General features: G+C 39.5%; 2 protein-coding genes across 4 annotated transcripts; both read right to left on the bottom strand.

Annotated features, from left to right (window-relative positions):
- Nucleotides 1-21,564: 21,564 nt before the first annotated feature.
- Nucleotides 21,565-40,145, bottom strand: epc2 (enhancer of polycomb homolog 2 (Drosophila)). Of its 2 annotated transcripts, none has more exons than XM_066641194.1 (14): nucleotides 39,623-40,145; nucleotides 34,686-34,845; nucleotides 31,833-31,978; nucleotides 30,671-30,877; nucleotides 30,443-30,591; nucleotides 30,103-30,232; nucleotides 29,446-29,658; nucleotides 28,985-29,068; nucleotides 28,346-28,485; nucleotides 27,643-27,983; nucleotides 24,877-25,010; nucleotides 24,593-24,728; nucleotides 23,024-23,322; nucleotides 21,565-22,218 (listed from the first exon to the last, which is right to left on the bottom strand). In XM_066641194.1, the coding sequence occupies exons 1-13, from the start codon at nucleotides 39,773-39,775 to the stop codon at nucleotides 23,036-23,038; spliced, it is 2,280 nt and encodes a 759-aa protein (XP_066497291.1). In that variant the 5' UTR covers nucleotides 39,776-40,145; the 3' UTR covers nucleotides 21,565-22,218; nucleotides 23,024-23,035. The 2 variants fall into 2 exon arrangements, with proteins under 2 accessions (XP_066497291.1, XP_066497292.1); XM_066641195.1 differs by having other exon boundaries at nucleotides 23,061-23,322; nucleotides 39,623-40,138.
- A 9,106-nt stretch (nucleotides 40,146-49,251) lies between these two features.
- On the bottom strand, nucleotides 49,252-108,042 carry acvr2aa (activin A receptor type 2Aa). 2 transcript variants are annotated; one of them, XM_066686130.1, is made up of 11 exons: nucleotides 106,698-108,042; nucleotides 87,229-87,436; nucleotides 81,749-81,900; nucleotides 74,682-74,836; nucleotides 60,986-61,129; nucleotides 60,100-60,243; nucleotides 57,076-57,221; nucleotides 56,820-56,934; nucleotides 55,287-55,425; nucleotides 54,295-54,425; nucleotides 49,252-53,767 (listed from the first exon to the last, which is right to left on the bottom strand). In XM_066686130.1, the coding sequence occupies exons 1-11, from the start codon at nucleotides 106,750-106,752 to the stop codon at nucleotides 53,573-53,575; spliced, it is 1,584 nt and encodes a 527-aa protein (XP_066542227.1). In that variant the 5' UTR covers nucleotides 106,753-108,042; the 3' UTR covers nucleotides 49,252-53,572. The 2 variants fall into 2 exon arrangements, with proteins under 2 accessions (XP_066542227.1, XP_066542228.1); XM_066686131.1 differs by having other exon boundaries at nucleotides 81,791-81,900.
- Between the last annotated feature and the right edge of the window lie 9,588 nt (nucleotides 108,043-117,630).

Here is a 117,630-nt window from a genome sequence, read left to right as displayed (position 1 = left end):
GAGGCCTGGTCCTAGTTCTTTCAAATAATGATGATGTGTAGTCTACTTGGTGTTCCTCGACTCTTCATCTTCCAGATGTTGTACAAGTCAAATTAAATATCCGCTGTCTAGAGAACAAAGGGTAGACTGCCTTTGCCTCGCCAGGTCTCAAGGGATTATTCTGCCCTTTTTGCTGGGAGGCCTGGTCCTAGTTCTTTCAAATAATGATGATGTGTAGTCTACTTGGTGTTCCTCGACTCTTCATCTTCCAGATGTTGTACAAGTCAAATTAAATATCCACTGTCTAGAGAACAAAGGGTAGACTGCCTTTGCCTCCCCAGGTCTCAAGGGATTATTCTGCCCTTTTTGCTGGGAGGCCTGGTCCTAGTTCTTTCAAATAATGATGATGTGTAGTCTACTTGGTGTTCCTCGACTCTTCATCTTCCAGATGTTGTACAAGTCAAATTAAATATCCGCTGTCTAGAGAACAAAGGGTAGACTGCCTTTGCCTCGCCAGGTCTCAAGGGATTATTCTGCCCTTTTTGCTGGGAGGCCTGGTCCTAGTTCTTTCAAATAATGATGATGTGTAGTCTACTTGGTGTTCCTCGACTCTTCATCTTCCAGATGTTGTACAAGTCAAATTAAATATCCGCTGTCTAGAGAACAAAGGGTAGACTGCCTTTGCCTCGCCAGGTCTCAAGGGATTATTCTGCCCTTTTTGCTGGGAGGCCTGGTCCTAGTTCTTTCAAATAATGATGATGTGTAGTCTACTTGGTGTTCCTCGACTCTTCATCTTCCAGATGTTGTACAAGTCAAATTAAATATCCGCTGTCTAGAGAACAAAGGGTAGACTGCCTTTGCCTCACCAGGTCTCAAGGGATTATTCTGCCCTTTTTGCTGGGAGGCCTGGTCCTAGTTCTTTCAAATAATGATGATGTGTAGTCTACTTGGTGTTCCTCGACTCTTCATCTTCCAGATGTTGTACAAGTCAAATTAAATATCCGCTGTCTAGAGAACAAAGGGTAGACTGCCTTTGCCTCGCCAGGTCTCAAGGGATTATTCTGCCCTTTTTGCTGGGAGGCCTGGTCCTAGTTCTTTCAAATAATGATGATGTGTAGTCTACTTGGTGTTCCTCGACTCTTCATCTTCCAGATGTTGTACAAGTCAAATTAAATATCCGCTGTCTAGAGAACAAAGGGTAGACTGCCTTTGCCTCGCCAGGTCTCAAGGGATTATTCTGCCCTTTTTGCTGGGAGGCCTGGTCCTAGTTCTTTCAAATAATGATGATGTGTAGTCTACTTGGTGTTCCTCGACTCTTCATCTTCCAGATGTTGTACAAGTCAAATTAAATATCCGCTGTCTAGAGAACAAAGGGTAGACTGCCTTTGCCTCGCCAGGTCTCAAGGGATTATTCTGCCCTTTTTGCTGGGAGGCCTGGTCCTAGTTCTTTCAAATAATGATGATGTGTAGTCTACTTGGTGTTCCTCGACTCTTCATCTTCCAGATGTTGTACAAGTCAAATTAAATATCCGCTGTCTAGAGAACAAAGGGTAGACTGCCTTTGCCTCGCCAGGTCTCAAGGGATTATTCTGCCCTTTTTGCTGGGAGGCCTGGTCCTAGTTCTTTCAAATAATGATGATGTGTAGTCTACTTGGTGTTCCTCGACTCTTCATCTTCCAGATGTTGTACAAGTCAAATTAAATATCCACTGTCTAGAGAACAAAGGGTAGACTGCCTTTGTCTCGCCAGGTCTCAGGGGATTATTCTGCCCTTTTTGCTGGGAGGCCTGGACCTAGTTCTTTCAAATAATGATGTGTAGTCTACTTGGTTTTCCTGAAGTGTTCCACTTCCAAGTGAAGAACATCCATGACAATGCACAGTCTGCATGGGGCACCACATTTTTTCCTAATAAAGATGTTGTAAACGTTAAACATATCTCCACTGATATCCAGCTGTTCAGAGCAACTATTCGCATTACACACTTACCCAGGCGGAAGAAAAAGTAGTTTGCCACCAACCTCTACCATGTAGACAAGATCTCAATAGTTTAGTTACTTTCCACTGTGTTCCTGTGAATGATACACATTACCTCAAATGACTGAAGTATCAGGCGTATCGATATTTTGATTTGAGAATCAATTTTACAGCATAAAGATCTGGTCTTGGAGGTATCAATATTTCAGTGTCGATCTGCACATCACTACTTAACCACCTGGTATAGCGTAACCTTCCGATGAGCACCCAAACGCAGTGTCACTACAACGGCTATATTCAATCAAACAGAGAATACAACTGACTTCTTCTTCAATGCACAATTATTATTTACTGAGTGGAACAATTTGTTAAATTCCTCAAATATTGACATCAGAAATTTCGCTGCACTGCTAAATCACCTCTGTATTAATTCCATTTATAACTCATATTCATTATTTAATTTTCTAAGTTCCATTATATATATATATATAATTTTTTTAAATAGCTAAAACACACAGACAATACCTTTTAGTGTCTTATTATTTAAGTTGGAATGTAAAATATTAATTAGGAGCTACAACATAACTGCTGCAGTCTTTAAGGTGGAACAGAAAAGTGGAAAATTGTGCAAGTTCATAATATTTTACATTAAAATACTTAAAGTTTTATTCTAACTTCTGTTCTGTCTTAAAATGTGGACTTGGAAAGTTTGAATGTGAAGAAATGGTTAACTTCTTATTTAATTTTAGATCCACCTTAAAAAGTGCAGCAATAACAAGATAATGTCATGCATTATTTACGGACATTAAGAATTGTATTCACCCATTTAAGATATACTTTTAATGTGGAAAGGTAAATTAGAAGAAGTAGCTAACTTCAGCTTCATTTAATGTTCTCTTTTTATGGTAGAATGGAAAGTAAATATGCTATGCTAACTGCAACCTTGGGGTTCCCGCTTAAGTGCTATTTTTAATGTGGAACTAATAATTCCGGAAAGTTAATTTAAGACGTTTAAGGTTGAACGGTAATAAAATGTAGATATCAATAAGATTATCAAATATGAGTTAATTGGATTAAAGGGAATGTGAAAAATAAGAATAGTTTTATTTTAATTCTTAACATTTCCAAAGCAGATTAAGAAACTAGTAAATGTTTCACTGAGTTTGCTTTAATTTAAACAAAGTACTTACAAACCATTTAGGGTTCAAATGTTGGGCCTAATACAAATTTTTAAAATGGGAGTTCACTCCATTTAAAGAAATAAAATAACTTAAAAAAAATATTTTTAAAACAATCAATTATTGGTTTAACAAGACATACCTGTGCTTTCCCCTGGTCTCTTCCTGAAGAAATCTGCAGGATTGTGTGTGTGTGGAAACTCTTCCACTGCTCCCGTTACAGTTAGAATGTTACATCACCACAGCAACCGCATTGTGACCTCATTTGTTCTGATGAGGTCATGGTGTGACATCACTAATGGCTGAACATGTCAGAGTACTACGTGTTTCTATATTGCAGGGAAAGTCCAAGAGCTCTGTTTAGACCTAGTATTGTATGTACACAGAACTGGTTTTTCAAACCTAAAAGAACTTTGCCGCTGTATTTAATACCATTCAGTGTATGGTAATATCAGTCAGTTATAAAGCACACCTAGCTGTTTATGCTCAGCATTTAAAGACACTAATTAAACAAATGTTTGTAGTCTACTTGGTGTTCCTCAAGTGTTCCTCTTCCTAGCTAGGTACATCCATGACAATGCACAGTCTGATTGGGGCACCTTAATTTTTCCTAATACAGATGTTGTAAATAATACAACATATATCCACTAATATCCAGCCGTTCAGAAGAATTATTCCAGAATATTTCTTGGAGGCTCAACACATGACTCATTTTATGCTCTGCCATTGTGTCTGTCTACAGACTGAGTGACTGACTGACTGAGCAGTGCGCCGCTGTGCTTACGCATTACACACTTACCCAGGTGGAAGAAAAGGTAGTTTGCCACCAACCGCTACCATGTAGATAAGATCTCAGTAGTTTAGTTACTTTCCACTGTGTTCCTGTGAATGATACACATTACCTCAAATGACTGAAGTATCAGGCGTATCGATATTTTGATTTGAGAATCAATTTTACAGCATAAAGATCTGGTCTTGGAGGTATCAATATTTCAGTGTCGATCTGCACATCACTACTTAACCACCTGGTATAGCGTAACCTTCCGATGAGCACCCAAACGCAGTGTCACTACAACGGCTATATTCAATCAAACAGAGAATACAACTGACTTCTTCTTCAATGCACAATTATTATATACTGAGTGGAACAATTTGTTAAATTCCTCAAATGTTGACATCAGAAATTTCGCTGCACTGCTAAATCACCTCTGTATTAATTCCATTTATAACTTATATTCATTATTTAATTCTCTAAGTTCCATTTTATATATATATATACATATATTTTATTTATTTATTTTTTTTTAATAAATAAAGCACACGGAAAATAACTTTTACTAATAAAATATTAATTAGGAGCTACAACATAACTGCTGCAGTCTTTAAGGTGGAACAGAAAAGTGGAATATTGTGCAAGTTTATAATATTTTACATTAAGATACTTAAAGTTTTATTCTAACTTCTGTTCTGTCTTAAAATGTGGACTTGGAAAGTTTGAATGCGAAGAAAGAGTTAGCTTCTAATAAAATTTTTCGATCCACCTTAAAAAGTGCAGCAATAACAAGACAATGTCATCCATTATTTACGGACATTAAGAATTGTATTCACCCATTTAAGATACACCTTTTAATGTGGAAAGGTAAATTAGAAGAAGTAGCTAACTTCAGCTTCATTTAATGTTCACTTTTTATGGTAGAATGGAAAGTAAATATGCCTACAAAGCCAGACCCTCACCACATCTGGGTCTCTCTGATCATCTGTCCCTGTCTTTAACACCAGCGTATAAACCACTCATCTGTAGACAAAAAAACAGCTACAAAGACAGTCAGAGTATGGACTGAAGAATCCACCTCAGCCCTACAGAACTGCTTTGAGAACACAGACTGGGGAGTTTTTGCAGAGGGGACAGACCTGAATGGACACACAACAGCTGTACTGGACTACATCAACTTCTGTGCTGACTGTGCGACCAAGAGCACTACTGTGAAAGTGCTGCCCAATCAGAAACCATGGTTCAACAAAGAACTGAGGGCCCTGCTCAAAACTAGGAACACTGCTGTCAGGCTCAGGGACCAGCTGGTCTACAAAAGAGCAAGGACTGACCTGAGATGGAGCATCATAAAAGCCAAGTGCAAATACCAACTGCGCATCCAGGAGTACTTCAACCAGAATAACTCCAAAGGTATGTGGCAAGGAATAAAATCACTCACTGGATACGGTGCCACATCCACAACTGCCACAGACAGAACCCACCCAGACACATCTGCTCTGCGCAGGATAAACACTAGAAAAGCTCCTGGACCAGATGGTGTTGCTGGACGTATCCTTAAGGTCTGCGCAGACCAGCTGGCAGGAGTGTTCACCACAATCTTCAACCTCTCCCTGCAACATTCTGCAGTTCCCACCTGCCTCAAATCAGCCACCATCGTCCCAGTGGCAAAGAAAAACACAGTGTGCTGCCTAAAGGACTACCGCCCGGTCACCCTAACCCCCATCATCTCCAAATGCTTTGAGAAACTCATCATCAGGGATGTGTCCTCAGCCCCCTCCTCTACTCACTCTTTACATATGACTGCTCCCCCATTCACACCTCCAATAACATCATCAAGTTTGCTGATGACACCACCATTGTAGGACTGATTACGAACAATGACGAGTCAGCCTACAGGGAGGAGGTCCGGCACTTGACAGCATGGTGTAAGAACAACAACCTGAAACTGAACCCAAATAAAACCAAGGAGATGGTCGTGGATTTCAGAAGATCCACCCGCACCGAGACCACGGCCCTCCTCATCAATGGAGTGGAGGTTGAGAGAGTGGAGCACTTCAAGTTCCTTGGAGTACACATCTCTGCTGACCTCACGTGGGCCTTCAACACTCGATACCAAGTGCAGAAGGCACAAGAGAGACTCTACTTCCTCAGGAAGCTGAAGCACTCCCACCTCCCTCAACACTTGCTGGTGAACTTTTACAGAGCCGCCATCGAGAGCATCCTGACATACTGCTGCACGGTTTGGTTCACCAGTTGCACAGCACAGGATAGGAGAGACCTACAGCAAGGGGTGGAAAAAAATCATAGGAGCTTCACTACCCCGCCCACCCCTCTTCAGCGACATTTACAACAGCTGACACCAGAAAAAGGCTATCAGCATTTCAATGGACATTACTCACCCTAGACACACACTGTTTTCCCCCCTCCCCTCCAAAAAGAGATTCAGACAATTAAAAGCAAAGACAAACAGGTTGAAACGCCGCTTCTTTCCCCAGGCTGTGAAAGCCATCAACCCATCAGCCATCAAGCCATCAACCCCCCACCCCCCACCCCACTACTGTAACCAATCCATCCTGATTGACAATCAGTAGAATCAATGGACAACCACCCATTCTAATGGACAAGCAATTGCACACGGCACTTTTAAATTAAGCCTGTATATATCTTCTGTGTTAATGCCTCTGAACAATCTGCTATTTTGCACATGTATAGATTTTATATTTTAACTGCTGCCTGAGAGAGGATGCTAAAACGGTATTTCACTGTTTTAACACTGTTCTGAACATTGTTTTCTCAGCGACAATAAAATATATTCTATTCTATTCTGTGCTAACTGCAACCTTGGGGTTCTCGCTTAAGTGCTATTTTTAATGTGGAACTAATAATTCCGGAAAGTTAATTTTAGACGTTTAAGGTTGAACGGTAATAAAATGTAGGTATCAATAAGATTATCAAATATAAGTTAATTGGATTAAAGGGAATGTGAAAAATAAGAATAGCTTTATTCTAATTCTTAACATTTCAAAAGCAGATTAAGAAACTAGTAAATGTTTCACTGAGTTTGCTTTAATTTAAACAAAGTACTTACAAACCATTTAGGGTTCAAATGTTGGGCCTAATATCCATTTTAAAAATGGGAGTTCACTCCATTTAAAAAAAAAGAACTTAAAAAAATATTTTTAAAACAATCAATTATTGGTTTAACAAGACATACCTGTGCTTTCCCCTGGTCTCGGAGGTATCAATATTTCAGTGTCGATCTGCACATCACTATTTAACCACCTGGTATAGCGTAACCTTCCGATGAGCACCCAAACGCATTGTCACTACAACGGCTATATTCAATCAAACAGAGAATACAACTGACTTCTTCTTCAATGCACAATTATTATTTACTGAGTGGAACAATGTTAAATTCCTCAAATGTTGACATCAGAAATTTTGCTGCACTGCTAAATCACCTCTGTATTAATTCAATTTATAACTTATATTCATTATTTAATTCTCTAAGTTCCATTTTATATATATATATATATATATATTTTTTTTTTTTTTTTAATAAATAAAGCACACGGAAAATAACTTTTACTAATAAAATATTAATTAGGAGCTACAACATAACTGCTGCAGTCTTTAAGGTGGAACATAAAAGTGGAATATTGTGCAAGTTCATAATATTTTACATTAAGATACTTAAAGTTTTATTCTAACTTCTGTTCCATCTTAAAATGTGGACTTGGAAAGTTTGAATGCGAAGAAAGGGTTAACTTCTTATTAAATTTTTCGATCCACCTTAAAAAGTGCAGCAATAACAAGATAATGTCATCCATTATTTACAGAAATTAAGAATTGTATTCACCCATTTAAGATACACCTTTTAATGCGGAAAGGTAAATTAGAAGAAGCAGCTAACTTCAGCTTCATTTAATGTTCACTTTTTATGGTAGAATGGAAAGTTAATTTTAGACGTTTAAGGTTGAACGGTAATAAAATGTAGGTATCAATAAAATCACCAAATATAAGTTAATTGGATTAAAAGGAACATGAAAAATAAGAATAGTTTTATTCTAATTCTTAACATTTCCAAAGCAGATTAAGAAACTAGTAAATGTTTCACTGAGTTTGTTTTAATTTAAACAAAGTACTTACAAACCATTTAGGGTTCAAATGTTGGGCCTAATATCCATTTTAAAAATTAACTCCATTTAAAAAAAAAAGAACTTAAAAAAATATTTTTAAAACAATCAATTATTGGTTTAACAAGACATACCTGTGCTTTCCCCTGGTCTCTTCCTGAAGAAATCTGCAGGATTGTGTGTGTGTGCTGTGAGGAGTTGGTGTGTTCTCCCCGTGTCCGCGTGGGTTTCCTCCGGGTGCTCCGGTTTCCTCCCACAATCCAAAAACACACGTTGCAGGTGGATTGGCGACTCGAAAGTGTCCGTAGGTGTGAGTGAATGTGTGTGTGTCTGTGTTGCCCTGTGAAGGACTGGCGCCCCCTCCAGGGTGTATTCCCGCCTTGCGCCCGATGATTCCAGGTAGGCTCTGGACCCCCCGCGACCCTAAATTGGATAAGCAGTTACAGATAATGGATGGATGGATGGATGTGTGTGTGTGGAAACTCTTCCACTGCTCCCATTACAGTTAGAATGTTACATCACCACAGCAACCGCATTGTGACATCATTTGTTCTGATGAGGTCATGGTGTGACATCACTAATGGCTGAACATGTCAGAGTACTAGGTGTTTCCATATTGCAGGGAGAGTCCAAGAGCTCTGTTTAGACGTAGTATTTTATGTACACAGAACTGGTTTTTCAAACCTAAAAGAAGTTTGCAGCTGTATTTAATACTATTCAGTGTATAGTAATATCAGTCAGTTATAAACGCACACCTAGGTGTTCATGCACAGCATTTAAAGACACTACTTAAACAAATGTTTTCAAAATGCATTGTTACACTCCAGTTTAATGCATATAGTCGTAAGCTAAAGTGGGTGTGGTAATGGTCCTTTCTGTGGAAGGGCCTTCTCTGATTTCACCACTGAGCCATAACAAGCACATAAAGAGGTGTTTGCACACTTTTGGACAGTGTATACATGTCTTTTGTGTGTGTGTGTGTGTGTGATAAACTCTTTCCAAAACCACCTAAAAGAAAAAGTCATCACAATGCACAGTCTGCTTGGAGCACTGTATTTTTTTCCTAATACAGATGTTGTAAACGTTACAATAAATATCCACTAAGATCCAGCTGTTCAGATGAACTATTTCAGAATATTTGTGGGAGGCCTGTTCCTAGTTCTTTCAAACAATGATGATGTGTAGTCTACTTGGTGTTCCTCAATTGTTCGTCTTCTAGATGTTGTATAAGTCAAATTAAATATCCACTGTCTACAGAACAAAGCGTAGACTGCCTTTGTCTCACCAGGCCTCAAGGGATTATTCTGCCCTTTTTGCTGGGAGGACTGTTCCTAGTTCTTTCAAATAATGATGATGTGTAGTATACTTGGTGTTCCTCAAGTGTTCCACTTCCCAGCTAAGAACATCCATGACAATGCACAATCTGCATGGGGCCCCGCAATTTTTCCTAATACAGATGTTGTAAACGTTACAACATATATCCACTAATATCTAGCTGTTCAGAGCAACTATTCCAGAATATTTGTGGGAGGCCTGTTCCTAGACTGAAGGGAGACAGAGCTGAAATAGGTCCACACATGACTCATTTTATGCTCTGCCATTGTGTCTGTCTACAGACTGACTGACTGAGCAGCGCGCCGCTGCGCTTAGGCATTACACACTTACCCAGGCGGAAGAAAAAGTAGTTTGCCACCAACCACTGCACATCACTACTTAACCACCAGGTATTGCGTAACCTTCCGATGAGCACCCAAACGCACTGTCACTACAACGGCTATATTCAATCAAACAGAGAATACAACTGGTTTCTTCTTCAATGCAGAATTATTATTTACTGAGTGGAACAAGATGCCCGATCCACCTCAACTGGCTCCTCTTGACATGGAGGAGCAGCGGCTCCATTTCGAGTCTCTCGCGGATGTCCGAGCTCTTAACCCTGTCTCTAAGGGAGAGTCTAGACACCCTGCGTAGAAAACTCATTTTAGCCGCTTGTACCCGCGATCTCATTCTTTCGGTCACTACCCAAAGCTCGTGACCATAGATAAGGGTTGGGATGTAGATTGAACGGTAAATTGAGAGCTTTGCTTTTCTGCTCAGCTCTCTCTGGATCAGCCTGTCAATCTCCTGCTCCATCTTTCCCTCACTCATCAGGATCTCACTTCCAACCTGGAGAAAGCACTCCACCCTTTTCCGACTGAGTACCATGGACTCGGACTTGGAGGTGCTGATCCTCATCACTACCGCTTCACACTCGGCTGCAAACTGTCCAGCAATAGCTGGAGGTCCCGGCTCGATGAAACCAACAAGACCACGTCATCCGCAAAAAGCAGATATGGAATCCTGAGAGCACCAAACCGGACACCTTCCGCCACTTGGCTATGCCAGGAAATTCACTCCATAAAAGCTATGAACAGAACCGGTGACAACAGGCAGCCCTGACGGAGTCCAACTCCGACTGGAAACCAGTTGGACTTACTGCCAGCCATACGAACCAGACTCCTGCTCTGTTTATACAGGGACTGGATGGCTCGTAGCAAAGACCATGTATGAGTACAGCTGGATGATCTCAGTCTGCCCAAATACATTTTAGGAGGTTCATATATACTTTGAGATTTGGGGGGAGGGGCAGGAGGAAGAAAAGGAGTGAGAGGAGGGGTACATAGAATGAAGGGGATGAAGAATATGATAATCGTGTTGGTGGGGTAAGTGTGAAGAGGAGGTGTGATGGTCAAAGGAAGAGGGAGATGGGCTAGATGGGTAGGTGTGAGGGGTGATGGTCAATTAGGAGTGAGGGGAGGTGTAGGTGTGATAAGGGTGATGGTCGAAGGAAGAGGGAGATGGGCCAGATGAGTAGGTGTGAGGGGTGATAATCAAAGAAAGACATAGTTTATATCAATTCCCCCTTTGATTCTTCCTAATGGAGAATCACAAAATTGTATTATCATTACAAGCATGAAAAATATGTACAATGATGAGTCGAAGGCAAAAACAAACAATCAAGATTGTTAAAATTGTACAGAATACAACAATGCCTAATTCCAAAATGTTGTTCCAAAAATGTCAGAGAAGTCCATGTAGCCAAGTATCTGAGTTGTTCACAGTTGCTACTTGGTCATGCAAATGATGTAGGTCCGTGAGGATGTTTGAAAGATTTTCTGTTGGATCTATTACATCCGTGCAGCATTCTGGGCCTATTACTATACAGGTTCCACCTCTACTAGATAGTATGTAGTCCAGGGCAATCCGGTTTTGGAGAATCATCATTCTGTGAGAGTCAAGCTGATGTTACTCAGAGAAGAAACAGTATCATTTATCAATTGGTCCACTTGTCTTGAAAGTGTGCGGACTTGATCAAGGGATTGCGTGACACCATAAGACGGGATCAGGGCTCCTAGAATGCGAGACCATGGTGTTTGCTGACAGGTCAAACCAGGAACACAGGAGCCACTCTGGTCAATGCTATTAGTTAGAAGTTCTAGTTTTTTCTTTTTGCTTCTCATTGATGGAAATAGATATGCAAGTGTACATCGACCATAAAATCTAGAGGGTAATTCGGACCATGCTGTAGTTCCACAAAGCCAGTATGTTCCTACTGGTGCAGGTAGAAGACAGAACTGGGTCAAGGCTAGAAGATTATACCAGTGAGGGCCTTCTTGTACACAGTTTTCATCATCAACAGGTTCTTGGATAGTGTCTTGAAAAGAGAATTTCTGTGATGGTCTTGAGTAGGTGTAGGCATCACTCTTGTTATCTAAGGCATAAATTTGGGCACACAAGTCTTTGGTAATTTCATTTAAAAAAGACAATTCGTCTCTGTTTTCAATACACCAAGGAAAGGAACCGGAGGTAATAAGCTCTGAAATTTTGGTAGTAGGAAGTGAGGTAGTGTTACATGTCTTCTCACCAGGAACAGCTACTTATTACTGGAGCACTAATATTATGACATGAAGATGTTTTTATTGGTTTACTAGTATGAGCTTGTAAAATGGAGCACGTGTCACAGTTTGAGATCGGATGTGCTGTCCATGAGATTCCTCCACTTACACTCATAGGTTGAGGGATGCACACAGATTGGATCCCAAAAAGATGTTCTTTTGTTATTGAGAAGAGATGGGAAACCACATTCTCACTTGGGTTTTCTTAGGAAATGCTAGGAACATGGTTTCCCCCTTGGCTTGTTCTCAATGTGGTATCTACATAAAGTTGGTGGTCTTGAATATGATCACCGCATTTGCATCTGTATAAGCCTTCATTTCCATACCTTGTTCTGTTAAAAAATAAAGTTCCATTCCGTTGGAGAATGAATGGGATGTCTGTTCTTCGTTTCGCCTCCACTAAGTTTGTGTTTATTACTTTATAATTTGCCATTAGCGTAGCTTCCCGGGGTCCTACCATTTCTGAGTCTTTTCCGTTGCAGAAGTACCATAAGCATAAGACTTTTTCAGGTAAATCTTGTCTGTGAGGGATACAGTTCAGGTAGCTTGGGTGATTTGTTTTTGCATGGTGAAATGTCAAACCTTCATTAGGCATGCGAGTGCAATCCCATGCTTTTATACCATAAATGGTTGTAAAGATCAGGCACAGTGTTTGAGCTAGTGGTGTATACATATTTTGGTGGTCTCCACAATGCCATTTTTTTGGGCAGATTGTTCTGAAGGTCTTTCCTCCAACTCAGCAAATCATCTGGGTTCCTTCAGGGTTGTGGTTATGTTTTGGTGGTCTCCGAAGCACCAGTTCCTTGAGTAGATTGTCCTGAAGACCCTTCCAACTCAGCAAATCATCTGGGTTTCTGCAAGTTTGTGGTTCTGTGATACACATGGAAACATACGCAGTGATCTGTTCATCATTACAGTTTTGGAAGTTTGTTTAAGGTAATGTGCTGCTCCCTGCTGTCTGACCCTTAGAGGAAGCTATTATGGTTAGGCACAGTATGTTGGAATCTTCACCTGCAGGGGTGGCCACCACAGTCTAAAAACCATGGATCTTCCCTGAGGCTCTGTGCTTCACCCACCTCCCCCTTTTCTGACCCTAACCATTAATTCTGGGGAGCAGGCACAACCTTACAGTTAGAAACGTGAGTCCACGTTTTCTTATTTTCACATTTTACTGTTGAGTTAGTAATGAGAAGAACCTGGTATGGGCCATCCCATCTGGGTTCTAGGGACTGCTTGTCATGTTTCCTCACCATGACCCATTGACCTGGAATTATTGTATGGCCACCTTTAGCTGGTTTACCCCATGCATTGCTGACCTGACTCTGAGCAGCCTGTACTGCTTGTGTTAGTGTTTGACAGTAGTTAAGAAGAGTGTCTGATAATAGATGTACATCTGCTTTACGAAGATCAATCATACCTGGGACTAGCACTGGTCTACCTGTCACCATTTCATAAGGGCTAAGCCCAACTGTTTTGTTGCCCTTATACTACAAAGTACTGCAGGCAAGGCAGCAGTCCATTTTACTCCCTGGCTATGGAGTTTAGTCAGTTGATCTTTGATGACACGGTTTACATGTTCTACTTGTCCCGAGGCTTGTGGTCTGTATGGACAGTGGAGCTTCCAGTTCACCTTCAGAAGTTTAAAGACTGCCTGTACTACTTGCCCAGTGAAGTGAATGCCTTGATCTGATTCAATTTGCTCAGGGAGTCCCCATCTAGGAATAAAATCCTGTGCTAACGTTTTGGCAGTGTGTATAGCAGTACCTTTAGAGGTTGGATAAGCTTCAATCCAGTGGGAAAATTTGTCTACTATGATCAAGACATCTTGTTTTCCCTCACATTTAGGTAGTGTTATGTAATCTACCTGTAAGTGGCGAAATGGATCTGGGGGTGCCACTGTTTTAACAGCAGGGGTTCGCATCTGAGGTGTAGCGTTAACTTGATTACAGGCAACACATTTTCGTACAATTGTTTTGGCTTGTTCCCTGAACTTGGGATTCCACCAAGAGTGTGAAAATTGATTGACCATTTTTTCAACACCAACATGGCCTAAAAATGTATCTGTGTGGCAAGGTAAGGCAGTAGTGATTCAGGCGCTACAATTTTTCAAACAATCAAGATTGTTAAAATTGTACAGAATACAACAATGCCTAATTCCAAAATGTTGTTCCAAAAATGTCAGAGAAGTCCATGTAGCCAAGTATCTGAGTTGTTCACAGTTGCTACTTGGTCATGCAAATGATGTAGGTCCGTGAGGATGTTTGAAAGATTTTCTGTTGGATCTATTACATCCGTGCAGCATTCTGGGCCTATTACTATACAGGTTCCACCTCTACTAGATAGTATGTAGTCCAGGGCAATCCGGTTTTGGAGAATCATCATTCTGTGAGAGTCAAGCTGATGTTACTCAGAGAAGAAACAGTATCATTTATCAATTGGTCCACTTGTCTTGAAAGTGTGCGGACTTGATCAAGGGATTGCGTGACACCATAAGACGGGATCAGGGCTCCTAGAATGCGAGACCATGGTGTTTGCTGACAGGTCAAACCAGGAACACAGGAGCCACTCTGGTCAATGCTATTAGTTAGAAGTTCTAGTTTTTTCTTTTTGCTTCTCATTGATGGAAATAGATATGCAAGTGTACATCGACCATAAAATCTAGAGGGTAATTCGGACCATGCTGTAGTTCCACAAAGCCAGTATGTTCCTACTGGTGCAGGTAGAAGACAGAACTGGGTCAAGGCTAGAAGATTATACCAGTGAGGGCCTTCTTGTACACAGTTTTCATCATCAACAGGTTCTTGGATAGTGTCTTGAAAAGAGAATTTCTGTGATGGTCTTGAGTAGGTGTAGGCATCACTCTTGTTATCTAAGGCATAAATTTGGGCACACAAGTCTTTGGTAATTTCATTTAAAAAAGACAATTCGTCTCTGTTTTCAATACACCAAGGAAAGGAACCGGAGGTAATAAGCTCTGAAATTTTGGTAGTAGGAAGTGAGGTAGTGTTACATGTCTTCTCACCAGGAACAGCTACTTATTACTGGAGCACTAATATTATGACATGAAGATGTTTTTATTGGTTTACTAGTATGAGCTTGTAAAATGGAGCACGTGTCACAGTTTGAGATCGGATGTGCTGTCCATGAGATTCCTCCACTTACACTCATAGGTTGAGGGATGCACACAGATTGGTTCCCAAAAAGATGTTCTTTTGTTATTGAGAAGAGATGGGAAACCACATTCTCACTTGGGTTTTCTTAGGAAATGCTAGGAACATGGTTTCCCCCTTGGCTTGTTCTCAATGTGGTATCTACATAAAGTTGGTGGTCTTGAATATGATCACCGCATTTGCATCTGTATAAGCCTTCATTTCCATACCTTGTTCTGTTAAAAAATAAAGTTCCATTCCGTTGGAGAATGAATGGGATGTCTGTTCTTCGTTTCGCCTCCACTAAGTTTGTGTTTATTACTTTATAATTTGCCATTAGCGTAGCTTCCCGGGGTCCTACCATTTCTGAGTCTTTTCCGTTGCAGAAGTACCATAAGCATAAGACTTTTTCAGGTAAATCTTGTCTGTGAGGGATACAGTTCAGGTAGCTTGGGTGATTTGTTTTTGCATGGTGAAATGTCAAACCTTCATTAGGCATGCGAGTGCAATCCCATGCTTTTATACCATAAATGGTTGTAAAGATCAGGCACAGTGTTTGAGCTAGTGGTGTATACATATTTTGGTGGTCTCCACAATGCCATTTTTTTGGGCAGATTGTTCTGAAGGTCTTTCCTCCAACTCAGCAAATCATCTGGGTTCCTTCAGGGTTGTGGTTATGTTTTGGTGGTCTCCGAAGCACCAGTTCCTTGAGTAGATTGTCCTGAAGACCCTTCCAACTCAGCAAATCATCTGGGTTTCTGCAAGTTTGTGGTTCTGTGATACACATGGAAACATACGCAGTGATCTGTTCATCATTACAGTTTTGGAAGTTTGTTTAAGGTAATGTGCTGCTCCCTGCTGTCTGACCCTTAGAGGAAGCTATTATGGTTAGGCACAGTATGTTGGAATCTTCACCTGCAGGGGTGGCCACCACAGTCTAAAAACCATGGATCTTCCCTGAGGCTCTGTGCTTCACCCACCTCCCCCTTTTCTGACCCTAACCATTAATTCTGGGGAGCAGGCACAACCTTACAGTTAGAAACGTGAGTCCACGTTTTCTTATTTTCACATTTTACTGTTGAGTTAGTAATGAGAAGAACCTGGTATGGGCCATCCCATCTGGGTTCTAGGGACTGCTTGTCATGTTTCCTCACCATGACCCATTGACCTGGAATTATTGTATGGCCACCTTTAGCTGGTTTACCCCATGCATTGCTGACCTGACTCTGAGCAGCCTGTACTGCTTGTGTTAGTGTTTGACAGTAGTTAAGAAGAGTGTCTGATAATAGATGTACATCTGCTTTACGAAGATCAATCATACCTGGGACCAGCACTGGTCTACCTGTCACCATTTCATAAGGGCTAAGCCCAACTGTTTTGTTGCCCTTATACTACAAAGTACTGCAGGCAAGGCAGCAGTCCATTTTACTCCCTGGCTATGGAGTTTAGTCAGTTGATCTTTGATGACACGGTTTACATGTTCTACTTGTCCCGAGGCTTGTGGTCTGTATGGACAGTGGAGCTTCCAGTTCACCTTCAGAAGTTTAAAGACTGCCTGTACTACTTGCCCAGTGAAGTGAATGCCTTGATCTGATTCAATTTGCTCAGGGAGTCCCCATCTAGGAATAAAATCCTGTGCTAACGTTTTGGCAGTGTGTATAGCAGTACCTTTAGAGGTTGGATAAGCTTCAATCCAGTGGGAAAATTTGTCTACTATGATCAAGACATCTTGTTTTCCCTCACATTTAGGTAGTGTTATGTAATCTACCTGTAAGTGGCGAAATGGATCTGGGGGTGCCACTGTTTTAACAGCAGGGGTTCGCATCTGAGGTGTAGCGTTAACTTGATTACAGGCAACACATTTTCGTACAATTGTTTTGGCTTGTTCCCTGAACTTGGGATTCCACCAAGAGTGTGAAAATTGATTGACCATTTTTTCAACACCAACATGGCCTAAAAATGTATCTGTGTGGCAAGGTAAGGCAGTAGTGATTCAGGCACTGCAATTTTTCCCCCTTTGTCCCAAACACCATTTGGAGCAATTTTTGCACCTGAATCTAACCATGTCCATACTTCCCAGTTTGGGGAATCGGACTGTAGCTTGTGAATGGAAGAAATGTCGTTAGTATTACATTCTGTTAGTGAGTGAAGCAATACTTGCTGGAGGTAACAAGCTTGCCCTTTTAGTCGCTTCATCTGCAGTTTTGTTGCCTTGCTTTGACTTTGATAATGGCTAGATCCGTGGGTAGTTTAACTGCGTCCAACAGATTATGTACTAAATCAGCATTATTAACTGGGTTACCTGCAGCTGTCAGAAAGCCCCTATGACTCCACAAGTGTCCAGAGTCATGAGCCACCCCAAACGCATAGCGAGAATCTGTGTAGATGTTAGCACTCTTGCCTAATGCAAGTTTACATGCCTCAGTTAAAGCTACTAGCTCAGCTTGCTGGGCTGAATAAGATGGAGGGAGACTACCACTAGCTAAAGTCTGAAAGCTGTTAGTTACTGCCCAACCGGATCTTTGCTGACCATCAGTGTGTGTTGAGGAACTGTCAGTAAAAAGAATCAAATCGGGATTATCAAGAGGAACATCTTTAAAAACAGGATAAGGTTCAGATAACTCAACACAATCATGATCATCCCCTTCCTTGTTAGCATCAGTCAGTGAAGACATCATAAAGGAGGATGGGTTGTTCATAGGTGCACTCTGAATCAGAACATTTGGAGCTGTCAACACTGCAAGCCAGTTACCCCATCTGGAGGCTGTCACTGATAGTACACGGCCATTATTGAGCAGTGCTGAAACAGAATGTGGACATTTGACTGCAACAGTTTGTTCTAGCGTCCGTGGTGCAAATGCTAACAGTGCAAGATATGTAGCTTGTGCTGCTCTTAGACATGGACCCATTCCACATGCTACGGCATCTAATTTAGCGGAATGATAGGCTACTGGACACTGCATACTGCCTTGTTCCTGGGTCAAATAGGATGTCATAAAGCCACAGTCGTCATGTACAAAGATAGTGAAAGGCTTGTTTGGATCACAAAGGCCAAGAGCTGGTGCAGATGTCAAAGCCGATTTTAGCTTTACAAAAGCAGAAGTGGTATCATCTGTGTGAACAACAGGGTCATGTTGACCAGGATTACATTTAAGCAGATCGTATAGTGGTTGTGAAATTGCAGCATAAGAGTCTATCCAAGGTCTACAGTAGTTACATACGCCTAAGAAAGCTCGCAAATTGTGCACTGTAGTTGGCAATGTCATTGCATTAATTGCGGAACTTCTAGCAGGCAAGATTCCTCTAGATCCTTGAGTAACCCATTGTCCCAAATATTGCACACCAGAACAGCATAACTGGGCTTTGTCACGACTGGCCTTGTGTCCTTTGTTAGCTAGAAAATCTTGAAGTGACGTCACATCTTTCCTATGTGTTTCTTCATTCTCACTACTCAGCAAAACATCATCAACATACTGAATAATAATAGAGGACTGCAAAATATGCTCAGCTTGGGAGAGATGATTCCTGAGAACTTGATGATATATACTGGGGCTGTTATGAAAACCTTGCGACAGCCGTATCCACTGATACTGTGTATCACCCACTGTGAATGCAAGCCATGGCTGGCTTTGTAATGCTAATGGGACAGACCAAAATCCATTGGCCATATCTACAACTGAAAAGATACTGTGGAATGAGGGGATGCCATCAAAGGTTGTGGATGGATCAGCAACCAATGGGATTAGTTCGTCTATATGCTGATTGGCTACTCTGTAGTCCACTGTTAGTCGCCAGGATCCATTAGCCTTTCGAACTGGCCATACAGGGCTGTTGGATACGCTATGTGTTTTGACCAAGATACCTCTTTTCTCGAGTCGGTCTATGATAGGCATTATACCCATCAAGGCGTCTTTATTAATGGGATATTGCCTGGTGCAAGGTGGTTGGGGACCTGTAAGAACAACTGGTTCCAAATCTAGAAGACCACAGTCATCTTTATCGTGTGACCAAATGGTGTGATCATTCAAATCAGATTGTTTTAAAGAAGCAATGTTCCAAACACAAGCGTCAGCATTAATAGACAATGAGCAGTTCAGTTTTCTCAGAAAATCCATCCCAAGAATATTTTCAACTTTACCAACCCAAAATTGCCAAGAAGCTGTTTTAGGTCCTAGATTAACATCATTACCCAGCCCCTCAGCTGTAATGTGTCTGTCTGTTAAAGACACTCCTAAAGATAAACATACGGTTTCTGAAAGGGTGGTTACTTGAGCCCCTGTGTCTACAAGAAATGAATAATCGTTCCTTGGTTTGAATATCAACAAAAAGACGGTTCTCACTGATTTTACTGATAGCACACAGATGGGCGGAAGCGGCTGGGCAAATTAGTTTAAAGACGGAGCAGATAGAGTTGTTGACCCCTGTGAGACGCCTTGCAATGCTTTGATAAGCATGGACAACTGGTCTTGTGAAATACCCTGCAAGGGTTTTCCTATTCCCTGTTCCATTTTCCCCTGTAACAACTCCTAGGAAGATGAACCCACCATATCGTCCCTCATTTTTGTGTATCTTTTACGATTATCTGCTTGCTTCTTACGGCAATCTCTTGCAAAATGACCATTTTTATGGCAATAGTGGCACTCTCTCTTATGGCTAGGGAACTTCTGGTTGGAACCTGAATTGGAGCTGTTGTCTGTTAGCACATGTATGGATGCTGTCACATAGCCTAATTCTAAGTCAAGATCCAGCCTGTCATGTTCAGTTTTAATTTTACTAGTGTGCTTTTTCAAACCGTTCACAGTATTCGGCAGCTGATTCTCCTTTCCTTTGTCTGCAACCAGTTATCTGCCCCCAGTCAGTGGTCTTTCGACATTTAAGACTGATCCATTCCTTGAAGACTTTCCATCCTCTATCAATATCTTGTCCACTGTCACCCAAACCATCCAAAACCTTACTAGTAAGCTGTCTACTATCAGTTAGGTTCAGAACTTGGTGCTGATAATGTTGTCCATTATTTACAGACATTAAGAATTGTATTCACCCATTTAATATACACCTTTTAATGCAGAAAGGTAAATTAGAAGAAGCAGCTAACTTCAGCTTCATTTAATGTTCACTTTTTATGGTAGAACGGAAAGTAAATATGCTATGCTAACTGCAACCTTGGGGTTCCCGCTTAAGTGCTATTTTTAATGTGGAGCTAATAATTCCAGAAAGTTAATTTTAGATGTTTAAGGTTGACCGGTAATAAAATGTAGGTATCAATAAGATTACCAAATATGAGTAAATTGGGTTAAAGGGAATGTGAAAAATAAGAACAGTTTTATTCTAATTCTTAACATTTCCAAAGCAGATTAACAAACTAGTAAATGATTCACTGAGTTTGATTTAATCTAAATACTTACAACAGAGTAGGGTTAAAATGTTGGGCTTAATACACATTTTAAAAATGGGAGTTTACTTCATTTAAAAAAATAAAAGAACTTAAAAAAATATTTTAAAAACAATTATTGGTTTAACAAGACATACCTGTGCTTTCCCCTTGTCTCTTCCTGAAGAAATCTGCAGGATTGTGTGTGTGGAAACTCTTCCACTGCTCCCGTTAGTTAGAATGTTACATCACCACAGCAACCGCACTGTGATCTCATTTGTTCTGATGAGGTCATGGTGTGACATCACTAATGGCTGAACATGTCAGAGTACAAGGTGTTTCCATATTGCAGGGAATCCAAGAGCTCTGTTTAGACCTAGTATTGTATGTACATAACTGATTTTTCAAACCTAAAAAAAGTTTGCAGCTGTATTTAATACTATTCAGTGTATAGTAATATCAGTCAGTTATAAACACACACCTAGCTGTTTATGCTCAACTTTTAAAGACACTAATTAAACAAATGTTTTCAAAATGCATTGTTACACTCCAGTTTAATGCATATAGTCGTAAGCTGGATTTAAAACTTACCCAGATTAATCAAGCCCTGATTCAAAGATTTTCCAATTGGTATGTGCTTCACATCTTTTCCAAATGGGCAAGACTGGATATTGGGCTTACTTACAAATAATGCTTTGTCAACCACCCTCTTGATAAACCTTTCACTAAATGCCATGTCTTGTTTTTAAAGATTTTCTCCTTACTGTTTAAAAAAGGCATGAGCACATAACAAAGGATATTTATTAGTATAGACTGATAAATTTGTAATAGACCCTCATTATTCACAGCAAAGTTGTTGACAGAACTGAAGACTATGTGGCCTTTTGACCACATGGACCTGTTTTGCGAGGCGTTGTGGTTGGTTTTTGAGCTACTACAAGCTCAGGCCAGTATTGTGAACACGTTTGCTGTCATTGGTATCAAAATTTTATTGAATGACCTGCTTTTATGATTTACAGTCTGAACTTTCCAAGAAATGTAAATAAATACATTTTAAAGCAGATCACCTGTCTGTAAAAAAAAAAAAAAAAAGGCTTGGAAAAACAATGTAAACGTTAAAATATCTCCTGCCGAACTCACAGAAGATGCAAATCATCATTTACGAAATAATAAAACTGAATAATTTGTGAAACCAAATCAAATCAGACTTCTTTTCATATTCAGGAGAAAAAAAACCCACACATGGAATGCTAGCTATGCCGATATCCACATTTTCTCACAAAATCTGATTTATTTGTACGAAATACAAAAATGTAAACATGGCAAAAATAAATAGTTAAAACGAGTAATGTAGGATCTGTTCTCATGCGCATGATCCCTGCATTGTACTGATGCACTTTTTTCTTTATGCTCCACTGGCTGCAATATCAAGTGCAAAAGCATGATGAGAAAATATCTAGAATTCAAGTAACAAATGACACTAATGATACAAATATACTATTTTACAAGGTAGTGATAATTCCCAATTTTACAAAATGTACACATAATATTCACAAATTTACTCTCATTAATATTCTGATATGCTGCTATGCGGTAAAGGTCCAAGTGGGTCTCCACAATCTTGTCAGCGTCCTTTCAGAAAAGGGGAGGGCTATGTCACCTCCATGGCAACAGTGGTCTCTGCTAATCCATTAAGAGCCAGTCTCTCTGGTTCATGTTTATCCCTGAAAAGAAAGGGAACAGCTCAATGAATTTCATCAAGAACTGGGGACTCTGATGATTCATGGATTTAAGACCAACACAAGAACAAATGAATTTGTTAGTAAAAAAAAATTAAAACCCCAAAAAATTCTAATGTCCAGCATTTCATTTTTTAAACTACATTTTACTGTAGAAATAAGTAAAGGGTAATATTTTGAATTAGGTGAAATGTAATGACTAATAATCACAATATAATCTGTAATGCAATGCAGCATTATAAATTTTAAACTGAAATGCACATTAATAAATGTACAGTAATGTGCAAAACAACTAAATGTATTATCTGGCACTTGTAGTGCATCCATGACTGAAAGCTCAAAAGTTTCAAAGTTTCACTCCCTGTCTCCACGGATCCCAATAGTTTTGAAAACAGATTTTTGTTTTCACCTCCTATCCACTTTTTCACTTTGCGTTTTCGAGAGTGTTTCTGGCTGTAATCCAAATACCTCCCCATTCCCTATACAGTGAATTACACGGGTCATAAAACTACAACATATATATATATATATATATATATATATATGCAGATTGCACTACATTTTAGATGTCGTATTAGAAACATATAATGCACTATTACAGTAAGTACACTACATTCAGTAAGTTCATGACTTTATTCTGGATGGGGATATTTTCAACAAGGGGCCTTACTTTCACCAAGGTCAGTAATAAACCATATGTGTAGTATCATAAAAAAATATTCAAGAGGACTGGCTCCACTCAGAAACTAGCAGCCAAGTTATTATGTGGTGTTCATAAGAGTACACATACTCCCTGTAGGTGTCAGAGTCTCTGGCGGTTCTTGTACCTGCCGATGCTGTCGATGGCACTGGCGGGGGTGACTTTGGGCACTCGGTCCAAGCTGCTGGCAACGGTCGCAAGCTTTAAGGCTGGGGGCGAGGGATCACAGGGCCGTGTGTTGTGGTGTGTGTGAGCAGGGGATACTGCACTCACACTGCTCAGGGGGCCGTGACCGTGTGGCAGAGACTGGGGCACAGCGGGAAGGGGTTTACTCAACAGCCGAGCTGAGGAGGAGCTGGAGGAGTTGAATTTGGTCTGTCTGGAGCCTCCTAAATGGATAAAACAAAAACGAAACTGGTGAAAGAGCTGTAGGGCTATATTCACTGTAACACCACTTGAAAAGGAAAGGTGCAGAAAGAGTTCTTTGGAGTGATGCCAAAGAACCCTTTTGGTTTCCTAAAGAGCCTTTCAATGGATGGCTCTTTAAAGGAATGGTTCTATGTTTTTTTTAAAACCTGTCATGTATCTAATGTAGCATCAATTAACAGAAAATAATTGGCACACTTGTACATACACAAAAGGACAGAAAAGCCATTCAAAGCACTTATTATAACAGAAGCTCTTAACCAAGTCAACTTAGATCTGATGAAGTCTGGTGGCTGGTTTTAGCCTGACAATTCAACAGGGTTTTTATAAGGAGCCTGTGCATTTGTGCTGCTTTGATTCATGTTTGAATGATCTTGAAGGCAGCATCCACACCCCGAGTAGTCAGAGCACAACTTTTTATAGGTTTAGCTGTTCTCATATGAATATTTTAACTAATATTGTGGGAACAACCAATCCAGTATATTATTATAGCACCCAATACTTATTTGGGGCTCCTTTTGCCTGAATTACTGCTGCAATGCGGCGTGGCATGGAGTCGATCAGTCTGTGGCACTGCTCAGGTGTTATAAGAGCCCAGTTTGCTCTGATAGTGGCCTTCAGCTCTTCTGCATTGTTGGGTCTGCCGTATTGCAGCTTTCCTTTTTCATGATATTCTAATTTTATGACCAGCACCTGTGTGTGTGTGTGTGTAAAATATATATAAATAATGCAATGGCAAATAACCAAAATAAAAAAATAAATACACTTCAAAATTAAAGTGAGAACACCTTGAGTGTAATTAACTTTTACAGCACTGTCCTGAAACCAAAGGGGAGGTGGGTGGTTTCCTACCCTTCCCCATAATTTACATACTGCAGTTTCTGCAGTGCTGAGGCGAGAGAAGTAAAAACAGAGGCTCTATTCTCCCCCAATAGAGCTCAGTGAAGTATCTTGGTAATTGTGAAACTGTCATTTTAAAGTACAAATACTGCGCTGTGTTTAAAGAAGTCTGTCATTGTAACGACCAAAAATGAGCAAACAATATATTTTTACCATTAATCTTAATACCATTAAGAACAGTTCACATGAGTCACAGAATAATCCAGTTTATACTTCATATAGCGGGTTTCCAAAATGGAGGCATCTATATTTAAAATATTTTTAGTACAGAATTTCTGATATTTAACATTTTCAGTGTCTGTCCAGCCCTGTGTTTAACAATAATATATTTGCCTGAATTTGGAACGATGCCGTTGACTGCGCTGCTGTGGGACTTGGTCTCCTTGTTGGTGCTGACCACGGCAGAGGCAGCAAACTGGGCACTGGCCGAGTCAAGTGTCTTAGACTGGGTGTCCATGGAGGTTGTGCTCTACAAAACAGAAAGCAGAACATTTTCAGATGCTGTGCACCTCTTTCACATTACATAAACATTCACACCAGACGCTCTGATGCCCCCTTGTGGAGTTAAAACATTTACAGCATACTAGACAAGAGTTCAGAAGAGTGAGAAAACGTACAGAGACATGCGAGCGTGGGCGTTCGAGCAGGTATGAGTTCTGAAGGCCTTGCTGCTGGAATTGGGCCAGCTGCTGCTGTTGCATCTGGGCCAACTGCTGCTGGTGGGTCTGAAACTGTTCTTCTGTAATCCCACCTACAGAGGACAGGAGTTTAAAAGAAAATGAGCACAGATTTGCAATCACAGACCAATGCCACTATTTATATGAAGTTAAAATGATATTTTTGTGTTCTTGTCACATGTTCAAAGCCTTTGTCATCTTACACATATATAGATATAGTATATTTCAGGACTGGTCTGAATAGTACAGTAAGAGTAGAGAGAATAATATAACATTTAAATTAAAGCAACCGCATAAAACGATAATGAACATGTGGCTAGACGGAAGAGAATGTTTTACAGTACTTTTTAAATCCACATAATGACCAAGAGTAGAACATTCTAATGCAAAACAGTTTAAGAAACCCAAATATTTGCACCTCTTTGGCATTTGACCAAGATTACATAGAAAAAACCCAGGACATGCATGCTCATTGGCCCTTTAGGGCAGTAAATAAAAAGCCTATCATGGGCAAGAACTTCTTTCTCTCGACGCTACAAAAAAATCACTACATCAGTATGTTTCTCTGAAACTCTCCGAAAGATTTAACATCTTAATCCAATTACACAGTGTTGCAAAATCTGTGGAATTCCTATTTTTATTTGCATTTAAACGGCACTATCGTTTTCCAACACTAGAGGGCAGAAAGAGTCCTGTATTAGAACAAGAAGTTGAGGCTGTCAAAAGCTCTCCCTGTAGAAACCTAAGCTCGCTTACATATCTCTGGCTAAACTGTAGACACCAATGAACCTCAAGTACTTAAACTCCTGTGATGCAACACACATCAAGAGACGCACTAACTGAAATGTGGTTTGAAATGTGAAAAGGTTTCATTCCTTCGGTTATCAGCTCAGACACTCCCACACTTTCCTCGAAGGACAGACTGTGAAGTCACTTCCTCTGTTCTGCTGAAGGCTGGGGGTTTCATGGGAAGCAGAGGCCATGCTGGCCTCATGCTAAAACCATCCTGCTCTGTTATTCTGCCGAGAGGGAACACTTATGTAAGCCTGCAGCGGGCTGGTGCGTATATCCAGCTCAGTAGAGAAAGAACATGAAGAGAACATGGTGTTTCAGAGCTGTTTTTAAGTGGAGCACTGTGTTCTAGATGCTAAGTAGAGTCAAAAGGCTAAGAGGTCTATCATTTCATCGGGAAAACGTACCATATTTCCAAACATCTAATAAAAAAAAAAAAAAAAAAAAAAAAAAAAAAAAAAGGCACAGAAGGCAATGCTATTGCGAAACAACTCACACAGCCCCTGATCCCTAGCACTGAATAAAAATCATAATAGTCTATCTGTATATACCTGTGCCTTCATGTGTTTGGATTCATTTTTCCTTGAAAGTGAGTTGGTTACAGGGATAAAACTGTAGATAATTTGGAAAATGGAATTTTACACCAGAGAGATGGGGAGTCTCCTTGTGTTAGGCAATTTTTATGATGGACCTAACAGAAAGTAAAAGGCTGTAATGGTGTGTGGGTGCATTTTCAAAATTTGTAATTCCAAGAAAGTGGAATGCATTCCTGAAAACACCATTTCACCTCACACATGGTAAGAATTAATGAAGTGTAAAACATTGTCATGCTAAATTGTTTCCATCTTTGCCTTGGTTTTCCCTGATGCTTAAAGGGGAATTACGTCCATTTTTCAAAAACCAGTCATAACGCTGTGGTGGAGAATTAAACAAAGTCATTCAGAGTGGATGGATTTGCAGTGGTTCATTGTTGAGAAACACCAGATTTCTTTACACTGCTGAGTGGAACCAGAGCTTACAATGTCTACAGGGCAAATAAAACTTTATTTACTCACCATATTAACCAGTGAACCCACATACATGTCTTCTTAATTTTGATGTGCAATGTTTGTTAATTATAAAATTGTAATAAATCTGAATTCTGAAGTGTTATTAGGGCAATATTTTGCCTCCGAAACGATTTTAATGTACCTTTTCATTTCCATAAAAAATGTGTTTTAGACCAAAACCATCATTACACAGTCAGAGGCATCATGCGGCATATTCGTAAGCATTTTGGTGAGTGTGCATTTAAAGGCTTTTAAACCCTTCAGACATCTGGTTCTCAGAAATGGAGCATTTCAGATGAAAGCACTCTGAATGACTTATGTTTTGAATCTTAGAAACGTAATTACACAGGTTGAGTCATTGGTTCAGTCGGTGTGAAATCAGCACAGATATTTGTTCTGTACCATGATGTACTTGTGAGTATCGGAGAGTCTCTGAGCTTGCTGTGCTTGTTCTCTTAATGACTGAAGAGAGAATGAGGGGGAGACATGATAGTACTGGTTAATATTTTTCTTCGCCCACTAGTGAACTCTTGATAAGTTTGTGAAGAGGGCAAAAAAAAAAAAAAAAAAAGTTTATTTTGTACTATTGAGGTTTTGTCGAAAATCAAGGCTTTTGTTTGATCAAAAAATCTAAATCGGTGCTAGATAGTTTCATAGATGTCATCTTTCTCTACAGTTAAGGGAAAACCAGTATAACTGCCTGAGCTGTGTCACCACAGATAATTAAGTAGTTAGAGATAACATTGTAAAGCTGTTCTTATTTTAAATTGAGCAGAGCTACAGCAAGATAACTACAACCCAAGACAAGTTTATTTTCTACAATGAATCGAAAGGCCAGTAATACTGAGTAAGCACTGTACTCCACCTAAAACTGCATTTCTGGAACTGTTCGTCACAGTCATCCCTCCTTTCTTGTCATCATCCTGAAGGCTATTTTTCCCACTTTTCTCAGTCTGGTTGTGGTGGAGGGGTCGTGGCTGGAAGTACCGCCACCGGCAGGCCTGGATATCTTTGAGGAGCTGAGTCAGGGAGCGCTGTGGGTTTGTCCTGAAGGAAGCTGAAGTGTGCGTGTTTGTGTTTGTATCCATGTTTGAGTCTGAGAGGAGAGGCAGAGCAGGGCTGGGGGCAACAGTTGGACAAAATACATCAGGGTCTAAATGCCTGAGGGCTCGGTCCAAACCTGACGAAGATCGGTCCAGCAGCACCCTATCAGATTATAATAAAAAAAACACAATGATGTCATGGGTCAGCATTTAAGATCATACAACTTAAGTCTGTAGAACAGCCATTACACACTACACTTTATCCTGGAGAAGGAAATAATATTCTGACATGGGCTCTTTTACCAGTTTGCACCCTACACCTCAGAAACTGAACTATGTATCTTTTGTGAGGAGGGTGTATAAAGAGGAGTGCACTAGCAAAATTAACACATTACACCTATTGTTCCTTTAAAAGACACTGTCACCATTCACACAGAATAATATATTACAGCTATAAGGAGAATAAAAAAGGAGATAACGGCCTTGTGTGACATCGTGGGGAGGTGATAAAGGAATCACAGCTACCTGCCACCGCGGCCCAGCCGTCTACGTGCCGCTCCGACACAGCGCCGAGGAACAGAGAGAGCCGTGAGGGCGTTCCGCTGCCACATGGCATCAAGACCGGTCAGACCCGGCAGGGAGGAACTGCTCTGCTCAGCAAGAGGCTACACACAAACAAGCACAGAATAGTACATTTTTAAATCCTGCCATAACAACAAATCACTTACAGCTGCAATGAAAAATACCAGAACATGCAGCTCTAATAAATACAAAAACACCAACCAATAAATGCTGTGCAATAGACAAACAACCCAGTTTTTCTGTTAACTCAAATGTAGTTCAATCATAACACATTTATAAAAATACTTATAAGTTCTTACACTGTAAGTAATCAAATAAATAATAAGCAAATCTGACTATAATTCCATGTTTTGTCTTTAATTTTTAAATTTTTTTTAAATAGAGAACTGTAAGTCAAACAGTAACAGATACAACCAATCCATTAGAGGTTCCTAAAATGTTTAAAGACTTAGGAATTAAGTTATATGAGATGCATTGTATCCAAGCTATAAAACCTTCAGGCCTTAGCTGATGAACTACATTTTGATAAAAGAAAAAAAAAAAAAAAAAGTGTGTACATTTCTTTAAACTGAGCGAACTTACAGCAAGGTAACTGCAGCCTGCTCTCCGCCTGAAAGCGAAGGCTCCGTCAGGATCGTTCTCCTCATCTGGCTCAGAGGATGGAGACTGGCGGAGAAAACAAGTCATTAAGTCATTTTAGCCATTACAGGATTATAAATGAAGACAACCCTAGTGTCCTTTATGACCATTCACCTGAACTCAATGTTTCATCAACATTAAGGCTGTATTCATAAGGGCATATTTGTATCTGTATGAAACACATCCTCCCAATTTCAATGCTCTAACAGATGATGGTCATGAACGCAAAACAACAAAGATTCAGTTGAACTTTTGATGGAGCTTATTTAAGATTCAAGAGGTGTGGTACTGTGGTATGAAAAAAAGAACACTGTTTGTACAAACTAAGAGGTCATTGATCTGTGTATACAATAAAGGTGCTGAAAACCAGTGCATCAGGATTATAAGGGCAGGTGAACACTCACTAGTGGGTACTCCTCCTCTCCGGAGCTGTGGAAGTCATACTGTTTGATGTCGGCATTGTTGACAGCATGTGGATGCTCTGGTCGGCTTGGGGGACGCAGGGGGTCCAGTTTAGGCCTCCGTGTGTACTTCTTGTGCGGACGTGCAAAGTCAAAATGAGGCTCAGCCTTGATAGTGATGTTGTGCGGGTGGTGCTTGGACACTGACTTGTGGGACTGAATAGAGGAGTGAAAGGAAGAATTGTGATTAGTTTGGATAAACTACTATTTTGTCTAATTGGCATTAAGAAAAAGGCCATGAAGTGTATATAAACAATTATTATAAACAGTAGAATCATCTCAGTATAACAACATTAAAAAAGTGACATTGTTCTGTAAGCAGAGGATTTTAAATCTAATTTCCTGATGTAGTAAAACTTCATAATTAAATCAGACTTCTGCAATGCAGTTATGCAATCATTTTTATTTGTGTTTAAGTATTTTATTTGTATTTATTCATCAAAAAGCAAATCTAATTCTTGTTCAATTAAAAACTGAAAGCCTCTGTCATTGACGATATGTTACACATGGTGATGGTGTAACATGCATGCCCATGTGACTGATGACAACACATTACATTTCACATTCACAAATCACAGGAGAACAGAAATGACACATTACCTTGATTTTGCTTTCTGTTTTATGCCGGTTCCCATTAGGAAGGCATATTGGAGCAGGACACACTGTCTTTTCTGCCAGAGGCACCGAGACTTCGTTCAGTATATCTCCAGAGAAGTCACTCATTTGGTACCTGCAAACGCAAGAATGCAAGAGGTGGTGAAAGAGAGAAGACATCCCCTTTCTTCATGATGCAAACCTCATACAAACTAAATACAAAGTCAGTGGAACCTTGTTTTTTTTTGTCTCTCCCTCTATTCACAACTGTGTTCTTTGTGTATCATAATGTGTAAAGTAAGAGAATGATACACCATTGGGTAAATAATAATATTTCCTCATATACCTCTTCTCCATCACCTCCAGTGTGAGGTGCAGCAGCTCCCTCTTGCTCTTCTCTCTCTTCTTTATCATCTCTAGGATGGTGATAGTTCGGCTGAACTCTCGCCTCAGCTTCAGCATCTTCTCATACGACGCCTCGTCATTCTTACGGTTCTGCAAGAACAAAGAGAATGGATTACTTAACCTTCCTTACAGAGGGAACAAATAGCGGTAATGGAGAGCATGATCCAACCTTGCGAGTCTGCATCTTTTCCGTGCGGCGCCGGAAGGCCACATAGGCGTCGTTGTTGGTGGAACCGTCCCGTTTCTCCTGCTTGACCTGCGGGATGAGTGAAGGCCCTCTGCAGTTCTTCCTCTTCCTTACCCAGTAATCATAGACCGATTTCAGTAGGTAATCATCCTCATTCAGCAGCAGCTTGGCCTCTTGCAGGGTGACAAGCTAGAAGACAAGAGTCATCAGTAAAGTCCATCTTCAGACATGCATGTTTACTCAGACATTTAACAATAAAAGTGAAGAGGTTAAATTTGAACGGTTAGCACAGGGGTATATCATTAAAATGCAGTGAGGTCCAGCTAGAGAAAATGTCCTCAAGTTTGGAACATCACAATGCCATAAACTGTGAACAGAAGTTGTCTAGTAGTTATATCAGCATCATCAGCAACTGAGTCTTGCATTGTTGCTTCACACTGCTGCGTTTTTTTTTATTTTTTTTTATTTTTTATTTTTTAAATCGACACAGCCTCAGAACATGAGACTTGTGGGTTTGCAACAGCACTTGGGAAGAATAAACATGACTCCATTCTTGGTTAAAAGCTCTGTTCTTGCTGTCCATTTCTCTCTTTTTAGAGCATGCCACTTGAATTATTTTTCCTCAGACTCGCCTTCTCAGACGTCAGTTTCCCTCCTTATATTTCCTGTGTGAGTTGTTGTGCTCATCATAATGCCATTGCCAGTGTGATGGCTTATAAATCTAACACACATGATAACTGACAGTGGAAATACTAGAAAAGATACCATGGTGAAAATAGAAACACGCCATCAAAATTAAATTATCAAGAGTGATATCTAGGATACAGCCAACAAAGCTCTAAATTTCCTGTTAAGCTTGGGTTTACATTTTTTGGATACGTGTTGTGAGTGAAAAGTCCATAGGTAATTTGCATGTGTTTTGTGTAATTTATATATGTTTTCAGAGAAAAACCATGCCATCTCCCCAAGGCTGTTTCAGTGTACTAGTGACGCTGGACAGGACTTCCAGTTTCTCTGTGTAAAAAGGTTTGTGATGATGATTAGTAAATCACTCAGAAATCAGAAATTGAGGTGCTGTTGCCCATTCACATGTGTGTAGATTCAAGAGGTTGAGTATACACGAGAATGACATGCATTTTATTACCTGGTTGGCACTGGCTTTCTCCAGTCTGTCCACCATGATCTCAAACTGCAGAGGCTTGAGCTCCATTTTGCGGTTGAGTCGGTTAAGAAGCGTCTCGTCCTCTGAGTCCATGTCATAGTCCGGCTGCTCACTGTCCAGGCCGAATGCTGGGAAACACAGAAAACTAAAGTCAGCATCAAATTTGATCCAAAATCCTTACAATAAAGTACAATATGTCTATGAACACGCGATATTTCTAAAAAGGCAAAAATCAAATTTATTGGTCAATTCTTTTTATTTGTTTGCTTTCTTCTCTTGCACTGAGCCAATAAAAATATATAATTGGGTACCACTAGGACCATTCAATATTGAATATCTCAATGTTAAAAAGGTGTGATACAGGACAACATTTTCTATGAGATCTATTGTAAGTTCTATGTCAATGTAGAGATTTTTGATTTAGCAGACCAATTTATATTTCTACATCGAAACTTCACCGTAGTCTGCTGTGTAGCCTGACGTGCACCTCTCCGGAAACAGACCTCAATAACGCAGACCTCAACAACAGTGATTGGTCAGTACTTGGACGGACATTGTTTATATTGAACTGAAGTAGCACAGGAACATGAACTCCTCTCCTTCATACTACAGAGACTGCAGACAGCAGCAAATTCATGACGAGAGATTTCCTCAGACATGTTGTGGGCCTCAAGGATTAATAAAAAATGTTTAACAAAGGAAAAATACGGAAGTCTACGGGGGAAAACAAAAAAAGCAAGGGCCACACGGGAAAAAAAGGGTTCTAAATAGGGTCCTTTAAAGATTTAGAAAAGTGATTTGAGAAAAGTGGTGTCCTAATGCTGAGGTGGTGTACCTGCAAAGCAACGCAGGAGTATAAACGCTTACAACAGCGTAGGGCCTTTCACATAATTAAAAGGGGCTCTTATACCCTCGTGTTATGTTATCCAACTGTTATTAGGTTTCTTTAGTATCTGCTGGTAGCATATGGGCAGTTTTAAGTAAAAACGTTAATAAGATTGTGTTGTGAAGGTGTTTTTAAATGTTTAAATGGCTTGAAAATGATTTTGAAATGACTTGTATCGGAGATCAACGTGCCGTTGGCCAAATACAGTGTAGTCTTGCACTGTCAAACTCTCTAGTACCTTTTGCCATTTAACATGGGCAAGAACCACCTACTTCTGCAGGAAAAGAAATCTAACTGACACCCAAAAGGACCAATAACATGTCTTCTAAATAAAATCTCCAAACGGTATCAGTCTCAGTCTGTTTATTTGAGCCTCATTCATCATAGTTATTCTATTCTTATTCTGATGAGTTATGTTTGATTTTGTTACAGGGTCCAAAACATGGAAAACATAGTTGCTTTGCAAACAGTGATCTGTATTTGGCCAATTTTACACAAATGTGTTTCCTATTACAATGATTTTATACAAAATTTCTGTTCCACCTTAAATAATGAAGCAGTAACAGTCTGGGTTCTGATGCACCAGGCTGTAATATCCGCAACATTTAAGGTGGAATAGGAAGCCAACTTCAGCTCCATCTTCTCTGTGGTGTTCAGCCACATCTTTGTTTGCTGTAGCTCTGTTTTTAGGCTCCAGTGCCAAAGCCAGGACCAAAATATCTGTCTGCATCTGTGACTTTGTAAGCTGTCAAAATTTGCCAAGAATATGGTGATGGATTATAAAGTAAGTATATGTAAATATTGTGAAAACTAAAGGTTTTGGCAGTGAATCTGCTGAGGCCAGAGGCTGAAAATGGTCTAATGATGATAATAATACGGGTCATACCCAGCTGGTGATATTTTTATTCTGCTAAACTTAAGTTAGAATCAGTTCCACTGCATTTCTTAAGCGAGGTGCTCAGAAAGGCACACATCACATGACTAAGTCCTTTATAGCATAACCCAGGTGTTCAGAAGGGTTACTTTGTAAAAGTTATATTTGATTTAATATAATAATGTTTAGTGTGACAATTATTCAGACGCTAATTCATTGCAAAAAATGTTTATTATCTCATATGCTTAGGGGGTTATTGCTGTTAGAGTGTTCCTGTATTACAGAGACATGTCTTTGTTTAATTTGACTCTGCTTGTTTTTTTTTGTTGTCAGATTTAGACAGACAAACTGATATCTGTTGTGTTATTAAGTAGTGAGTTGCCCAAGTAGGCCTTGACCACATAGCATCTGTTCCAAAACCTAGTGAGCTGTCTCACTAGAGAGAATTTTACAAGCCATGACGTAATCTCTCTCTAACCAGAGCACTGACAGATGACAGAACGTTGCCTACTAAAACAGCTGTCTATGCAGTCAGTGTCTATTTAGCCAGCTCACTAGGTTTTGGGACAGACCTGTAGACAGCTGTTTAAGTAGGCAGCATTGTAACCAACATCTGTCCTCATAAAACAGATCATTACTGTATTATATACGCTCTAGTTAGAGGGTGATTGTGCCACGGCTTGTTCCCACCCACTGCACGCAACCAGCGTTTTCTTTTCGCTGCTGCTGATGTAGCAGCAGTGCGTCAGCGCGATGAATTCTCTTCTTCACGTTTTTATAGCAACTGTATTTATTTTTGCTCAGGAAGAAGAGCAAAATAGACCTGAGTTGTGCTTCCGTTGCATCATGCGATTGCCTTTGCATCTGAGGAACGGTTCAATGCTTCCTTAAAATTTGGCCAGATTAAGGTATCTCAGTAGGCAGCATATTTCATGTGCCTAAGAATTGGGACAGCCTACGTGCCGGAAGTGTGCATATTATGACATAAAATAGACAGTTAGTGTTTTCCTTGCTATGGTTAATGAAATATCCTGGGTGTGAGGATGGGTGTGAAATGAAGAAGATGGCTACTCACGCTGGATGTGTATGAGTTGTTTGGGCTGGCGGAACTCTCCCTTGTACAGACGATCATAATAGTTGATATTGCCCTCTGCCTCTGGCACAGGGATGACCATGCTCTCCTTTTTCTCCCTAAAAACCTGCTGGGCACAGATGGCCCTCTGGAGATGGTGCTCCTGTGGGACAATAGCAAAGAGGTATTAAACGCTGTCTAGACAGACAGAGACCGGGAATTTTGTTTTTATGGTTACTACCAGCCAAAAATACGGATTTGAAGAAACATCACTATATTTATAGTTTTATGGTACATTAAACATTAACAGGGAGCACAGGGATAGAAAATGAAATGATAACATTTATTGACATCATGATAACACTACACTAGGCACATGATAGAAATCAGTCTTACAGAACAATGGTCAACTGTATTTAAGAGAACATAATCAGCTGGGATTAACTGGCCTTAGTGTAACAGTATGTAAAAGACTAAATTATAAACCCAGAGGTTTTGAAGCATGTTATTGGTTATATGTTATCTATTAAAAATAATAATAATAATAATAATAATAATAATAATATAACCACTTGCTTTGTCAGAGCATACAGAAAACATAATGATGACGTTTAATGTTGCAGAAACGAAACATAAGAAGAAAATTATTAGAAAAAAATACAAGTACTGATGTTTTTTTAAACTCTGTAAAGAAATTTAAACTGCATTTTTACACCAGGGTGATGAAAATGTATTTATTAATTTGGCTAAGGTGGTTAATGTGCCCTTATATGTTTAGTTAAACTGTATAAAAAAAACAAGTGAATGGTTGTTAATTCAACATATTTGTGATTTTACCTAATTAAGCTGTGTTTCAGTAAGAACAGTTTATTCAATGATACAAAGAACAGAGTTCATTTAAAGGGGCAGAAAAATAAAAGCCAGTTGAATCCCAAGGAATAGAGAGGTTTCCTTTGTAAATTATATCCCCTAAAAAACTCAAACACAAAAAGTAACATTAAAAAAATATTATATTTTTATTCATATTACTTTATGCACATATATTAATTTGAATGTAGTCAATATTTTACTGTGTCCATTAGAGCACAGTAACCGCTGCCAACGACTGCTCACTAAACTTTTTAAATTTATTTCCATCATAAATTTTTGACTTTTTGTGGTCCTGAGAATTAATGACCACATTTCTATAACTCCAAGTAACTACCTATAATTATTAACATGAATGCAGTACATGTCTGTGCTCCTTTCTTTCGTCTTTTCTTTTTTGGATTAACCCTTTTTTTTTTTTTTTCATTTTGTTCGGTAAAGTGTACTTGGGTTTGTGAAAGGCGCTATGTAAATTGAACTTTATTATTATTATTAAATTGAATTATTATTAAAGTGGGAGAGCATTATTCATGAAAGCTTCATAATTGAGAGGACACCAACAACACTGCGTTTGTCACTTACTCACATAGCACCTATGGCCATCTTGTCTCTGGGAAACAGGCCCAGGGCTTGTAATAATGGTAAGCTACTCTCATCTTTTGCTGTTATATGGTGTGGCTGCATTTCACCATAAATTCATCAGTGTCTCCATTTTAGTTTAATACAAATTTGAACACAGCAGCTTTCCTTCACGTTTTGTAAAATTTATGATGAAAGGATCAACAGAAATGCTTCAAAATGACTCAAAGTAAATTGTTTTTACATTGACACTCGTCATGTTTTGGTGGTACATGTTTTTCTTGAGCAGCAACAAAACATCACAGCAAAAATATAACCCCCAACCCCTGTCTTCCAAGGTCCATTAAATCCCCCAATGATGTGTTGTATGGACCGCAATGGTAAAAAGATCTGTAGCCCTGTGGGAGAGGACAGAGCTGGTACAAATTTAAGCTCACGAAACTCAAAGCAGTATTTTTGACATTGCCACTTTTTAACAGCAAGCACAATTATCATCGGTTTTTGCTGAACCCAGGCCAGCTCCACACACTGACCTTCCCTCCATCCTAAAATTACTGAGCAACAACAGCATCCAAGATGAGCTACAAGTGGAAAAGTCTTCCTTCAGACACCAGTGAGATGCAGTATATTTACCCTTGGCTCATATTCCCAGGCCTGTCAGTCTCTAAGATTTTAGAGGCCAAATATATTTTTAGAAAGAACTCTTTGCGATACTTGAATCAGAAACGGCTGGAAAAGGGGTGGGCACTTTGGCAAACAATCATTTTTATTAAAATATTGAATTTTAATATTTCAATTAAACAGGGCCAGTAAGGCCGCTTTGCTAATAAAGATTTGATTAATGCAGTTGGTGAAAATTATTTAATTACTCATTATATATATGACAAATAGAACAATATAATGGAATGGAATGTTACAAAAAATATATCACGATCTATATGTTGTCCACCCTGTGCTGTAATCAACCTCATTACATCATAGAGAACATTGCAATCTCAAAATGATCATTACGGTTTGTGCACCTATTTTATCACACTTTAAATGGAAGGAGACATAAAAAGTTCAAGTAAAGAACCCAGATAGATTACTGATATACGGGTCTTTTGGTTTATCTGAAACTATAAATGGCATTAATGTGGCTAGGTTTCCACTTCCTGAACTATATCATCAAGGGGAGGGGAAAAAACAAGAGACAGTTGTTTGCAGATAAAGCCTCTGGAAATTTTGATTCCTTCTTTCGCCCACAAGTTCTGTACTGCCAAAGTCCTACACTTGTGTCGCTTTTCCACTGCACAGCACCTACTCTTATTTGTTTCAGCTCTACAATCTGTTTTGATACTTTGGTACGGGTTTGATTTTCTACAGTGGCTTCCCCTGAAGTGTAGACACTGACCCTTATAGCACCCTTAGAGACAAGAGCAAACAAAATAAACCACAAAAGAAACAAAAGGATCGTACTCTTCTAAAAAGATGTGTTACTTAAGCTGCCCTAGGTTAGATTTCCCAAAAGCATCAGCACAAAGATGATTCTTAAATGATAGAGTGAAAATCAAACTGAACACACCAAACTCCTCACAGACTGTAGCGGGACTTGAACCCACAACCTCCAGGTCCCCAGAGCTGTGAGACTGCAACACTACCTGCTGTGCCACCCATAGTGGGGATTAATGTAAAAAGATTTTTTCCAAGCAATTTTGGAGCATTTCTATTTGTTTATTCATTATGCATTTTCACATGATGTGAAGCATAGCTACTGTGTTCAAATAATGCAGTAATTGTTACTGTTTAAATGTTTTTAATTGGACAGTGACAATATAAACTCTAGTAGTTTCTTGTATACGTATATATTTTCATGCAAGCATGTATGTAAATTTTATTTGATTCAGGGTGAATGCAATACATGTCTGTTGAAATATCATTTGTGGGAGTTAAAATCTAAGTTTTCCCCATCCTTCCACTATTCAGGCCTGTGAGGTTAAACAGGAAACTGTGCGAAAACTACATTTAACACATCGCAAAACTAACTGTTCTTAGTGACCTTGTTCTTTTTATTCTACTACACAAAATAGTAAGAGTTTTGGGTTAGAACTGCTACCAATGGCCAGTCATCATCAAAATGCCATATGAAAAAAAACCCTATTGTCTTGCAAGTGTTTGAATGTAACCCTACTTGTTCGCCTTCATTCATGAATATGAATTAATCCCTTCCCCTACCCACACCTCTGCTCCTCTCGGGCAGCTCGAAAAACCACAGCCTGCAAATTGATGTGACTGGTTACTTAGGTTTATGTTAAATATAAAATCATGCTTTAGGCTCATTGTACATCAGTACAATTAAATCAGGCCAAGGGTTTTGGGCATTTCAGCTGTGGATGTTCCTGCCAGTTGTGTGGATTTAAACAGCAGTTTCCCAGTCCCAGGCCTGTTTCTCCAACATTTAGCCTATGGCTGCCCCTGTAAACATGTACGATGTAAGAAACCGTTTGTCTAAACTTGCCCATCTGAGCATGTCCTGGAAGACTGTAGTTTGACACACTTGAAAAATGTTGTTTTAGAACCTGCAGCAGTCTCAAATTTTATTAAAATGTAGCTGTTTCTGACTAAAGTTTAGATTAGCCTGCTACTCTAAGTAGCACTCAATCCTACAACTGCACTGTTGTATAAACTGAGCTTAAGTACAAACTATAGAGACCAACTTTTTACAAGATATAATCCTGTAATTTAGCCTATTAGAAAATATTATACAAAGACTTAAAATCTTCGTTAATCATAATAAGCAGCCAAGCATTGAAGTAAGTTAACCTAGCAAACGTGAAGAGAATTCACCCATAAAGCCAGGGATTATGAACTTTGTGAATAAAAAGGCTGGGTGGAAATAAAGTGGTGGCAATTGTGTTTAAAGGAAAGCTTTTACCTGACACAATACGTTTATGAATTTATTTTGTGCCGTTATTAAACTATGGTTAGCTTAGCATAACCTCAGTCCTAAGGCTAAGAGCTCACTTTTCAAAATGCGCCGGCCCTAAACAGTAGGACGTGACGTAGTCTTCAGTAGTAGCGATTCACAACGCCATTTACGACAATTTATGAGGCCCAGATTATCCGCTTTGCATTTCTGGCGTACGCACATTTTCCGTAAACAACAACTGTGCCGCCCTGGTTTACGAACGAAGCGTAGTGAAAGGAGCGGCTGCGTAGTAAGCAGCGTAAGGACTGATAGTGAATATCAATATACATGATTATCTTGCTTAGAGTGATAAAGGCCCCGACGCCGTGACGTCGTTACGCCATTCACGACGCGGTGAAACGCAGAAAAAGGGCCCAACGTTAGCGTAAACAACAAATAACCGCCCTCGCCTACGCACTTGGCGTAGTCAAAATGAGAGTACGCATTTCACAACGCGTAGAACACATTCGTGAATACGAAATACACCTGAAGGGCTCTACAATCAAAACAAAATATAGCCGTTATTTTATAAAGCTGTTAAACTTACCGACTCTTCCTCCTTCTCCATGCCGGTAGGCATCTGTGGGACGGCGCGGTTGATGGACACGCAGTCGCTGAGGTCCGGGATGTCTCCGCTGCGGTGGACGGGCAGCGGTTTGGCGGCGTCTAGCGCTCGCGCTCGGAACGAGAGTTTACTCATGACGGAGAGAGTGTGCGCTCGCTCTCGCGCAAACAACACGAAACGACGCGGCCGTAAAACACACACATATACAAACGCGGGCCTCGGCCGCCGCTCCTTCTCTCCGTCTCCGCCGCCGCGGTCACAGCGCCGCGCTCGAGCCCGAGCCCGACTCCGTGAGCCCCGCGCGTCCGCGAGACCGTGCGCGGCTCTCAGAGCTCCGCGCTCGCACACACACACAACATGGCGGACATGCACGCGATCCCGACAGACAGCGCGAGACGGAGATCGGCAGTGGAGCGCGAGCGCGAGCACGCGGCGGCCAGGCTGCGCGCGCAGCCTCTCACAGCGTGAAAAACGAGATAACGTTACGGAAAATGTGTGGGAAACGGGTCTCGGGAAATCCCGTTTTTGGGGGGTTCTGGTGCCTCTGTCTAATTTTATTTGCTTTTATTTTGTTAAATAAACTTAAGCAAGATTTTTCAGTTGGCAAGATAACTTAAGCCCAAAGTTGAGGATTATTCAATAGGAATTTCCCCCAGTCCTTTTCCTGTTGGATATGATTGAATTCGTGGCTAAACAGCTTTGTGGAACTTCCCCCAGTGTTTCAAGAAATATTATTACTTCAGAATAAAAATCTAGTCCTGAATAAAGTTCTGTACTTTCTACTAATGAATTTAATCAGTTAAACAATACCACTTATACCAGCACAAGTACGAGAATACTGATTATCTGCTTTTAACCCATACGTGGCTAATCATAGCGCCCATGGAGCAGGACTTGTAGGTGTACATTCAGCTGTGGCTGGAGGAGGAGGCACAGCTCAATCTAACAACATTATAAAGCCACATTGGGAACAGGAAAATATTTGCGTCATATATAATAAACTAGGGTTAAGGCCTGAATGATGGATACTTTTTAGGCTTTGGCCTAAACATCTTTGAGTGACCAAATATTGTTTATATTAGATCCCACAGTCATGCTCTCTTATGTGGTCATCACATCACAAGAAATTAAAAGAAACATTTAAATGCCAAAAATGAATGGTGACTCCAAAAATTCAATAACTCACTACTAATGGACGAGAAGTCAGAAATTAAAATGTCAAAACTAAAATTTATGTAAAAGCCTTACTGCCTTAAAGTACAAACCTGTAAAAACCTTTGTTTATCTATTAAAGCTATTACCATGATAACCTTCTGAAGCCACAGTGTACTTTCAGCAAATTTTAAACCAGAATGTTTATTAAGCAGTGGTTGTGGTCATCCTTAAAATAAACTTGAAAGGTCAATTTCTCAGGAAATTATTAAGCCTACTCTAAAATGTAATGGCTGTGGTTAAACACCACTTGAACTGGGTCTAAGAAAGCCCTGGAGTGTTAGTCTAAATGTTTCAGGTCTTATCTTTGTCTCCATGAGATCATATGTAATGTCATGAATATATATATATAGCAAAAAACGTAAGGTCTATCATATAGAAATTTTATACCATTGGAACATGCATTTGTGGGATGAGCAGTAGAGCTGAGTATGTGGGTTGTGCCCATAAAAAAAATTGCAAATGTTCTAGGCCAATGCCAAACAGCTTAATTTGCTGTTGCTACTGACACTTGTTTTGAGCTTCTGATACCCCCAGGTGCTGCCAATCAGGTGCCTGCTACAGTGGTCAGTAGGTGTCTGCTCCAAGAATTGGCATGCCACGTTTGACTGATCTGGATAGGGCCCGTGCAACAGTCAAGCTTGTTGCGGCATTATCTGGAGTTAGCCCTAGTACCATCTCCAAATTGAAGGCCAAGTTCCATATAACGGGGGATGTCAGAGACAGGCCGCCAAGTGGGCGTCCCATGAAGACGACACCCCAAATTTCCTCACCCTGTCAGCACTTGGGTACTACTGTAGTCTTCTACAGATTTGCAGTCAAGGTTTACAGGACATATGGCCAACAGCTCTCTGCCCAGACAATCCGGAACAGACTGCACACAGCAAATCTCCGGTCTCATCGTTCTGCCAGGAGGCCTGCCATGACTGCCCATCAGGCCCGTTTGTGCTGGTGTCGGAAACACATGCACCGGAACTTGAATATGTGGAGGAACGTTATTCTGCCTATGGCAGTTGGATCAAAGTGTGGAGAAAATGTGGAGAACGCTATGCTGATTGCTGCACCAATACAGTAACATCTTTTGATGGAGGCAGTGTGATGGTGTGGGGCGGCATCTCCCTCACTGGAAAAACAAGGCTTGTCATCATTGGAGGCAATCTCAATGCCTCAATGCAATCTGCAACCAGTGGCAGTCCCATATCTCCACAGTCTGGGACTGAACTCTATCCTCCAAGATGACAGCGATTGCGGGGTTTTTTCAGAGACTAGAATTTGGTAGTGGAGAGGATGGAATGGCCTGCCAGCTCCTGACCTCAACCCCATTAAACACTTTTGGGATCAGTTTGAATGTGTTGTTCCTGCCAGAGTGACCAACACAACCACATTGGCCGACTTGCGACAAATGCTGGTTGAAGAATGGGATGCCATCCCACAGCAGTGTGTGACCAGGCTGGTGACCAGCGTGAGGAGGAGGTGCCAGGCTGTTGTGTCTGTGTGTGGTTCTTCCACATGCTACCGAGGCTCCAGTTTATTAAGTGAATAAATTGTTACATTGGCTATATGCCTTGTTTCTTCAAACTTCAGTCATCGAGTCCAGCAAACACCAAACGAATCAATGGCAGAATAAGCTGTTTGGCATTGGCTATTTTTTTCATGGGTGCAACCCACATACTCACCTCTACCGCTCATCCCTCAAATGCATGTTCCTTACAAACGTGGCACCATTTAAGAGGGAAATTAACAGGCTTTCCACTGGTATAAGATTTATTGCCAAGACACATTGTTACAACAAAGAAATAACCTACTAAACACAGACAGACAAAATCATAAAAGCTTAAAAATGAATTTCTGACAGGGAGAACTGAGAATTTATCCTTAACCACTTTGTTGTGATTGTGTGTATATCACAATAACTGGAAAAGGAAAATTAGTTAATGGATTTGAGTGACATTTAAAGGCACCCTCCAGAGAAAATCAAGTGTTTAAAATTTTGAACATGTCCGTTTGGTGTTGTTTGTGGTAGACACCATATCATGAGTGAAATAAGCAGCCAACACTGTATTCCACAGACAGTCCAAAACGGGCAGCTTCAGACAGGTTCAGAAAGGGTTTCTTTATCATAAACTGAAGGATCCTGATAACTGCATGTGAGCAATGGCAGGATAAGTAGAGACAGAGGCAGGGATTATGGCATATTCATAGATCCATGCAAATGATTAAAGACGAAGGTGTAGAATTACATCTAATCTACTTTTATGGCAACTGAGGGAAATCCGTTCTGAATGTCATTTTGATGAACAGAAATTAGTCTAGGGGGCTCATTCATGACTAGAGCTAGACAAATGTATTTTTTAATTACATTATTTTTTGTAGTCATACTTTATATGGATAACATTTAAACAAAACAAATATGTAGAAACACTCATTGACAACAGGAAACATTGATTATTCAAATTCTAGAAACAGGTAATGTTTAAAGAGCAGTAATTATAATGAATATTTAAGAGTTATAAGGACATGCTATGATACATGAATCAAACCACTTCATCTTGGCTGGGCAACTTTATTTTCGCCAAATTCCCGTCTTTTCCATTCCACCTTAAATGATGCAACAGCGTAGAGAAAAACAACAAAAACTGGACACGTATTATTTGAAGTTAAATACCAATACACCATTCGTCCTTTAGAGGGCGCTGCATGACCTTGGCTGTGACCCACCCGCCTGTGTCTCGGCCAGTGTTATCCCCTGACTGAACGGTCCGAGGGAGCGGACAAAATAACGGAAATATCACAAAACCAAGCTGCGAGAAAGTTCTTAGCTTGTGCTGCCGTGTCCCCTGGTAAACGTTAAAAACAACCCAGCTACAGCTGCTGAACTAACTTCTGAATGAGGGGTTTTAATTTTGTTCAGACTTCAAAATAACATCACAGTAAGGAAGGATGAAAATAAAACGAGTGAGAAAATAATAATAAAGAAAAAAGCTCTAAACAAAATAAACTGACGTGTAGTTGACCTTAAGAAGCTGTTGTTAAAAACCCTGCTGAACTGCCCCAAAAATGGCCACAAATTTATAGCGCATTAAAAATATTTTCCATTTTCCTTACTTAAGGGAGCATTAAAAGAAGCCTAAAAAAGCCGTTTCAACGGTTGGAAAAACACAGTGCTCTGGACTGAGTTTGAATCCAAAGGTAATTTCTACTGGATATTCAAAAAATTCAGCTAAATTAAATGTGTTGTAGGATAAGTTTATAAAGTGTGTATTGATTGGAAATGCTTTATTCGAGAGTAACTCACAGTTTTTATTTTTTTCTTTTTCCGTTTTTTTTCTTCAGCCGTTGTGGTGAAGGTAACCAGATGTTTGGACGTTTTTTTAACTCCCTGAGAGAAAGCTATGTATGAAATGTTATGAATAAACTGCCCGTAACATTGTTTTACTTTAAATGTGAGATATGATTGTTTTATTATTATTATTAATCTATTGATGGCAAAGAGATAAGAAAACTTTTAAATTCTTTTAAAGTCATTACATTCCTTTGAAAACTACTTTGAATAAGGTTAAATATGAATTACCTTTTCACTGGTGGCTTTGGGTAGAAAATAAAATGGCCATGTTTTGTGTGGTGAATATTGTGACTTCCGGTTCCTACAACCTAGTTTCTCTTACAATTAATCTACAAAGAAACAATTGAAATCCCCTTTAAATTGGCTAATTCATTTTCTCTGAATGCTGAAAGAAAGCTGAATACTGTGGCATCCTCTAAGAAACAAAGTCAGACTTGCCCCTTGGCCACAATTTCATTTTTCCACTTCAATCCGAGGCTTTCATAATGACTGAAGGTGAGAGCTGGGGCTCTGTAATGATCCAGACTAGACATTTGACCTTGAGGGGAAAAAGCCTCAGATGAAATATACAGTTCAAAGCACAGATGTAGCAGGAGTTACAGTGGCCTATAAGAAATTATCATGACATCTCATAGGGAAGATAAACCACAGAGGACATCCTAATATCTCAGTAGATTCTTCCTAATGTTGTTTCTCTTCTGTTATTTTTCTTCAATAATAATACGGATACATCTGTAGTTCCATTTTAAGATCTCTGTATAGTAGCTCCTTATTATCTCTGGAGGTAAGATTAGGTTTTTTTGTTTTTGGGCTTCCCCTGCTGTTGTAGAGTGTAGCTCGCTTTTACAGCACTGGCCTGAAACTAAGGAAGATGGAGGAGGGAGGGCGTTGGTTTCCTACCTTCTTCCAAAGGTTTTATAGTGGCGTTTCTGCAGTGCGAAGACCGGAGCAGCAATAACAGGCTGTATTCTCAGGTCAGTGAAGCACTAAATTGATTTTAAAATTGTAATTCTAAGGTAAAAATACCACCTAGTGTTGCTTTAATATCTCTGTCTTTATAGTTCCTTCTTAATATCTCTGACGTTCCACTCTAATATTGCTACTGTAATATCACAGTAGTGTATCCACAGTATGTTAGCCATTACTCTGACATCTAACAGATGGCTAGATGTATCAGAGATTCTGTATCAAAAATTGTAAAACTGCCATTGACCATCTAGGTGCTCCACTTTTGGAGCAAACTGGTCCATTCAAGCTCAGTTTGATTCTTATGTGTGTCGGAAACTGATCAACAATCACTTTTACAAATATTGTTTGTTTGTTTGTTAGTTTTTGTGTGGGGGCTAACAATGATTTACTGCTCCTTTACATCTTCTGAGTCATCAGCAAGCCCCCGTCCACTGCCTGAAAGCTAGTAGCCTCAAGTAGAGGCCTCTCAGAGTGCATTAGAGCCAGTATGAATCATGACTGCGACATGCTTCCTGCTGAGAGTGACTCATCCAATGTCCAGCAATGCATGGAAAAGTTAATAAAATGAAGTGCTGCAAACATCGGTGTACTGAGAACGGGACGATCTGGAGCAGCTGTACATGAGCTTAAGATCACTATGTCCAATGCCAGTCTTTGGCTAGAAGCCAACACCCCACGCTGTACAGGCTTTTGTTTTTCACTAAACTGAAGCTGTGGATTGTAAGCTGTGGAGCATTTTAGGGAGCAGTCCCATGCAATAAATCAAAGGCAATAAAAAAACGTCCAATCTTCAGTGTCCCAAAGCAGAGTTCAGACTCCTCAGAGGGAACTAGAGAGTTGAAATTCAGGGCAGGTAGTTTCAGACTTATAAGTAAAAGTCCCATTGGGAGGACTGAGGTGTTCTGTTAAACCTGACTGGCCTGTGCATTAAAACAATAGTATAAAGAGCCTAGCCATATCCAGGGACCAAGAGTTATTAACTCTTAAATCCAGTCGTCGGGTCTTAAAGGGTGGATTTTGATCTAAATCTAGCCTTTAGTGTTAAGTGTTATTTGTTGTGTAATATTCTGTACATTCATTTACATTCACTAGCCAGAGCCAGGCACCAAACCCCAAATACAGAGTCACAAAGCGGAGTCACAGTTTCTTTGTACTGCTGTTGTGCATTGACAAGAAAAAAGCACTCTTACCTTATTTTTTTGTTACAGAAGCAGGTGAATGTAGCAATAGGAGTCTTTTGCCCAAAGAATCTTTTTATAGCATAAAGTTTCTTTTGAAACCACATTCTTTAGTGCATTTAGTGCATTTTATTGCTCACCCTCATTGGTCTGATAGAATTCACAATGTTGTGTCTTTTCGGTTTTGTCCTTCAGTATTTTATTTCTACAATAAACAATTTAGCATGCATTTTTTTTTCATTAGTTTCCAGCATGGATTGTAGAAATATGTTGGAACAGTCGCTGGAATCAATCTACACTGAATGAGTAACACTGGCTGGCGAACATGAGCAAATAGAATTAGCCACTAGTTTGCTATGCATCTGTTAACATGATTTAGCTTAAAGAATCATTAGCTTCCAAAATCTAACCAATGGAATTAGTTTAGTTCTGTTTATTGTCTGAAATAGTGAGTGTGGAGAATGTGAGTGGAAAATTACTATGATTTGTGCTATTTTGGAAATTTTATATCATGATTATAAAATAACAAGAATTAGTTTAATTGTTGATTAAAGGTTTCACTTCATGTTAGGGTCTGCATAAACAGTATGGACAAAAGCATTGGGAAACCTGCATGTTACATCTACAGGGGTTTTATGACACCTCACTGTAAATGCACAGGCTTTACTATAACTTTAGGTGGTCTGCCACTTTGTGGCTGAGTTGCTGTGGTTCCTCAATGATTCCACTTTTCAATAATACCACTTACTGTTGACTGTTTTAGTAACTTAGCAGAAGGAAAAAAAACTTCTAATTTTACATTTAGTGGAAGTACAATCATTTTGGAGCATTTCTGTTTGTCCATTTATCATCACAATGTGAAGGACAGTAGTTGTGTTGAAATTATGTAGCAAACTAAATGGACAAAAATGAAAATACATGTTTTTCATTGGATAGCAAAGATTTGTAAAGGCACACTGCATGGCTAAGTGCTTGATTTTATACACCTATTGAAATGGACTGAATGAAAGGAGAATTCACTAATTAGGTGACCTGTGCTTAGCATATTTCAAAATGTGGTAAAACCCATATGTATTCGTATACTGTTTTACTACACACACTTACTAATATCCCTTCATATTCACCAAGGGTAATATCCTCTTTGAATGTCACTGGTTAATTTGCACTCTGCCCATGTCCTGATGGTAGCAATATTTCCAGAACACAGGGTGCCTTCAATAATATAGTCAGGGAAGTGGACAGAAAGCATGGCAATGTGATCATGAATATGAAGCAGTGGGTACTTAGTGAGGGATTTGCTGTGCTATGCATCACATGTCCACACTTGAATCACTGCCAAGACCCAGATCATCAGCAACTGTAGCATCTGCAGTAATAAATACATTTATTTGTGTTTTACTGGGCATTGTGTGCGTGACTTCAGCTTGTTAGGTTGATACTCAAAGCATAACGAAAGATATAAGTGGGATTTGATTGAGTGGTAGAAATCCTGACTTCTAGTGGTAGGCTTAGGTACTACATACATCCACAAACCAAAACCAAAACATTAAGACTACTCACAGAAGATGTGAAAAATGTGGGGGATATATTGTGCCATAAGCTAACGGTCAGTTCTTGTAGTTGATTTCAGGGTGCAGTAGGTGTGAAGACCTGAATCACACTGACATGAGCCTGATTGTCAAGTCCAGATGAAATGGCACTTGAACGGAGGCTTGGGGGGGGGGGGGGGGTCTCCTGGTCAGCAGTGGTGATTACCCACCCACAGACTACACCTAATTGTCTGTGCAGGCTTTATATTTGTCAGTTTCAGAAGTGGGTGTCATCTTAAAATGGTGTCTACTTGTGTTTTTCCGCTGTGTGGTACCGTACCAACACTACTTGGCTTGCTTTTTGGTACCTGGTTTCTTTTTCCACAACCACAGGAACTGGGAGGGCTTTCGAAACCAGATCATTAACTGGATCAACGACGACTGTAACAGTAAGCGTAGTTTACTCAGTGTGTCCGTGTTTTGTTTTTTTGGGACTGAACACGGCTTTGTGCGTCAGTTCAGACAGATCAGTAGTTTTTTCAGTTCCTTGTTGCACTATCCAGCTCTCAGTCTTCTGTCAGCCTTCAAAAGACAATGTTGTAATCTTACGGGCCGCTGACCTGAGAGCAAGGAGACGGTGGACCACTGTTGGACCCACTGAGGGCAAAGTTGGAGGTCCACTAGTGTTGTGCACATCATTTTCTGGGCGGACCACTGGTGATTAAACAGAATTTTAGACAAAATGCACTTTTTAGCACTTTTCCATTCACAGTCCAGTTTACATTTTTTCCCTTCATTAAGTTCTTTTGTTATTCTTTATAAATAAGATAAGTCAATAATTTAAATCCAGCACAGTGTCAACATTTTTATCATTTTATATCGGGCTTATACTCATTATTATATCTCTCATAGTTGTTGGTAATATTTGTATTAGTTTGTTTTCCAGAATAAAAGTCTCTGTGAATGTAAAATCTGTTTGAGGAGATTATAAATGAGTTCTATTCTGTACAGGACAGTAATCTGAGTGGTCCAATGGTGGACCAGCATCTAAAGTCAGTGGTGTGCCAGCCTTTTTACGCCAGTGGACCGATATATGCTCGCTGTCTGGGTGCTGTGAGTCGATCAAAAAACAAATGTGATTGCTACTGTAGCTTAGAGGTTTTACAGATGGCTGTTTTGTGCTGGATGTTTGCATCGCGTCACAGAGAGTGATGCCTGGCTCCACATACCACGTACCAGGAAAGCAAATAGGGCAAGTTGTCGAGTAGACTAATGTAGGTACCATGCAGTGTAACAGTGTCACGTCACTGCAATGCTGTGTACAGTTTTGTCAAAGCAGCAACACATGCACATGAATTCAACACAGAGTCAAGAGCAGTCACTATACTTTATTTGAAGGGAGTAGTAGCATAAAATTTTCATCTGTACAATATGTAACAATTACTTCCAACCAGGCCCTGAATATGTTTGTTAAATACTTTTAGAGGAGAAACTCAAAATGGCATGTCCGGCATTAAGGTCATAATACACTCGATCGCACCCAAGACCCAAGAGTTTTGGTACAACGGTGACATTCACTCCACAGCATTATAGTGAGCAAAATACTGTCACTAAATCACACAGAGCGCCTCGTTTGCCTTGAAAAATAAGCAAAGAAAAGAAGACAGTAGAAAGAACCTGCTGGTCTTTTCCCAGTTAAAGTTTTCACAACGTTTTGCACCATGTGATCTGTCGTGCTACACCCCTTGTTCATTTTTAAACGCTGAGAGTGAACCGGGAAGGCTGAGGTAAAGGATAGAATTAATCTGTTAATTTCTTTCTTTCATAGTTCTGTTACTTTAGTGTTTTGTCTGACCAGTTTTATAAATAGATCAGAAAATTCCAATTTGGATTAAAAAATAATTCATTTGGGCCATGACATAAATTAATAAAACAACCTAAAATACAGATATACAAAATAAATGACAGTTAAAATATTTTTCCATAATAATATTAATAAAGGATTTTTCCTTTTTTTTTTAATAGTTTTTTTTTTTGCATTTGAGACCATAAAAAACAACCTCATGCTATTTTTCACAATCTAAAACATTCATATTTACATACGGTGCACTTTCAATCCAGTCTTCTGCGGATGTATGGAAAGGGTGCTGGGTGGATGTCGTGGAGGTGGTGGTGGTTTGGGTTTGGCATTTACTTGAAGGGCAGAATGTATGTTAAAGGGATCCTCCCATGTTTTCGCCATCACCTAACTCATGAGAAATCCCTCAGGTTTAAAACAGACACTACCAACTACTCATATTGACTTTAGTGTTTAAAGCTAGAGGAGAATCCAGAGCCAGACTCTCTTTGACCAGGACCAGATAGGGTTATGTTAGTTGTGACAACAGTCTCAAAGCCAGCCCAGATTGACCACAATAACACTGAAGACCTTCTCTTGGTCGAGTTTTTTGAAAGAGCAGCTGGGTGCCACGCACTCAGACAGAAGCTACAGCAAATGATGGCCACTCTGTTTTCCTTTACCCCACTGGTGCACAAAATGAAGGCTTGTATCCCAGCTGAGGGGCAAATACAAAGGCTGTGTTCACACAGGTAGCTTGTTCAGATGGTCTTGTTACGAATTTGGCCATACAGCACAGAGGGAAACCTAAGATCTGTGACAGGCATTTGGAAAACCTTCAGCATGTACAGATCTGACATGAGATCTGGTCTTAGAAGCCACTTTCTTCAGCAATTCGAGCAAGACTTTAACCAAAATGGACAAAACATTTGGAAAATCTACAGTGTGAACACAGCCTTAGTTTCTGTGAGATAGAACAAACTGAAACAAACTCACTCAGTGCAAAAGTGAATAAATACTTTGAGAAATGAATGGTCATACTAGCTGGTTCTGACTAGCTTCCATTCCGTATACTACAATCTCTAGGCGGACAGAACTTCCTAAAACTTCTCACAACATCAAAACACCTTTAAACCAGCAGCTATGTGGAGCGCAGTGGCTAAGAAAGCTTATGGGGTTTAACACTGCTAACACCACATTAATGTCATGTCGTTATATATTGACGCAATGATGTATCTACCATAGTACCGAATCCTGTGCTCATAAAATATGCTCAGGTCTCTCAGTGGGAGTCTGGGGATGTTTCTGAATGCGCTTATCATCTTTGACAAATTGAGAAAAAAGCAGGTAAAATGCATCATGGCTTTGAATTCATTTCAAAACAATACCACAAAACCATTTACAACCATTCAGTTTAATAGAAATACTGTCAATCTCCCTTGCCTTTTCAAATCAAACCAAACCAATATTGCTGGATTGTTCTGTAGCGAAACCCCCCAAAAGACCCAATAACAGCACAAACAATCAGTTATCTCGAGTCAGCCATCAATCACAATATGTGAACACTTCCAAGCTGAGAAAAAGGAACGTTTCATAGGATGTGAACGCAGCATAAGTTGGCACCTGTCCTTATGGACCACATCCATACCAGCCACAGCTGAGAAAGTGGATGATGAAAAACAGCTTGTGCAAACGTCAGCTGATTGAAAATGCTACAGTCCAGATCACACTTCGCTTGAGAGAGAGGTTGACTACATACAGCCATACGGACCTGAATGCTTCAAGATGAGCTATAATGCGTAGGAGCTTAAAAAAACAACTATAAAAGGAGCTTAAGAGCAGTAAGACCACTGTTAAACTAGAGTACTCAATGTTACTGATAGATAATGAACTGATGAAGATCTGCCAGGTCCTCATAACACCAAGATAATACTTGTAAGTGTGTGTGTGTATGTGTGTGTGTGTATTTGTGTAAAAAAAAGAGACACAAGAAACACACACATAACAGCATAATAATATCAGCATGACTCACTGATCTTCACTTTGGAGTCATATATTCAACCTAGACCCTTCTTGAAGCGATTCACATGGCATCGGCTGGGAATACATCAACAGGCTCCAAGGTCGTGGTGGTTGAAGAAGGTTAAGTCCAGCTTATGATATCACCGCAGTAGAACAGTAAATGAATAAGGTGTTATGAAGGCCTCTTGCATACACGATACAATGCAGTCGACCAGAATGGCACCAGAAGAGAACGAGCTCAATAAAAGGGGAAGGTGGCGGTGGGCTTCCTGAGACGTACTTAAGAGAGACGTTAAACCGTAGTTGTCATTGAGTGTTAGTTATGAGCGCTAGCCGCAATCTAAGGCTAGTTCTTCAGTTTATTTTTTTGTTTCACATATGGTGGTCAGGGTCACGGTCACGGTTCCGGTGAAGGAAGCTGGTCCAGGATCGTTAAGGAGAAAGCTCGGCTTGGGAGGATGGGATACAGCAGACATTGATCACAGAAGGCCAGGATAAAAAGAAAAATCAAACAAAAGAGTGACACCCTGAATGAACACAGCAAATAATACAACTCGAAAAAAGAAAGAGGTGGAGGTTGGATGAGGACGGGGGTGGGGGTGGGGGTGGGGGGTGACGACTGCTCACGAGATTTCACGCACAAGAGAAAAAGAACGCAAAAAATACAAGGCATGCACATATGTCAGTTGCTGTGAGGACACTGCAAACCTATACTGGTAAGTGCTTTCATATTGTCACAGAATTCATATTTTTCAGGGATTTTCTTCTCAACAGGTGCTGATAAAAGTCTAAAACTGATTCAAAAAAACATCTGTCACAATGCTTTTAAAAAAGGACAAAATGAAACCATCACATTTTAAACACCAGGGCAACACAGAAAAGAGACATAAAGTAATAGAAAGAAGGCAGAAGAAAAAAAAAACACTGGTTTATGAATGGCCATATTTTCTTGGCATAATCTGTTGTATAAAAAAAGGTTTGAATTTTTTCCCCCGTATTTAAAAAGCTTCTGTGCCCAGTGTAGGTCAACGGAAAGCTTTGTAAGTATTTTTTTTCCTTAATATAGTGTTACAAAACAAACTTTTTATTTAGGATGAGAAACTGAGGTATACCTTGTCGAGAGAGAGGTTGGTGGTTATTTCTTTTTCTGACAGAAAAACGCTGGGAGGAAAATCCAGAGATACAAAAAACCGCCACTGACGGTTTCATGTTGTCACCCTCTCTGTTGATATATTTACAGCAGCGACACACTAGACATTCAGAAGCTGTTTTGTATTGGCATTGCGAGAGTCATTCATTCAAACGCACTGAATGTGTCTTTAGAAAGCAACGGTGCCCTTTTTTTTCTGTCTTGTTTATTTTTTTGTTTTCTTACACTGAAATGATGCAAGGAGTCTCTGGTTCTGGTCCTCCTCGTTTTCTCAGAAAAAAAGTGTTCTCTCCCTCCAGTCCAGACACAAAAAGAGAAACACCAGCTTCATTTTTTGATGTTGTCTGAACCTTTGTTGTCTGATTGTTAAAACTTGAAAAGTGTATCCTGCCTGAGGTCCTCGCGTCGGATTGAAATCCATGTGTCCTTTCCAGAAGGCCTCGCGACGTTCTCCATACACACATACTCTCACACACACACATATGTAGTGTAGCTGCAAAGCGGTATTGGCCCGAATTCAGATCGTAAATTAATCCACCGCTTCTAAACTGGACCAGCCGTATGTACAGTACAATCACCAGGATTATTCCAGCTGTCAGTCGTCCGGAACTACGGTCAAACTCTCCAGTCCCAGGGGTTTTATGTGTGTTTGTATTTCCCGCCTGTGTGCTTCACATGGCGTTCTCCGCTAGTCATAGGCTGGACTCTTTGGGTGGGAAGTCCACGTTGGTCACCATGGTAACCACGGTGACGATCTCCTCAGGACCAGAGACGCTGGTTTGCCGCTGCATCTGGACCACGCGTTCCTCCACGCAGCCGGCCGAGAGACGAGCCTCAGCCTCGTGGTCCCAGCACTCCTCTATCGTCTCACACAGCATGGTGAGACCCTGGGGGAACGTAAAAAGAGAGAGAGAGAGAGACCGTGAAATAATATATAACAGTGAAACACAGAACAAAGAAACAAATTAAAATGAGATAGTTAAAGAAATATGGAGAACAGGAAGACAAAAAAGAATATAGAGGTGACTGGGAAACGAGAGAAAGAAAGTGGAGAAGCAGCAGTTAAGTGACAAGAAAATAGAGAAAAATAGGGAAGAAAGAAACAGAGAAAGAAGAAAAGAGTGACAGTAAGACAAAAGAAAAAGAACAAAACAAAACAGAGGTGAGTAAAAAGTGCAAAAGCGAAAGAATGATATATGAAGACAGAACTACAGTAAAGATAGAAAGAGAAAAGCAATAAAAAAAACAGGCCAAAATTGGGAGAAAACAGGTTAAAATAAGTATGAAAAGAAAGAGAAAATGAAACAGAGTAAAATGGGAGAGGGACTATTGAATGAAACACTGATACAGAAAACAAAACTCTCAGGAAAATCAATTCATCGTAATTACAGCTCAGTTGTGGTTGAGAACTTACGGGATGTTTCTGCCAGCACTCTCGCAGAGTGGGCCGCAGTTTTTTATGGACCACCACCTCCTGCATGTCCTCCAGGGTGGGGTGCTGGCCCACCTCCTCCTCAAACGGCAGCATGTACTCATCCACTGGACCTGAACGGACAATGAGCAGAAGGTTAGTGTTTTCCATCACACACAGTCCCTTCACAACAACCATCTTAAATCAGGGCTTTCGTTAATTTGTTATACTTTCATGACAAAATCTGACAGCTAATCACAATCTGCTGCCCACATTCGAAAGCTGCTATACCATTAACATGAACAGGGTCCTAGGTCAAATTTCAAGACAAACAAGGAACTTAAAGAAAGAGACGTTTAAAGTTCATTACAGTTTAGTTTCTATAGCAGCTCCAAGAAGGTAACGTAAATCAGTTTAACACACAAAGCAAGACCTCCTGAAGTATAAGGTGACAGAAAATCCTGTAACAATGTTAACAATGTCACGTCAAAATTATTCAAACACTGTTGGCCACAGAGAAGCAGTCGGCTTCTGTCATGTTGCTCTACACCGTGTTAGTCTTAAAATGACAATGAATCCCACTAATCCTTTAAATACACTCTTCTTTAACAGTTCAACAGCTCAATGCTGTCATCTGAGACATTGTCAAACATAGAGCACGATCTCACAAAGCCAGAAATAAAAATACATTTGTTGTAGCTACCATTTCACGCCTAAACGTGCAACGAATGTTGAATATTTGGTAAGAAACTAACAGTGCATCCAACAATAAAAGCAGTAGAGCTTCTTTAACACAGTGATAGACAAAATAGCAAATAGAGTGTTCCAATTCAACCAATGTGGAAATGTCTTTCAATAATCAACAAAAATATGTTGATCACCGGCTTAAAGGCAGATGGGAATGATGAACAAAAGCCAATAAGTCCTCATTAGCAGTGTTAATTGGTCCCCAATAAGATTAATAGGTTGTTCGCCATCGTGTTCACTGTTCTTACCATCCGCAGCAGTGCAGCGGGAGGCCAGTTCCCACAGCACGAGCCCCACGGCGTACATGTCTATCCTGAGGAAGGCATCTCGCTGGAAATTGATGGCACCCTCCAACACTTCCGGAGCCATATAGCGCCTGGTTCCCACCTGCAGACAAGGAAAATTTTATACTTCATTAGCTAATAACACAATGCACTATGTTTTTTCACCCCAATTCAACAGACCTGATTCAGAATAACAGGTAATTATGAAGCTCACTGCAACCAAGGTGGGAAACATAAAATGCTAGTGTATAATCATTTATTTAAAGGGATAAATATTATAAATAAACAAGCTTTTTTATTTTTTGTGCATAAAAATCACTGACCGAATCCAGGCTGAGAAGTAACATAATTTAATCCGTGTAAGAAAGGCTACATTCACATCACCAGGCGAAAGTGACTCAAATCTGCCAGATTTGATCATATATCATATATTATTATTATTCATATATGGGTCTAGATCAGATACACATCCGATTTGCAGGCCCGCGACATGGATGTGAAAGGTCAGATCGGATTTCATGCCTTTGCCTCTATATATGCGCCTAGAGCGGTCACCTCAGCCAGCACTGGGAGCAGTGAGAAGAGAGCCTTAAGATGTGTCCAAAACAGTGCCAACATCCCTACATAGTGCACTTTATAAATTGATTATAAAATGTACTACACACAGACAGGGCACTAGTTCGACTGGAAGAAGCGAGAGCAGAAACTGTTATTTTATAACCTACAGTGTGCACTACAAAAGGTGTAGAGAGAGGTATTCAGCTGATCTTTTGGCGCAGGGAAAAGAGAGCCTTCTCGTCCCAGTCATGTACAGTCTACAAGCCAAAGTCTATCTGAGGTTACATCAGACATTGACAAAATGTGTGAATATTTAGGAACGCAGTTCTTGAACAGTAACAGGCTGGATATAATATTATATTTGCCAAATTGTACTCATTGCTCAGGAGAAATAATAGTGAATCTCTTGATTCGCAGAATCAGAACTGAAAATGTCCTCAGCGCTGATGAGAAATGATTGAGCTCCTGTCTTGATTTCAGCTGTAACAAAACATCAATGCTTTATTGCTATATATTTAGCAGATCTGAGCCCAGTGTGAAATTCACTGGGATCTCCACTAAAACACTAAGACACTTGGGATTCCTGGGCTCTTGCTCTCGAAGAAATATCTAGGCCGTAGGAGACCTAAGCCTTTCCATCAGATCTCGCTAGTGTCTAGGAGAAACTACCAAAATCTGAAAGAGATCTTTTCCTTGTTTTGTGTGTCCTGTGGGAAAGAGGCCTGAGGTGGTGAGTTTTTGCAGTTTTAGCCAGGGACTTTGCTCTTTAGTGTACACCTGCAAACAGCTGAGCTCCTCATAGCGACATTCCTCACAAACAACGCCTACACACACAGCACAGCGGTGTAATCTAGCAGCCATCTGTAGCTCGTTCTCTGAGCTGAGCTGTAGATCCACTGCTAGCCAAACAGCTGTGGTTCCTCCACTGACAGAACTCACTTGTCCATGTGTGTCCCCGGCAGACTTCCCGGCCTCGAACCTCAGTGCCAGGCCAAAGTCAGCAATGCAGGCCGTCAGGTTAGCCTTCAGCAGCACGTTTTTACTCTTAATGTCCCTGGACGTGCACACACACACACAGACACAAACACACAGTGAGTACATTTCCGTAAAACCTGCAAATCAAGCAACAGGCAGAAATGTTTTAGCAGTCTCAACCACCCCCGTCTCAGTGGTGCTGTATTGTCCAGGCTCTGACCTGTGGGCAATGGCAGGTTTGTGTCCGTCTCTGACGCTTGGGATGTCTGCATGGAGGTAAGCCAGACCTCGTGCCATGGTCTGAGCAATGTGGCACAGCTCGTTCCATGTCACCACGTTGGCCTTCAGATAATCGGTCAAAGAGCCCTGGAGGAGAGAGAAAGGAGAGGATGAGAGAGGCCATGAGGCGAATGTTTCTTCTACTGCCTGAAAAAGAGCCTTAAAATTGCTCGGAGCAACCAGGGACACGTCCATTCAAACCAACACAAAGATCTATACAACATAATATTAAGTGTCGCACTAGAACACCAACTAGAAATTTTGAAAAATAAGTGGTAAAATAAGTCACAACAGTTAATAACTTTCAAGACTTCTTAGTAAAGGACTGGTCGTGTTCATGATGTTGCTGTTTCACACATATTTCAGACAAGTCTTGTGTTTCATTAAAAAGCTTTATAAATTGAAACGATTAAAGAAATAGTTTTACGAATAAATTCAAATGGACCAGTCGGTATTTTGCAAGGCCAAATGAGGATGAGACACTTCACTAACCCAAACACAGACACCATTCGTACTTTAAAAAAGTTTATCAACAAACAACATTGCAAAAAAACCTATGTGAAAGCAGAGCACTCACCAGCACCTATTACATTACGCCTTATATAATACGCACTTCAGAAGTCTATCCTCGCATTGAAGAACATTAGTTAATTCTGATAGCTTGTGGTCCTCAGTGTACCCTCGGCTGGACGATTAACTCTCAAATGCCGTTTCATGTTAGTGCAGAGGCATTATATTCTCACTGGCCATAGAAAAACATGTAACACCAAAATAGTAGCTTTATAGTAGAAGGAAAACACCTTCCTAATTTCCTAATTAATAAAGTCAGTGTCGAAGATGTTATTTCAAGTCGTTTCTATTGGTCCATTCATCATGACGTTCGCACTATGTGAAGGACCAACAAAAACGAAGACGCATGTTTTTGTTTGGCGAGCAAACAAATAGCAAACTACCTTAGTGCATGTAAACAAACAATTAAGTGAAATCATCCCATTTCCAGGAATTTCATTACGAACAATTATGAGCTTAATTTGAAATTATTATTATAAAACAAATAGCAGCACATGTCAATCAGAGAATGTCCTCTTTTCTGCTCATGATCCTGCCCCCTCTGGGAGGGGCTTCCTGTCCTCACCCTGGGGTCCAAATGCAAGCTAACTCCATCTTGATAAATATGTAACACTTATTTAATTATATAAAAAACAAATCAAATACTAAAATAGATCTAAAATACAAAGTATATATATTTATTTGAAAGTGTATGAAACTAAATAGTATTCATTTTTCATTAGTGAAATCTGTCATATCTGTATTTTTTAAATTACTGAATATACCTTAGCATTAGCAACTTATAGAAATACAATACATTTTTAGATCATAGGTGAGCTAACAAACCATGAGGTCAAAACAAGTCAAAGGCAAACAAAACAAAAGAAGTCCACTGCGTCATTCTGACCAGGGTTTGGCCCTCATCTGGGAACACTCGCTAGACTTCTTGTTAATCTGCCATGACTCTTTTGGAGTACAATGGGACTACTTCACTGATACAGATCAAGCGTCTAGTCTTATAGTTAATTGCAGTGTTAATGGTGATCCTCTGAGTCATTTTAGACATGAAACGACCTTAATCTGAATCTGAGCAAACGGGCCCCTAACGTGAGCTGCACGTGATCCGGCATGTTCTGTAATTACAGCCATTAATCACAGTGTAACGACCAAACGTGCGCTTTGAAATCGTAGCTTGTTTTTTATGTCCCCGCCGTTAATGCGTGCTTCATTAAGGATGCCTCCATAATGGAAAAGGACTTTAAATATTAAATATTTATGATCCTCTTATGAGTTACCTCCATCTACCTCTAGAGGGCACTTGGCCTTGAGTCTGTGGCAGGGAGCCAGCAAAGGAGGCTTGCTGCAGAACTAAATGTTTTATAGGCTACAGTGAATGCAGCTTAATATCACGCCTGTTACACAAACGCTCAATCACAAACAAAAAAATCATTAACCCAAAGTACAGGAGGATTCAGTCTTAATCTTTCTACATAACTCACAAAGGAAACCGGCTATTTATAATCCAAATTACAAAGCACATTAACGCCTCAAACAGGAATCAATCTCAGTGGCAGGGTGACGACTGATACGGACTAAAGCCATGGCTGAGAATAAGCACTCAGCAAAATCCAACTGCTATTAGATACATCAAATTTTTCATTCTGCCTCTTGACAAAATCCTAAAGCACTAAGTCCTGGAGTTGACACCGTTGTACATTGCCTTAAAGAACACTAGCAGACAAAAAAATATAAGACATACAGTCACATGTAAACATTTCAGGCACCTGACAAAAAGATATTTAAAGAGATAAATAATACCCTGAATAAAAACAAATAACATTATTACAGTAAGTAGTGATATACTTTGGGCTGGTTTAACCCTTTCTACCTTAACTAATCCCTAGTTTTACTAGTTAATAAATTTAGGTAATTACATTTTTTATTTGTTGTAATTATATATAAATTTATTAAAAAATAAACATTTATTACATAGCCCTGTACACCCATCTCCACTTACCCCAATGTAGCCAATTAGCCTTTTTGTCCTGGATTTACGAGGCTAATGCAACAAGTAATGTCAGCTAATACTGCACTAATTAGCACTGCACAAATTAAATTGCACTACAGTTTAATTCAACTATTGATTTTTCCTTTAAATTCAGGCCTATTCTGCTTTGCTGTAAAAATGTTTATGCATAAATTGCATTAGCCAACGGATGTGTGATGAGTTAGGGATTTCATGATGATCAACTTACAGAGTATAAGCTTCCATTGTTAGTTAGGCAGGCTAAATTTAGGTAACGCTAACGAAGCAAATTTCAGACACCAAATTAAATACTACAACATCCAATCTCCGTAAAGTACGCATTGCAAACCACCTCTTACTGACACAAAGCAACCATTGAAGAAGAATTACCTTCTCATGGTAAGCTGTAATAAGCCACAACTCAATGTCCAGGTTGGCTCCTCTTTTCTCAGCACCGATGAAGTGGAGGATGCTCTCGTGTCTCATGCCGGGCAGATTGTAGATCTCATACTCGTTCTGCCAAGACTGCTTGTCCTGGGAGGAAAAGCAGAGTTGGTTTAAACCAAAACACTATAGCATGGTTTAAATTGCAACAGCTGTAAACCAGAAAGATTTATGGGGAGCTTGAACATGACTTTCCAAACCCAAAATGAGAGAAGAAATCAAACTTGCATCAGCAATAACAGAGATAATGTGTATAAGGTCAGTGAGGAAGTACAGTCTATAACTCAAATAGTCTAAGACACTATGGAATAAAACTAACCCATAATAAATCTATAAAAATGGCAATGCTAACATGAAAAAGCATTGTGTGCTATTTTCCTGTTGTAATTTGCTGTTAAAAATGTGGCTTTTATAACGATGCCCCATCTGTGCTCATGATTTGAACTGATGACATGTTACTGGCATTCATATTATGGTTTTACTTGCAGAAAAACTACACTTCTAATTTCATTTCTAAGCCAACAGAGAAATAGTGAAATATACTAAAATATATCTGTGAATATAAACTACAAAATATCAAAAGGATGTAAATTAATACATCATGTTAAAAGATAACCTACACCTTTAGACCTACACTTTTTCTGAAACCGGTGCACTGCTACTGCAAGAGAACTGAAAGCGATGCTGTCACGCGAGTTCACTTGCAGACACCAAAGCTCTGCTCCTCTCTTGGCCAGGTAATTGCTTCTCACCAAGAGCATAAGCTCGACAGATTAACTCTGCAGCTTTGCAAGCTGATTCCCCAGCCTTGGCCATGGCTTTCTTCACGCACCTGAATGGGGAAGATCTTGACTGCCACATAGTCGCTGAGCAGCTGTGCCTTCCACACGCAGCCGAACCGACCCCTGGCTTTGATCTCCAGTAATTGCAGCGGCTTTTGTCCGAGGATGGGCGATGGTGGCATGGGGCCAGGGTCCTGGAAGACAGAGGAAAAAGACAATTCATGAGGTCAGGGAGATGTCAGGGATACTTTGAGACTGTATGTGGCTGTTTGTGGACATCACTCAGACCACGTCCAAGCTTTTTTTCCACTGCAATGCTCTGTTAAACATCATTTCATGGGAAGCAACGAAGCTACATCGTGGAGTTGTTTCCTTGGAGGACAGTTTCCCAGTGGCATACCATCCGTGTTTCCACCAGGATTATGAAGCAATGAAGTGTGCTTAAAATGCAGTGTATAGGTCTGAGATGATTCAACTGTATTGAAATGAGTATGTCAGTAGACTGTTATTGATTATGATCAATTATCACATTCAGTAATGAGTGGATGAGTGAGGGAAGCCCTGCGAAGGACTGGCACCACGTGTTTCTGCCTTGTAACCAATGGTTACATGTAAGTTCTGGACCTACTGCAACCCCGATTAGGATGAAGTTCACATTACAGAACATGAATGACTGAATGAATGAATACATGTTCAATGAAAATGTACCAATATAATAGGCTTGGGCTAACTGGATAAAACAAATTGTTTTATCAAATATATATTTATTATATTTTACCTATTGTTTTCACAAACTTGAGCTCATATTTCCTCACAAATTAAAAATAAAATAAAATAAAAGCTGTACTGCTTTACTGTACACTCAATACAGCAGGCGAGCGCTGCTCTGCTGAGCACTGCAAAGCTTTGACAGAAGGGGCTTATGGGAGTTGCAGTTCTGAGCTTGTTAAATATAATCCATAGCTGCTGTAAGTGGACTACTGGGCTGATGAGGAGCTGACCCAGTTTGAAGAGCCGTGGAATGCACTGGCTGGTGGGGGAGGGTGGGGGAGCCCTTGACTTCGCTGGAATCAGGGAGCTACAATAGCTGGATCAAACACACACTGTCAAACCAGGGTAGATGAGCGCCTGTGTTTGGTTTGGTTTGTTAAAATAGTAAATGAGAGTATATAGAGAGGAAAAATACAAAAAAAAAAGAAGAAACAAACAGGCATCTAACCTATTGTGTGCCATTAATTCATGCCTCAAGTCGTTGGTCCACATGCAGACGTGCCTGGGAATTGTGTATCTGCAAGAGCATGTGCATGCACGCATACCCTGTCCACACCCGACATGACATTTTCTGACCAATTAAACTCTGCCAGCGCAAAAACAATGGGAAGTTTCTTTGTTTGGCGAGTGCTAATCAAATAAGTTAATCCTTTGCTATTCTTCAGAGAGAGAGACACAGTGTTCGCTGGCTTCCCATCAACAGTCTCACTGTAGCATTCAGCAATGGCTTTGAGTAGCAGTCCCAAGCGCAAAACCCCTAACAAAAATAAATAAATTTAATAAACTAAATAGCAAGCACCTTTTAATAAGCCATAAGTCTGAAAGAGGACATTATGTACCCCTTTTCCAGAAACTAACACAGCTCCTTGGAGTCATGCTTTGGTCAAAATACAACAAGGATCAAGGAACAAGGCAACACAGCAGTGTTCTCCCCTGTCTAAACAGCCCTGTTCAGAACAGTCGATTTCAGAACTTGTTCCTTTAAATGGGAATGAGCCACAGCTCACAGAACTTCTGAATTTTAGCCATTTTCACTTGGTTCTTTTTCTTCTCCATTCTCGTCTTTTTCGCTGTACATACTCAGTGCTCATATTTCTCTCCTTCCGCTGTATCTGTTCTGCTTTGTTTAGCCTCATCTTTTTGTTCTCACATAAAAGCAGGAACAGCCCTGGGATTGGAGAGACTCAGCTGAGGATGAACAAAACCAGGACTCATTTTATCACTAGTTTACTGACTTTTTATTTTCATAATAGCGGTTTAAAGTCAGTGAAAACAAAATTCTGAAACAAGATGAAAGGAAAGGGGTAATTTATTAAGCCCTGGCAGTAGCTCTTCAATGAAAACACCTGTGGTTGAGTTTGGACAGAAGTAGAGTAAATGTAGAGCAGTTATGCTCTAATACTTGGCCTACATTTCTTTAAAAAAAAAAAAGAAATAAATTTGATGTAGGGAAGGCTCAGCTGCCCTCGAGTTGAGACTCTAAAGCATATGGATTTGGGTTGTGTACCATGTTCTAAGAGTCCACAAGGGTTTTTTCACTAGAGAAAAAGCAGACGAAGAGACTGCGAGACGAGGCGAAAGGGCAGAACATCCATCATGTGGAGGAGATTAAAAAAAGGAAAACAGGAGAAAACAAAAGGACAAAAAAAAAGACAGGAGAGAAAGAGAATACATCTGAGATTGAGTTGCTTTCGCTGTTATCCAAAACTAGCTCTGAAAGAGCTGACACATAAACAGTGGAAGAGCGTAGATGCCAGGGATCAAAGTAAAACAACACACACCCTTACCCTTCATTCTCCCTGTCACAATGAGCACAATAGCCGGGGTCATGTTGACTTTTCCATTTGACCAAATGTCAGTCACTAAGCAGGCACGAGTTGGGAAAATGACACTGGCTCTCCATGACAGCATTATGAAGTGCGCCTCTTTTACCAAGGTGCAAGAAATACACAAGGGCCGCTCACCTGTAATTTAAGAAGACGGTCTTTTTTTCCCTAGACACCTGAGGTAGATATTGAATGTCGACATGTAAGGGTTACAAGGGTTCGTGTTGTTGAAGAATCAAACAAACTAGACACCAGTGGAAAATGTCCAGGAGCAACTGACCTCTCTGTTTGTTCATGTATACTGTCAGCAGTTCTTAACAAGCACCTACTGCCCCCAAACCCAGACAAGTTTCAAATGACTTCACGGAATGCTTCACCTGGGAAATGTTAAGAATGACCAAATCCAGAAGCAGGAAAATGAGGCTGGAATTCTTTTCTTTAAATAGTTTGGTAACACATTTCTGTCACTCAGGGGCTCCATCTCAGAGGGGGAAATTTGGAACGTTTCTAAGGTCCTTTGACTGACGGGGGCCCGCACACCTCCCACCCATGAACAATGCGCACACAGTCAAAAGGGTCCCCATTCGCCAGGGTTTGGACGGTGCATAAAACGAGCGCTATGTTTAAAAAGAGCAGTGCTTAACTTTAATTTTTACACTGTCAGAACATCTACTGATGTCAGGAGCTTAGTTACACCACCAAACAACTCACAAGCAGAAATGGGCTGAATTAACTAACATCTCTCCACCAATCCCCGGGAGGCGTCAGTCTTTAGGCTTTAGGGGGAAGGCTCTACTGAGCGTTGGTCTGACCCTGTTCAAAGCTCACTGATCGTCAGGAGAATTTTTATTGCTTCCACTGACTTGTATCCTCCGGTGAAGCTCAAATTAAAACAATCGAAGGGGGTGTATCTTTCAAAACAGAAACAGCATCAGCTAAAAAGCGTGGATTTAGTTTAGTTTACAGGTTCCAGTACAGCCACAATGCTCGTTATTTTTTCACAAGATGGAAGAGAGTGAACAGCAGTGCTGTCCATAGAATCCACACAGTACATCACTACCCTGACTTACACACATTAATTCTTCATGTATTATATAAGCAAAAATATATAAATAATAATAAATGCTAATGTTACAGCATAAAACGCATAAACAAACCCTGAAAAATATGAGGGACCCAATGTGACATACTTTAATGTGGCTCCAAAATCTCTGGTGGCGCCCTTGCTGTAAGTCAATAATCACACAGCTACAGTTAATTCTCAAAATACCTTCTAATGAGTGCCTCTGACTAGAGCAGCCTTTATTACACCCTTTGAAGACCTTTATAGAATTTAACGTTGATTTATGTCAAGTGTCATGGGAGGATAATATTTGTGTTATTCAGCCTCATAAGCAAAGACCTTCCAATAAGTTCCACCCATAGATTGACTGACAGACGGCTGAGAAAATGTGTTCTTACAGAAAGCAATACTGAATATGCTGAAAACCTACAGTGAGAGACTAAGACACTTTCAGCGGCAGCGGCCAAACTGCAACAACAGCTTGAAGGTCTCAATATTAAGTGCATCTCGACGGGCTAAACATTCCCACATTCATCCTTACAGTGCAATGTCAGGTTGCATGCTTGGAGACGTGCATTCAAAAGCAAGGCATCACCGGTTCACCATGCACCTTAATTAAGGGATCTTGTGCTTGAATCCCTCCCGAAATACAAGGGATTTCGTTCTTATCCGTGCACTCAGGAAACAAATTTAATGCAAATAAATAAAGCAAAAAATAAATCCAAGAGTCTCTCCATTTCAGGCTACCACAAGAGCGATGGAGGATAATACACTTCTAAAAGTGCAGGGATCAAACAGAAACAAAAAACAAAAAAATTCAAAGAGATTGCTGCCTTTTATTCAAGAGTGGAACATGATGGAGGGGTAAAAAAAATAACAAATCAAAACAAAACTCATTCAGACGCGAACTGGTGATGTTGAGAACAGAAAGGAAATAAATAATGAGCAGGAACCAAGCCACTTTCTTCAAAAATATGGGTAAATCAGGCTTCTCTTACCTCTATCATGATATGAAAGGCGTGCTAGTCGAGGGAGGGAAGGAAGCAGAAGTAAAAGCGTTAGTTTTTTTTTGGTTTTTTTTTCATTTTTAAAAGAGTATGAGATGGAGACAGATGGGATGGAGAGAATCTGGGTCAAATGTAAATCCAAGTAGCCCTGTTTGACTGTGTTCTTCAACAGCTCTGCTGGCTGGTCAGGGTTAAATAGTGTTTCAGGTGCATGCAGTCAAACGGTCCTTGGGGATGAGATGCTGATTCAGTGGCATAAAAGGGCGCTGTCGCTTTGAGTTCAACCCTAACACATACTCTATTCTACATAATGCACATAATGAGACCAGAAGATCAAGGCAAGCAGTGATGTTAGTGGAATTAGTTGTTATTTTAGGTTCTGTATATGCAAAAAAAAAAAAAATAGCCAAGAGGGTCATCCACACATAAGCTTGAAGATACTTCTCCCATTCAACACATTGTGTCTGCACAGGTTTTCATATTGAATATATGCAACTTGTGAAGAAGGTGTGATTCACGTCACGATCAAACTGGCATCAGAGATTTAATGTTTTTCTTCAGATTAATTTTTCACAAGGTCTTCTTACGACATTTGTGTGGGTTTAAGAAATAAAAGTGTAATATTCATATATTCATAAAAACAAAATACACAAAAGCAAAACAGACATCTGCAGGAACAGTTTTTCTACATCTCCTATTTTTAAGACCATATACACCATCTACCCTGTTTTTCAAAAAGAAGACCAGTTCCAGTGTTCTGGATTATTGTCCTTATTTGCTTACATCCTTGTTTTCAATTCCAGCTTGTTGCCTCACATCCTTTCTGACCCACAGTATTTTCTCACCATGGAAAGATGGTTCCATTTCGCTATTTCCCAAAAAAGAAACAGTTGGTGTCCTAGCTTCTCTACTGAGATCATGATGGCTTGAATTGTGACTTAGTTTGTGTTGTTGTTTTGTGTGGTTTGGTGTCTAACTACTGTTTCTTAACTTTTTGTTGCCTAAAGCCTTTTAGACAGGTTTTTATGCAATTGACACTGAAATTAAACACCCTTCCCCTTCAAAGGCTTCACAGAGTGGCTGAGGTTCTTCATCTGGGGCCAAGACATGATATTACAGAAATGAGTGAGTGTCAACCTCAAGGCAAATCAGGAACATTACAATCCAACTTTTAACTAGTGTTGCACCAGTACTGTATAGCTATCGGCACCAATACTGACACTTAAACACAGTATCGGTATCAGCTACAGAGAGCACCAATACCATACGCGTGTTGGAAATGACTCATTACTCACTATTCCCTACATATAGTACACAGGGAACTTTCCGGGAAACACACCCCATAAAGCAGATAGTGATGCGAATGCGTGCCGCTAGATGCAGTTCGAATTAAAGTTGGGGCAGATTATAAACAGATTGGGTATTTCACACTACATAACTGTTTCAGTCGATTTTTATGGAAACTGGATGTCACAAACACTACATGACTGGGGATAACACACTACACAACCCCAAACTCTCCAACCAAATGAGTTTCCTTGGAGACATAGATAAATACAGACGTAAGACTTGCCGCGGTTATTGTTTGTGCTGCTATTTGTGTAGATCCACAAAGAAAAAAAAAAACACGTAAAAATGTATGGGAAAACATAGTGAGTGCAGTATCTACACACTGTAGTGTGAGCTGGATATTAGTAGAAGAGCACAGAGTTGCGGCTACGTTCCACCTTAAATGGTTCAGAAACAGCAGTAGCCATAGCGTGTGTCACAGTGTTGCATCATTTAAGGTGGAAATGGAAATTTGAATACAGTTGGAGTAAAAGCTGTAACAGCGTGTTGTGTGGCGCACCAGGTTCTCCTACAGGTAATACTCATTATCTGGAGACATGTGCATCCAGCACTATGCAATATATTTTAGTTTTTCATACTTTTATCTTTTAATTCGTCCTCCGCTGTAGAGGACGGATTGTGGCTATGACAAAAGCATGCCAAAGAACAATGATTCATTCATTCATTATCTGTAAGCGCTTGTCCGGTTCAGGGTTGCGGTGGGTCCAGATCCTACCCGGAATTACTGGGCGCAAGGCAGGAATACACCCTGAAAGGCGTGCCAGTCCTTCACAGGGCGACACATACACTCACACCTATGAACATTTTTTGAGTCCCCAATCCACCTACCAATGTGTGTTTTTGGACCATGGGAAGAAATTGGACCACCCGGAGGAAACCCACACAGACACAGGGAGAACACACCAAACTCCTCACAGACAGTCACCCGGAGCAGGACTCAAACCCACAACCTCCAGAACACTGCTTTAACAAAATAAAATCTGTACGTATGGCACTATAAATACCTGTATTTATAGGCACCTTTCTAGTAGTTAAGAGTTGGTATCAGTACTCTGTATCAGCAGATACTTGAACATGGAATATCGGTATCCGTATTGGAAGGGAAAAAGTGCATCCCTACTTTTAACAGTTAAATGTTCTGGATAATAGAGGAATTTTCAGCATTAATAATTTTTACAATATACTTTGGGCTCTATCTGCATTTTATATCGCAATATAAAATCTTTCAAAAACAATGTTTAACACATTTTCAATATTTGAATATATTATAATTGATATTATTTCCAGCTGTGTCTTGTCACAAATTGATGGTCATTCCAGGGCACTGTCATCAGTTCATTGCACACAATTTTAGTTTAAAGTTAATTTAAAAATATTAATATTGACCAAGCCAAGCGGTTGTTGTTTGTTGATGATGTCATGTTGCTTTAGGTTCTTGGCAGTTTTTCTGTTAGGTTCTTGTCAGTTTCTCAGCGTCCATAAATTTAACATTTTATACTTAAATATAAATATCATATAACATTTTAGAGTAAATAAAAAACAAGAAAACAGACCTTTCCAAAGTAAAGGCAGAGAATGATATTTCTTTTTATAAATTTACAGCACCCTTCATTTTCATCAAGGATGTCTGAGTACAGTGTTTACAATGGACCTGTCTGTAGCATTTAGCCTGGGCATGCAGGATGACAACCTGACAGTAAACATTTCAGCAGCTGCCTCTAATTCACAGAATGTTTCACAACCGCTGTGAAAGTGTCCTCTCCGCTAACTTCTTGGGTCGAAGCGCAGAGAGAAAACGAAGGAAAAAGACTGCTCTTTTTTCACAAGACATGTGCGGGCAACACCTGGGATGTAACAACAACAGCTAACAAAACACAGCAGGAGAGAGAGTGAAAAAAGAAGTCAGACTCAATAACTGTACCAGGATATATGACACAAACTACTAGGAATGAGGTTAACCTGGGGTAAACTAGATTGCCAAAGATGCATAAAAGTGCCAGAATGTTTGTTTGGAGCAAAGACATTGAAGAAACACTTTTGGCTGCCAAAAGAACTTTTCAATGGTGTTCAATGGATTAACATCTACAATAATGTAGGCTAGTAATGTGTATTTTAACTCATTTTCAACCTATGTAAACTACACACTCATAATTAAGAGGAAATATTTTCGGTATACAAATAAGTTTATAGCTGTTTTTTATGTATAATTGTAATTCAGAATTCCCCTGCTCTTTTTTCATTTTAAATAACTAAGAATAACTAAAAATAACTAAGCGTGTGTGAGTAAATGTGTGAGTGTGTGTCACCCTGCAAAAGACTGGCGCCCCCTTCAGGGTGTGTTCCTGCCTTGCGCCCAGTGATTTTTGAATGTTCCACCAAGTACTTCAGCATACATGCACATACCTAACATCCCTAACCTGGACGCGAGAATACAGGAGGTATTCGGGTTACGTCAGTCCCGAGGTACGATGTTTCATGCTTACGACACATCTCCCATTTACTGTATAAAGCCTTGTTTCGACTTAAGTGGTTTTGCGTTGTAAATGTCGTAACGAGAACTTCGTGTTTGGTGTGCGGGGCGGAAGAATACACGGTTACATGGCTCGGGATAATTAGGGAGGGGGGTTACTGTGCTGAACAAGTGTCCAACGTGGATGAGACAGGCTTGTATGTACGTATGTTCCGACTTACACCGAAAATCGGTTTACGACGCGATGTAGGAACGGATCAACGTCGTAAGTCGAGGACCCCCTGTATGTCATAATTTAGGCTATGACAAAACTACAGTGTACCTTAGAGTAAATGGCATTATATAACACTGGACTGTTTCATTCCACTATGGCCAGTTTCTACAGGACAGTTCCAAAACAGCAGTGAATTGATGCTAGCTATTTGGAACTGACACTAGACCATCAATGCTGACCTTAATCCCTTAATGAGCTCAGGTCATGGCAGATGCAGAGGTGATATGCAGCTGAATGTATGAAATTAACTTGCATCACAAGCCCACAGAGTTTAAAACAAGTAAACCCCCTCCTCTCACACTGTGGTGAAATAGTAAACAAGGTTGAAGTGTGAAAGTCCCTCCCTTCCCTATTTCTCTCTCTCTTTCACTTTCTTCTCTCTATTTCAAATTACTTCATCTAAGGTTCTCTCTTTGTTGCAAGCAACATACTTTTTACATATTTTTTCTCATCAATAAGAAACTTTTTGTTTGAAATGTATTTGTGAGGTTTCCACACAGCTCCTTGCCAAGTGATTAAAATTCATTTAAAATAATGCTAGCACAATGACTGACCGAGAAGACTGATAACAAATGGACTTAAAATGTTGACAGTGGGTTATAATGTGGCTTCAGTGACCAAAAATGCAACGCATTTTGTCCCAAGGGTGTCACACAATGCAAAATCTACAATCTGTTGACAACATCTCGACCTAAGCTGACCTCAGGAAAGAATGTCTGACACAATGGAAGTGATATATGTTTTGCTAGAGGTTTCAAAATGGAGAGTGACCCAGCATTGACCCAAAACACATCTTAATATCTAAACAAGGAAGATTATCTATAAAAAGAGGGTATGGTCCTCCCACACTTTAGGTTAAAAGAAAAAAAAATTCTTACTTGTTCAGTTGTTCCCGAATTTGAGACCAAACTTGAGAAATCCTGCTTGCGAAATCACATAAATACCAGTGTTTACTAACTTAAACTTCATGTGATAGGGATTTTAAACCCAAGTTCTCTGTTCTTTAACCTAGCTCTGGGTGATATGACTGCAAATCAATATAAAAAAATTAAAATAAATAATGTGCAATGATTCTGATTTTGTATTTTGCCCTCATAGTCCACTGAAAAGGCTTCTAATGTAAATATGCTCAAGTTTTAATAATGGGATATTATTTTCTAAAGGTGACCTGAACAGGCTTTGGTCGTGGGAACAGTTTACTGTCAATGTTTACATTTGAAAATAATTTACATTTATGTTCAGTGTCATGTTCAAAACACGTCCAAATGACTTTTCTTTGGTATAAACTGCTCGAGTCGCTCGGTTAGCCTCTGTGTTTAGGTTCTCCTTCATGTTGCTTCAGTTTGGCAGATTGGATGGGGCAGAATCATATAGAGACTTGTGCTTGATAGTGTTTTTGTTTTTAAATAGACATTACATGAACATACAGTGGGGGACATTAACAAAATTAATAGAAAAAAATTAACAAAAAATTGTACGTTGATTACGAGATGTTTGGACTGTCGATTTTGATTAATTTTCAATTAACTGCCCAGCCCTACTTAAACCCCTGTGTTTATTTGCTGTTGCAGTCAAGTTCTTCCCAAGAGAAGAACCACTAAACATTGTGATACATTTAAAACCAGTCACAGAAACTGGTTTAAAACATTAAAACTTGAAACTGCAGTGCAGGAACAGGTTGGGAATTCAATGAGAAAAATATCTCCACATGGTCCATGTTGCAAAAAGGCAGCTATAGCTAAAAATTTGTGGACACTCCATGACTTCATAATATCTTGTCACACTATTTGGACCTGGAGAATTACTTCAGGCAGTGAACATCTGCCAGAAGAGCAAAACCAAACTTTCACCCACAAATCACAGTCTTTAAATATTTAACCAACAAAGTCAACTAGTGAGATCTTTTAAGACTGGAGTGTGTATTTCTTGTTGCTGGATTCTTTGACACATGAGAGACAACTATTCTGGCATTTTATAAAGCCAGCAGTAGGTCTCCTTTATTAGCCAAGTGGTTGAATGAAAGACTTCAGAGCTAAAAGGCTGCTGGGGAGAGGAACAGGTGCACCCCAGCGCTCCATCCCAACAGAAAATGGAAACAAACAACCAAAAAGTCAAATACAGGTCAGAGCAAGCTGCACTGTTCCATGCCACTTATCCCATTCCAATCTCCAGCTTGACACGAGAGAGGAGGTATGATTACCAACGAAGCAACCAAACTTTCATAAGAGCTCCTCTGGGACCGGCAGGCGAGGAAGGAAAACAAGATGATTTATTTATTTATTTATTTTTGCGAGTCGGACACGGGCCAGGGAAAAAAAAAATAAAAAAATAAAAAAATAGACGAGCCTTGGAAAAAAGCAAAGTGTTGCTTTGAAAATGTGCGAGCGCTGAAGCTCCTTGGCCGACGTTCAGACACATTTTCGTGAGGCGCGGAGCAGCGAGTGACACCTTTAAAAACTGACCTACTTATTCAGAAGCGAGCATTTCTATCCGGCTGCCAAGGAGATATTAGAAAGCTGGTGAATGTCACTTGTAAGACCAAATGTTGTGCTTCCTGTCAGCGTGTAATGAAGTGAGAATGGCCGATCAAGCCACGGCGCCTGCAGAGTAATACCTGAAAAAAAACCCTCAACCTTTGCAACTTACTTGAAGCTGTGTGGGACCATTTGAATTTTCAGAGACAGATGGGGCTTTAAAAAACACACTTCCTGCGTTTGAGGGACACGTTCAGACAAAAGTTCAATGCTATTAACACAGAGAGGGGAATTCCACTCAAAACACTTACAGTTTGCCGTAAGCACTATTCCAAAGCTGACTGTAAATCACAGCTCGGGCAAGATTTTTATCATCTTGTTAGCATCTGAGGGTTAGATTAATTGACTCATTAAGCTCAAAGAAAACAGCATATTAACTCCAGGGTTGCACAAGCGAATGGAAAGGGAAATGTGTTTTAAAATCTGATTAGCCGTGGTGAAACTGTGGAACTAGATACTGTTCAAGCGCTTCCAAGGGAAATTATGATAACCATGTTAGTGATCTTGCATCGTATCTCACTGGCAGCGAGGTGGTACACTATTCAGATGGAAATCAATCAGCTGTGGTGTATATCCATTCTGTGTGGATCTCAAAAAAAACAAAAACACCACCCTGCACGCGGTGGGTCAAATCATCTCTTGAATGTTTTCGTGTTGCTCTTGTGGGGCTGCCTCGTGCGATTCCGGCTGACAGACAAGTGTGGCTGAGTGCGAGCAAGTGTGACACTGAGTACATTAGATCAGTAAAATAACTGTCACTCAGGACAAGAGTTGATGCCTAGGAGAAAATAAAAATTTCCCCAAAGCTCTGGTTTCCCTAAGACTCTTGACAGGAAGATCACTATGTGCAGGTAAATATAGAGGATGAATGTCAGGTGAACACGCAGCCCTATGTAAAAATTTGGGTGCCACTGGTTCAACAACATGTCTTCTTGAATTTAACGGGAGATAAAGCACATTACAGTTCAACAATTTTGTCTCATTCAGGCATGTTCTGGGCTGCTCATTTGCAATCTGTGGGGGTCAGAGGAACTGTCTCCACTAGGGGAAAGTGATACTGGAACCAGGTACATTTATAGTTCCTGCTCAATTACGGTAGTATGAGTAGGTACTAAACTGTGATGTGTAATCCCTGCAGAGTGCTGACTGGCTAGAGAGATCTGCCACGAAAGGCAGAGCTCCAGCACAAACTTGCCTCAAATAAAATCTATGCAGTTACAGCAGCTTTCACATTTGTTTTTATCTGATTCATAACGGCAACTCGTAACATTACCCCGAAGTGTTTTGAAGAGATTCAAACGCTCCTTGGGTCGGTGGCTGACAAAAATCTCCTGCAGAAGCTGAATGTGCAACAAGAAGAATGGGTCTGTGAGAACTGTAGCACGGAGCTGTGTTCAGTCAAGAAAATAAATACATGACAAGTAAACAGCGGCTTACTTTTACTGCCGCTGTTGTTTTCAAAGCCCGTGGTTCCTGTTTGAGATGCCAGTCATCGGCTCCATTTTGTAGGAGAGTTGTGCTAGTGGAAATATGGCTAGCTAAAAGCAAGTCAGTCAAGCCGATCCCATGTAGCGGAAAAGCACCATTAGCTTTTTGATTTAAGATAAACAAAAATTCCTTTTTATTAGGTTTTATTTTTTATTAGACTGTTATAAGTAACTTACCAAGATTTTGATTTTGTATAAAATAAATAATGTAACAATAAATCTGCCACAGCACTAAACTCTACCACCGTGACTCATGTCTTAAACCATTATATAAACAAGTCATTCATTCATTCATTCATTCATTCATTGTCTGTAACCACTTATCCAGTTCAGGGTCGCAGTGGGTCTGGAGCCTAACCGGAATCACTGGGCACAAGGCAGGACACACACTCACACATTCACTCACAGCTATGGACACTAGTGAGTAGACAATCCACCTACCAACGTGTGTTTCGGACCGTGGGAGGAAACCCATACGGACACAGGGAGAACACACCAAACCCCAGAGCGGGAATTGAACCCACAATCTCCAGGTCCCTGCTAAGCCACCGTGCCACCCACAATACGACATGGCACAGCCATAGCCTCCACGACATATGCATAAAGTAGAAAAAACAGTCCTGTCACTAAACTGCGGCCCCTAACTCCTTCATAGCAGTCACTGGGGATGTGTTACTGTTTATTTACCAAATTCATTATTCTAGGAAATTACATGTTTTCAATGAGAAACTCAAGAAAGCATGCCTTTTATGTGCAGTATCCTAATTATATATTTGTACACATTTATATGATTCATATGCACACATATGAATATATATGATTCCAAGCAGCAGTGACCACATCGACATTCTGTACTAAGGGAGTAGATGAAATGACATAAAATGCATAAAAACAGCAATACAAATGTATTCCCACCAGCTTCACAAACAAATTATTATGACACTGTTCTAAGCATATGACCTACCTGTGTGGGCACCAGGACTGGTGGATACGCCAGTTTGTGATGGCGATACATCCAGAAGGAAAGCAGCACGATGGCAGTGATGCCCATGATAGGCACCAGGGAGTAAAGGAGGGTGTTATACAGAGGTGGCTTCTGGGTGAATGGATTTGATGTCGCTAGAGAGAAAGAGAAAAGAGACAAAGAAGGAAAATGTCAAACACTGCACACTGCACAATGTAGTTTCACCCACAGCTTACCATGGGTTGTATAGAATTTCCATAAAAAAATATAATAAAATGGCATGGCTCTGGAGCAGCAGCACAAGAACCTAAAATCCTAGAGTCTAAATCCAAGAATAGACCAGTCTACCATAGCAACAAAATATTTATAAATGTAATCCCTGATTATATAAAAGCCTTTCTATGAGGAGGTGTGCCCAAACTTCTGACTGCTACCGTACAGCTGCCATTTTCCAAACCTGGAATAATGAGACACACAGGAAGAACCGGGAGCTGTGCTTCACACTGATTTCTATCACACACATTTCCAGAGAAGGTGAAGGGGGAAGGAACAGGAGTCGATAACACGATAATTAGCACGATAGTTAAAATGGTTCTACCCCTACTGCTCAAACATTTGGAATAAAATCAAAGCAAATTTCTGTTCAATCATAAATGTCTGCTGTAGGAGAGGTAGATTTGTCTTCATTTTAATACTCAGAAGATAAGATAAGAAGGCATTGTTGTAATGCTTGTTCTGCCACTGGGACGAAATGCCTTAGAGGAGTACAGTAGTAAATGAGGGCCTCAAACTCTGCTTGTTCTTTTAGGAACTCTGCCAAGAGTTTTCCCCCCCCAAACATTCTCTTTATCTTGTTAAGTGCAATTCAGGGAAACCATGAAGGCCTAGTATTTATCTGTGTGTGTGTTTGAGGGAGGAAATGGGCAGCCTGCTTTGCAGAAAGCCCTGCACTCTGGCCACACGCTAACCCTGAGTCCAGCAGTGTGCTGAGCCAGAGATGAAGATGTGGGGCGGGGCGTCGTTAATCCTTAACACACTCAGGTCACGACAGAGGAGGCCAGTTCACACTGCCTTCAGCTGCTGGTGTGATGAGAATATTTTACTATTTAGGGTGCCTACACATTAATGTCTCAGGCATGTGTAGACTGTCAAGAACAAGGACAGGTATGTCATCAAATATTAATTTAATTTAAAATATATTTAAAAAATGTAATTATGGGACCGAGGTTGATGATGTAAGTAGATATATGTTCACAAAAGATACATACATACAGCAGTTTAGCCCCGCCCAATCACGCTAATGTTATATGCAGTGTCTCGGCATGAAACACTTCTGGAATTAAGTCAATCGAAACCAAGATTAAGATCGGTCTTAAAGACACGGTAACAAAAATATCCTGTTTGAGTTTGGAAACCAATCATGTGTAAATGAGGATTGTTTTTGGCTCATGAAGAGACACAGAGAAGGAATAAAATATGAGTAATATATAGGACGTGCCGTTAAAACTGAAGCTGTGCTTGATCAGAACCTCCATAATCTACAACAGAGACCTCCTCCCCCTCGTTTCCCCCTGCTCCTTCTCTCCTGCCAGCCTTAAGCTGGATGTGTGCTAAAGACTCCAGATTAGAGCATGTGAGCAGAAAAATGCAGATCCATTCCCCCACAAGCAAATCTACTAAAGCCCCATCCCCCCGCTGCTCTACCCTCAAATGCTGGAGGGTTTATTGGGATTGCCACAGCAAGCGCACACACACACACACGGGCATGAAAAGTGCCCTGGTCGCAAGGTCATGAAACACACTCTGCTCGTTCAAATTGCGAGGTGTGCTTAATGTAATTCTCTGCATCCCTGTGGGCTTTTGCGTTTAATATCTAGGGCATTCCATATTGAGTGAGTCAATGCTGAAAATAGGCCTGCAATTGCATAAGCTCAGAGTTGGACCCCACCTTTTTGCCCCCTAATCTGAGAGGAAACCGAAGTTAGCCAACATCGACATCTAAATATCAGCACGCTACATCAATGGCATGTAAAAACTTAAACTTTAAAATCCTTGTCGACAGGAATAATGTGGCTAAAACAACAGTAAGATGTTTTGCAACAGCAGTGTTTTTTTGTTCCCACAGCCTTTTATCACAAAGAAAATATTTCTCAATGTACCATGCCCACCTTTTCCTGTACTTGGCTCTGGCAAGGACTTGGAAATTATAAACTGTTGCTACAGTACGCCAGAAAGTTTTTTTTTTTTTCAGATTTGGCAGATGCATATAATCACTAAACTAAGTTGTCTTATCTCAGTGTGAACCTACGCACATCATGCAGACATTCTTCAAGGGACATTGGGAGATAAATACCAACCGAGCCCTTGCAATGCTGCACTCTTCAAAATAAAGCAGTTACTAAAGCACTTCCTCTGTTTAATAGGCTATTTTTTTATTTATTTAACCGTATACTGCAGCTAAAAATGCTTTTTTCCCACTGCTACTAGACAAGCAAACACTGCTACTAAAGTGGAAATAGACAACATACACTTGCTAGATAGAGCTCAACTGTTACCAATTTATTTTATCTGACATAAATATTGGTAGTGATTTGTTATGGAAGAATATCAGTATCAAGGTTAAAATGAAAATATAGCATGCAAAATGACCATATAATACTAAGTTTAAATGTAAATTTCCCATTCATACATGCCAGTCTCAGCTCAAAATTCAAATTCAAACTCAATAACTTCATTTACATTTGCAGTTTGGTAACCTTCTATTGATATATCAAACACAGAGATTTGAATGCTTAATGAGTATCTTTACTTAAACAAAAAATGATTTCCCAATTTGAATTAACATGTGTCAAAATGATACGACATTTAATATGCATTTGCACTGTGAGAATGCACTTGAAATGTAATTCTCAAACTCACACTCATACTAGACAGATGGCGAAATTCAAACGTTAAAGGCTAAGCACCACTTAATGGACCTCCATGAATATTTCACATTATTTTACTTACCGACATATATAAGTATGAATTAACGGCCTTTAAAACTTAATCCTTGAATTAGTAAGAAAAAAAAAATGTTTTCTAACAATAAACACAAGTTAGGAACTCAAATTCCACTGTATTTATTTGTTTGACACTTTCATATAGCTGGTGCTTAGCCTTTAAAGAGCAAACAGCACCTATTCTCTTTTCAATAACATTTTCAGCCCTAGTGTCAAAAAACTTATGAAAATGCAAACTGAGCAGATTGTATTTTCATTTTCACTATCTTCCACCTCAGTCAGCCAATCAGGGTGAAGCCAACAGCACACTTTTATGTATATTATACTTTTATTTTCATTGTGATACTGATGCTCTTCCATAATTAGGCCTGTAACACTCTAATATAAGTGTATTCAGTAAATCAAACACTCAGACAGAGCCTTTTTAAATAAAGCATCATAAAACAATATAGGTGGGGAGCTGGGGTAATGTATTTTCCACAAAATGTCAGTAATATTTGTGGTGGATTCACACCATATAAAAAATCTCAGTGAAAATAAAAGACATGGGAGTGGCTACTGAATTCCAAACAGCGTGGATCAGACACATCAGAGCTACTGGAGTTTTTAGACTGTCACAACTTTCAGAAGATGGCTAATCCTTCACAGTTATTAGAACTGATATTACAAAACAGTTTAATGTTAACTTAAAGTGTAGGACACGTGGTCATAATAATAAGTATGGAGCATACTACTTTGCAAGTAACCTACCAGAAATGTCACTCCACTGAGTGATTCCTCAGGTTGTTTTGTGGATATTGGTGCTTTGTCCAGCCACTGAACTTAAACAATATATTTAATCACTAAATGCCTCCTTTTACCCGGGATATGACGTAATATTCCCCCACATGTCAGTTTGCACTGGATTTGCACTCTTTTTACAGTAGGTAAAAGGCTCAGGAATCTTTCATGAAATAGGAGCGCAAACTCTGGGAAAATGACTGAAATCATCTATTAGAACGGGATTAAAACTACTGAGATCCTCTGGTAATAATTACTTTACCCCATGTCCACAGGTAAAACTAATCCCGTCCGAACTGGGCTTAAGAGACATCTGCAGAAAAATACTTATGTATTATCAACATGCAGGCCAAGAACTTTTTTTGAAAATCTGATCGTTTTTATTTTCTTCTTTGCCTACACTTTCTTATTTGTTAGCGTGAGTAAGTAAGTGAGTCACCAGACAGTGATAAAAATAAAAACATAATCAATACAACAGTAATCATGTCACTTAATATGCTATAAACAACACTTTGTTAACTGAGTTCCTATGACACAACCAACAAAACGAAATGGTTCATCCACTTCCCATTTATTACTAAAAATACTGCTAACAGTAGAATGTATTGCTTATGTATGAGTTCCTGTGTTTGTGTGTGTTTTATTAAAGTCGCCAGCCCACAGAAACCGGCCCCTGGAATTCAACTGACCCACTAGACTACTCAGTGGCTGCAGACATTGTCCCTGGTGTCCACTCACGCACCTCCCTCCATCCCTCATTTGGCTAAGAGGATGTTTGACAGTGTGGCCTGTTAGCTGAGCAGAGATAAAGCGGCCAGATCAGCGCCACTAATCTGAAAGACATCTCGCGAGCCTAAACGTCATGCCGCTGCAGGCACGGACACGGCTCTAAGAATAGTCACAGTGGTAACATTCCCACAAATCAAAGTTTTATAGAATGTAAATTAATTTAACCATAATTTCTTTATTAATTTGCATGCAAGCTCATCAAACGATACAGAGCATTCCTGCTTTATCAGATTTGGTTAAACACTTGTTGCAATTGCTGGACTGTTCCATTGTTTGAATAAGTAAATATTCTTTTTTCAAATGTACAAAAAATGTACAAAGACTGCACCCATGTGACACCGAAGGCAGAAGAAGAAATGTAAACCCCAAGCAAATAATAACGTAGGTGCTGTATTTGTGGCACCTGTTTGTAACCAAGACTGAAAGAGTAGCTAAGAATTTGAATAAAGATGTCCCTAAGGATGCAAATGGTTAACTGAACTGGGTCTACACTATTATTTTTAGTCTGATTTTAGAAGACAGGGCATTTCCCAATTTTGACTGTTGCTCTACTCAAGACTTTGCCGAGAGTGGCCTAGTTTTTTCTCATATTAATGTATTAAGATTTTAAAGAGAAACTTTTATTTTAAAGAAGGATTATTACAGAGAAAGGATTTGGAGATGTCCTTGTCAGACTGGGGTTATATTCCCAACTCAGACAAGAACACTATGTTCTTGTCCCCCTGCACTCGCCTTCCTCTATAACATGATTAATACTGTAAATCTGTCTATAAGAGCGCATCGTTCAATGCTGTGAATATAAAAACTTTAACAACTGTTGTTTAGGATTTCCTAAGAGAAACATGTAAGAGGTTCTTCAAAAAACAGCCCTGATCTCACAGCAATGGCTCTGTGAATCCAGGTAACATTACATCACTAGAAATTCAAGGTTAATCTTATAGACATGACTTGCTACAAGCTACGACATTACTTAAGCATGACACTTTAAATTTGACACAAAATAACAAAATAATTTCTGTCAGTCCCTTAGAATAAGTAGCAGTAAGTTTGCCATTTAAACAGAAGTAAATGTAAGCTAATTTGCATATAACATTAGGAAACTGCAAAAATAAAATAAAAACAATAGTGTATTTATTGTCCATGGCATTTTTAAGACTTTTAAGAGATTTTTAGACATTTTTACGACACACTGAGGACTTTTTATTTTTTAGATAAAGGTATTTAAGACTTTTTAAATATCCGTGAACACCCTGTTAAATGGAAGCAAATTAATGGTAGCACATACTGATGTGACTGTACCGATAGTCATTTTGAAGTAAAGAAAGAAAGGGAATTGATTTAAAATGGAAAACTGAATAGAGATCACTAAGCTAAAACAGTATTTTGACGTTGTTATTCCATTTTGAGTCTGTTTGACAAAAATCAGCAAAGCTCACTTAGCCCCAAGATTCACCAGGACACCTGCAAGCAGTTAGAAAACTGAAAACATTTCGAGGCACTCCCCAGGATCCAGTCTGCAATGCTGAATAGAGAAAAGAAACCCGACACACACAGTGGTAACTAGAAAACACAGCGGTATGTCGACTGACTGCTGTGATGACTGAAAGATGAGGTAAATTCCGTTGATTCAATATGGGACAAAGATAGTGTTATCGTGTTATCAGTTTATTTTGCGCTGATGTTTTAGCGGCTGGCATTCGTCACCTTTTTTTGTATTTTTTTGTTTTTTTCAAATAAGGAAATCTACGTGCCAGCCTGCAACATTTGGAATAGCAGTATCTGGCTCTCTAACAATGTGGTATGGTATTGTTTTGGCTGTAGTGGTGTTCTGCTTCATCCTGTTTACTGTTAACTACCATACTCAGAACAGAGCCTGTGTGCGTAGACATATGGGTGGGTGCTGGAAGGGTCCTTTGGCCAGAGAGCTGATTTAGGAGGGAAGGATCAGTAATTGTATCAAAAAACACCAGATTCTGAACCATCAATGGAGCTTAGTGACAGAGGATGAAAAAGAGAAAGATCAATAGTATATCATGCAGAGCAGAGTCAGAAATTAACAATGTGTCAGGGCACAACAGCTCTTAAAATATGTTAAATACTTGTTTTTGTTTTTTAATGGCACTTTTATAAAGCTAATACCAGGGCTCTGATCCGCCTCACTGTATAAAAAATATAAATAACACATAAGAACCCTTACACTGTACAGAACAGACATGTGGAATGTCTGTTTTAGGGAGAAAAGCAAGAATAGAAATGTTAAAACATTGATTATGCTGGGAGCAAATTGTTTGATTTTTCATTCCTGAGCCCTGGCTCAGTTCTGTTTTATTAAATCTGATATGCAGACATGACATATCTGTGGTTGATAAATTAAATCAAGCCATAATTTTTGTCACAAATTGCCCCACAGGTAAATGCAGGTTAATTTCTGGGTTATATGAAAACACCAAGCAAGCAAGGGTTAAGCAGTTGGGAAAAAAGAAGAGTTTCCTGTACCCTTAAAGACACCGCTGCTTCTGTCGGTGATGGGAGCCTTACTCTGAACGACCTGAGCGTCTGGGTTGTAGTAAAACTTCTCGTTGCACATGTTTCCTTCGCAGCAGCAGAAGAACACATCGGGGTCCTCCTTCTTCTCCACACACTCAGTGCTAGAAGACAGATCACAAACAGAAAGCTGTTATTGCTTCTGCTTTTCCTGTTCATTTTAAATTTTAAATGTGGTTCAGCTATCACAAAATGCAATAAAGTGAAACCAGTGCTTCTTTTCAAAACTGCTATGCAACAACGTAATGGACAGCTCAACACTGTTGGAGGAGAACACTACAGGTCAATTGTTTATTGTCAGATACCAGCATTGGCTAGCATCATGAGCTAAACAAAAACGTTTGACCACACAGACACGTAAAAACTCGTGTCCGAGAGGGTGCAACAAGTCCAGCGACTCGGTGCTGGAGGAACAGAAGCGTTTGAAATTTTTTTAAAAGTGAAATAAGACCAGCTCTGCACTGTTTAGAAGCACAGCTGGCCAGGTAGGCTTTGTCATATAAGCTAACGTGTTAACACCACACACCCGACTGAGGGCTCCCACAGCGCCCCCTCCCTGTACTTCTCTTAAATGCACACGAATTACCTCATTTTGCCTTGTGCTTAAGGTAATTTAAATTATTTTAAATAATGACGTCGTCCATATGTTCAAATAACGTGATATATGGTATTATCATTATACCACTCACCGTTATTCCAAATACTGTCCAAAATATGTGATACTCACAATAAACCTGGTTAGTCTTTAAAGCTTCAGTTGTTTTATTTAATATTGTACAATATATTTCAAACAACACCAAAAAGCTAAGTGCTGCAAGGCTGTGTACAAGCAAGTCTCTTTAATGTGAGTTTTTTTTTTGCATCATTTAGCAGTCATTAAACTGTTTGTGCCAAAGTGCATTTCAGACTGGCGCTCCACTCTCTAACCTCCTTTCAGTTTCCTTATGCTACAAAGCCAATGTATAAACAAATAAACCAAAGAGGGAAAGGTGCATTTGTAAAATAAACTCTTTCAAGCTGTCAGACCACATCAGAGCCGTGCGCTCCGGTTAGCTTAGAGTCGATAAACAAAGATTAAGAGTACAAAAACCTGCACTAAACACACACACACACACACACACACACACACACACACACACACAAGGCTGCAAGCAAGAAGGGAAATAGATAACATTCCAGAGGTTTTCTTCTTTGCAAAATGAAAAGTACAAAGAGGCATGAGGCTGTTAACTTCCTCTAGGCTTGTGCCATACACGCGCTATTGAACTTGGGGTTAGCAATATAATGATACCTTATGGTTAATTTTGGGAGTTACGTAACAATACTCTTTCCTGAGTATATCATCAGTACCTCTAGTATCAATATCACAGGAGCTATTAAACATACAGACTGATTTCAAATACACAACACTGTAAACAACGACAACAACAACAACCAAAGTATAACAAATGCAGGGGCGGTGTGAGAGGTTGGCTTAAGGGGCTTAAGCCCCGGAATATTTGTCAAATGCCCCCCCACCAAAAGTTTCAGATATTAAAGTTTAAAATAAACAAACAAATAAACATTTAAATTCTCTAATTGGACAGGTAAAATCAATGTTCAAAAAAACTTATGGCCTAATTAATATTACCAAAAGATTTAAAAACAATCGTGGAAGTTCTTTTAGCTGGTAATTTTTGCTGGAGTTCTGACAAAAACTAGACCTGGCAACCCTGTTAGTCATTCACCTCAGTAAGCAAGCTTGAGCAAGCAGTGGTGGAGAGAAAACATGGACATAACAAAGTTTGTGAAGAGGAGTGAATCACAGCCCTCAGCAACAGAAAGTGGTTCAACTTCAACAGTGTCTGCACCATCGACCGCTGGTGAACAGCAGAGAGATGTTTCAGTTGAGTCCAGTTGAGCATGGTTCTGGACATTTGGGCTAAACCCCTGGTAATTTAAAATGTTTGGCTCCGCCCATGAATAAATGCATACATTGCATAGTAACAAAGAAATAACCAGATTTAGCCAGTTATGTCATCATCATATTTTATTAATGTAATTTTTGACAGTTTAAACTGTTGCTTGTTTTCAGGAGTTCATATCTTTAAGAAATAACTTTACAGTTAAAACTAATTATGAAATGAATACCATTTAATACAGGGGTAAATGTATCTATTACTAAACAACTATATATTTACTTATTTGTAACTCAGTATTTTAAAACTTATTAGGGCAGTTGGAAAAGGATTAAACCTAGGGTTAGGGTTAGGGAACCTCCATGCATAATACTACATAAATTAGTCCAGTTTAAATGCTTGTCTAAGAAACATGTCTTAGTTATGAATGTTTTGAATGTGTTTTAAAACACGTTTTATTTCATTGTATGTACAAAATTATGGGACTTTATTATTATGGGTTATTGTGTACCCCTAAACAGTTTGGGATGAAGAATGAGAGAGAAAGAGTTTGATGTGGTTGTAAGATAAATGCACATATTTATATACAGGTGATAAACCAATAAAAACAAAGTAGCTTGTCATAATTTTATTTTTAATGTGGACCCCTTGTCCTTTTCAAAAATATTTTCACAGGCAGCCCACCCTTATGCCAAATGAGCCATTGGGAGATTCACCACAGGCAAGAAGCTTCTGGGGAAAAATATATAAAACAAAAATAATAAAACATATAATCCAGTTCCAACGGGTGCAAGGTAAACAGGTTCAGCAGCATGCTAGGACAGGAGCAGCAAAGACAGAGAGATGTGCTTTTTTCCACGAGATCAGGCACCTCTCGCACGCTATCGAAACACCTAGGATCAACAGCGCAACAGCTACCAGTCACATGAGGGCACATGAACAGATAAGGCCGGGTGGATTTTCTTACCCACTTTTTATGATTGGGAGGGAACAGGGTTCAAACCTCGACCAGAAAACATGTTTACACAAGGCTGCTGTGACTTTGTATCAATATTCAACATGGAATGTGTTCTATCTTTAGTAGAGGCCATATGGCTAATGAATGAGGGTTTACCACGGTCTCTGCCACGATCAGTGTGGAAAGAAAAGTTCACTGATCAACGTTTAAAGGCTAAGCACCAGCTATATAAAAGTGTCAAACAAATAAATACAGTGGAATTTGAGTTCCTAACTTGTGTTTATTGATAGTCAGAAAACAAGTTATTTCTTACTATTTGAAGGAATAGCACCCCCCCCCAACGGTGTTCAGAAACTCTAATAGGCGTCTTGCATGTGACGTAGATGGTGGACAACAACTCTAGAAGCTGCACTTAATTTAATGCATGATGATGAAAAGGTGTGTTGTTTTTGGCTGCAATAATTCAATGTACAGTGGGACATCTGTGCACAAATGACCCAAAGATTGCAAAATATCCAGAAAATGGACTAAAATTGTCAACTTTAAACGGGCACTTTGGAAAGGACCATCCGCTCACTCCGTTATCTGTAGCTCATTTCACTGGCGCTTTTCCAACAATATGGGCATGTAAGGACACCAACGAAAGGTGTTCAAGAGCCTCTGTAACATGGAGGTAAACAGGGTAAGGACACTCACTTCGCCTGTTTTAGTTGGTGTTAGTTAACGTTAGCTTGACTCGCTAAACTCGGTGGCTCAGATTATACGCGGCTACGTAGCTGCATTACGGAGGTTTATAGTGTCGGATGAATTTGAGTTCGACTTCGATCACATTTACAAGAATAACGGTACCTCTAAATTTGAGTTTAGCTTATTGCTAGGCTATTGTCATGAATAATGTTGGTTATTTAGCTATCGCTAGCTAGATACTGTCATAACAGTCAGTCATAACAGTGTTTTACCGCGGCGTTGTTCAGCTGTTGTCCACCAGTGAAGAATTTCCGTAACGAGCTCGGGTTTTTCCGTCAATTTAATAAAATTGTCAGTTTTAAAGCAAATTAAGCTGCTATTTTCATTTTAATTCATACTTATAAATGTCAGTAACTAAAATAATGTGAAATATTCATGGAGGTCCATTAAGTGGTGCTTAGCTTTTAAAGACTACAAAATCAGTCAAGTAAACAAGAATTTACAGTACAGCAACTGATCATTAATTGCTCTACTGCACATAGTTATTAACATTTAATTATTTTTAATTAATATTACTTTAGATCTCTTTTCAGATAAATAAAATGTTGCTGTTGTGTTATGTTGATCAGCTCTGAGATGCTGTGAGAATGAAGTCATGATTCTTAAAGTTAAACATCCATGCGAGTAATATGGATGTCATTTAAGGATGCACCAATGTTTACATTTTTTGGGCTGATACGATAACCAATAATTAGCACCTTGGAGTTGCCAATACCAATATTATTCATTCATTCATTCATTCATTCATTCATTCATTCATTCATTGTCTTTAATCGCTCATCCAGTTCAGGGTCAGGGTGGGTCCGGAGCCAACCCGGAATCACTGGGTGCAAGGCAGGAACACACCTTGGAGGGGGTGCCACAGTTCACAGGGCAACACACACAGGCACACACGCACACCTATGGACACTTCTGAGTCACCATTCCTCCTACCAACGTGTATTTTTGGACCGTGGGAGGAAACCAGAGCACCCGGAAGAAACACACGTGGACACGTGGAGAACACACCAAACTCCTCACACCAGGAGCTGGACTTGAACCCACAACCTCCAGGTCCCTGGAGCTGTGTGACTGCGACACTACCTGCTGCAGCACCATGCCACCCCAATACAGATATTAATAATTTAATTAAAGCTAATTTTATCATAGGTGAATAATCTTATTATATTCTTACAGCAATTACTTAGCAAAACATATCGGTTGTAAAATTTTCAATTTCTCAGCCAATAACATTGGTCGCCGATATATCGTGCATCACTAATAAAATTCAATACAACTAAATATGAAATGTTAAATATATTAATGTTATTAAATATTAAATGTTACATATTTTATATAATTTTGGAGTTATGTATACGATGGAATTAACAAGAGTAATGCATTAGTTTATTCAGTGCATGCATTTAAAATATTTATATGATGTAAAAACAGCTTTTTCACTGTATAAATTATATATATATAATGTATCATTCATTTCTCAATCCATATTCCATTCTAAAAATGTGAGTATATCTTTTTAAATGTAATTGATTGTTATTGTGATGTCATTAAAAATGTATATGGCTCCTATAAACTTAAAGAAATGCAGTGTAATGTTAATCACGTATGGTAGAGTTTGACGATATTGCCAAAATATATATCACAATATATTTCCTATTTCTGCTTGATACCATGCAACTCCAGGTGAGGGAGGAGGAGTAGGGAGTGTGAACCACCAAATAGGTGTATTAAAATAAAATCACCATAACTGAAACATTTTCTATTGCAATATATCGGTACAGATTTTTCGTCTAGCTCTATACGTATGTTGTGTTCAAAACAAAGGTTACCTGTCGTAACAGTTGACATCGTCCAACCAGCAGCCTTGCTTCACTACGGCCACTGTCCCGGACACATTCCTCCATGTGGCGAAGCAATGGAGCCGTTTGTCCTTCTCTCCGACACAGGGCTCAACGCTGCGGTTACCCTGGTTCTCTGCGCTCGGGTTGTAGTTGTAGAGCACACACTCTTGAGTCTCCGAGCGGCCCAGGATGGCACCTGCAAAGCACAGAGGCTTTAATGCTAGACACAAGCTTAGTTTTGTGGACTGTGACAGGCCGTGATCGATGAGCACAATTTGGAGAAGCACGTGGATGATGCAACTAGTCTGAAATATAGCAAACACTCAATTCCCAGCATTTCCTGTGCCCCAAAATCCCACAGTGACAGGAAAAATCATAAAAACCCAACTCTCTTGAAGAGTACAGACTTGTGAGCCCTGATTTACAGCTATCTACAATGATGCACTGATATGGAATTTCAGCATCAAGACTATTTTTTTATATTGTTCACATAATTATATTATTTTTTTAGGATGAACACATTAATAAAGGGAAACATCATTAGAACGTTTATCCCTCCTCATACAAAAACACACTCATACACTGCACCCACCACACGAATAAACAGAAAAATAACAAGACGATTTACAAACAAGTTGAGGTTTCCATGACCTTGCGCAGGTCAACGTCTGTTAGAGTTGAGATTAAGGATAGTTTCATAATTGCTTTCAGCTACTGTTTCAATTCAGAGAACAAGAAAATGTGCGCGCAGTGGAGACAATATCATGTGACACTGCCTATGTCAATGCATACATTTATTGCACAACAGTAACCAGGATTACACACTGTTACCACACTAACCAAGTCGTTTTGATCCCCATGTGATAAAGGAACTTGTCAGAATTATTTACAGTGGTGGTGATGACGTCCAAAACATTCAACACATCTAAACATGTACATTCACTGGTGATTATAGACAGCAAACAAACGGGCTCTTTGTGTTGACATTCCTGGTTCATATCTCTTTGAGTGTAAACAAATAAAGCTCAATGACTTGCCTAGTTTGCCTGGTGAAAACACAGCCACAGAACATTTAAGAGACATAACTACTCATGTAAGATCTTATTGATGTTAAGCCTGTCACATTAGCCATTTCTGTGATGATGCAATTACAAACCTTTAAGAACAATTAATATTTGGCAAATCAAATACAGGGGGTCCTCGACTTACGACGTTGATCCGTTCCTACATCGCGTTGTAAACCGAGTTTCCGTGTCATCCTAACACCTATCCTCCTCGATCCTGAGCCACGTAACCATGTATTTTTCCGCCGCGCACACCAAACAAGAAGTTCGCGTTATGACGTTTACTACGCAAAGCCACAAGTCGAAACAAGGCTTTATACAGTACATGGGAAATGTGTGGTAACCACGAAACATCGTAAGTCGGGACTGACGTAACCCGAGGACCTCCTGTATAATTCCAGACATTGAAATATATATATATATTAAAAAAAGGCTCCAGAATAGAGAAACAAGAGAAAAACAGAGCGCATATAGGTGACGTTATTATTATGTGAACTACAATGCCAGTAAACACAATGGAGAATACTGAGGTCAGCAAATATTACTACAGTTAAATTGATATATTGTATAATAAGTTAATGATGTAATTATTGTGACAGGCCTAAATGTTGTTGTTGTATTTTCCAAGTTTTAGAATAAATACTCATTTAAATGCTATAAAATCAGACATGTAGAACTACAGTAAGAAATGTTAGCCTTTTCTACCTTACAATATCATGAGGACACCTCGCTATAGATCCAGTATTATGAATCAAACTGAATCATAAACTGACAATTAAAAAGACTAGGGTTGATACTTCACATGCAGGCCATGTAAACAGGGTTAATGCTGCTCCCTTCACAATGAAAAAAACAGTTGGTCAGTGTTTTTTAAGTACATTTAAGTACATCATTTTCTATGACATGCTAAGAAATATATTTCAGGCTGTAACAGGATCTAATGCACTATAACTGTGATCAACAGTCACATTGAACTCCCCTATTAAAACATAAACTCATTCAAGTGTATTGAAACTTACTGTGCTGTCAACAGTAACAAGTTTATACAAGCACGGCATGACACATTTAAAACAAAACCAGCGTTAGTGAAGTGCATTCAGTTGTCACACTTATGCCTAAGTGCTTACACACTGCTGGCATTTGCATTACGCAACGTTGTCAATCCAACCGGAGCCTGGGGCTAAGGAGAGCTGCAGGGATACCTGCAATGACATACATATAACCCACAAGGAACAGTTCAAGCTTGGGGCCAGGTATTTGAGAACTGGTTGCACAGGATAAGTGAAGAGACTGTTGGCGCCACCCTAACAGGTGGGTTAAGGGAAGATCAGGGAACCATACAGGTCAAGCAGCAACAAAGCAACCAGCCAACTAACAACCATTCAAGGACATTTGAAATGTGACCTCCACACGCTCGGGCAGTGCTGCTGGTGCACATTCCTCATTCCTTTAATTCTCTCCATTTTCAGTTCTGTCTCTCTACTTGCTGTAGCTGTTGCTAGTGACCATTAACAAATGCAAATGACCACAGAATGCCAGGGCCGATCGGGCCCATCACACTTCAAAGCGAATAACATGCAACGTGAGCTTATTCGTTTGGACTTCAACAGGTCAGGCTGTTGCAAAGAGGATCTAAATGCACTGTGGCACTTTCACGCTAATTTGTGTATCTGCTTAATGCTCTGCAGAAAACTGACATTATTACAAAACGCTAAAAACCACTGCAGCTGTGGTCTCTGATTGTTGTGTTATGTGAGAAATCTGAAAGTCTGAAGGGATTTTAAACAGCCTAAAGTACATTTTTTGTCAAATCAGTATGTCATTTACGAAGAAAAACTCTATAATAAGAAACATCTTCAATAGATCATAATTAAAATGGAAAATCCACAACAATAAATCAGTTCCAAAGTGAGATTAAGATGACATAACTCTACAGTTATACACTCTACACGTATACTATTGTATATGTGGTTGTTATTGTAGGCAGTTGATATCATGCATAAAGTCACAAAGAGTATGCATTAACGGTGCCAGTGAGGCTTGGGAGGGTCTTAGTCACTAGGGAGGCTAGTGCTGATCTACATTTAAAAGTTTGGGCTGTAATTTAGTTTATTTTACATCTTATCCTGTGTATAATTACAAATGTAAAACTAGGGATTTGCTATTGCAAAAATACTTTGTATATACAATTTTTATAATTGATATACTATAATTCTTATTTTTGACCATTAGATTAAGGGGCCTATTAACCAAACTATTTTAAATGTAAGTACTCCTGTTAATTCCATGAAATTTGAGTAGGTGCGTTCCTGGCAAATCGACAGTTGCAACTGAACAGAAAAGTACCCAGGTGCAAGTTGCAAAGCTAATGGCTACTAAATGCCCAAGCCTATTAGAGCCTCCTTACTTTATAAGCAGAGCAATCCACATACTCACTACTCCTCTGGGACTCTTAGAAGCATAAGAGAAGTGTGTCAACCAACATTAAAACCTGCTACTTTGCTGATCGTAATCCCAGGTTTACTGAAGCCTCCACAAGACAAGATTAGTCACAGAATTGTATTTCATCAAAAGTGTTAGCCGAGATATTTAGTGCTTTTGTTGTTTTTCTGTCTCAGTTACCAAATATAGTCCTCTCTATCAAAACCAATGGACACCGTCCAGCAGATCTTCAGTGAGTCATTATTTTTGAATGGGAAAAAACAATGACAGCAAAATGGCTCATTAAATAAAAAAATGAAAACCAGCAATCGCAGCGTATATTATTTTTTGTGGAATTAATTTGCTAATTGCCCTTTGGTGGGGATAAAGCCAGAGGATTAGTTCCAGAGACACAAGTCACCATTATTGGGATTACAGGGAATCTGCTGGAATTACTGTCACATCCGTTTCAAGGAGTGGAACGGTGCTACCAAAGATGAACATCAAGCTTCTGCAGAGCTACCAAATTACACTGCAGCTTATAACATAAGCCATGCATCAGAGCAGAGGTCCCAGAGATCTCTGGCTAAGGCAAGTAATTACCCAGGTACCCAAGACCTACCATTCTCTTGGGGAGCATGTGGTTTCAGAGGCGCTAACAAAAGGTCACAAGTGAGTGGAAGCGGAGGGAATGGTCAGTTCACCTTCTGAACTCTCCTGAATGTGACTCAATAAATCTTTGACTCATATTCTTTTGCTGCTGGCCTCTATGCTCCTCTTCCTCACGGTGGTTTACTGGAACATTGACTAAGTGCTGAGGTCTTAATACAGTGTCAGAAGTGGTAAGTCGGTTTTAAAAAAGAAGAAATCCTGAGGAACATCATGGTATATCAGTTAATGATTCAATGACCACTAATGGACATGTGTGCCTTGAATCAGACTTGCACCACTCACTATTGTAATTTTATTTATTTTTTTTTTTTAAAGTTTGCTTTAAAAAATGTAAAAATAATAAAAGAAAAGACAAAATAACAGAGGTTGATATTTAACCACATCGAACTATTGATTCAAAATTCATCACAGTTTATCTCAGAGTATGATTAGACTGTTCAACCATAAAAATACTTGGTCTTCAAGTCAGTATGCTGTCCAGCCTACTGTCAGATATATATATACTGACTTGAAGACCAAGTATTTTTATGGTTGAACAGTCTATTTATATCTATTACATATAAAAGACTTTTAAATGCACACTTTGCTGGCTTCATTTATTATAAGACCTTAAAATTCGTTATTAACCCCAGATATAAGAAGCTACTCCTTCTTTTTGTGAGCAAATAAAACAATGTTATTCTTTATCCCTCAACCTAACCTTTGCTTTCCTATTGAAACGAGATCATATACAGATTAACACTGCAATTTATTCTACAGTCACATGCAATCTATCTCACAACGTTATCCCAGAAAAGCAAAAGTGATCCGAGATATCACATGGTTGAGACCAGTGATACTGTGCCCTCCCTAGCTCTGTGGTTTTGCATTACACATTTCTGACCAAAAAAAAAAAAAAAACACTGCGAAATTACTGGAAGCAGGGTGTTTGCTGCTTATCAGGCTTACATAATTTCCTATGCTCCTTACCATCATGAGGAGTGGCTTGGGTTCAAATGCAAACAAGGCCCTTTAAACCCTCGGCAAGTTGCTGCCTACACAGGCACCCAGGCTCATTGAGTGTGGCAGAAGCTCGGAAGTGCCGGGGCACTTAGGTGAATAAAGGTATTTGTCACGGAGGCTTATGAACAACAAAGTGCACTTAATAGATCAGAGAGCGTCTGTTATGATGATAGATGTGGTATTCAAGAGTGCAGGCAAGAACCGTCTTGCTGTTTGTCATCAAATCTCACCACGATAGAAGCCGCAGTGGAACAATCAAGCTTAGTTTTGGTGATATAAGCACCTATTGAATATTTGAATTAGAGGATTTTGAAGGTCTATTTTCATTTCCCAAAGGCATCCCAGGGAGCATTCAGTCAGATTAAAAGCATGAAACCCATTCTCTGTCTTTTATCTTTAGAAGAAAAATTAATCCTTATTTTCCTATACTAGTACAATATAATCACACAATCACATGACAAGTTAAAGAGTACATTTTGAATTACTGTGCCAGAGGAGTTGCAGCATGTATATATCTCCTTTGGAAATAGTACAAAACTGTTTTGTTTATTTAACTGTGTAGGAGCAGGAGCATTCTTCAAGCTTCTGGGTTTTCTATCACTAAATACAATATATAAAACAGGCTTTCTTTACTGTTGGATGCACTGTTTTAAAGGAAGCATATTATACACAATTTTTTACAAGTAAAAACAGTTCTGGGGTTTTAATGAAATGTGTGTCACCTACTTTGGTCAAAATACTACAAAGATCAAACAACACAGCATTGTTTACTCTGACTAAACCACCCACTGGTAGGGTTGGGCGGTATAACCATAAAACGTATACCACGGTATTTAAAATTATATTATTCTCTCCCAGAAACTGTTTTTTATCGTCAACATGTGTGTCTGTGTGCACTACCAGGCTGTGTTTAGCTATATAAGATATAAGGCTCAGCGCAGCCTGACAGAGCAACCCTTCCCCACAGAAATAACGTATACTGACATAGTATTTTGAGATGGTATTACGGTATGAAAATGTGGATACCGCCCATCCCTACCCACTGGTTTAAGGCCCTGTTGAGAATAAGCCACTCTTTACTTTCAAAAGCTATTCACCCATCTGTGAAAAGCGATGAGCAGAAACGCTGGCCTGTAGCCACTTTAGCTTTGTTTTCTTTCTTCTCCATTCTCATTTTTGACATATTTAATTAATATACTTACTTCTCTAATCTGGATGAGTTTGTTTTGCTCTGTTTAACCTCATATTTATGCTCTCATTATTCACTGGTTCTCTGATTTAAAGTGCATTTCATATTTGCTTATAATTAAATCTACCTGACCTACCCAATGCGTTACATTAAAAATATATCATTTGAGCACTCTACATTCAGCGTTCAAAATTAAAGCCAGAACAATCACAGTTTAAATTGCAATTTTGTTCAGAAATATATCAATTAGACATATTCCACATATTGCTTAGTCATAATTTAAAAACTCAAATCAAAGGGGATAAAAAATCTGGTTTGAGTCATCCTTACAGCATGCAAACTATTTTTTTAATCAACATCAGATTATAAGACTTCACCCTTCATGGGTTTTAGACCAAAAAACAGAGACTCTGAATTTATTTTAATGAGCTTCAAATGAGAAATAAATACAATACGCATTTGTTATCGCCGCTGATAAATTTAAGGATTAAAATGTCTAATATTAAACTTTGTATAATATGTAGGCTACGGTTCAGTAATATGTATAGAGCTATTCCATTGTATGAACGATATTTCTGCTGTACCTTGGAGATTTGTAGACATCCAGCAAACACTAGGCATTTGTAAATCTCCAAGCTACGGCTGAAATCTAGAGTAGAATAAGGCACTGCAGTATCCTCTATCCAACTCGAAGTTGTGTGATTAACCCATGTTACAGATGTTATGTGTCCAGTTTTCCAGACAGGCTCCATGTTAAGATCCTGTAGTGGTTTTTGATTAAAGCCCTTGGCCAAGAGGTAATCTTAGTCTACACTCTTTACTCACTAAGACTTTCCTTATTTCGGTCCCTTTTTTGACATTTACTATCCACACTCTTTTTTCCAGTAGGATTAGCATAACTCAGTGGGAATTTCTGTACAAGTTGAGAACTCTCCACACTCCACTGTTGCGAATAAAGCGGAACATGTGCACTTTGTTCATCAGTAAATCTCTCCCCTCTGCTGGCTTATGCTCTTTGGTCTCTTTAGCACAAAGGAGCTCTGTGTGATGAAAGTGAAAGCACAGTAGCGGAGGATGTATGTGTGCCATGTTTGTTGAAACATGCTTTTTTGCTTTAGCTAAATATAGTCATATCCATTCCCCAATGCCCATAGGTCTCTGCACATTTTCATGCAAGCACCAGCACACTGAAAATCTGTAGAGTGAACTAGGACCAAACAATATATAATTAGAGTGGTCCTGTGGATTTACTAGTATCAGCCAAATTGCCACATCTAGCCCACCAAAAATTAGTGTTTTATTTAACCACCATACTCAACAACATACATACAAGTATAGACATACTACATTTTATGTGCTAAATCTGATGGGTTTCTTAGTTGTCATCTCTTTTAAAATTAGTATAAGCCACAAAATGTAAGGAGTACAATGAGTAGCTATAGGTTTATGACCAGCAAAGGGCTGGACAACATATTGATATCGATATGAACAGTATAAAAACCAATGCAAAACTTCCAAGAACAAGCAAGAAACATGACATCACCATTGATCATAAACCTATTGTTGTGAAATATTAATACTAACATAAGGCACATTTTCAGGAACCCTCTTATTTGGAAAATAGAAACCTTTGCGTGCTATCTATTACAAACTGTTACTAAGAGTTTACAGAAATGCTTGAACATTCATTTCCACTATTCCCTATAATATTCCCTGTACAGTTTGATCCAGATCATTTGACACAAAGAAAAGATATGTGGTTTATCATCCAATCATACAATACAACTCTAATGGGAGAAATAAAGCTCTGTTACAACCTTCCAAATGAGTTATAAGCATCAAATATTGATAATGGTTCTTATGAGCTATTAACTGGGCAAATGGCTGCATGATCGTTATCATAGGCCACTAAAATGCATCTAGTGAGCAATTAAGCCGCACAGAAAAGCACAGAGATGATGGTTATTGGCTGGAACAAGATCCAAACACAAGCAGAAAATGAGCTAAATGATAAAATTTCTGTAAATGATCGAAATCATAAAGAGGGGGTAAGAACAAAATCCAGCACGCCGAGCTTCCTATGTGTGGCAAACATATGTTTAGAGGGGTTTTTGTGCATGTCAGTGAATCAACTGTCAATCATGTTTAACACACTTTTTGCTCCAAATCCTCTTTAAGCTGCTTTGAGAAAAGCAACACCCCCCCCTTACTCCCCACTCCCCAAAAACCCACATCAACCACCATTACCCTGCCGTAAAATAGATTCACCTGCATTGAGACGAGTGTTGAACCCAGGCCTGGGCGGCCTCTATCTGAGTTCACATTCTAAAAGCAAAATAGACAAGTTGCACAAAAGCCTCCTCGTCCACTCAGTGATACAAACCCACAGTGCTGTCAGCTCAGCCACAAATGATCACACTGGAAATCCCAGACTGGATTTACTGGAGAAGATTTGGTCACTAGCAGTTGTCAAGCTGTTTTAAAAGGGAGTCGTCTTTGTGTCTGAGTGGGAGTCGCATTTGACCAGAAACAGGGATTGCGATCTTTTTTTAATCAGTACACTTACTTCTCCACTCTGGCTGAGTTTAACCTCATACTTATGCTCTTATTATACACTGGTCCCGTTCACAAAAAACTGACATGGTTTTTTATTGGTGTCATAATAAAATATTATCTTTTTTTATAAGGTTATTTACATAATTTGAATTTGCCATTAGCTAGTGCTGCGCGATATGACCACGAATCAATATCACGATTTATTTAACATTTTACCTTGATTACTGAACTAATAAACTATTATTTTGTTTAACCTTTTTCCCCTTAAGTTCACCGACAAGGTGTGTACTGTCAATATGTCCAGGTTTTAAAGGTGTGGCATTTTTTTTTTTATAAGGTTGCACTTATAAGGTTGAAGCCATGAACTGTTCATATGATTGGGTTTCAAGTGTGTCTTCAGTGATGTTTTCACTGAAATCAATACATGTCCAAAGGACAGACACAGTATTTTTCTTTGATACGAGCTGCTTCCGTTGCTCGGTTGGCCTCGGTGTTTAGGTTTTCCTTCATGATGCTTGCATGTGGCAGTTTGGATGGTGCAGAATCACCTGATTAGTGTGGTATTGTGGTTTTAAGGGGACAGTACCTGAACTCACACTACGGACACGTTAACAGAATTAACAAAAAAACTATGAAAATAAAGTAAAAAATATTTAATCTATTTAAGTTAGATTATATCAAGTTCAATTAATTTTTGATCCATTGCATTTGAACCACTACAAATCTTAAGCAAGTCTCCTGCTCTGGTACATCTACTGGATTTGACATGTAAATTAATCAGTAGGACACCCGTAGGATAAAGCAATGAAATGGTCAATGGTCTTTCTGCACTAACGTAACCTGAATGCTGTGGATGCAAAACAGAAAAGTGGACAAAACACAGCACAGGTCAAAGAAAACTGTCAGAGGACAAAGGCGGCACATCTGATTTCAAATAACCCTTCCGTCAGCAGTGGTCAACTCTGGTGGTAAATTATTCACAGAGGCACCTGCATCTTGGACATCAGCGGCTAACAACCTGCCTATGTCATGGAAGTCCACTTCAAGAGGCGGATCAAAATACGCTGCCAAGCGACGCAAGGTCAAGCTATCAATCAAGAATGGCAATAAAGCCAGAGTGCTGAGAAAAGGCATGTTCGTTTCTATTCAAATCCTCTGCTGAGGGCCCAACACATCTGAATGCAAAGCAAAGCTGATTAAAAAAAGAGTCATTTGGCAGCAGCAGATAAAAAGACAAATTGGACATGAACGATTATGTGCATCTATTAGGCATTATGTGCTCTGGTTCAAATGAGCAAATGTTAAACTGTAAAACCAAATGCACCTCACACCAACAGGAGAGTGACAGTAAAACTTGCAGCATTGCTGGCTCTCTGTGACGCAACTAATAGTCGTTTATAACGCAGCAATAACCACAGAGGTCCAGACCATGCAGCAAAACTGACATATGATCTTGAGAGAGAAAAACATCCGCCCGATTGCCATTAAAGAAACATGCGGTAGCCAGTGACACTGATTGAATCTGGGCAAAGATACTTGGACAACGGGGAAGAAACCCCCCAACCCCCCAAAAAAAAAAAAAACCCAAGCAACAGCAATAGTTAACAGTAAGGAATACGTTTCAATTCTGCACAAATGTGTAAAAGCTGGGGATGATTCAAATTTTAATGATTTGGAGATCTGTGAATGAACTAGCCCAATGCTGCACTCCCTTTCTGAACTGAGCAGGTAATGATTTCATATTTCCTTCAAATGTAGCTGATTATCTAGTGTTATAAAGAAATACTAGCAGTCTATCACTATCAATAATGGTGCAATGATTCCAATCTGTTGTATTGCTCTATAAACATGTTCAAGTTTATTTCTAAATGATTTTTGTGAATATCTGAGAATGTTTAGCATCCACCAAATATCAGCACACTAAGATAACTACCTCCTATTCTTCACAGGCAAAGTGCTTAAGAAGCAAACTTGGCATTTTCTTAAATGGTCAGATTGACAGCAGCAGCTTCTTTTAATTCCAGCCAGAATGGGGCATGTGACTTGCAAGTGTAATGAGAAAATACGACTAGCGAAGCTTTAAATAAGAGGAAAGGTTTTTCAGTGACTCCTCAACAGAGGCCTGCCTCTTTATCTTCGTTTATGTCATCTCGTGACCTCGTGCTGAAAAACATGAGCCGTAATCCTGTAATAGCCGGAGTGCACGCAAATGTACAAGGCTTACCAAATTGCCCATCAGCATGCCTGCTGTGTGACTTCACAAAGGGGGATTTATGAAGTAAATGTGCATTATCCCCAACAAAACAAAAATCTTTGTTTTGGGGATTTGCTGAAAAAAGTGCCATGGATATATAATGGCCCCCTGCTAAGCTGTCTGGATCAATTTTATAAGGGAAAATACACAGCTCCTCATCTAGGCTGCACCACAGCTATGATCTGGGATGACAGAAGGTTAAAAAGGTGATGATAAAGATGAACCTCCATTGCCTACATGTGAATGACAGGCATTAAACCTTTAAAGCTTTCTAATCGATATTAACGGGTTACAAATCCTGATAAACCGTGGTATAGGCCTACATAAATATTTATCACTTATATCCACAGGACCTCTATATTTTCAAATTCAGCCCTTGTTACCACAAACTAAGAAGGGCTCTTTTAAAAGAAATAGAGACTTGAAGAGTGTAACGTGACGTCCATAAAAATAAGGCATTCGATTGATGAAGAAAAGCTCTCGCAAAGTCATGCAATTTGGCCACTCTCTGAATTGGTTTTAATGTAGGCATTTGCTGGATGATAAACTATGCCCATTTACTTCAGTAAAATAGATGGCCTTCAGTGTGTTCTCAGTGTCTGGTAAACATTGGCCAAACATACCAAAATTGGGAAGGTTGTTGTCTTCTTATTATGCATTTCCCAAGCATCTAAGCAATTAATTTCATAGTTTTAAAGGTGATATTCATGATTGTAATCAAAATACAGTTTTTTTTTTATTTATTCTGAGGACCATTTACTGGCTCTAAAGTCTGTTTTAGTGCTGAAAACCGGTCTACAGTATTTACGAAGTCCCAGTGCCTGTAAATGGGTTTAAAAAAAAATATATATATATATATATATATATGAAGTCTCAGTCTGATATGCTAGGCTTTTTTTCTCTCTCTGCTCAAGGCAAAGAAAAGGCATCTGGAGGTGTTTAGACAGAGAAAAGACCTCCAAATGTTGAAAATCATGAAGAGAGATAAAGATGCCCCGTGGGTGTGTAATATTGACTTATTTTTGCTGTTTCCGATTACTTTGAGTGGAACTGACTACAAATTTTGCAGATAGCTAAGTGCATGAAAGTAAACACAGACCAAAACTGATACAAAACTAAACAAAAAAAAAAAAACTTATAGATACATTAAATCTCAGCCACATACAAAAAACAGATGTTTTTTTCTCCTCAAACATACCTTTCCACCTTAAAAAGTGCAGAGCTTCTGAACATAAACAAACCAGAGAGCAGCAGTTCTCCAGAATCGTAGACACTGCCTTTAAGCAATATTCTGAAATGTACATTTTGTGCCTACGTATAAACTGTTGGGCTTTTTTTAAAGCCAGCAATACAATTCATTTTTATAGTGATGCTGGGATTTTATTGTGACAGTACGCTTCCACAAGTCTATTGTGGATATAGTCTACAGCACAGTGCCATATGAGAAACCAATAAAGATCATTCTAGTCCATTCTCCTTCTACCACACAGCTTTTCATGGCAAAATATCTTCTGCCTTATTGCCTAATGTCTGAGGAAACTCATAGAATGCAGATGTAGTCAGATGCATTGAAATATTTGGCAATAAAAAACTCCCATAATTACTGAACTGTGGGAGAATGAGCCCAAATATTGCCATACACAAGGCTGTAAAAGAAATTGATGATTCATGGCCATGGATTCATGTGTAATAAGGCATTCATTATAAGGCGAACCACCAGCACAAGTATCATCACCACACACTTAGCTTTTGACTAAAACTGAGGCCAATTTGCTGTGATTTACCTCTATGTACTCTCAGAGGAACTGTGTAATAAAAAAAGCTGCACGTGGAAGGCTTTAAAAAAAACTATGCTTAGTCTTCAGGCATGGGGTCTGCAATGTATTGCACAGTTCCATCTTTATTAGATCCCTTCGCAGTTTGAAGCAAGAGCTGAGTACAACACTCTGACAATTAGCGTTAGGCTCTTTTTTTCTGCTTACCCTGAGTTACATTATTCATTGGTGTAATGTTTTTGTTGAAGCATTCAGCAGGATGGCCAAGAATAGTCAGTGTCCCTAAATGACTGACTGCGTAATGTTTTCAAGGATTGTCACAAAGTGTAGGTGGTGCCATTCATGGGCCTACACATAGAAATATCAAGAAAACCTTTTGTCTGACAAAGCGGACTAATACTTCCACCCTAGATGAAGCCAAAAAGAGCTGCTGTCATAAAGAGTGACTACCATTCTCTGCTAATCGGCTATTCGTATATGCAACTCCACTGCTCCACAGCATGATGCTGAGTGGCTTTATTCTTCACTTGCTGATGCTTGGCTTTGGGTATGATAAACCAAGACGTGTGGCTGCTCTAGAGCATTCCATTTTCTGTCGTACGTCTGTGTCAACAATGAGTGTACCTTAACATAGAGCAGGACAATAATTCAATGTCAATATATATCGCAATGTAAAATGTTTCAATAACAATGATAGGGCTTTTAAACACATTTTCAACATTCCAACATACATTATTTACAGCATCCGTCACTGACTGACGTTCGATACAGGGCACTGTCTTCAGTTCAGCGCTTTAATTTAAAATTTAGTACAAAAAAATGTTCAAAGTGATATCGAAATGAAATTGTATCAACCAAAATTAAGAAATATATTGTGATATAAATGTTGGTCATATTGTCCAATCCTACCATGACATAGTATGGTAGTAATGTAAACAAAAGCAATTTAATATCTGGAACGCTATTTTCCGATTTCAAGGTAGCTGAAAATCAAAGTAGCCAAGTCCTGGCACAAGTCTGGGACCCTGGCTATAAAAATAAAAATAAAAATAAAACTGTAAATTCAATTAATTATGTTATTACTTCATTATGATTTTACTCAATCGGCAAAACAACAATAATAAGAACAAGACTTGTAATGCGTAGGCACCAAATAAACTGGATGTTCATATCTGTAATTAATATTTGCTGTTTTATTTTTGTACTCTAAAAAAGTGGAACTTTGTGCAGACGTATTTCATGAACATCTGTTAAAGAAAACAAAGGCTTTTGCAGCCAGTTATTTTTACATGAAAAATCAATACACAAAGTGTTAAATCTCAATTTGTGCGCTAAGAAAAACAAGGCCTATTGTAAAAGTAACCAGTTTTTCTTTTGTGTCTTCAATGCCTGATGGTAAATCTGATTCATTACAAGCAGCATGAGGTATGAATAACGTGTAATTAACCTTGCTTGCTGGCAATTGCCCAGCTTTGGTCCACTTGGCAATCATTTACAATAACCATGCCAAACCTTGTGTTTGTTTGAGCCAATCGACTTGAAAGTTGTACCTGGATTACTCCTGTGGTAGAACAGTGAATGCCTTTAATTTGAGCTATATGAGCACTTCAGCCTGGGGTGAGTTCAGCAGCAACAGAGACTCCAATTATATGAGAAAATCCTCTTTTGGGACAGGGTAAAGTAGGCAAACCACTCTATCCTCAAATACCAGTGCTGGCAAAAAGGACTGCACATTTAATTCAGCCTGCAGGAAAGATGCTCGTATTACTAACAGTGAACGGCTAGCAATTCTTCAATTATATCTCCATCTAGACAGTACCAGATACTTTCTTTCCAATCCGCTGTAAACACAGATCACATCACAGATAATTGTCTTTGATTTATGACAATATTCATTTAACTTTTTTATGCCATTTCATACCATGTTCTAACTAATCAACAGCCGTTCCCCTTAAGCTACTCCTCCGATCATATGGTTCCTCTGAGATACCTAGCACTAACCACTGCTTCATTTCACACTGCTGCTAATGAAATACCACGAGACAGCCTCACATGCAGGTGGAGAGGGCCAACTGCCCAGATCTGTCAAACCAATTGACATCCGAACCCACCCAGGGAGGGAAACCAAATTGTCTTGAACAGCCGAGGCATCACCAAGGATCAAATGCTACTACAGCATACTAAAAGAGTAAAGCCTAAGATCAAAATATGTAATGAACAGTAAATGTAATCAATTTTTTCAAAGGTATTGCACACACACACACACACACAAGTGTGGCTCTTGTCTGTGCTAACAGATTTTAACGAGGATGCAAATGTAGCAAACAAGCCTACACAATCTCTCTCACACACACAGCACATACAGGCGTGTATTATTTCCCCTCTGACTGTTTAGTGATAGCCATGTTCCCGATAGGTCTGAGAAAGTATCACTGACTCCTACAGTCAAAGCACTGGCCAGCTCAGCAGTCATTCAGCTATTTTTCCTGGTAACAGTCTCTATTTAAACAGTCAAAGAAAGCATCATTCACATTTACACTGGCAAGAAAAACAAACAGGCTTATTGTGACATTTCCACAGTCATTAGGTATTTATTAAAAAGATGTCTACATTTTTTAAGCCTGAGTAAGTAGACCATTTAAAGGCATACCAAATGAACAAGCCTTGATATGATATTTACACAACCTACAGTGTTCAAAATTCACAATACATCTGTATACATATATTTAACCCACTACTTATGCCTCACACTATGCCTCAGAAGCACATTTTGCAGTGTACATTATGAATACCTCTTCTAATTATCATGAAGTCCTCCCTGTTGCCTGTAATTTTCTTCTGTGTCTGATTCAAACTCATTGTACCAAACAGAAATACCTTGTCAGCTCTCAAATGCTCAACTCAAAACATCATGGTTAGTACAAAATGAGACATAAATTCAGAACAGAACTTGTCTTTGTTGTTTAAACTGAAGTAAATACAGCAATACGTTTATGAATGGTAATAAAAATGATGTAAATGTTTAAACTCAGGGTTAGGCTCAGAGCACTAGTGTACTGTATTGATGTAATATACTGTTATTACTCTTATAGCATACAACCACAAACCCCAAAATGAAACCAAACTAAGTTTAATGTCTACAACAGGACATCTGAATAACTTAAACCAACCGTTACAAAAACTAGCTAAACTTTGCATTGTATTTTCCAAAAAAAAAAAATTGACTAGGTCTGTGTCATCATGACACGGAACACATTTTTGCCCACCCCCGCTAGCCATGCAGCATTTGAGTTTAGTTGGGTGGGTCGTCTGGCCTTTTTAAATATAGGGAAATGCTGGAATTTATGTCAGCATTTTTCAAAGAGGTGGAGATAAGAACCAGACATTTAAACGTTTGAATGCTTCTAAAACGCAACCACAGAAACCTGAAATGGTCACAGGAATGTCCCCTAATACCTGAGACATAGGTTTTGATGTTTGAGGCCTAAGATGTGTGTTATTTATCTATGTACATGCAAGGTGTTGTAAAGCAATATAGTGCTATATAAGAACCTATCTTCATATATTTATATCTTCATATTTATTTAGTATTTTACCATTACTTATAAACTCAGACATATACAATCACTGCCATTACTACTCCTGGTTCCTATTAACACCATTATAAGGCATCAGAGCCATTAGATTTTTCTATAATACACCATTTCTTATAAAAACTCAGAATTAGTTGAAATCTCTGTAATTGAATTCTTTGGAAATTGTTTGAAACCTGCAGGATTTCTCTTTAACCCACTTATACTTCTGTTCTAAATTGCTACCGAGACCCCATTTGCAAACCCCATTTTAGCATGATTAATGACCTTGTACCTAAACCTTGGGTGGGATAACATTTAATGAGCAGAACCCATGCTTGGAAAAGCAGAGCTCCAAGATGCAAGAAAATGCCCTTACACTCCTGCTCATTGTACATTAATGTCACAGACAGCTGCCACATTATTCACTTTAACCTTTAGAAGTTCCAGTTATTGCCAAAAATAACAAAACCTTTGTGCAATTCAATATGAATTATTTCTCACTCACTGCTTATTGCAGCAAAAGCACCGATTCTAAACTTTCAATCAATACCACATTTGTGTTCATAAATAGAAAAGCAGTTATTTTATTATGATGTGGATTTGATGGAAGGAAGTGTAGTGCATGCGGTGTTGATTTTCAGAATTTCTGACACAATACAGATTGAATGGAACTGAATGGATAATTCATTACTTAACTTAATGTTCAAGCATAGAATTAAGCAATTGAATAGCAGAGTGAAATATCTGTACACAAATATGAATGTGAGTTTCCAAACAAGAGTCTTTCTCTTTACATTCCCATTTTCCCAGACCATGCCCCGTGCACTGCATTCAACTTCTATTGCCAGTGGAGGTCTCTGCTCAATGGAAATCTAGTTGAGGAAAAAAAGAAGTTCTCTCAAAGGGAATAAAACTAGCCACTGACAAAACCCACTGTTTTGCTCTCAGCTGTGACCCTGAGTAACAGCATGCTTGCTGTTGTACCCTCCAAATGAAGTGTTAAAACCACTGACAGGACAAATCACGGCAAGTGAGAAATCGGAAAATTCACAGGGCAACCACAGACAAATGAGTCAGAATGTCCCAGTGACATATATTCATCAAACTCAAATCTTGGTTGACTTACAAGAGAAGGACCCAAAGTATGTTATCTCTTACTTTTGTAAACCTTCACAAAGGACGGTTATCAGATCTGATTCTTCTAGGTTAATTCATAACTTAGTCTACAAAACAGTTAAGGATAGCACTAAACAAACTAATCTCTGCTCTCTGAGGAAAATGTTGCATTTTTGTCATTTAATTTTTCAGTCAAAATCTGAACTTGTCAGCTGTTCTTAAGGCTATTCAGGTGTTTCACGATGAAAGAGGTCCACAATCACTTGGAAAATTTCCCTCCTGTATATTTACCATGAGGTTTTGCAGAGAATACACTGAGCATTAACCCTAAATTAAGCAATAAACTAATATGTAATTCCTTGCCAAGCCAAGCCAAAGCCAGAGGGTGCATGCTCTCATTGAATTATTTCCCTTTTAAGCACAGAAAAATCCACTGCTTCATTTAACAGGACAGTCACGCACTAAACTTCTTCAGTAAAACAACAAAAATAGCCACTTATGAAACATCCTCCAGCAAGTCCACTATGCTGCTCTACCATCCACGCTCCATCAGCTGTCCACATGCAAATCTAAGCTCTGGTCCAATCAGTTTGATCAAATAGTTACCCCCTGCTTCCTTTGATAACGGATGATGTTATGATCAATGTTGCCTACCAGCTGAAGCTTCCAGCAGAGAGGTGAGAGGGGGCTTTACATGTTAGCCATAAAAAATGCAGGAGCACCGAGAACATTAATTATAGACTGGTTATTATCACATACATCAGAAATCCGGCTTTGTTCACACGCATGAGTATGTTCCCACTGTTCTCCAGTACACTGTGTGCTTTCCTGATTCAGTGACACCATAAATAAAACCCACAATGTTCAGAGAAATTCAGTGTGTTAATAAACATTAACATAGGGGAAAAAAACTGACAAATACAACAGGCTTTGAAAAGCTTTCAGTTTCAAAAAAAAAAATTCAACACCAAAAAAAAAAAAAAAACAAGTACCGGGGCATTTGTATATCCATAGTTGCTGGCTAGTTTTGCACAAATGTACCTGTGCAGTTACAATATTTCAGGAGGATTCATGTAAATAAATAAATCCCAAATTACTGCTCTGATTCTCCTGAATGATTCTCACCTGTCTCTGTGGAAGTTTGGATGAATCAAAATGGAAATGCAAAATGATATCTAAAGTGTGTTGGTATCTTCAGATTCCCTAAAAAATATATTTTAGCACATGCCACAAGACAATGAAGTAAATATGCAATGCTACTCTTGTTGTATCTAGTCCCAAATGTTTACATTCACATAAATGTTTTGGTATCTGCATCCTGATTAAGTGCATCCACCCAGAACTGCCATTTTGGTGCACCCATAAATCAAAACAATGATATCAAATATAGGTTATTCCCATAGATTAGAATACATGGACAAAATCCCTCAACCAATACCTGTCCTTAATTCAAGGATTGAGGCAAAAATATTTCTGTGAGGATTTGTTGCCATTTAGTCACATAATCCTGAGGTTATATGTGAAGTCAATAGCTGATGTTAGGTGATTTAACACTGTATCACAAAGGCCACTTCCTCTCATCCCTAGGATATTAGAGGATTTAAGCCCTTCTGGCTGACACTTTGAATTGAGCATGGAGAGTCTACATGTTTTGGTCCCATTCACAAGTTGAATATGTGTCCACACTATATAGCAGCTATATTAACTAGTTATAAAAGATATCCATCTGCGTGATTTATTTTAAGAAGTTGAATAATGGAATTTCTCATGTAAAAAAAAACAATAGTAATATCATATTAATTGCAACACAAGCAAACCTGAGTGAAAACCCACCTGAGGAACAAGTGATGAGGAACACCCCGAAAGCAAGCTTTGTGGCTGGACCCATTTCTTCTTATTCTTTTCCTTTCAAGACTGGTATCCTTTCGTTATTTGTCCAACAGCTTGCGGCTTCGAGCAATTTCCCCTCGAACCTCTTTATGCGTGCTCCCTCATTTAAAAATCCATGTCACACATTCTCTGATGTGGAAATGAAAGGATGAAATCCTCTTAAGGGTTAAAATGGTCTTATATGAACCAAGTCCCAGCAGAAAATAGCGTGGAAGAGACCATAAAACAGCGACAGTTCAGTTCAGGAGAGTTCAGTAATGAGTGAATGTATTCCTAGCGAGGGACTTTGAGTATATGGTTAATCACAAATCCCATATTAACAGTTCTGAGCTCAGCAGTTGGGAAAATGTGAGTGAAGACTGTAACAAAAAGAGAGAAAATCTCAAAGCTCCTGCTGGATTAGAATAACCACTTATACGGCAATGTTAAATGGGCCACTTCTCATTCCTATTGATGAAAACTGGCCACAGTAGATCAAATAATAATAGTCAAAATAAAATGTTCACAGTTCTTTCCAGAGAAAAGCATTCAGAAACCCAAGAATAGTCCTTTAGTCTCGCTTGTAGAAACACCTAACCATCCTTAACATTGAGAGAGGTAGATAATAACGTGGATAACGTAGCACTAGTTTACTTGGCCCAATGAGAAGGTTACAGGTTAGAAGCCTTTACAAACGAGACAAATAAACTTAGTAATGCACTGAGCATTGGGCCACCTAATGTTATTCTTGCCAACCCGGACTTCACTGCACTAATTCGGCTGAAGTTGACAGGGAAAACAAGCTTAACATGGCTAACGTGCCATATCCAACATTCCCCCTCTCTCTCCCTCACTTTCCCCCCTTTTCTTCTGCCCTTCTCTGGCTTGGCGTTATAACATCCGTCCACTTTTCCCTTTCACCTCTTTTTTCCAACGCCTGGGAGAAAAGCAAAAGGTCTTTCAAAATCTCGTCGCTGAGATGTTTCGACCGATATAGAGTGTCCTCTTGCCCGAGTCGGCTCCTTGGGCGACGGTTAGCATGGCCAGCTATCCAACGGCAGCAACTTCAGCACTTCAGCGAAAGAAGACAGCGAAACAACGAAATAGATAGAATAACGTTGACAACAACGTCGCCAAGTCGTGTGTAACTTCTCTCGACACAATCCCGACGGTTTACAGCGAGGCTCAGTCGCCTTATTTCGGCTGTTAACGGTGGTTTTTGAATCAACAGCCACCTCCTCCTCCTCTCCTCCGTCTCTATACGCTGCCTTCACTCAAGTGGCTCTCACTGTAGGCTGCTGTACTGTATTCAAGATGGCAGACCGGGCGGATTGTTTTTGTTTTTTTCTGACTCTTCGCTCTCTTTTCCCTCCCATTCCTCGCAGACGTAATTGCTCCACAATGGTTGACAGCACTCTCCTCCAACCAAATGAGAGCGTACTAGCACACAGAGTCTTCTCCCACCAATAAATCCCAGCCCTCTGCTCGGGAAGGTGGGGTTTCGACATGTGGTGACGGTGGGCAGTTCTCTGGTGTTAGCCATACACTAAATTGGAGAGGGAGGTTGAGCTTCAATTCTTACTATAATGTGATGTAACCACCCTCTAGGACAACTTAAATGTCCCAGTCAGCAACAAATATTCCAAAAAAAATATTATTTATGTATATATTACCTTACCTTGTCCTTAAACAGGAATGATCGATCCATTACATTACTACTGGACATGTAGGGGTTAGACATCCCACAATCCAGAAGGTGCCCTATTTCGAGGGGACACACTACAAAGTGCCAAGGCTTAAAAAGTACAACAGGTAATATATTGTAAACAATATAATAATAATAATAGTAATACTATAATAAATATTATTGTATTATACACACACACACATATATATATATATATATATATATATATATTATCCTACCAATATTGCCTATGTTATATAATCCTATTAACTTGCAGGCTGGCTTTCAAACTGCAAACAAGCAAAGAAAGTGTAGTGGAAATAGAGGAGGGGACTAATTACACATTCATAAATATGCCCACTGAAGATGAAAATGTCGAATTTACATCCAAACAGTGTGCGAAAATGCCCACTTATAATAGGGATTCCTAGTTCTAAATACGCTGAACACTTATTTAGAGAATATGTCCTCAAAAAAAAAATGTACAGAACATCATACTGTCTAACTTGCATCAGTTTCAAATCCTGTATACTGAAGTAGCCTAATACCATTCATTCATTCATTCGTTCATTATCTGTAACCGCTTATCCAATTCAGGGTCGAGAGGGTGGGTCCAGAGCCTACCTGGAATCATTGGGCCAATCCACCTACCAGCGTGTGTTTTTGGACTGTGGGAGGAAACCAGAGCACCTGGAGGAAACCCACGTGGACACGGGGAGAACACACCAACTCCTCACAGACAGTCACCCAGAGCGGGAATCAAACCTACAACCTCCAGGTCCCTGGAGCTGTGTGACTGCAACACTACCTGCTGCGCCACTGTGCCGCCCAGCCTAATACCAAAGTAGATTATATCAAAATTCTAAGTAGTTACAACTGAATGTCAAATCAAATTACAATTACAGTATTTCAGCATCATCATCATCATCATCAGTATTTATAAACTCAATAGTTTATCATTTATAGGTCCAAGTCCAGATAGAACAGCATCCTATTAGTGACCTCTGCTCTAGGCATAACGTAACTAGATAAAACACATACAGTATACCCTACTCAAATTTTAAACATACTCCACAACACTTCAGCATCATACCATAGCCACTATCCATGGAGCATGCGCTTTGAAAATCCCTTTTTGTAAGTGAGCTAAAGCAGTGCAGAGTGAGAAACACTGCTGCTGTTTTTATCCAGCAGGAGCGTGATTACTGACAAATTGGAAGACGTGGCTAAATGTATCTTATATATATACATATAGTTTTGATGACAAGAGGTCAGTGTGTAGGTGTTTAATCAGTGACTGAGTGGGACTCAAAAAATACAGGTTGTTCTGTTTGGGGAAGTTGCTTTCCATCAGGACTTCACCAAACAACCCCTGGGCAGTCCAGATCTATGTATTTCAGATTTTTTTATTCATTTCAGGTTCAGTTTGTTCCTTAATTTAGTTTCCTTTTAACGAATATTATTAGAAATTGAATTACAAAGTGTGCTAGAGTGGCCTATGCTAAAGGCTCTGTAGATGTAACATGTCTACCATGGTACACTTCAAATCAGATCTTAGACTGTGAAGACTTGTTCTGCAATATGCAGACAACCAACAGTCCTATTACTCTCATTAATCTGTGTCATAATATTCATGCATGTGTAATTAATGATGATGAGTGGCTTAATGCCAAACTACCATCTTAGAACAAAATTACAAAAGGGATCTGATATTTTCCTACAGAATTAGTCACAGCTACTTCTACGTGCAAAGTGTGGCAGTAACGGTGACAATACCATCAATCTGAGAGGACGAGGACAGCTCACACCTTCTGTGAGAATAACGCCTACAAGTATATGCTGGTGAACAGCTGGATGCACATATACTCAACCAGATAATTCTCAACTGTACCACATCATCATATTGTCAAGGTGGGTGTCTAAATGTTCTACCTAAATTTACTGTGCAAAGGTCAGAAACTGCTCCAGTTTCCTCCCACAGTCAAAAAACAAATGTTGGTAGGTGGATTTGCTACTCAAAAGTGTCCATAAGTGTGAGTAAATGTGTGTGTCACCCCTTGACGAACTTGACGGACCCCCTCCTCCAAGGTGTGTTCCGAGCTTGTGCCCAGTGAATTCGGCTAGGCTCTGGACTCACTGTGGCTCTGGACTGGAAAAGCAGCTACAGAAATCAAAAACCCATATTTAGTTTCCTTAAAACCACACTAGGTAGCATTTTTACTTTAGTGGTGTAACACTGATCTGTAATAGGGAGAATAGAACCTGTGAGGTTGCTACTTTGGGCTCAGGACTGCAGAAACTACACTATGTAATTTTTGGAGATAGGCCAGAAACTGGCTCCACCACCCTCTCCCTGCCCATTGATTTCAGGACAGTGCTGTAAAAGTGAATACACTCTGCAACTGTAGGGGGAACCGATGAGAAAAACTCCCAAATGTAATTTTTATAACATCTATTAATAAATAAATTGTCTACATTTTTTTAGACCTCACTGGCTCTTTAATGGGACACAGCATGTAGTGTCGCAGTCACACAGCTCCAGGGGCCTGGAGGTTGTGGGTTCGATTCCCGCTCTGGGTGACTGTCTGTGAGGAGTTGTGTTCTCCCCGTGTCCGCGTGGGTTTCCTCCAGGTGCTCCGGTTTCCTCCCACAGTCAAAAAACACACGTTGGTAGGTGGATTGGCGATTCTAAAGTGTCCGTAGGTGTGAGTGTGTGAGTGAATTTGTATGTGTGTATCTGTGTTGCCCTGTAAAGGACTGGCGCCCCCTCCAGGGTGTATTCCCGCCTTGCGCCCAATGATTCCAGGTAGGCTCTGGACCCACCACGACCCTGAACTGGATAAGTGGTTACAGATAATGAATGAATGGCTCTTTAATCCTACAATCCCTCCAATATTAAAACCAATTTGTTACAGCCATGTCCTCCCAGCAAAAACTTCCCAAAGCTTCTACTGATATTAAGTTTCCTGTTAACTACCCACACACACCTCAGCTGCCTTTTCTCTCACATGTGCATCTAAAACAGCTAAATGAGTTATTTATTTGGAGAAAGTATGTTCTAACTGTTATAATATATAAGTAATGGCAACTAACAAAGACATTTTGGAATTTAAAAATGATTAAACTCCAAACATTAAGCATAACTCATAAAAACCATACAAGCCCTAGTGGATCTGAGAGACAGGAGCTGCACTCTGGATTCCTAGGGCCATATAGCCATCTCTCCTTATTTACCCATGCATTATCACTGTTGCTAATATGTATTACATCCAGAGATCAAAGCCCATCCATTTTGAACGTGCAAGGCCCTTGCTAGCATGTGCCAGCTTGAACACTTTTAAAGCTAAAGCCATCATGGAATGCTGTTTTTGCTCAAACGGGCTGGTGACTTTGACGATATCCCTACTAAGCTACTCTGAAGGTCAAACACAGATGGGGACTGATATTGTCCACCACTTTCTCCCCCACTCCTGATATTTAAAACCCTAAATAATGCTGAAGATTGCTCTTTTTTATTCTTTTCTTTTTTTCATCCAGCCTCAAACCTTTTTCTTTCACAGTCTCTCTGTCTCTGTGTACTCTTCTGAGGAAATCTGAATGCATTTTAACCAATGAAATGAGTTTAGTGTTTCTAAGATAATGATAAATAATGTAATGGAATATATAAAAATGACAGAATGGGGAAAATAATACAGCTACGAAAAACTTGTTGAGAATTTATTTATTTGATGAGCTTCTTTCTTTTCATAACATCAGACATTTGTTCTTTAATGCTGGACTATCACAAATAGAAGAAATATATGAAGGCATATTTTACATACTTTACTTCATTCAGAGTGTTATAAGGTGATGTATGCGTTTTGTATCTTCAAACAACTTATTCCTTTCATTCCTCTCACAGAGAGTTAAAGACTTCTATTCCCCCTGAAAGACATTCTTGGATGAAATTGTATTCATTTATTTTTAAGAAAATTGTCCTTGTATTTATAAGTAATTGAGCTTTCAACATGTTTGAAAGCTGTACTTTGGGCTCTAATAAGAATTTTCAGACTTAAAGTAAAAGTCTGTGAGGTCTCAAACTTGCAGATTGCAGTTCCTAAAACATTTCAGCTCACTGTTCTTGCTCATATCAGAAATATTCTTCTAATATTTCTCACATTTTGAGCTAAGCTCCTTTAGAAAATGGACAACCTTTGTACCTCTTCATAAGATATTTTCAATGATATTTTATATTATTTGGTCTGGTGTGCAGTTTAGGGCCGTAATAATATTCGTCTAAATCCTCAATAGCGCAGTGAAGGACATACGCGGATGCACATTACCTCAAGAGACCACCTTCACAAAAGTGCTCGAATTTCTTCACCGCTAAATAGTGTGGAACATTTTGTTGCGGGGTTGCCAGGTGGATTTCTGTGCATTCCTCTCATGGTTCCTCTCCTAGTTCTTGTTATGTTTTAATCAAAGTTGTGAAAGTACCAGGGCTTATCTTGGATGGATTTCAAAGCAAGTGTGTGGAGATGTCAGGAGCAGGAGCACTGCATCTGTCCAAGGCATGTCACCCCTGTCACGCCTTTGAACGCGGGGCCAATTAATGCCACCCTTCAAGGACATAGTTTTGAAATCAGGAGCTCTAAAAAAAGTGAACAATGTGAAGCTTGAGACCACTCGCTCCCACACACATACTCACCTACAAATATATTGAAATCTGATTTCTAGGTTTGCCCATGCATTTACAACCAATGTGAAGTTTGTTAAAATTAACAACATATGCAACAAAATTAAATTATTTCTGGAAAAACATATGTTCATTTTAACACCAGCTTGTAACAAGTTTCACTGCTAATCTCATAAAACATTTTGCTGTATCCATGGAAATAGTGTGGGGAACAATGGAAATGGAGTGATGTGTTACTTTAGAAAATGTGTATAGCATAAAATGTGTTAATAAGTGTACCACAACAATGGAAATGGGTGTAGATTTAGTGTGGAGTATCCATTAAAATGTGTAGAATATCCATAGAATGAGTATAGCATTCATTCATTCATTCATTCATTATCTGTAACCGCTTATCCAGTTCAGGGTCGCGGTGGGTCCAGAGGCTACCTGGAATCATTGGGCGCAAGGCGGGGATACACCCTGGAGGGGGCGCCAGTCCTTCACAGGGCAACACAGACACACACACATTCACTCACACACTCACACCTACGGACACTTTGGAGTCGCCAATCCATCTACAAACGTTTTTGGACTGTGGGAGGAAACCGGAGCACCCGGAGGAAACCCACGCGGACACGGGGAGAACACACCAACTCCTCACAGATGAGTATAGCAGATCTGTGGAAATAGTTGATGCTGATTCATAAGAAAGGTTGCAGTGTACTTATAGAAATGTGTGTTGTGTGAACATAGCGATGAGTGTAGCAAAAGATTTTTTAAAAGGGGTGGCGAGGATTCATGAAAATGAGCATTGAAGTGTATCATTGAAGGGTGGCACGGTGGCGCAACAGGTAGTTGTATCTGGGGTTGTGGATTTGAGCCCCTCTCAGGGTGGGAGGTGTCTGTGAGGAGTTTGGTGTGTTCTCCCTGTGTCCACATGGGTTTCCTCAGAGTGCTCCGGTTTCCTCCCACAGTCCAAAAACACATGTTGGTAGGTGGATGGACTACTCAAAAGTGTCCATAGGTGTGAGTGTGTGAGTTTGTGTCGCCCTGTGAAGGACTGGCACTCCCTCCAGCGTGTGATCTTGTGCCCAGTGATTCCATGTAGGCTATGGACCGACCGAAACCCTGAACTGGATAAGCGGTTACAGACAATGAAAGAATGAATGTAGCATTGGAAATTTGTTTACAGTTTCAATGGTAGTGCTAAAAATGCCATTAGAGAACTACTTTTGGTTCCATAAAGAACCAAGATGTTTGAAGATATGTGTGCAGAACCTTTTAAAGGTTTAAAAATCCTTTCATTGATCTTAAGGTTTTTACTCATTTAACTTATTAGCAAAAATGGTTCTTTTATGGCAACGCTCAAAGAACATATTGTAGTACCTTTATTTTTAAGAGTGTGGGTGTAGCATATTACTATGAATACTACCATGGATATTATAGCTACATGTAGCATATACACATAAATAACTATATATATGGTTAATGAGTGTAGCAAAATCATGGAAATGAGCACTCCATAGTCATGGAAATGGGTGTCGCATAACTATGAAAAAGGGTGTAGCATGACAATGGAAATGAGTGTTGCATAATGAAAATGGGTGTAGTATTTCAAATGGAAATGAGCGTGACATAACTATTGAATGTCACATATCCTCAGTGCAAACAACATCCATGGCCCACTATGCCTGCCTTAGAACAGCTAACTCCTGTCCACCGCACAACCGTCCAAATATCCAGGTGTGAAAATCCAGGACACCCAGCAGAGACACAACAATTAAATATTTAGGTGGATTTTCCCTGCTGTCAGACTAAACAACTTAAGTATTCGTTCAAGGACGAGATCTGTTTGAAAGGTGAGTCTGTTACAGAGATGAGGTCAACGACAACATGACCCCTACCTGAAAAATGAGCTCTTTGCTTCGAAGTCTAGTTCTTACACTGTGTACCTCTCAGCAAATCACTTTATGTCCTGAACTCTAAAAGCACATTAAAGCTTTGGCATGTGGCAGGAACACTCTTTTCCATTAACTATACTGTACACAGCATCACCACTGACCCCATTTATCCTTTCACTGGGTTGGTATATGGTGGTGCTTATGCCACATTTAATAAAGAATTATAGAGTCAAGTCTTACTACCTTTAATTTTGCAGTGCAAAAATGTTCCACTATTTTTATACTGAAGGTATTTTAAAAAATAAATCTCTAGGCTTTATTTTTAATATATGTCAACATTCATTATTCCCACAAGTGATATCTGCAACTTTTAATAGTTATTATAATAAAACCTGACAGTCTATTTAAGTACATTTCTAATGTTAAAGGGACTGCAGTGAATCTACAGCAGTCATCCTCTGAGGTATATTTTATATTTAAGTGGCCTTAGCTATGCATGGGATAACTACTGCAGCAATACTGCCCCACTACACAGGAACTCAGTTTAATATTGCATCACTGACAGGGAATAAGTCAGAGTACACTAAAGACGTACATTATATAGCCAAAAGTTTTTAGACACCCATTCATCCTGCATATCTTCTCTATTTAGTTGGAGGCTGCAGTAACAGGGTCTACTCCTCTGACTAGATGTTGGGGTGTTTCTGCCAGGATTTGATTTATTCAGGCATTCAGCCATGAGAGAATTAGCGAGGTCAGGTACTGATGCTGGATGATTAGTTCTGGATCACTAATATGACTCCAGCTCATCCCTAAACTGATGAAGCTAAATCACTCAACAGAATGCAGTTCTAATTCTCCACCGCCAAATTCAAGGGGGCTCTCTGGTCAGGATTGTAAAGTTGTTTCAGAGCGTCATCTTCTACTGACCTTGCTTTATCAAGTAGGGGTCACCTTAAAGATTTGGGGGAACTGTTGTTCTCTCTGGTTCGTTTATATTCTGAAGCTCCATGTTAATTAATGTGAAATGGCAAGTTTTTTCAGAAAAATGCCTGTTGTTTGAACTTACTAGTCCGCAGATTTTTATTCACTGTTTGATTTACCACAGAAACTTCAGTTAGTGGTCACCCGAATTTAGAAAACTGTTCTATCTTAAGCAATCTGAAACAGCAATTTTTACCTACCTTGGTAGCAGGAATAAAGCAAAATCTTTGTCTGCTTTCATGATTTTCAACATGATTTTCAACATTTGGAAGTCGTCTCTCTCTCTGCAGTCTCTCTGCAGTCTAAACTCAAGAATCAGTTTCTCTGCAATAAACACAGAGAGAGAGAGAAAAAGAGAGAGAGAGAACCTAGCATACCAGACTGAGACCATTTGTTTTGTTTTTTAGCCGTTTACTGACAAGAGGGCTTCGTAAACACATTAAACAATGTCCAGCACAAAAAAAGCCTGGAGAGCAGCAAATGGTGAGGAAATATCTTCTGAATTTTATAAAAAATGTTTTAAAAAGTTTTTTTAAACTAAAATGATCATCTAAAGTAACATTTGAAAACAGAACGTTTTAATAAAGAGTCCATAAATTCAGTTGTCATGATGGTATCATAGGTGGGTGTGTACTGAATATTTCACAATGTAAATCTCAGCCAATCAGATTGTAGGACCAGGAACCTAGGTGCAAAGGGACATATTGCCCTGAAAGTTGATTTAAAACTGTGTAAAAAACATACAGCTGCCTCTGTAAGTAGCAGTAATGCATGAGCAGCCTTTGATTTAATTTGATAACACAGCAACATCCATGATGCTGATGAAGAGAATGTCTACATGAGAGGAATGACGTAATTCTGGAGCTTTTTAAAGCTGTGAGCCAGAAGCTTACTGCAGTCAACTGTAGTTAACACACACACCCACACACACACAAACACACACACACCCACACCCACACACACACACACAAACACACACACACACACACAACGAGATTGTGTTGAGGTGAAGGGGGAGATTACCTGAGCAAAGGTGGGGGGGGGGGGTTGACACACAGGAGCAGGTATAATCTCTTTAATGGTACCTGGTGTATGAGACTGTGTGAAAGTGTGTGGGAGTATGTGAGAGAGAGAAGCTCTCAGAAAAAAATAAAAAACTGAGTGAGAGAGAGAGAGAGAGAGAGAGATTGCCAACTGTACATATAAGCAGACAAACTGCCAACATGTACCAACAATGCACTAGAAATTACTGTTTTTTTAATGTTCATGAGGAATGCGATATGTACATCCTGTGTCAGTGTGGGTTTCCTCCTGGTGCCCAGGTTTCCTCCCACAGTGCAAAAGCACTTAGGTGAACTGGTAGGTGAACTGTCTGTGTGAAATTGTCCACAGGTGCTAGTGTGAGTAAATGAGTGTGTGTGTGAAATTGTCCACAGGTGTGAGTGTTTTTGACTGTGTGAGTGTGTGATGCTCTGTGAAGAACTGCTCTGTCCATGGTGTGTTCATGCCTTATGACCAGTGATTCCATGACCCTAATCAGGATGATTGATTAATGAATAAATTATTGTACAAATCTCCATAACCCTGTCCACTAAAGCTTTAAACAATTATGAGGCAAAACTAAAAAGCACTGTTGTGCTTGTAGCAAACAGTCTTCTTTAATGCATG

The sequence above is a fragment of the Hoplias malabaricus genome, chromosome 12 (genome assembly GCF_029633855.1).
Source record: "Hoplias malabaricus isolate fHopMal1 chromosome 12, fHopMal1.hap1, whole genome shotgun sequence".
NCBI lineage: Eukaryota > Metazoa > Chordata > Actinopteri > Characiformes > Erythrinidae > Hoplias > Hoplias malabaricus.
The sequence above is the reverse complement of the archived record's forward strand: the minus strand, read 5'-3'. Positions and strand labels throughout refer to the sequence as shown.

Excerpts from the sequence above, each read along its gene's own strand:
- acvr2aa (XM_066686130.1), bottom strand. The coding sequence starts at position 106,752 with ATGGGTCCAGCCACAAAGCTTGCTTTCGGGGTGTTCCTCATCACTTGT. Across the intron at positions 87,437-106,697 it reads CCTCATCACTTGTTCCTCAG|GTGCCATCCTGGGCCGCTCG; the intron begins GTGGGTTTTCAC and ends TGTGCTTTGCAG. Across the intron at positions 74,837-81,748 it reads AAGCAGCGGTGTCTTTAAGG|CGACATCAAATCCATTCACC; the intron begins GTACAGGAAACT and ends CTTTCTCTCTAG.
- epc2 (XM_066641195.1), bottom strand. The coding sequence starts at position 39,775 with ATGAGTAAACTCTCGTTCCGAGCGCGAGCGCTAGACGCCGCCAAACCG. Across the intron at positions 30,233-30,442 it reads CTGGAGGTGATGGAGAAGAG|GTACCAAATGAGTGACTTCT; the intron begins GTATATGAGGAA and ends TTGCGTTTGCAG. Across the intron at positions 24,729-24,876 it reads GCCCACGCTCGCATGTCTCT|AGCACAACCTCCATGGACAC; the intron begins GTACGTTTTCTC and ends TCTGTTTTGTAG.